Source organism: Rhineura floridana, chromosome 15 (assembly GCF_030035675.1).
Source record: "Rhineura floridana isolate rRhiFlo1 chromosome 15, rRhiFlo1.hap2, whole genome shotgun sequence".
NCBI classification, from domain to species: Eukaryota; Metazoa; Chordata; class Lepidosauria; order Squamata; family Rhineuridae; genus Rhineura; species Rhineura floridana.
Window position 1 is genome coordinate 23,483,701 of NC_084494.1, and position 144,179 is coordinate 23,627,879.

The window sequence follows — 144,179 nt, forward strand, 5'->3', positions numbered from 1 at the left end:
TCCATGACTGCTAAGCTTCCTCAGAAGCCTTTGGTGAGGTACCTTGTCAAACGCTTTTTGAAAGTCTAAGTACACTATGTCCACTGGATCACCTCTATCTATATGCTTGTTGACACTCTCAAAGAATTCTAATAGGTTACTGAGACAGGACTTTCCCTTGCAGAAGCCATGCTGGCTCTGCTTCAGCAAGGCTTGTTCTTCTATGTGCTTAGTTAATCTAGCTTTAATAATACTTTCTACCAGTTTTCCAGGGACAGAAGTTAAGCTAACTGGCCTGTAATTTCCGGGATCCCCTCTGGATCCCTTTTTGAAGATTGGCGTTACATTTGCCACTTTCCAGTCCTCAGGCACAGAGGAGGACCCAAGGGACAAGTTACATATTTTAGTTAGCAGATCAGCAATTTCACCTTTGAGTTCTTTGAGAACTCTCGGGTGGATGCCATCCAGGCCCGGTGATTTGTCAGTTTTTATATTGTCCATTAAGCTTAGAACTTCCTCTCTCGTTACCACTATTTGTCTCAGTTCCTCAGAATCCCTTCCTGCAAATGTTAATTCAGGTTCAGGGATCTGCCCTATATCTTCCACTGTGAAGACAGATGCAAAGAATTCATTTAGCTTCTCTGCAATCTCCTTATCGTTCTTTAGTACACCTTTGACTCCCTTATCATCCAAGGGTCCAATCGCCTCCCTAGATGGTCTCCTGCTTTGAATGTATTTATAGAATTTTTTGTTGTTGGTTTTTATGTACTTAGCAATGTGCTCCTCAAATTCTTTTTTAGCATCCCTTATTGTCTTCTTGCATTTCTTTTGCCAGAGTTTGTGTTCTTTTTTATTTTCTTCATTTGGACAAGACTTCCATTTTCTGAAGGAAGACTTTTTGCCTCTAAGAGCTTCCTTGACTTTGCTCGTTAACCATGCTGGCATCTTCTTGGCCCTGGTGGTACCTTTTCTGATCTGCGGTATGCACTCCAGTTGAGCTTCTAATATAGTGTTTTTAAACAACTTCCAAGCATTTTCGAGTGATGTGGCCCTCTGGACTTTGTTTTTCAGCTTTCATTTTACCAATCCCCTCATTTTTGTGAAGTTTCCTCTTTTGAAGTCAAATGTGACCGTGTTGGATTTTCTTGGCAATTGGCCAGTTACATGTATGTTTAATTTAATAGCACTGTGGTCACTGCTCCCAATCGGTTCAACAACACTTACATCTTGCACCAGGTCCCGGTCCCCACTGAGGATTAAGTCCAGGGTTGCCGTCCCTCTGGTCGGTTCCATGACCAACTGGTCTAGGGAATAGTCATTTAGAATATCTAGAAACTTTGCTTCTTTGTCATGACTGGAACACATATGCAGCCAGTCTATGTCCAGGTAGTTGAAGTCACCCATTACTACCACATTTCCTAGTTTGGATGCTTCCTCAATTTCATATCTCATCTCAAGGTCTCCCTGAGCATTTTTACAGTATTATAAATACAGGGGCATCACAGTCCTCCCTTTCATCAGGAATGGGGAAGCTGTCACCCTTTAGATCAGGGTGGTGGACTGCAGCAGGCCAGACCTAAACTGCCAAGCCATTTTTAATTTTGCTCATTATGCTGTGGCGGTTTCAGCAGTGGATTCAGAGGTGGCATTGAGCAAGCTCCTGCTATTATTAGCTGGTTGGTCTGACTCGGAAAACAGGTAGGAGTTCTCTGAACTGCTCAGATGTTTCCCTAGTGTGATCAGCATATATGGAAACTGTGTGTCCTGGATGTCTACTGAATGTGCGCTGTGTGTACATGTGAGTGTGGGATGTGCATGTATGGTGAGTGTGTGAGCTGTATATGTGTAAAGTGTGCAGTCCCTGTATGTGTGTGTGTGTATGAGTGAATGCACACAGGTGTGTGTGTGTGGCCACACCTACCACTAGCAAGCAGCCCTTGGAGGGCTGGTCAACTGTCAGTGCAGCCTTTGGGTCCAGAAATGCATAGCTACTTTCCTACTTTAGTTGTCGGTGTGCTACAATGCTCATCATCCCTGCTCATTGGCAGTGCTGGCTGGGGCTGATGGGAGTTGGAGTCCAACAACATCTGGAGGTCCACAGGTTCCTCGTTCCTGCCTTTCATAGAGTATCTCCTATCTATCTGTAGAATGGAGACAGAGGGATGCTCTACCTAGGCTAGAATGTCTTTCTGGGACAGGGAAGTGCTGGCTGTAACATCAGCCAGCAGCCATCTAGCAGCAGCCACCCACCTGCAGAGTTCTTGCTAGCTTGCAGACAAGAAGGTGGGGGGATATGCAGAGCTTGGAAACGTTACTTTTTTGAACTACAACTCCCATCAGTCCCAGTCAGCATGGCCACTGGATTGGGCTGATGGGAGTTGTAGTTCAAATAAGTCTTTTCCAAGCTCTGGGGATATGAAGTCACTGCTGCCACTCACCACACTACATGCATACCTAAGGTAAACAGATGGACCTCCATCCCCCTTCAAAATAATTGTGTATGTTTTTGCCCTCTCCTATGAAAAATGGTGAAATGATTCCTCTAGCCGCCCCCCCCCTCAACAGGATGGTAAGTTTAGGAGGGGACATTTTGCAATAGCCCAACAGTAACAAAATAAAATGTTGAGGCTGATCAATTTCTTAAAAAAACAAAGACAGCCCAAGGAAACAAATTTATGTACAGATAGGGCTTTTTTGTGATAGTACTCACCAGTATAGAGGTTTTTAAATTATCATTATTATTACATTTGTACTCCGCCTTTCTTTCATCACAGAAGGCGGCATACATATGGTTCCCGGATAGTCTCCCATCCAGGCACTGACCAGACCCAGACCTGCTCAGCAAAGTGATAGCTTCATGTGCCTTCAGACCATAGGCTGGGACCAGCATGTACTGGCACGTCTTTTTTTGCCGCCCATGGCAGCCATTTTGTGCTGTCACCCACTGCACTTTTATCAAGAGATGAGTACCAGCACCTCATTTTTTGTTTTTTTACCAAAAAAGCATTGTGTGCAGATGAATCACTAGCTATCCTGCACAATGAGGAGGAAAAGAGGTACCCATGAGAGATGTGTGAGTTTACTCAAGAGTCATTCATAATTTCTGATGATATGAGCTCTGTGTCTGCTACTGTAACCTATGCCTAAATCCACTCTAGGCAAAAGGGCTTTGATCAAAACGTTTGACACATTTGATATCATGAGGGGTCTCTGTAGAGTGCCATTAGCTATATAAAAGCAATTGAAAGGCGTTGCAGAGAGACTTGCATTGTCGGCTGATGCTGGAGCTGTCACAGTCTCAAAGGAAATCATGGTTCCTCTTAATTAAGAACAAAGAATTGCAACCGCAAGGACAACATCAAAACATGATTCAGAGAAGATGCGAAATGTTCATTCATCTGCCAATCCTGAATACCAAGCTCATGAGACCAATGTGGAAACAGAAGGAAGTAGAACTCTGTCCTTTGGTCTTAAATCTTCCTGGCTGATGCTAAAATGATCAAGGGGCTGCAGCAACGCCCCTATCAGGAAAGGTTACAACCTTTGGGACTTTTTGGTTCAGCCAAAAGGTGAGTAAAGGGGGATATGATTAAGGATGGGGATGAAATTTTATTCAGTTTGCACTGAAAGGCAAACCTACCTAATCTACACTTTCCAAAATAATACACAAACCAAAAACACAGGCACCCTTGGATATGTGCCCTTCTTTGAATTTTGCAGTGCAGTTCTCCAGCCAAGATTGTGTACAAAAATGCATATATTAGCGTACAGGGTATACTAAAAAGCATATATTAGTAAAATGAATATAAAATGCATTATTTTAATGCAATATTGGGCAAAATTGCATACAAACACTTGGAAAAGTTAGCTGATGAATATTCATGAGGACTTTTTAAAAAATCACAAACTGATGTGGAAACGTGGAGAACTGTACTTAAGAATTAAAAAACGAGAAACAGAGAGAAACTAATATTGACAGATTCACTCATCCCTAGACATGACAGAGGGGTCTAACATGATGTGAAGAAAGTGGATAGGGAAATGTTTTTCTCCCTCTCTCATAATACGAGAATCATCCAGTACCAGGATCATCCAGTGAAGCTGAAGTGTGGGTGATTCAGGAGGTACCTCTTCACAGAGCACAAGGTTAAACTATGCAATTTGCTTCCACAAGATATAAGTGATGGCCACAAGCTTAGATGGCTTAAAAGGGGATCAGACAGGCTCATGGAGGGCAAAGCTGTCAACAGCTACTAGTCATGATGGCTATATTACTACCAGTATTAGAAGCAGTTTGTTTCTGAATACCAGTGGCAGAACATCACAAACAAGGAAGGGCTGTAGCTCAATAGCAGAGCATCTGTCTTGCTCGCAGAAGGTTCCAGGTTCAATCCCTGGCATCTCCATGTAGGGCACTGGTTAGGCCTCATCTTGAAGACTGCATCCAGTTCTGGACACCCCGCTTTAAGAAGGATGCAGACAAACTGGAATGGGTTCAGAGAAGGGCAACAAGGATGCTCAGGGGACTGGAAACAAAGCCCTATGAGGAGAGATTGAAAGAACTGGGCATGTTTAGCCTTGAGAAGTGAAGACTGAGGGGAGACAGGATAGCACTCTTCAAGTACTTGAAAGGTTGCCACAAAGAGGAGGACCAAGATCTCTTCTCAGTCATCCCAGAGTGCAGGACACAGAATAATGGGCTCACGTTGCAGGAAAAAAGATTTCAGCTGAGCATCAGGAAAAACTTCCTAACTGTTAGAGCAGTCCTACAATGGAACCAATTACCTAGGGAGGTGGTGGGCTCTCCAACAGTGGAGGCCACCTGTCAGGTATGCTTTAATTTGGATTTCTCCATTGAGCAGGGGGTTGGACTCGATGGCCTTATAGGCCCCTTCCAACTCTATGATTCTATCCTCATGTCCTGTCTCCATAGGCATCTGGTTGATCCAGCAGAGCTCTTTTTATATTCTTAATAATAAACTTCTAAATTTCAACCCAAATTTCAGACAGGGAGCATTCAGAAACAATGGGTTGGATCCTAGCTAGGTCATACTTAGAACAGACCATTGAAATGGAGTTAGTCTGCATAAGTCCCACTGATTTCAGCTGGAGAAGGTCCAGAACTAAAGACCCTATTACAAATGAGAAGAAACCCAGCTGTCCCTGGCTCATCTCCCGTCTCAGCTGGATATAGAAGTTCTTCCACTCCTCCCCAACAGAGATGATCTGGAACATGTCCCCATTGCCTGCGAGGAAGACAAAGGAAGTGGAGTAAACTATAGGACAAGGGTTCAAATTGTTGTGGCATAGATCAGGGGGAAAATACAGGGTCCTGAATTAGCATGTGGTCCCTTCCATATATCCTGAAGGGAAATGGGTAGGGTAGCCACTTATGCATCACCAATGAATCAAGTATATCCCTCCCACCACCACCAAGGGGGGGTCCTTCCTCAGAGTGAGGCATTCTGGGTGAGTTAGCCAGAAGATTGCCTGAACTACTGCTCCTGCTGCTTTGCCTCCATGGCTAGAACTGCGGGAATATTTTGTCGTCATCCCCCCCGGGCCTTCCTCAGAATGAGGCCCAAGGGCCCTCCAAAATGTGGAGCTGGTGCTGACAATATTCCAAGTGTGGCCACATCATGGATTTGCATACGGGCATTATGATACTGTCAGGTTTAATTTTGATCCCCTTCCCGATAAATCCTGAGATGGAATCCACTTCTTTCCCAGATGCTGTGCACTGGGTTGACATTTGCATTGAACTACCCATTGGTAACCTCAGGACTGGACTACTGTAATGCACTGTCCGTGGGGCTTCCTTTAGGATTGATCCAGAAGCTGCAGGTGATGCAGAATGCTGCAGCCAGGTTGTCAATTGAGCATAAAAAAAAAAATTGAGCATGCACACATTACACCTGGGCTGAGGGAACTACACTGGCTACCGACCACCTACCGGGTCACGTTCAAGGTCTTTTTGTTAACATGTAAAGCCCTGAACAACTTGGGACTAGGTTACTTTAAAGACTGCCTACCCTTTAACAGACCTGTAAGATTACCTAAATCAGCCTTTCCCAACTAGTGGGCCACCAGATGTTGTTGGACCACAACTCCCATCAGCCTCAGCCAGCATTGCCAATGGTCAGGAAAGATGAGAATTGTGGTCCAACAACGTCTGGTGGCCCACTAGTTGGGAAACGCTGACCTAGATTGTGTCATGACCCCTGAATCAAGCAGTGATCTGGATATGGAGTGAGCGGGTGCAAGGGCATCAGATAGGTCAGGTTCAGAGCTGAGCTGACTGCTGAATATAGGGAGACCAGTGCACCTGGGGCTGTTGATCAGGAGCCCCCACAGGCACCTCCCCAGCACAGCCTATAGAGCCAGAGCCTGGACCCTCACTGGAACCTTCCCCTGAGCCTGAAGAACCAGATTCCTCCCACTTCACATCACCAGTGCAGTGGTGCAGGGACCTTTAGGTGCTCTGCAAGGGGTAGAGCCTAGAGGAAGCAGTCTGGAGGCAGAGGCTTAAAAGGCCTCAGTCTGCTCCCAGCCTTGGTTGGAGCAAGATGGTCCTCCATGGTGCTCCAGCCTTGCCACCTCCAGATTTGCTGCTTTCCCTGTGGGATCCACCATTGGACCATAAAATGAAAGATCAGCTGGAGAAATCCTACTTGTGTTACTGTACCCTATGGAATTTCACAGGCAGTGACCCTAAAATGGGCATTTTCTGCTGTTGCTCCTGTACTGTGCAACACACTTCCCTCTGCCACATGTCAAACAGCAGCCATCCATTGCTTCAGATGTCTTGTGAGGATTTATCTTTTTGCCCAGGACATATATATTAACTGCTGCTATTATTAGATGGCTATTGTTTTATGCTTTTAATTGTGAACCACCTTGGGAAGACCTTTGGCTCTGAAATACACAAATAAATAAGCACACAATGTGGTATATACCATATGAAGCACTACAAGAAGGTTCAAGTCAAGGCTGCAGTTCTAAACACACTTACTAGGTAGAAAATCCCACTGAACACGAGTCCTATTTCTAAATAAAGGGAAATAGTACACCTGATTTAGGTCTCTATGCACCTTCTCCAGATGTAATCTAGGTCTTTGCAACTTGAAAAGAAATGTTGCTAATGTTTTTTTTAAATAATATAATGATTTCACAAAAGAGACATGAATGTAGAAATTAACACGTCTTGAGAGTGAGAGAAAATTGCTGCATGCGGGACATCTGCGCTTGTCATGTTGAGCTTTTCTGCTGCAGATTTGCTTGCTCCCAGGAGAGCAGAAAACACAATTCTCCATAGGGAATTGGAATGTGGGGGGGAGGATTATGAATTCTCTTAGAGAGAATAGAAATAAGACTTCTGCATGGCGTACCACCACCACCATCCCCATTATTTTCCTACCTTTCCATTTGTCCCTCTCCCTTTCGCCCCCTCCTCCAAGTTGTCCCTCCTTTTTCCCCCTCATCCTTTGTTTTCAATCATGAGCCTTTGGACAAGGATTATTTATACAACACTATATTGCCTGCCCTGAGCCCCTGAGACAAGCAGGCTGCAAATCTCACTGACTAAATATCCCCATATGGAGCACTCGGGATTCAAAATATATAAACAGAATAATCTGTTCCTGGCTGCGGAGAGATTCTTGGGGACCCTAGACAACATGCAAAACTCGCACATACCCTTCTGGAAATTATGGCAAATTAACACCAAAGGCAGTTGTGAGTCAAGAATTGTAAATGGAGATATTAGCAGCACTAGAGAGCCACACCCAGTCTCACTCCCTCACAGTTGGGAGAAACAGGGTGCACCCTCCCCCTTCTCTTCCTCTCTCTCTCTCACACACAGGTATTCACAGACACAGATGGAGAGAGTCCTACAAAGGACTAGCAGCAGACATCCCAGCTGTTGCTCAGTGCTCTTTTTCCTCACAAGTGTCAGCCCAAACAGCACTGAGAACGACAAGGAAGGCTTTTCTTTATTTAGGCCACAACATCTCCTTCCTATCAGGAGGGAGAGCTGCTTTCTTCCAAGAAAGGGATGGAAATCTCTGTCAATTTCAGTTTTCCAATCTTAAATTCAGTTCTCCACATTTCTGCATAGGAACATAGAAAGCTGCCATATACGGAGTCAGATCATTGGTCATCTGGCTCCCCGTTGTCTACACTGACTGGCAGTGGCTCTCCAGGATTCCAAACAGGGTTCTCCCCTAGCCCTACCTGCAGACGCTGGGGCTTGAGCGTGGGACCTTCTGCGTGCAAGGCAGATGCTTTGCCACTGATCTACAGCCCTTCCACTGCTGCAGCACTTTCTAATTTTTTTGATCAACATGAACATTCTCCAGATTTCTCCTGATGAACACATTTTTGTATGCAGTTTTGACAAATGTATACATTTTCTCAAGCAATTTCTTTTCCTATAACCCTAATCTAGTGCTCCTGCCAGTGTGTTTGCACCGCATCAATCTCCCTGATGCCTTGGCCCTTCTACTACACTCTCCTGGTAACTAACAGCGCCTCACCTGCTGGGCCACTAGCACAGTGCCTCCATGCCGGTTTGTGAGCCAGAAATACATGCATACAACATGGGGTTGCAGAACATCTGGCCTGGAAGAACAGACACATTTTATTTTCTCCTGCAAATCTGGTATATCGGGAAACTTGTATTTCAAAAATATTATTATTATTATTATCTTTATTTTTATCCCACTCTTTTTCCAAGGACTGGAACTCAAGGCGGCTTCCAAATATAAAAGTACATATAATTACAAGCAAACAAAAAATCTACATTAAAATACAATTAAACTATGTGCAATAATAATAAAACCATTTAAATATACAATTGGAGTAATTCAAAACTCACTTTAAGACAGTATAGATAAAACAGTAAAACAATACAACACCCTCTTCAACCCCATCCTTAGGAACCAACAGTTCCAAAACCCTTTCGGAATAAAAAAGTTTTCACCTGCTGACGGAAGGACTGCAGGGAGGGAGCCATTCTTGCCTCCCTAGGGAGGGAATTCCAAAGCCTAGGGGCAGCCACCGAAAATGTCCTATCTCGCATCCCCACCAATCGTGCTTGTGAGGGTGTTAAATAAATAAATAAATAAAATGTCAAGGTATGCACTGTGCACATGTCCACAAGGGACCTCAGGTTACCAAAACTTGTGGTAGATGGGGAAGTACTAATTGAGGGGAGGGGACAACAACATATAGCATGCATACATCCCATAAAGCACTGCCCACTAGTATGGAAGAGAAATATCAAGGTAGATTTCAGAGCCATAAACCTGACAGCTCTCGTGTGGGGGCAAAGGTGCACGAACGCGCATACAGAAACAGCAATCCACATATGTATGAATGGCAGGACTGGTAGGGACACAGCCATCATCTAACCTCCCCACAAATAAATCAGAATGAATGTTCTATAAACAGGTTGTCTGAAAGCACTCTAAGGGCCCCCTCGCTCTGTAACTGAAGCATTGTTCACAGGAAAGTTCATCTGGAAGTAGGGATGGGGGAGAAATTCAATTCAGTTCACATTTAAAGCTCAATCGATCAAATTCACATATTCCAAAACAATAGGAGAACCGAAACACAGCCATCCTCGGAAATTCACACTTATTTGAATTTTGCAATGCAGTTTGCCAACCAGTCAATGCTTACAAAAATGCATGTTGGGGGAAATGTGCATAAAATGAATATATTAGTGAAAATAGCATACATAAATGCATTATATTAGGAGAAATTGCTTGCAAAACTATGTACATTAGTCAAAACTGCATACCCAAATGTGTTTATTAGAAGAAAGCCACGCTAAAATGCTGATTGTGAGGTTTTAACAAAAAATGCTGCAGAAATGTGGAGAATTGAAGATTGGAAAATGAGAAACAGAGAGAACTGAAATTGACAGATCCTTCCATCCCTACATAGGAGTAAGTCTAATTGCACTTAATGGAATATGCATAGAATTGCACTGTAAATATCTCTTTCTAGCTTTCTTACTTTGGAAAAACATGTAGGTTTTCTAAGATCACTCTTCTGAGTGGTATGGTCCTCATGTATCCTTTGTCTTCCTTTTGCTTCTACTATATTTATAAAATATTTGCAAAACATTGCTTGTTAATTGCAACAAATCTGTATCTTTGCTATGATGATTTTGTTCCGGCATGCTCCATATGTTGTATGTGAGGGGGATATGGGTCTCCCAACAACTCTCAACACTCTTAACAAACTACACTTCCCAGGATTCTTTGGGAAGCCATGACTGCTTAAAGTGATATGGCACTGCTTTAAATGTATAGCACAGATTATAGAATAGCAACAAATGAAGATGGAGCTTTATAGAGTAGAACCTAGATAGCAACAAATTTATTACCTGCAGAACAGTTATGGGGTAAGGGTGAAGTGGATGGAAGGTGAGCATAGTGCACTTTAATGTGTGCACACTAACAACATATGTAAAAAAGGAATAAGTAAAGGCTATAATTGAGATGTTCTGAACAGGGGTAGAATAAGTGCATGGTTCATAAAGATGGGATCAGGAATTCAGGATAATGGCAGTAGCCCCCACCCTACCTGAACTCAGTATGTTATTTAACTCCATGCACAGAACTTACAATTATATAAATTGTATTCACATAGGACCTCTGCATCCTTTGAAACAGAGGTTTCCAGATTGTGCATACAGCGCCTATGAATGCACAGCTTGTACATGTATAGGTTCTGTGCACACTCAAGCCCTATCCCTGCACAATATAATATTCATATGTGGGCATGGGCCTACACACATTCATTTTAACTTCTGCATGGATTCTCTGTATGTATGCAGCTTGTGCCCAGGATACATGAAATATCCCTTATATACCCAGTTGAACATTGCACATGAGGGCCTCCTGCAGATACCCTTATCAGGAGGTTCACTCTACACAACATAGGACGTGGACCTTTAGTTTGTGGCACCAAACCTTTGAAATTCCCTCCCCTTAAATATTAGACAGGCGCTAGGGCCGGTCCAAAAGGGTGGCCAGGTCGGGCCCTGGCCGAGGGCCCCTGGAGCCTCAGAGGACCCTGAGGGCCTCTCGATAGGGTGCAGGAGTAGCGCTCATTTTCCGCTATCTGCGGCAGAGTAGCTGCCACGGATCGCAGGGAGCTTCTTCCGCCCGCCCATTTGCTGGCCCCACCTACCCATCTCTACTGTCTTTTGCAGCTGTGCATGCAGGACTGCCATTAACCAAGATGGTGGCTGAGGTTTCCCTAAGGGGCTGAAGCCTCCACCGTCATCTTGGTTGATGGCAGCGATGTGCGTGCGTAGCAGCCCATGTAGCTGAAAAAGATAGGAGAGACGGGTAGGTGGAGCCAGCAAATGGGCGAGCAGAAGCAGCTCCCTCCCTGCAAGAGACAGGTAAGCACGTGTGTGTGTGTGTGTGTGCGCGCACATGCCGGAGTCTGGGGCATGTCTGGCACCGGCCCAGAGAGGCGCCATCTATTATCTTTTGGGCACCTACTGAAGACCTTCCTTTCAACAAGCCTTTTAAGGAGAGACCTTATTCCAGTCTGTGTCTATGCTGGAATTGCTTTTTAATGTTTTTAAAGATGTTTTGTTTTAATATGTTTTAGAGTGCTTTTTAGTGTTTTTATTTGCTGCCCAGGGCTCCTTCTGGGAGGAAGGGCGGGTTACAAATGTAATAAATAAAATAAATAATAGTTCTCTTTGTGTGCTCAGAAACTCTGCCATCATATGTGCAGACTCCATGCATTCAACTGAAAATGTGCAAGGCAGAGGCAGGGCCTGCTGCTGCAGTTCTGGCTCCATGGACATTCACTTACTAGTTATGTTGCAAGAAAGGGACTTACAGAGCCTATCAACGTGCAGAGATTGGGTGGTAGAGCTTACCACCATGATCCCAGTCTCTCCCTCCACATATTGATTTGACCCCTATAGGAATATGACATTGACGAGGATGGTGGTATCATGCCAATGGCCATCTCTCCCCCGCCCTCACCATGCGTTCAACAATATGAATGAACGGCCCTACATGGGTACTGACCTCCATGCATAGCCAGTACTCGCAAGGGGGGTTTTCTCCATGAACATAGGCTGGTACATGCATAGCGCTGCTTTAAATGCTATTCAGTAGAGGGCATGACTGCCATATGCAACCCTACTCTCCTTAACAATACATGTCTGGTATTCATATTAATGCCTCTGTTATTTTCCTACCAAAAAAAGGCAATAAAAATGCAAAAAAATGATTAGTACAGTAGGGCCCCACTTTACGGCACTTCGCTTTATGGCACTTCACTAATGCGGTGGTCTCAATTAGATGCAATTAGACGAAAGCCCCACTCATACAGCGCTTGATCCACTTTTACAGTAGTTTTTGGGCGTCGCGTGCCATTCTATTCAATGAGTTCTGTTTTTCAGTGGTTTTCGCTTTTCAGCGGGGGTCCGGAACATAACCAGCCGTATGAGTGGGACCCTACTGTATACTTTTAAATACAGGAGCTCACTCAGATTTCCAAATAAAAATAGGTCATTTAAGAGACATGCAAAGAGCACCCTGTGTACGTATGCATGTAACCTTCCAACCCAAAATATGTGATCTGGGGGAGAAGCCCTATTTCTGGGCCCACCAGTAGGAATAGTTGCAAGAACAGGGACCCAAGATACAGCACTCTTGGTGGTGGCACCCCAACTAAGACACTCCCTCCCAAGGGAAATCAGGTAGTCCCAGTCTTTATCTGCATTCAGGAAACATGTAAAGGCTTTTTTAATTTATCCAGGCTTTGGGTTGATACTTTTTTTTGAAGTTGTTATACTGCTGGTTTTAACTGCTGTCTGTAATATATCATAATGTTGGTTTGAATGTTTTGTATAATTTTACTGTTGTGAGCCACCCTAAGGAAGGACAGGTTATAAATTTGAAATAATAAACAAGTTGCATAAACTTTCTAGAGGGGTAGCTGTGTTGCATTGTCGGCAGATGATGTCATATTATCACATTGGAAGATGAGCCAGACTGAACATCTGATGTTGTGGATAACAGTATTAGGTCCAGGTGGAGTTTTCTTTTCAGGGAGGGGGGGATAGGAGGTGGCCTGGTACTCATACCTTGATAAAAGTGCCAACACAAAATAGTTACTATGGTGCCAGTACTCTGTACCAATGAGTTCCATCACAAAAAAAGCTCTGGGTCCAGGCCTCCAACCTAAAACAGCTACTTAGCAGCAGCAACAAGACAAATAACAAAGACATGAACATAGGGCCCAGACTCTGTGACAGATTCAGGTGCCAATTCTATTCCCATGTGTACATGGCAGTACTATTACAGTAGTGAACTATGTCATCCACAATATCAGTTCATTTGCCTGCTCCTCGTAAGATTTGATGGATGCTATCATCTGCCAATAATGGCTTTCTGCATTCTTCACAGGACAAATATCTGATATCCTGCCTTTCCTCCCAAAGGGAGCCTAGGGCAGCAAACAATCAATAAAGCACTCAAAAATCTTAAAATCAAAACATCTTAAAAACAAAACATCTTTAAAAATAATTCCAATACAGATGCAGACTGGGATAAGGTATCTGCTAAAAAGGCTTGTTGAAAAAGGAAGGGCTTCAGTAGACGTCGAAAATACAATAGAGACGGCACCTTTCCAATATTTAAGGGGAGTTAATCATGTAGGCCAGGTTCTACACAAAAGAAGAAATAGGCAAAAGACTGATGTTAGAAATGGCAGTAGATAACCAGCGGGGGAACATTTTAATGCTCCTAGACGCTCTATAACTGACCTTAAGGTGACCATACTGGAATGAAGAAACTTCAGGGGAAGACTACAATGTGAAACTGCTGAATAACAGAGATTCAACGCTATAACTTGTGGGTTGAATTGGGATGATGGATCTAAGTAGAAACCTTTATCCCAGTCTGTGTCTGTGATGGAATTACTTTTTTAGGTGTTTTTAAAGCTTTTTCTAAAGATGCTTTGTTTTAATATATTTTTAAGATATTTTGTTTAAATATGTCTTTTGGTTTTCAGATGTTTTAGAGTGTTTTTAGTGTTTCGTTTGCCGCCCTGGGCTCCTTCTAGGAAGAAGGGTGGGATATAAATTCAATAAACAAATAAATTTCATAATACATTTGTTGGCTCATCAATGCTAGAATGTCTGTGTTGTCAACTGTTATTTCTTTTTTCTTTCTTTCTTTTGGTGAGTGGACATAGCAAATAACATAATTATCAATATCTCTACTTTTCTGCATTTCATTTCCTTCTGATCTCACTTTTTACAAGCCCCCCCTCTCTGTGTGTGTGTTCATTATAACACTTCTGTAGTCCACAGAAAGTTTACACCATAATACATTTGCTAAGTCCTTAAGGGGCCACAACTCCACTGTTCTTCAACTGGGCTCCTACTGGGAAGAAAGGTGGGGTATAAAGCAAATAAATAAATGCAGTGCTTGGAAGTTACTTTTTTGAACTACAACTCCCATCAGCCCCAGCCAGCATGGCCACTGGATTGGGCTGATGGGAGTTATAGTTCAAAAAAGTTTTCCAAGCTCTGAATAAATGAATAAACAAACAAACTTTGGGTTCCCAGATGTTGTCAGACTACAGCTCCCACCAACCCCAGCCAGTTTAGCCAGTGGCCAAGGATGGTGGGAGCTGTAGTCCACCAACATTTAGGGACCTAAGGCTGGATAAAAGATTTGATTATTAAGTGCCTGTTTTGAAGCATTTCCAAGAACAGGCTATAGTCCCTTTCACACGTTCTTAAGAACACACATGGGGGCGGGGCAGAATCTGGAGCTGCCCAGCCCTTCTCCTATGCCTCCCCGTCCCAACACTTGCATTCATTTAGAACGTCTGAAAAGGGCTCCTGCTTTCCCGGAATAATAACCACCACTCCCATCATCATCCCAGAAGGAGCCCAGGGCGGCAAACAAACGATAAAACGCTTAAAACATCTATAAAACATCAGAAAACAAAGCATCTTTTAAAAATCCGTATGGCGAGGAGGGCTGAGGTTTAGAATTGGGAGGGGGGGAGGCCTATTAACTGTCGCCGGTGTTGTGTGAGGCAGAGGCCGTCTTAAGGGAGATGCGGCGAGGCTGTCACTCAGTGGCGGCGGTCTGATATGAGAGAAGCGGTGAGAGAGGCCGTGGATTGATGTCACCGGCGGGCTGGCAGGCGAGGCTCCTCCTCATCGCCGCCGCCGTCGTCTCGGCGCTGTGAGGCAACGGCGCTGCTCCCGCCAAGCGCGAGAAGGAGGGAGGCGACTGTTTCGGCGCTTTCCCGCTCTTCCTGACAGGCCGGGCTCCCCGGCTCGTCCTGAGGCGGCAGGGGGCGGCACTGGGCCGGGCAGGCTCCTTCCCTCCTTCAACCCCCCCACCCCCTTCATCACTACCACCACCTCGCTGCGCTTCGGAACATGGCGGCGGCAATAACGGTGGCGAGGGAGTGAAGGAGCCCCAGCAGCGCTCGGCGCCCGGCCGCAGGTGAGCAGGGAAGAGGCCGGCGGGAGGCTTCTGAGTCTGGGGAAGCGGAAGAGGAAGGAAGCCAGCTTGGCCGGGCCCTGTCAGGAAGAGCCCGGAGCCGGGCACGGCCTGACTGCCAAGTGGGGGGCTACTGCTCTCCACCCCGCACAGGCCCGGCCCTCCAGGGGCAGTCGAGTCCATCCTGGCGGAGTGACAGGGAGCGGCCCATATTCCTGCCTCGTGGTTTGCCCCGCAGAGAAGAGTCTGCCCTTGTGAGCCGTCTCCCGGATTTTCCCTCCTCGGGGTGCGTGATGCGTGACCCACGGATCTGCTTTGCAGGGTCTGGGATGGAGTGGGTTAGAGCGTGTCCGCACTCGCTTTCATGGGGGGCTGTTAGTGTGGCCGCTCATCTTTAGCTTGATTGTTTCAAATTCTCCCTGTTGTATTAAGTCTGCTCCTCTGTGTTTGCCTCTCATGCCTCTCTCCCTCTTTCTTTCTTTGCACAGAGGCCTTCTCTGGAGCATCCTCTGGCACATCAGCCTAATAATGAATGTACATGGAAGTGGCTGTCATATGATGTGACGAGGGCCAATGTGTGTGTGTTGACAAATCTATGGAGGAAGACAGATCTGTCGATTTATGAAGGGCTTTTAGCCATGGTAGTTAAGTGGAACCTCTGTGTTCAGGGGTAGCGTACCTTTGAAACACCACATACTGGGGGGAAGCAAGTGGACAGGGTAGTCGCCTTCCGAGAGGCATCTGGTTGGCTACTGTTGCTGGGAACAAAATGCTGGACTACTCTTACTTTGTTCATACCTATTTAAGAAGACTTCTAGGCTGCCTTTCTCATGTTCTAATTCAAAATTTTGAGAACTTTCACCCAGGCCCTTCCCTTCTTTCTCTCCTTCACCTGACCCTAGGCAATCATAAGTTCATAAGGAATCTTTCATAATGAACCTTGGCTCTCGCCCCCAAAAGAAGTTTATAAGAAACAGTTAAACACACACTGCGGACTAATCTGCACATGTTACTTTTGTCCTTTATTCCAGATTAACTTTTTAATGTGTCTTACGTTAGGACTTCGGTTACCTGTGCATTTTGATTTGATTTGTTATATCCCCATTCATTGGTTTGAATCTGTGAAAATAATTGAGGTTGTAGCATATGGATACGGGCTACTTTGTGGATTTTTTAACAAATAAGGTTTTATTATTGCTTTTAAATGAGTTGGCAAAAGAACTCAGCCTGTGCTTTTCCATCCCTGACCGTAATCCTGGTGACATTGCTTAGCAGTGTCTCTTCAAATCCTCAACATGTTGCAGAGTGGGGATGCATGCTCTATTGGAATTAATGAAGGCTAATACTCTATAATGTATCTAGCTTTAGGGCAGTTTACAGAACTTAAGAAATAACTTAGTGTATTGTGTTTTGAGCAAATATAAACATGTGTTGGAAGATTCAGGACAGACAAACGAAAGTACTACTTCGTACAGCGCATAGTGGACCTATGGAATTCGCTCCCACAAGAGGCAGTGATGGCCACCAATTTGGATGGATTTAAAGAGGATTAGACGCGTTTATGGGAGGATAAGGCTATCAATGGCTACTAGCTATGATGGCTATGCTCTGCTTCCATAGTTGGACACAGTATGCTTCTGAATACCAGTTGCTGGAAATAGCAGAATGTTCTTGCACTTAGGTCCTGCTTGTGGGTTTTCCACAAGCAGAAGAGGATGCTGGAGTAGATGGGCCAGTGGCCCAATCCAGTAGGTTATTCTCGCGCGCACACGTGTGTGTGTAAAATGCTTTTGTTGTCAATATGTCTGTCATTCTTACAGATTTGAAAACCTAATCTACAAAGCAACATAAGTTTGTTATTCTTAACTAAGCAAATCTCAGTGTAGTAAATGGAGCTTGCTTTGTACAAATTATTTTAGGACTGAGGATGGATTATATTAAATGCTACTTGGACAAAAGAACTGTACTAGCCTGCATATTACAGTCAGTTAATAGGCTTGCCCTAGCTGTTGCTTTGATTATTGATGCTTGTTTGGACTTTGATATATATATATATATATATGGTCTGTTGTGGCAGTTATTTCCTCATCAGTAAACTCTAGAGGCTGGTCTCGTCTGTCAGAAAAGGATGCATGTGGTCTCTCCTTTAAAGGATTAAAATCCTGGCTATACCCATGTATTGGGGAAAGGCAGAAGGAGCTAGCAATCTGAATGAGGCAATTTCATGCTGCTGAACTGGAAGCCGTACAAATGGATGGATAGCAATGCTCCAGTTCGCATGCAACTCTAAGCCAAACTATGGCTTAGCAAGCAGAAGCAAGGGTGCAGGTAGTGAGCGCAAAACTCTTGTCTGCTTCCCTTCTTCCCCAGGTGCTGGTGCTGCTGTGCTACTTGGTTTGACTTAGCATCGGGTATGAACAAACCATGAGCTGTAACCAAGATTTGTTCTGGGTTTACCACTAATGGCTTGTTGGCTCAGTGTTACGTGCAAGCAGGGTTAATATATTATGTCATTTAGTAGCTTATAACTGAAGTGTTAGCTTTGCAATATATTATATTACTGAATCATCTTTTGATTTACAGATGCACAGTAGCCAATAAGTGACATAGTGAAGATTGTGTTTTGAGAAACATTTGGCACAGAGTAGAAATGTATATATGTTTGTATTGATCCCCCAATTTAAAAACAAAGTACTTTTGCCTCCCAAATACTAGATGCCTCTTTAGAAAAATAAATATACACATGGTCTGAAGGCACCTGATGCAGTTGCCTTGCTGAAGCTAAGTAGGCCAAGGTCTGGTCAGTGCCTGGATGAGAGTCTGCCTGAGAACTTTATGTACAGTGCCTTGCAAAAGTAATCAGACCCCTTACCAGTGCTCTCATATTACTGAATTACAAATGGTACATTGTAATTCTGTTCTGTATGATATTTTATACATTGGTTTTATGTTGGGAAAGGTTCTAGTTTTGGTGTACAAAGCCTATACAGCTCGGGACCAGGATACCTGAAAAACCGTCTTACCCCTTATATACCCAGTTGATCACTGCGCTGTGCAGGTGAGGGCCTCCTGCAGATACCATCTTATCAGGAGGCTCGTTCTGCACAATATAGGAAACGGACCTTTAGTGTGGCGGCACCTACCCTGTAGAATTCCCTCCTCTTGAATATTAGGCAGGCGCCATCTCTGCTATCTTTTCAGCGCCTTTTGAAGACTTTCCTCTTTCAACAAGCCTTTTGAGACCTATCCCAGTCTGCGTCTGTGTTAGAATTGCTTGTTAATATTTTTTTATAATGTTTTAACCCTTTTTAAAAGATGTTTTTAAAGCTTTTTTAAAAAATGTTGTTAACATTGTTTTGTTTTAATGTATTTTAAAGTCTGTTTTTATGATGTTTTAAAGTGTTTTTAGCGCTTCGGTTTGCTGCCCTGGGCTTCTGCTGGGAGGAAGGGTGGGATATAAATAAACAAACAAATGTATGTATGTTTGTAAGAAACACAAAAAACTGAAACATGTTGCTTGCATATTCATATTCAACCCCTGTGCTGTGGAAGCTCCCAGTTTACACAGATGAAAGAAACTGCTCTATTGAGGACACAATTACCTTACCAATGGCCTCCATCTGTGAACAATTAAAATTGCTGTCACATTGTCAGGATAAAAACCCCACTGTTGAAGGATGATTGGTCAGGCTGTGGATCTGAAGGAAAAGGAAGACCAAAAAGCATTCTGCAGAAGTGAGAGATAATGTAATACAAATGCATAGATTAGGAAAAGGGTACAAAATAATATTCAAGTGTTTGGATATCCCAGTGAGCACAGCTAGATCAATAACCAGGAAGTGGAAGCTGCATCACACAGACAGGCACTGCCAAGAAAAGGCCATCCCTCAAAACTCAGCACTCAAACAAGAAGGAGACTTGTGAGAAGCCACAGAGAGGCCAAAAGTCACTTTGAAGGTGCTACAGAGTTCAGTGGCTGGGAGTGGAGTAATGGTGCACCAGTCAACCATATCAAGAGCTCTGCATAATACTAGCCTCTATGGGAGGGTGGCAAGAAAGAAGCTGTTACTCAAAAAGTACCATCTGAAAGCACGTCTGGAGTTTGCCAGAAAACATAAGAGAGCCCCAGCTGCGATGTGGGAAAAGGTTTTGTGGTCAGATGAGAGCAAGATAAAGCTTTTTGGCCCAAACTCAAAGCGCTATGTGTGGTGCAAACCTAACACTGCCCATGCCTCAAGACACACCATCCCTACAGAGAAGTATGGTGGTGGCAACATCATGCTGTGGGGATGTTTCTCATCAGCAGGGACTGGGCATCTTGTTAAAATTGAAGGAAGAATAGATGGAGCAAAATACAGGGAAATGCTGCAAGAGAACCTGCTTCAGTCCACTAGAAAAATGAAGTTTGGGAGGAAATTCACTTTTCAACAGGACAATGATCCCAACTACAAGGCCAAAACAACATTGGAGTGGCTCAAGAACAAATAGTTGAATGCCCTACAGTGGCCCAGTCAAAGTGCTGATCTCAACCCCATTGAGAATCTGCGGCAGTCTCTGAAAATTGCGGTCCACAAACGACGTCCAACCAAGCTGAACGACCTGGAGCGAATCTGCCAAGATGAATGGGCCGAAATCCCTCCAACGCTGTGTGCAAAGCTGGTACATACCTACCCCAAAAGACTTAAAGCTGTTATTGCAGCGAAAGGTGGCTCTGCCAAATATTAATGTGGGGGGTTAAATACTTATGCAAGCAACATGTTTCAGTTTTTTTATGTTTCTTACAAATGTTTCCCAGCATAAAATCAATGTCACCTTACAATAATTGTTTTTGAGTTTCAGTGTTTCAAAATAAAATAACAAACAACAAAATTACAATGTCCCAGGCTGTGGTCTGAAGCTAAGCAGGGTCAGTGTCTGGATGGGAGACTGCATGGGAACAATATGTAAGCTGCCTTGGGTTTCTATCATGAAAAGAAATGTGGGAGAGCATTGGTCAGGGGTCTGATTACTTTTGCAAAGGCACTGTATATTACCTTGAGTTTCATGCGGAGGAAAGGTGGGATAATAAATAAATAAATAAAAATGTGGGAGTCTCCACTGAAAAGAGAAGGAACAATTTCTCCAGTCTACCAAATACAGTACTATAAGAAATTGTTTTAATGAAGACCAATTTAGGCTAAACATTAGGAAAAGCCACCTAAAGGTCTGTCCGTCACTAGAACTGTAGTGGCTGGAAAAATTGTGGAATTGCCATTCTTGGATGTTTCAAAGAAAAGCTGTGATTATAGCTGTGGTTAATTTTTCAGAAGAAAAATGTTTCAGGCTCAATCTGTCTGGAAGATATGCCTTCTGACATGGAAACCTTACTTCTTAATCCTAGATATTTGGAAGTTGAGTAAGATTACTCATGGTGAGGTAAAAGCAGTTGATGTTGTGCCTAAAGGCATTGCTTTTAAAATATCTCTTCAGGGTTATAAATATGAAGCCCAGGTTAAGTGAAGCACTGTTAAGGAACCTTTAGCTGTAGCATCAGGGTTAAGTTAAGATTACCCATTAGATTCTGCTCATCTCTGATTCTTTTTCTAAAATATGCCAGTCTCACAGACAAGTCCATAAAATGTGTTACTAGCCTGCCTGCTTGTCTTCCTGCCAATGCATGCTCAGTTTAAGTTATTTATGACTTGAAATAAATTTTTCCATATTTAAGAAAGCTTTCTTGCCCAGTCAAGATTCTGGTTTGTTGCAGGCCTACATGAGGTGAAAAGATGAAAAATCTATCTCTGCTTTCCCTCTCCCAGTTGTTTAGAGCAATTATGAAGAACCTCTGACCCTCAGCCTTTCCCAACCAGTGTGCCTCCAAATATTATTCGACCACAACTCCCATCAGCCTCAGCCAGCATTGCCAATGGTCAGGAAAGTTGGGAGTTGTGGTCCAACAACATCTGGAGGCCCACTGGTTGGGAAAGGCTGCTTCAGATGTTGTTGGACTTCAACTCTCATCATCCTTGACCATTGGCTTTGCTAGCTGGGGCCGCTTGGAGTTGGAGTCCAACACCTTCTAGAAAGCCACAGGTTCCCCACCCCTCATTTAGAGAGAGACCATCCTTGGACATTATATGGCAATGGCATGGATGGTATAGTCTAATGAAACTTGTAGGATAATTTGGGGAAGACTAAGAAATGACACAGATATGAATTGGGGAGAACAAGTTCAGACCTTCAGAAGTTTGTAGTTTGCATAAGATGCACATTTCATTTAAAGCAATGCATTGCAAATGGACCATTCATAACAGGATGTTCATTTGGATGTACATCTAGTTTATCCTGAGTCTCATTCTATGAGGCAGTATGCCTTCTAAAGCCAATCCCCTCATTCAGTCCTTTAAACTCTGAAGGGACGGTTACACTTGCAGTTAGGTTATCTGCTTGGTAGATTTTCCTTTTACCCAGCAGCTCCATAAAACGGTTGAGGAAGAGTCCTGGATGGCAGCCATGCCCTTGGAGCTCAACACCTCCCTAGCAGCTATTCCTCTTGCTTAGGGGCTTCTTAGCTAGCACAGTTTCTCTCCCTGTTCCTCGAAACTAAATTGGTAGCTAAAGGTGTGGGCTCAGAATACATGCATGTCTCCCTCTGGGGGCCCCTGCTCCCTATCCCCAACTAGCAGTGGGCTTATACCTGCATGCTGCTCCCAATATTTACTGACTGAGCATGAAGGCAGCATGCATGCTCAGTCCTAAGTCCCTACAGGTTGGGGGTGGGGATGCCTTTAAAAGAATGATATCCAGTTAAGGCCAGGCAGATCTTCCCTTGCTAGTGTTCTTTCTTAAATAGCAATTGATGGGTCTTGTTCCTTTAGCCAACGGACATGCCAAAAGTGTCTTAACCTTTCAGTTTCAGGGTAAAAAGCAGTTGGATCTGAGTGCTGTTTCAGGCGGGGGGGGAAGGAAGTTCCCTATAGCTGCTCCTTCTTTGCCTGATGGATGGAGGTGGTTTGGTCTTCCCTTTGCTATGATGTTCTTCCTAGGAGGCAGGAGGTGCAGCTCCCAGTGTCTCTAGGCCCCTTGACCGATGGCAGAAGCTAAAGTGCTTTCATTCTGCTCTTTAGTTCCAGTGAATATATATTGCACATGCACAATGTACACAATGCAAGGGGATTTCACAAGACTAAAACTTGGTCATATCTACAGATGTAAAGGCCTGGAAAAAAGTGTTTTTCCCCACCTTTTCTTTCTAGTTTTTTTTCCTGGACTTCACATCTTTAGTCACATCTCTGGCCAAAGTAAGATGCAAGAGGTATTTTAATTTGTACATTTAATCTCTTGGAACTTTTGCTTTCAGCAAACATTGACATCATATTTTCCTGAAGATATCCAATTGTACATAGGATGGAGGAAGCAAGAACTTTTCTTCTTTACTTATAACATGAGAATTTGCAGTTTCCCAATGAAATCAATTGGCAATAGGTTCGAGAGGGTTAGTAGCTGGACTGGGACAATGGTGGGGAGCTTTAACCCTTGGCCTCTGCTGGTGTCCCAATTGGAATTCCAGCACCCCACTCCACATGCTTGCTATTCACAATGGGAGGAAAGATCCCATTGGCGCCTATGGGAGTTAGGGTAGAACTCTGATTGGGACCATGGTAAGGACAGAGGGCTAACAAAACCCTCCCCTTAATGTCATAGCCTTGATTTAGCTTAGCCTCCCTGTACTGGCTGTTTTTTGTGTGTCAGTTTATAATGCACTACACCCGTTTGCGCCTTAAGGGTAGTTTTGACTCTAGCATGCTGAGCCAGGGAGAGACACAGCATAGCACCAAAGAGAGTGCAGTGTGTGTGCATGTTTGACACTTATGCCTTAACTAGGGCCATGGTCATTTACAGTACCTATGCCACCCATCCTGCAGGCTGCCCACTCTTGTCCAAAAAGGGAAGCTGATAGAAAGATTAGATTTAATTGCTAAAAGCAAGGTGGTTATGATGTTGTCTTTTACCATTAATTTCCCCCCCCCCTTTCTCTTTATCATAGGAAGTGGTGTCTTCTCTCAAGATCAGCCATTTGAGATGCTGGTGAAGGCCTCCTATCGGGTTGGTGTGTATATATATATATATATATATATATATATATATATATATATATATATATATATATATATATATATATATATATATATATATATATATATATATATATATATATATATATATATATATATATATATATATGTGTGTGTGTGTGTGTGTGTGTGTGTGTGTGTGTGTGTGTGTGTGTGTGTGTGTGTGTGTGTGTGTGTGTGTGTGTGTGTGTGTGTGTGTGTGTGTGTGTGTGTGTGTGTGTGTGTGTGTGTGTGTGTGTGTGTGTGTGTGTGTGTGTGTGTGTGTGTGTGTGTGTGTGTGTGTGTGTGTGTGTGTGTGTGTGTGTGTGTGTGTGTGTGTGTGTGTGTGTGTGTGTGTGTGTGTGTGTGTGTGTGTGTGTGTGTGTGTGTGTGTGTGTGTGTGTGTGTGTGTGTGTGTGTGTGTGTGTGTATATATATCTATGATGGACTTTGCAGGGGTACCTAGTGTTTTGGGGTTTAACTTCTTTGAATTCTAGGGACAAAAACCTTGGCGTTCTCATAATCTGTGTTGTGGCCTACACTGAAAATCATTTTCACTGGTGGCCCCCCAAACTGTGGAATCAATTACCAATTTCAACATGACAGCTTCAGGAGATTGGCTCTTTTTAAACAAGTTGCCGAGATCTTTCTCTTTTAGCAAACATGTTACTGTTTTGTTATTTCAGTGCCACCTCTGTTTTTCATCTGCAAGTATTATGTTTCATTGCCATTGCTGTAATTTTAACAATTCTTTGCTTTTCTTTATTTGTAACCTGCTTTGAGATCAGTTGTTGGGAAATGGCCATATGTTTTCCAGAGAATAAGATACGGGCTCTTTTTCCTTGGGTTCTTTAGGTGTGAAGTAAATACAGTCTCCATGATCAGAAAGAATTTTCAGAAGTGTCACCTTATTGTTATTGTTTGACACAAGGAAAACATTTTTCTTAATCGCAAAACAAAGTTTTGAGACCTGATTTAACAACATGTGTATAGCTGTGCAACAGTGTATGCAACAGAGGCAGTATATCATCTTTGGAACTTACTAGTTTTTTACACTCGTAATTATTTCTACAGTGTTACTGAAAATGGTCAATTATGGTGCCTGTTAGACATCGGAATAATAAATTCGCACAAATGTTCTAAGGTTACCACCTCTGCTATAGTTGGCTGTTGTGTTTTCATCCAAAATGTTGACTCCTGCTCTAGTTTGCTCTTGTGGCTGCAACAGCAAAGCGGTCCAGAGTCTTTTCATGCTGCAGTTTTTCTGGCATGCCACTGTGACCATGCAAGTATGTATGGCTGTTAACTCTTCTCCAATTCAAAAATACATATGTTGCTGTCCTATTGGAACATCTGACATTGCTCCAGAAACTACAAGAGGCTCCTACTCCTTTGTGATAACACTATTTAGGGAATTGCTCCAATTCATGAACAGTTTGCTGTTGTCCTGTTGAGCATGCTAACAGCAGACATAGTGTAGCATTTCCCTTTTTGTGTTAACAATGCCTTCAGTGAGTACAGGGATGTAAATAAATGGCGGGGGGAAAGATGGTTGAAGAGGTGTTGTGAGTACACTTATTAATTGCTGGTGTAGGAAAAAACCTTCTTAAAGCCCATTAGACTTAATGTCTTATCCTTGGTCTCATTTTATATTCTGTGACATTAATGATAAGCCTGAAAGAGATGAGTCAAGAATTTCCTCCTTATGCCTTGTAATCCTCTTCAGCAGACTCTCAGGTCTAGGATCCCTCTTTTCCTTGTATATTCAAAAATGTATCCCTTCTCTCCAGTACCTTAGCAGGCCTATCTTCCCCAGGCTCCAATGTGCAGAACACAAAGTCAGGAGACTTCTTAGTAGGCAGGGAACTTATGCTCCCTAGTCATTGCCCCCTGGCATTCATGTTAGCTTGGAGCCTGTCTGGGCTGCCTGCCAAAAGTGCTTTGCCTTGTTCTGCCCTTCCAGTATCCGCTGCTGTTTTGCACTTTTAAGAGAAGACTATCAGCCAGAAAGGAGGCTGGGTGTGTGCATGTGTGCTGGAACTCCGAAGAGCTTACTGGAAGGCAATTATTCTCTATGGTATAGAGGGATTCCCTGCACTATAGAGGGATGTTGGCTGTGGGACTTGGTCTCTGGATGCATATTCTGTTTACTTTTTGGAATCATCATAAGAGCATTTTTTTGGGGGGGGGGAGGCTTTTGTAACCCAAGACTAAAATCAGGAATAGTTTTTGAGAGCAGTAACACTTCTGATGTTATATACACACTGCATTTATCTCAGAATTTCCTCTTGTCAAGCAGGGTTTTAAAACACAAAAATGTGTTTGTTGCAGGCAAAAGTAAGATGATTGTGCACACGTAAGCAGCAAATCCTCTTTCAAATAACTTTTCTGGGCAAAACAACTATCTTCTCCAGCCAGTGCAGCCACAGTTAATTTTAATTTAATAACACAAAGTAACTTTATATTTAGTGTTAGATTTCTGTTCATTTATTTATTTATTTGAAATGTTGTTCTGTATCTGTGCCCATGCAGTGAAGCACTTCTTTGGGATAGGAGTAAGTCCTCTGGAACAATAAGGCTTATTTCTGAATAAACATGCATGGCAGCAGGTTGTTAATGTCTCTAACACTAATCAGGTGGGCAGGCACAGAAATATTATGTATAATTAAAAACCCAAATGGCTGGTGACTATAACGTTGCTGGCTAAAAAATATTTTCATTCTCATAACTATCAGGTCTGTTTGCTCCTTAGTCAGTGGCCAAGAGCAAAATCCCACTTGGAACCCAATATACAAAACTAGATATATGTTGTTCTTGTGAATTTATTCTCAATTTAGTTTGCTGTAATATTCGAGAGAAGGCATGATGTTCATAATGAAAAGAGTTACTGAAGTAACAAGTGAGTGTTACATTAATAAGTTGGTTCCTTGACCACTTTCATAGAGTTGTCAGTTTACTTTTATCACACACCCTGAAATCTCACTGGAAATCTCAACTTGAAAAGCTGGATTTCTAACATAATTTGAAAGCATTATTGCAGTGAACTCAACTATTAAAATATGAGAGAGTATATTACAGTAATGCCATTTATTTTTTAACAAAATAAATGGGCTTTTAAGTTTTATCACAATATTTTTGGGGCATGTGTTGTTAAATATAATAATTATTAATGTATATCCCACTCTTCTACTGAAAGTACCAGTGTGGAACTTTATGGTATTCTGCAGGTCAAAGGCCATGGAGTAGAGCAGCAGTCTCTAATCACTGCTTTCTAGATCCATCTCCCGGTAGGAATGGAACCAATGAAGACTGGTGTTACATGTTCCCACCCCAGCCAGATAACCCAGAAGGCTACCATGGCTGATGATATCAAAAGATGTTGAGAGATGTAGGAGAATGGCACTCTTCCATCTATCTCTTGGCAGAGGTCATCCATGTGGGCAACCAATGCAATTTCTTTTCCAAAACTAGGCCCAAAATCAAACGAATGGATCCAAATCAGTTTCATGCAGAAAATCATGGAGCCGAGATGACTTATTTTCCTGTGTGGTGGTTGCTTAAAATTCTTGACCTCCTCTCAGGAACTTCACCTTTGTTCTCCTTTTTTCCCCCCAGACAAATTCAGATTAGAAAACCTGAGCCAATTCCAGGGTGAGGACCTGTAACAGGCAGTATAATGCGGAAACCAAGCCCTCAGAAAGGTAAGCAGTAAGAAAATGAAAGACCATGAGATACCTGTCAGTTTAGTGCTTTATTGATATAGCCACAAATGCACTAATGGGGTCAGAGGTGAAAGGTACAGATGCTTTTGTAACCATCTGGACAAATAGGATTGTAGACTACATTTAGAAATTGGGTCTATAAAAGCCACCTCAGATTTGTTTAGCAAGATAAAATGGATGCCCCCCTCCCCATTTTGCTTTCTTCTTTCACACCAATGAGTTTATACATAAGCTTATATTTTGTCTTTATATTATGAGCATGTTCAGGGCTGCTTCAGACCAGACAAAATTTATTACATAGTGGTTCATCTTGTATGATGAATGCACATGTGTGTCTCACTGCAATGAGGTCTACCCTTAAGTAAATTTGCATAGGATTGCAATACTGTGAAGAACCTTTCACACATAGGTTTGCTGACTATCTCACCTTCCCAAAGAATGTTTGCTATATAGGCTAGATGGATCCCATTGTTGGACGTACAACAGTGGTTTGATATTGTGAGCATCTTATTCAAATATTAACACATCCTCTCAGCCAGATTTCTTCTTCCATTGCCTCTGATGAATGTGAGAGGTTGTTTTTTCAGGTGGGTTCCGCTGAGGTTGATGCCTTCAAAACCAAGCTCTTAGACGTGATTATGAACAAGTTTGATGTGATTTGATAACCTGAAGTTAGGAGCAGGGTGTACATCACAATACCCTGTACATAATCAGCCATCTCAGTGAGACCTAACCTAATCATAGCTCAAGGAGAAATGTCACCTGGAATTCTTAACAAAACTGGGAAGTGCAAATGGGTCAATACCAAATGTGCTGAGTAGTCCTTCTTGACCTGCATATGGGGCAGTTCTTAGTGAGCAGGTTGTCTGCATGCAGGACATGTCCATTCCTTTCCAGGGTTGAGTAGTTTCTCTACAAAAAGACACAATCCTATACAAGTAGGTCCATTGACCTCAGAGACAATTCTAATCCTGGCTGTGGGGCATCCCAAGCCGTGCTAGCCAAGGAGGAGGGGGAATCCTTTCTGCTTTTTAGATCCAAAGCTGCTGGTACCCCAACACTCCCTTTCGGGGCTTTCAGCTAGCTGTTTCTGGCAGGACAACCACTGGCAATAGGTTCCCACCTGACTGGACAAAGTTGAGCCTCCACTGTGGGTGAGTACCCACCTAACACCACAACTCCTCTTCTCCAAGAAGAGATCAGCAGAGAGGAGACTATGCAATATCCTTACCCACCCATCCCATCAACATCAGGAGAGTTTGGATTGCAACATTGTCTGTCATATTTCCAGGGAAGTAGGAGCTTGGTTGAGTTTAAGTCCCTTGTGTCAGGGTCTGCCTTCTACTTACTCCATACACTCCCCTGGTTGCTAAGTTATTGTCATTGCTGATAATACAGTTGGTTTGACCATGTTGCTTAGTAGTAGGGAGTGTTTTGGCTCCCATCAGCACAGACTCCCCACTTTCCTGCATATGCAAAGGAACCCTCTACCCATAATTATTTTTTATGGGATCCTAGCTTACCATCCTGTTAACAGGCTAGGCCAGCTGAAGGGAGCTCCTCTGAGCCTGTGTTGCTGCTTTGGCACCATCTGCTTATACTCCCAGCATGGTGCAAGCCGGTGCTATATTGGCAGATGCATCCTTTCCTTTAATGAGGCATGAAACCAACAACCAGCCTACCTCATGGCACTTTCCTCTAGTGACTATAATATTTTCTCCCACTGCAAGGCAAATTGTGATTGGTGTCAATGGCAGATGCATTTTTTTTCTTTGAATCTGAATTGCTTTCAGTAAAGAAGAGAATATATGTTAATACTCTTTATATATGTCATACAAATGCAAGTATTATTGGCAGAAATTTCCATGTCTAATTTACTGTGCTGCTGCTCCTTCTCTCCCCCCCCCCCATTTCAAATTGCTTTTGGATCTCTAGTTGCTCATCTTACAGGAGTGTTAGCACCACTTGTCCTTTTAATAACGTGAAAGTAAATGGAGGAAAACAGAAACCTATGTGAGCATGCTGAGAGGCAGCTGGAGAGCTTGATGCTGGTTGATTAGTCAGCGGTGTGGTGGTCTTGTCTTTGATTCCAGCCTTCTGTTCAGCTTATTTTCTTCATGGAGTCTGAATCCTCCAGCCAGTGCTGCCATTGTGACCTTTGGTTATAAATACTCTGCAATATGCTTCAACACCAGCACCTGTGCTTTTAGCCAAGCAGTTTCCTGTCAGTGCAAATGGCTTTCTAGAAAGCATTAGAAAAAGAAGTATTTATTTTAGCAGTAACTGTCACACACTGCCTGAGTTTCTTCAGCTCCCTGTTTCAACCCCCCTTTTTCACATATCCTAACAAAGGTTTGTTCATCTGAAAATTAAAAATGTCTACTAACGTGACACTTCCTATCAGGCACCAGATCATTGTTTGCTAGAAGTAATGAGCATTCGAACACTGTGGTCCTGTGCAAGAGAATTCCTCAGATATCTTAATATGTTTTGTCCCCACTTACCTGTTCAGGATTTTTCCTCCAGCTTCCACTTAGTTTTATGAGAGGGAGAAAATCAATTCCACCAGTTGTTGTTGTTGCTATTACTTCTAGACTACCCTTCCTCCCACGGGAGCACTCTGGGTGGTTTATATCGCACCATCACATAAAATACAACCCGTTACAAAAATAACTACAAAATGATTTAAAACATGTACAAACTACATGCCTAAAAACCCCAGACAAAACAGTTTCCATAATGTAGCAGCCAAGAAAGATTAACTTTGAGTCTCAAGAGCACGTTTATCCCCCAAAAGCCTGAGTGAAGAAATGTGTCCTCAGGTGACACTGGGAAGTTGTCAACGAAGGGGACAAGATTAGTTCCATGGGGAGGGAATTCCACAAACTGTGTTGCACGGGGGGAAAACAAGCCCTGACTTGTGTCACCACTGAACAGGCCATGCCCATAGATGGGTCTGCAACCAGGGTCTTCCCTGCAGATCTCAAGGCACAAGCAGCAGTTTTGGAGAAGGTGCTTCTTTAGTATTGGGGTATTTAGTATTAACATCTTGGATTGGACCCAGCTCACAGGCAGCCAATGTCACACTTTAAGGATCAGTGTTATATGATCCCATTCCATGCACTACTTAACAACCATGCAACCACATTCTACCTAGATGCAGTTTCTGGACTGTCTTCAAGGGTAGCCCTGTGCAGGCCACACTGCAGTAGTTCATTTGCAAGGTTACTAAAGTGTGGACTAGTGAAGCCAGTGCTCCAAAACGAAATTAAGGTACAGACATAAAATGCATTATTATAAAATAATATCAAAAATTTAATATATATAAACAATCAATATAAAATCCTTACAAGTGTTCTCATATAGTATTTAAAAAATGGCCAAAGAATATGTAAACAGATCAGTGCCCAGACACAATAAAATACAAAATATATAATATAATCAAGGCAATATCAGTGTGCCCTTGATTTCCACTAAGCAGAAGTATCTCAGTGCTACTTTCTAGTAGTGATCCTGCAGGTAAGAGCATAACCACTGTAGTATAGTGCCCCCAACTCCCAATCAACTGAGCCATTGCAGAAAGATACCTTTGGCAATAGTATTGAAAGCCATCAATAGGTCTAAGGTAGCATTTTCCCCCAACTCTTTAAAAGGTCATCTGTCAGGACAACCATGGCTGGTACAGTAGTCAGATATTCTAGAGCTTATCTTGTTGGTGCTTTCTGGACCCCTAGTAGCAGAGGTAGCATCTCATGGAAAGTAAGTATACTTTCCCTGGTATATCCCTGTACTGAAAGTAAAAATATAGCTGTGCTAATTTATACAATCCACGCTAGTCCTTCAGTACTAATTTCTGTTGTGATGCATGCTGGGGCAGAAAAAAAAATCATTTATGTACTCATGGGGTTTGAACTGGTGGTAATTGACCAGGAATGAGACCTTGGGATCGTAGTTGGTAGCTCAATGAAGATGTCAATCCAGTGTGTAGCAGCCATGAAAAGGTGAATGCTGTGCTAGGTATAATTAGGAAAGGCATTGTCCTGAAGGCACATGAGGCCACCACCTTGCTGAAGCCAGTGCCTGGATGGGAGACTGCCTGGGAACCACATGTATGCTGCGTTGGGTTCCTTGATGAAAGAAAGGCAGGATACAAATGTAAAACAATTCATAATAAATACAACTACTGATATCAGGATGCAGTTATACAAATCTAGGGTGATACCACGCTTGGAATACTGTGCAGCTCTGATCACCTCACCTCAAAAAAGATATTGTAGAGGTGAACAAGGTTCAGAAAAGGGCATCCAAAACAATCAAGGGATTGGAGCAACTCCTCTATGAGGAAGTGTAGGTTTGTTTGTTTGTTTAAGCGGGGGGGGCATGATAGAGGTGTAAAAGATTATGCATTGTGTGAAGAAAGCAGAAAGTATTATCTGTCATAATACTGGAACTTTGTGACGTCCAGTGAAGCTAAATGCTGGAAGTGTCAGGACGGACAAAAGAAAATGCTTCTTCACACACTGTATAGTTCATCTATGGAATTTGCTTCCACAAAATACAGTGATGGTCACCAAATTGGGTGGCTTTAAAAGAGGATTAGACAAATTCATAGAGAATATGGCTGTCAATGTCTACTAGTCACAATGGCTCTGCTCTACCTCCACTGTTGGAGGCAGTATGTGTCTGAATACTAGTTGCTGGGAATCACAGATGGGGAGAGTTCTGTTGTGCTCAGGTCCTGCTTGCAGGTTTCCCATGGGCATCTGGTTGGGCCCTTGGCTTGATCCAGCAGGGTCGCTTTTATCTTATCTCTTAATATCCATATCTAGGGATATTCATTCATATATAGGGTTAGTCATTTGTAAGAGACTCTGTTAAGCCACCTCGTGATTTCTACTATGGTTGATCAGTATGTCAGATTTTTATTGCTTGTAGTCAATGCCTTTACAATATAGAATATGAATTTAAGAAATTACATCCACTGGGTTTAATAAATTAATCTATTGTAAGTGCCTGTATACCAGATGTAATAATGGTTGGATGAATCATACTTAAACTCTCAACAAGCAATTCTCTCTATGTTCATTAACTACAGAATTCTTGCAAGGTAGCTGTGCAGTGATTTCTTCTGTAATCTTTCCCTATGTTGGCTGTGATTTTGCTGGGTGGTACTGTCTTTACTTTTTTACATTTTGGAGTATGTGGGAGCTGAAAGGGTAAAGGAACTATGGGTGTATAACATGGATGCATTAGAAAGCTTGGGACTAGCAGTTGTATGCATTTTACAGTGCAATCCTATATGTGTTGACTTGGAAGGAAGTCCCACTGAGTTTGGAGTGAGGAGATGGGAAGGCCGAATGCTTATATGAATATTTTTTCCTAAGTGCCTTTTTAAAAGTTCTTTTCCCCTGCCTCCAAAACTTAATTTCGTTTGCTACATGTTGTTTGCTGTTATGTGGTTGGCTTTTCTCTAACAAATGGCTGGCATAGAGAGGGGGCGAGCAGGTCTGGGAACATAGTGTGGGTGGAGGGGACTAAACCTTTGTCCCTGCCATGGTCCTGATAGGAATTAGCCTCCCCACTAGTACCTGCTATTCACAATGGGAAGAAAGCTTCCATTGGTGCCAGTAGTCATTGTGAATACTGTAGTAGGTATGGTGGTGTCCTGATCCAGCTGTTACCTTCCCTGCCCCCAAACCACTGCTTGTTAAAGAAAAATCAGATGCACAAGGGCAGATCACATGATAAATGATGCATCTAATTTGGCCCTCATTTGCTGCTTACAGCAGGAGTGGAGAGCCTCAGGGCCAGAGCCGAATGCAGTCTCCAGGCTTTTCTATTTAGCACTTAGGATTCACCCCAGGACACACCCCGTCCTGCAGGGCACCCATCCTTGAATGCTTTTGCCTCATGTCCTTGGACTGTGATAATGCCTCTTGCTTGCCTGGAAGAAGGATGAAAAGGTGTGTGTGTAGAAACGTTTGACTTTCTTACGGCTAGAATGTAACCTTAAAATTCCATTGGTTTGCCCGCAATTGCATCTGGCCCCACCCACAGCTGGTATGCAGTCGCCCAGAAGGTCGCCTATGAGACAGTGTGACCCTTGAGCGGAAAAGGATTCTCCACCCCTACCAAGGGATGGGTGAGAATGTCAATTCAGTTTGCATTTCAAGCAGAATTTATCAAATTTGCAATTTCTGAAACAATACGAGAACCAAAACACAGCCGTCCTTCCACATTCACATTTATTAGAATTTTGGCATGTAGTTCGCCAACTAAACAATATTTATAAAACTGCATATATTAGGGGAAAGTGTGCATCAAAATGAATATATAAGTGAAAATAACATGCAAAAAAGCATGACATGGTGAGATACGGCTTGCAAATATGTGTACCTTTGTCAAAACTGACTATAAAAATGTGTTTATTGGGAGAAATTCAGACTAAAATGGTGGAGAATGTTCATGAAAAAAAATTCACAGATTGCTTCAGAAATGTAGAGAATTGAATTTAACATTGGAAAAATGAGAAACTGAGAAAACCAAAATTGACAGATCTTTCCATCCCTACCCCTAGCTTAAAGAAAGGGAGGGACAAAAATAACTTGATGGTGCTATTACTAGAGGTGGATCTAAGTACGTTTTGAATGAGCAACGTTTGAAAATATGTGAGAAATCAGAAAGCTTATGTCATAATAAATGTGTTAGTCTTTAAGGTGCCTCAAGACTCCTTGTTAATCTAAAAACAGTTAAAATAGAAGATTTTCCCCCAGTTTAATATTTAAGTACTTTCCTCCCTTGTTATGCTTGAAATGCTGGCACTCCTCCATATCACTTTTTCAGATAGAAGTTAATTTCTACAACTCTCCTGGAATATCAAGTGGGCTGAAGCAATCCAGTTAGCTATTTAGATCATGATAGAACTTCTGTGAATGCTTCAGCATCCTCATAAAGGGTAGGAAGATTGTGTTGGCTTTAGTGATTTAATAAGGACTTGCTATTACGTTTTTTATAGTTTTGTTCCCCATGATAAATTATTTCAGTCTCATGGGCCTTATCCAACTAGGTTTCACTCAGAGCAGTCTTATTAAAATTCATGGACCTACTCTGAGTAGGACTAGCATTGGATACAACTTCAAAACTATCTTAATTCTCTCCCCTGCACCCCACCCTCCGCTCCCCTATTCCTGTATGAGTTGCCAGATAGGCTGCACAGGGTGAAAGGGGTCACAGTGGCAAAATCAGCACAGCAAAGTGGTATCTTGTTTTCATCAGCTTGCATCCTATCATATCAAAAGGATTGTGAATTGCCCATTTGAACTATGTTTGGGCATGGAGCTTTTTCTTCAGTTCTCAGCAGTGTCTTTGCTGTGTTTTGCAGCTGACAGGGATCTGAAAAATAGATAGACTAAGGAAAATAAATTTCCCCACTTAATGGATTCTGACTGTTGTGACCTTTGTAGAAAAGGGCAGATCTCCTAATTTGAGGTTGGCCTATGAAACACATTTATTTTAAACAACATCTCATTCAACGTTAGTACTCGATTGGTTTCATTTCACTTTTATCTTCATCTGTTAGAACCAAATGAAGGGACATTTACACATCAAAGGCTAAAACTGCTTGAGGTTGACCAAGAAACAGCAGGCAACATGGAGCATGACTCTTGCCTATGAAGGAGAAGCTGGAGTAACTTGATTCCTCATTTACATATTTGTGGGGTTATTTTCTCTCTTTGGTTTTAGCAATAGACTGGAAAGATGGCAAAAAGCACAAGTATGGACGCCTGTCAGAACCTCCTTCCAAGTACCAAGGTACGAATCAGATTCATGTCATTTTCGGTTCACCTTTGTTAGAAGAGGAGATAAGTGATTTCTCTGCTGACCCTAAAGTAGAGGGAATGGAAAGCGGGCCATATGAATATGTGAAGCTAGCTTGTATTGAGTCAAACCGTTGGTCCATCTAGGCCCAGGGTCTCAGACAGTGGTCGTGCCTAGCCTTTTTACCTAAAATCTTTTAAAACAGAGATTCCAAGGATCCATTCAAAGCAAGTACTGAGCTGATCGCCCCTCCTTCAACTTAGATTGATATAGAAATATGTAAGCTTTTTTGGTTCTACAGAGCTTTTCACTGGGCAGCTGTTTCTGGCTGGTGATTCTGTATCTGTAAGAATAATCTGTGTTCATAAAAAAAAATACAGTGGACCTCTCTCTGAAAATTGTTTGTGAAAATGCATAGTGTTCATCCAGCAAAGGCACATGGGGCTGTTTCTCACATACATGTACATCTCTGGATGACTTGGAGCTGAACATACAAACTAGCTCCATTAAGAAGCATTGCGTCTGAGACAATATGACATCTCTCTTTGGTGGTGGATTTTGGATAGTTTATTACCATGTGCAAAGTTTCCATTTGATGTTGCAGTTATCATGAGGAACATGGCATGTGTGACTCAGACAAAAGAGAAGTGTTCTCTGTGGCTGCTCCACAACTAAATGGAATCTTCCTGCCCTGGATAATCAGTAATGACTGACCTCTAAGGAGCCAAAATGCACAAAACAGTGCAAACCCCAGATTTCAGTCAATATCTTTGGCAGAATCCCTCAGTAAGAAAAGGACTCCCTTAAATGTAACCTTGTGGCTAAGTCAAGGAGTTCATAATTAATTTGCTAGTTATCATTGCTTGACCCTGATTTGTGTGAAGGCTCTAGTGAGGCAATTTTCAGGTTAATCAGTCCAACTTGTCTCTGATGCCACTGTGCCTCTGCATGCATGCTGCCTTCCTGTATGAATGTCAGTCGTTCTCACTGAGTTATACTTCAGTGTTTTTGTGCTCAACCTCCAGTGAAAATGCACGTTCATTCAGTCCCATGCAAGGGCATGATGCAGCCCGCAGCTTGTGCAGAATGTGTGACTTCTGAGGAAATAAAGGGAACAGCAGGAAGAAGAGCAACTAACAGGAATAACAGCAACAACCAAAATCAGTTTAAAGCTACAAGTTGAACAGGCAGAGAGACCATGGTGTTAACAAGCTAAAATGGCTGCGCTAGCCGTGCCAACTTTCTTAATTGACTTTGCCAATGTGCCATCCCACTGCCATTCTAAAGAATTGATTTTTTGTTCCTTTATCTCTCCGGTAATTATCAACAGAGGGGACTATTATTGCCAGCTGAAAATCTAGTTTGCCTGAATGAAAAATAATATTATTTATAAAGTGCCTCAAATCTAGGAGCTCCCAACATTCAGAGCATGTGTCAGGGTCTGCCTGCAATTGTACAATCTTTTGAGATAAGAAGAGTGGAAAATCAGGCATAAAAGGAAGTGGAAGGAAAAAATGGAGGAAAGCCAGTAGCTTATCTTATAAAGGCAGCCTTTTTAGAGAACAACTCACAGTTAAAACCAATCTGGGACACTCTTGGATTAGTAAATAAGAGAAGAAAGTTTAGCAAATACAAAGGAAGGCTTTGGCTTTTTTAAAACCCAAATTAGCTGGTTAGCAGGTGAGTTGAAAGATTGCTGCCTGAGACCCTTGATTGCTGATATCAGGCAGAGTTGACAATACTGGGCTATATAGACAAATGAAGCTTCCTACTTGAGCCTTGGTGCCAATCTACTTGAGGGCAACAGGTGGAGGTGATTTAAGTTGCCCATATCTGCATGACATCATTGTTTCACCTGGCAGGCATAAAATGTGGAATGACTTTCCACCCAGATTGCCTGCATCATGTGGAGCATTTTGTTTATTTATAATATTTATATGCTGCTTCAAAATCCTTTTCTCACCACAGTGAAGTATTCCTGACAGTGGCTGATGATGGCAGCATGGTGACGCTCCACACAGTGAAAGCTATCCACCTAGCAAGCTGTTCTGTCCAGTTCATTGCCACATGATGTGCTAGTATTAGCCACTAGCTTAAATGGCTTTAAGGCCTACCTGCAGACATTGGGCATGATAACTAAATGGAACCTCCATGTTCAGAGCCAGTGTGCCATTGAGTACAAGGAACAACTGTCCTGGACAAATCCTGATTCATGTCCTGCTTGTGGGCTGGTTGATCACTGTGGGAAACAGAACGTGCAACTGGACATATGTTTGAGCTTATCCAACATGGTTTAGGGTTTGGGTTTTTTGTTGCTCCTGTTCTCATGTTACAGCCCATTCAGTTAATTATGCCAGCCTCCATATGGCTCAGTGTGAACAGGTACCAGTTTAGAAGAAGGGGACTTACAGAAAATAAGATGGACAATTTGTCATTACCTTAATCATCAACAACTTTATTGTACTAACCGTTGGCCTTGATAACTTTAAAAATAAGTGCCATAAATTCCAATATATGAACAATAAAGCAAACATAAAACAATAAGAAAGTTAAAACACCATATGAATACATAAAAACTTATAAAACAATAGAATAAGGTCCAATTAAACTAAAACTAAACTGAGCACACTCCTAAAACTCTCAGGCATACACATATACTAGTTCTTTCTGTTGAGCGTTTCCTTGCAGCTGAAGCATACGGTGATGTTCTATATGTTACAAATGGATAACACTTGATCAAAATATAGTTATGCTAAAGCATGAAACAAAATAGCATTCTGCAAATTGTTTTGTGGGCTAAAAGAGGTTTTCTGCATTGTGAAGGCATGTGCTAATTGTATCATAATGTTCAGTGCCTCAGATGGGACATTGGATGGATTGGATGGACTCCCTTCAAGTCGATTCTGACTTATGGCAACCCTATGAATAGAGTTTTCATGGTAAGCAGTATTCAGAGGGGGTTGCCATTGCCTTCCTCTGAGGCTGAGAGGCAGTGACTGGCCCAAGCTCACCCAGTGAGCTTCATGGCTATGAGGGGATTCGAACCCTGGTCTCCCAGGTCATAGTCCAACACCTTAACCACTACACCACTCTGGCTATCATGAGACGGGACATTATTACATGTAAAAGAGTAAAAGGGATTTATTTATATGGCCCCTTTAGCTTGGAACTGTTGTTGTTGTTATGTGCCTTCAAGTCGATTACGACTTATGGCGACCCTATGAATCAGTGACCTCCAAGAGCATCTGTCATGAACCACCCTGCTCAGATCTTGTAAGTTCAGGTCTGTGGCTTCCTTTATGGAATTAATCCATCTTTTGTTTGGCCTTCCTCTTTTTCTACTCCCTTCTGTTTTCCCCAGCATTATTGTCTTTTCTAGTGAATCATGTCTTCTCATGATGTGTCCAAAGTGTGATAACCTCAGTTTCATCATTTTAGCTTCTAGTGACAGTTCTGGTTTAATTTGTTCTAACACCCAATTATTTGTCTTTTTCGCAGTCCATGGTATGCGCAAAGCTCTCCTCCAACACCACATTTCAAACGAGTTGATTTTTCTCTTATCCACCTTTTTCACTGTCCAACTTTCACATCCATACATAGAGATTGGGAATACCATGGTCTGAATGATCCTGACTTTGGTGTTCAGTGATACATCTTTGCATTTGAGGACCTTTTCTAGTTCTCTCACAGCTGCCCTCCCCAGTCCTAGCCTTCTTCTGATTTCTTGACTATTGTCTCCATTTTGGTTAATGACTGTGCCGAGGTATTGATACTCCTTGACAAGTTCAATGTCCTCATTGTCAACTGTAAAGTTACATAAATCTTCTGTTGTCATTACTTTAGTCTTCTTGACGTTCAGCTGTAGTCCTGCTTTTGTGCTTTCCTCTTTAACTTTCATCAGCATTTGGAACTACCAGCAGGTAAAATCTGGGCATAATCTGCCTATATTAGTGTGGAACATATAAGGAGTTCAAAAAGGTGTTATGGCACTTGGAAGCAAGTTACTGAATAAGACATAAAGATTAAGGCTGCAGTCTTAAGTATACGTAATAGGAAGTTAAGTCCCTAAATTAGTGGACCTCACTTTTTTGCGCAACATATTTAGGATCACATTGTAAGAGGTCTAGTATTTAAAGTGAAAAGGGAAGGGTTCTCCCACAGCTCTGTACTGTATTTGCCCCTTTACATCTAAATATCCTTGAGACTTCTGTCTTCAATTTATTAGGCCAGAAACAAGAGAAGACTGTAGGGACTGCTGCTCAAAACGGCAGCTGTGAGTCAAGTTCCCTACATATCCCTTCTTAACATCTAGTTTGGGACTGAGGGATTTTTTTCTGGCCAGTAGGCCAGACTGTTATCTTCCTGGTCACTGGTGGGGCAAATCAACAAGAAAACAAGGCTGCCCACCTGTCAATCACCTGACATCATAGTAACATCGGTGCTGCTGCTCTTTGAAGCCCTGATTGTTGGGACTTCAAAGTGCAGCATAGGGCTGCTTGAAAGCCCGTTGCAAGCAGCTTTGTGCTGCTCCTTTATACCTTTGAAAATCAAAAATTTAAAGGAGCGCAAAGCTACTTTTGGACAGCCATGCACTGCTCCTTTAAACCTGTTTTTTCAAAGGTGTAAAGGAGCAGTGCAAAGCTGCTTCAAACTGCAGTACTGGAAAGGAGAAGCTTTCTCATCATTGAGCAAGGTGTGCTCCCACTACCCACCAACTGAGGGGTAGGTGGGAGCATGCCTTGAAGCCCTTCCCTTACCCATCCCTTGTGTTTTTAAATTGCTTTTTAGAAAATGTTTTTAAATTTGTATATTTGTTTTTAATGTTTTTAATTATTGTAAACCGCCCAGAGAGCTTCGACTGTGGGGTGGTGTACAAATGCAATCAATCAATCAATAAATCCCACACCTGATGCAATATGTGATATCAGGTTTAGGGTGGGTGGACATTGTTTTCCCATAACAGCCTTGCATGTCAAATAGGGAGGCCTGGCAGGCCAATTTTGGTCTGCAGGCCAGAATTTTCCCACCCCTGATCCAATGGTTGTATTGCCATCTATATGGCATTTGTTTCCTTGATCCTGCTCCAGCAACCAATGATGTGTGGTGAATGGGATGAGGAAATGCATGTCATAATGATGTCAGGACACTGAGTAAGTTGTGAGCAATCTGAACTTGACATTGAAGAGAAGAAAGGAAGGGAATTCAACTCAAGGCTGCCATTTTGGATTGTAGCTTCCTGTCCCTTGTAACGTGTAGCTCTGTCCTGTCCAGCTTGACTGACTTTGTTAATAAGGTCAGTTACAAACTGTGTGAGTCATATTAAAGTCTACTTGGCTTTTGAAGGCATGGAGAAAGCCTTAAAAAGAATGTCAAGAGAGCTATGTAAAAAAAGAAAAGTGCTCCATGCAGTTCTACAGCTGAAGCAAACAAAGCAAGACTGACCCTTTAAACCACTTCAGTGGGAGACCATATAGGAACCATATGTAACCTGCTGTGTGCGCTCATGGGGAACGGAGCAAGATATAAGTGCAATGCATGAATAAAAACCTAGATTAGACTTGAGGTATAAAGCTTTTGTGGTTGACTTTAGACTTAATTTAAATTTATCCACCTCTGATTGTCATTTTATATTCTGGGCCAAAGTAATTTGTTGCTTTCAAGGGCTCATATCGACTCCTTTGGCAGTTTGCTCTATCCACTGGGTCTTGATGGTGACGCTTTCAGTATCCTGGGCAAGAAGGAGAACAGCCCAATAGTAGCTAGTACAATTAATAGGTATTTCATTAAGGTTCTAATGAAGACTGACCATTTCCTAGAATTGTTCTCAAAAGTTCCATTGCAGTCATTTTTTTCCCTCCTTCACACAGGTCACTTTGCCTGGGATAGATACTTGAAAGAGACATGTTCCATCCCTGCTCCTGCCCATTGCTTCAAGCAGGTAATGGGACATTCCACATTGTAAAAGAGTTGGGATGAAGGGCTCAGCTTCTAGTCAGCTCATGGACAAGTGTGGAATAAGCTCCTGTACCTTCTCTTTGTGGGGGAAGAGCAATCATCGCAGGTACCCGGTTGTAAATTATATGACAGAACAGAGCTAAAAAACATAGAAGCAGTCACATGACCTCTAAGCTTGATGAAATAGCTCAGGAACTGGGTTTGAACAGAATCTTCAGGTTTCTCTCCATTAGGGCCACATATCGTTGCATGTGCTGACAGTTTTCTTTAAGTCTAAAGTAAAAATAAACAGAACTTCTCCTCTAACGTTTGTTGTATCTCTGGGTTATGAGGTGATCGCCTGAGTATTATCTTTGGCTAGAATTTTAAGACTCTTTCTAGTGAGAACGTCATGTAGATGAAGCCTAGACAAGATATGTGAATGTGTGACAATAACATAACTCCTGTATTTGATTTATTATTGCTGGCAAGATTTGAGTGGTACTTTTGAATGCAAATTGTCCCAGAGTCAGTCCCTGGAATATCCAATTAAATCGGATTAAGTAGAAAATAATTTGTAAGACTTCTGAGAGCCTGAAGAGCTGCTAAAATAACAAAAAAGTCTTTAGGCACCTTAAAAACTAACAAACTTACAGAGCTTGGAAAAGTTACTTTTTTTATCTACAGCTCCCATCAGCCCAATCCAGTGGCCATGCCGGCTGAGGCTGATGGGAGATGTAGTTCAAAAAAGTAACTTTTCCAAGCTCTGCAAACTTATTATGGCATAAGATTTCGTGGACTGAAACCCACTTCATCAGGTCCAAGATGAAGAGCTGCTGCCAGTCAAAGTGGACAATAGTAGGCTAGATGGACTAAGTCATATAAGTCAACTTCCTCTGTCCTCAATAGTCGCTTATCAAGGAGATGGGCATCATGCTGATATGTTGTGTGAGCTGCAGCTCAGGATTAAGGATCAGTAGCAAAGCAGGCAGGTTAGCCTGAGCTTACATTATTCATTTATTTAGAATATATATATATAAGCTGCGTAATTAAAAAAACCTCTTAAGCAGTGCACATAAAACAATGTAAGATAATGATCCATTATACATGAATAAAATCGACCATTTAATAGCAAATACTATATTATACATCTGGATATGCTTTTTTTTTAAAAGCGGGGGTGTTAGCAGGCATCTAAAACAGTAAAACAAAGCTGCTTGCCTAATGTTAATTCCAAAGCTTAGATGCTGCCGCATTGAAAGCATTCTGTTTCTGATGAAAGGCATTCAGCTCTATTTTATTTCAAAAGCAAAAAGAATGAGAAAGGAAGAGAAGTTTAGGGTTTAGTGAGCATTTTGGAGGAGAGTAATTCCTATGGTGGTGACTGGATCTTTTTTTCACTTGTTCCTTAGCCTTGTTTTTCTTTCATTGCCTTCTGTGACATCCAGCTCTGAAGATGCTCTTGGTATTCAGATGCTGGGAACAATTCAGGGCATGAGAAGGAGATTTGGGAGGGGAGGAAAATGTATCACTCAAGTCTCACTGAAAGCCTTGTTCTCCTTAGTCATATACACCACCAACCAATGAATTTAAGATCAGCATGAAGCTAGAAGCCCAGGACCCCAGAAACACCACTTCCACTTGCATTGCTACTGTGGTGGGACTGACCGGTGCCCGTCTCCGATTACGCCTGGATGGCAGTGATAATAAGAATGACTTCTGGCGTCTGGTGGATTCTGCAGAAATCCAGCCCATCGGCAACTGTGAAAAGAATGGAGGGATGCTGCAGCCTCCTTTGGGTGAGTTGAAACCTTGTTTGCTCCAAGGACTACATTTATGCTGTAGTCATGTCTTCTAGATTCCAAGTGATCAAAAAAGCTTTGAAATGCAGGAAACACTTAACAATATGACATCTGAATATAAAGTGCTATGAAGAAGGGAGGTTTAGATTAGAGGTATCTCCTGTCGGTGCCACTTTTGTTTCTTTCCTGCCTGGTCACCTCTAAGCAGTTGTTACTCACCACAGGTTACCAGGCTAGTGACTTCCTGCACCTCTGAATTAAGAGCAGATTTAACTGTTCAGAAGTACCTACAATACTGTAAACCACCCAGACACCTTCGGCTATGGGGCGGTATATAAATGTAATAAATAAATAAATAAAATACAGCTCTCCGTACAAGTGTGCCTCAGGCTGTACATTTTATTATTTATTTATTTATAAATAGGGCACTCAGGGCGGCTTACAAAAATAAAATCAAACACGTACATAATAAAATTGTAAACAAAATTACAAAACATTAAAATACATAAAATTATATATACACACACACACACACATATACACATATATATAGGGAGTGGTACTAAAGGGGACTACAAGGGTAAAATTTAACATAGAAGGCATAAAATCAGTATCAGGCTCTACCTTCAGTCCCTCCCAAAGGCTCTCCGGAACAAGATCATTTTCAGAAGTCTCCGGAAAACCATCAGGCAGGGAGCAGAGCAGACTTCTTGGGGTAGGGTGTTCCAAAGCTTGGGGGCCACTGCTGAAAAAGCTCTCTTCCGCGTGCTTGTCAGTCTAACGTCTTTCCCTCCAGGCACGCAGAGGAGACCAGAGGCAGATGATCTTAAATCCTGGGCAAGTACATATGGGCGTAAGCGGTACCTCAGGTACATTGATCCAAGGCTGTTTAGGGCTTTAAAGGTCAGAACCAGCACTTTGAATTGGGCCCAGAAGCAAATTGGGAGCCACTGGAGTCGATAAAGCACAGGAGTGATATGCTCCCTCCGCCGTGCTCCAGTTAACATTCTGGCTACTGCATTTTGAACCAACTGTAATTTCCAAACTGTTTTCAAAGGCAGCCCCACATAGTGTGTCTAACAGTAATCAAGCCTCGATGTCACCAATGCATGTGTCACTGTGGCCAAGTCAACTGCCTCCAAGAACGGATGCAGCTGGTAGACCAGTCTGAGTTGGCCAAAAGCACTCCTGGCTACTGCAGTCACCTGATACTCAAGCAGCAGGGCAGGATCCTGGAGGACTCCTATACTGTGGAGCTGCTCCTTCAAGGTTAGTGCAACCCCATCCAGAACAGGTTGCAACCCTGTCCCTGGTGCAGTTTGTCCCTTGACCAGCAGTATTTCCGTTTTGTCTGGATTAACTTTCAGTTTGTTAGCCCACATCCAGTCCTTCACAGTCTCCAGGCACTGGTTTAGGATGAGCACTCCCTCCCTGCAATCAGGTGGTAGGGAGAGAGAGAGCTGAGTTTCATCAGCATATTGATGACATTGTACTCCAAATTTCCTGATGACCTCTCCCAGCGGTTTCATATAAATGTTAAAGAGCATGGGAGACAAAATGGAACCTTGCGGTACCCCACAGGCCAACGGCCAGGGGGTCGAGCAGTAGTCTCCCAGCACCACTTTCTGGGTCCTGTCCATCAGGTAGGACCGAAGCCACCATAAAACAGTGCCTCCCAATCCCATCCCAGCTAGACGGCCCAGAAGGATACCATGGTTGATCGTATCGAAGGCTGCTGAGAGGTCCAGCAGCACCAACAGAGATGCACGCCCCCTGTCTGATGCACAGTGTAGGACATCAAGCAGGGCAACCAAGGCAGTCTCTGTCCCATGACCAGGCCTGAAGCCTGATTGAAAAGGGTCTAGATAATCCGGTTTATCCAGGAAAACTTGGAGCTGAGCAGCCACTACCCTTTCAATCACCTTGCCCAGAAAGGGGAGATTAGAGACTGGGCGGAAGTTGTTAAGATCCGCAGGGTCTAATGAAGGCTTTTTTTAACATGGTGTATCTTTTGTTTTAACGTAGTCCAACATAAAAACTGACACAGCTGGAGTTTTTTAGTAGAATTCTTCTTTTAATTATCTCCACAGAGTGGTACCACTGGAGTCAGTAAACTGAATTATGAAGGGGTAGTCATGTAACCCTTGATGCCATTATTAAGCCCACTATAAAATACCTGATCAGATTTGCAAAAGTATTATTGCAATCTGTTTCCAAGTTCTGTTTATGTTATCTGTTAAAAAAAAACATGATATACTCAAGCAGTAGCATCACCAAAGAGTCCGGCAAATAGCATGAGATAAACGAAGCTTCCTTAGAATCTCTCAAGAGCAGACTTCCTTAATTTTTACTACATGTGTGAGAATTTTTGCTAAATGCTGTGGTGGGGACATCAAGGTACCTTCATGATGGAAGAATAGCTGGTACTGAGATGTCTTTAGCTGCTACCACACTTTTTATAGCCCTCAACTCTGTTTGTTTTCAGGCTTTCGGCTGAATGCTTCCTCTTGGCCCATGTTTCTCCTGAAGACTCTGAATGGAGCAGAAATGGCCCCTGTTAGGATTTTCCATAAGGTACTATAACTTGTTTCCTATTCTGAAGACCATGTAGCAGAATTTGATGTGCTGTTGAATTTGGCTACCTCTGGGCTTGGTGCTCCATTAATCTGGAAGGAGCTGGGACTGAGGCTTTGTTCCACTGAGGAGGCATACCTCCTAATTAACAGCACCCCTATCCAGAGAGAGGTGAAAATGGATTGTAAGGGTCAGAAAAAATAGAGTGAATGTTTGGATGAAGTCCATAATACTGATGTGGAAGTGTCTTGAATGGTACACTTAATAACTTCACAAGGGTGTATGGGTATGAGCAGCATATGTTGGCCAAAGAGGTAAATCATGGGAATATTGGGTCTAGTCAGAAAGTAAAGTGGGATTCAGGGCAGAAGCAAGGTGGGAGATTGGGAATATTTTCGGTGGGGAAAAGGAAGAAAATGACTCAGGAAAAAGTTGACAGCATAGTATTATTATTATTATTATTATTACTCTTTATTTTTACCCCGCCCTTTTTCCAAAACTGGAACTCAGGGCGGCTTACAAATAAAAACTACACATAGATAAAAAACATACAAAAATATACAATTAAAATAGAATTAAACTATTTGTGACATTAAAAGCATGAAACATACACTTAAAATACTAAGACAATTTAAAACATTAAGAATAGGACCATAGAACAATACAACAGATCTTATGAGGTCCTATCTTAAACATCTTCTAGTCCAAAAGCCTGTCGGAATAAAAAAGTTTTTGCCTGCCGATGGTAGGATAGCAAGGAAGGGGCCATTCGTGCTTCCCTAGGAAGAGAGTTCCAGAACCTGGGGGCAGCCACCGAGAAGGCCTTATCTCGCATCCCCACCATTCGTGCTTGAGAAGATGTTGGGACTGAGAGAAGGGCCTCTCCTGAGGATCTCAACGCCTGGGCAGGCTTATATGGGGAGATACGGTCTGACAAATAGCCCGGACCTAGGCCGTATAGAGCTTTATAGGTCAAAACCAGCACTTTGAATTGTGACCGGAAACAAACTGGCAGCCAGTGGAGCTGTCGCAACAAGGGGGTTGTATGGTCCCTGTAACCAGCTCCAGTTAGCATTCTGGCTGCAGCTCTTTGTACCAGTTTAAGTTTCCGAACAGTCTTCAAAGGCAGCCCCACGTAGAGCGCGTTACAGTAATCACAAGTATCACAAGAGAGGACCAAGAATTGACAGGATGGTGCAGGGAGCAAGAGCCCTCAGTGTCTCTATTTAGACGTAACACTGAACCTGAATTGTTTTAATCTGGGTATGTGTTTTTTTACCCTGCTTACTGTAATGCAGGGGTGGGGATTAAGATATTGGAGTCCAATCATCTTCTCCAACCAGCATGGCCAGTGGTCAGGGAAGATGTGAGTTGTAGTAGAGCAATATCTGGAGGGCCACAAGTTCCTTACTCCTGCGGTGACATTAATGTCCAGAAGAACCAGGTTAATGATTGATGAACAAAGTGCTACTCCTGCTATTCTGTTATTGTATGTGCTCCCCCATCCCTACTTTCTGAAAGCCCCCCCTCCACACGCAGTACTGTTCCTTACTGCCCTGCCTTGCCATTCTTAACCAGTTCAACCAACCCTTTATCAAGGTAATTTGGCTTGGATTTAGAAAAACCAGGTGAGTGAACTGGGTTTGGCAACTTACTGGATTAATCACCTGCTTTAAGGAATGTGGTTGACAGTGGAAAATAAACCAAGGTACTATCATTTGTATGTAGAATTTAACCTGGTTTAAGAAATTGACTGCCTGCACGTCGATCCTGACTTGTGGCGATGTGAATAGGGTTTTCACGGTAAGCAGTATTCAGAGGTGGGTTACCATTGCCTTCTTCTGAGGCTGAGAGGCAGTGACTGGCCCAAGGTCATCCAGCGAGCTTCATGGCTGTGTGGGGATTCGAACCCTGGTCTCCCAGGCCATAGTCCAGTACTCTAACCACTGGCTCTCTAAGTTTAAGAAAACTAAGCCAGAATTCAACTTGCAACTGAACTTGGCCTGTGGAGCAGTTGAGTTGTTCTGTAGCCCAACCCACCAATAGCTCTTATCTGATCTCTTATGCGGGGGTTGCCGGGAAACTAGGGCTAATGAGTCTTTAGCTGAGTCGTTCCCGGCTTTACTTCATTACATGTCAACTGGATAGGTCTGTGAAGTATGCACTCACACGTGTTATACTAATTGAGCTACAGCTGATCCTTTTTTTCTGGGTCCTTTCCCTTAGGAGCCACCCTCTCCATCCCAGAACTTCTTTAAGATGGGGATGAAACTGGAGGCCGTAGACAGGAAAAACCCACATTTCATCTGCCCTGCCACCATCGGTGAGGTTCGGGGTTCTGAGGTCCTCATCACTTTTGATGGCTGGAGGGGAGCCTTTGATTACTGGTGCCGTTACGATTCTCGTGACATCTTTCCTGTTGGATGGTGTTCGCTGACTGGCGACAACTTGCAGCCCCCTGGAACAAAAGGTACAAGTTCTGTTGTAGCCCTACTATGTTTCATCCTTGAAAAGGAAAATAGGTGGCTATGGAGTGGCAACATAACAGTGAGCATATCTCTTTGATGAGAGTTATGTATTGTGGTTGAACAGAGTTCTTAAAAAGTAAACTAACCTTGGGGGTGATGAACAAGAGCTAATTTGCTCGTCTATATCTTTTTCAAGCAGTTCTTATAATTGCATGGTTTCCTTGCCCCCTTCTGTTGCAAAAAAAAAGAAAAAGGGTAGCTGTCTTTCAGCTTCCCTGGGAATTACTCCAAGCCAGGAAGATGTCTTCTATAGACTTCTAGCCTATAGCGGCTTGCTTTGAACAGCAATTTGTTAGCGTGTGAAAGGCATATCTAAATACCTTTCCATCCTTTTTCTGCACTCTTCTATTTTTTGTGGTGTTGGGTTCTGTGAATACCTAACTGATGGGATGCTTTGAAATCTTTCCAGTGTAATCGAAGTTGCAATGGAAGCTCCTGCCAACACAAACGTATTTTGCCATGTCTCTGTGCTTTCTGTATTTCTCCTAAAGTGCATTGCAGCTTATGTTCTCCACAGACATTGCTGGTTAACGGTGGCTCCTCACAGTGGCTTCCCATAATGTTGACTGGGCATCGCTGTGCTGGCAGTGGGAGTTTACACATTTTGAGTTGGCTCAGTCAGCCATTGGTCATTGCTGTTGGCATCAACCCTTCTCTTCTTTGCATCCTCTTAATACATGCAGAGAACATGGGTAAGGTATATGGGTGGAGGCATCTTATATTGCACTGCACTTTGAAGCAGGCAGGAATATGGCAAATCTCTCCCATCCTCTTAAGTCCTCTGGTATGCATAGAGGACTTCATGGGAATGGGGGAATGTCAGGTCACACTGAAGCATGCTGAAGTTTCTCTTGGGTTTTCTGCATTTACTGGTGGGCCCCCATGGCTCAGATGCACAACTTGTAACTACTAGGAGCTATGCGTTCAGTGTTGTGGGCACAATCCTGTAAATGGGATTAGTCAGGCTTCCTCCTTGCTGAGCATCAAGCACCTGACTAAGACTTTCTTATTCCAGCAGGCATTTTAAGGTAGTGTTTGGGTTCAGTTTTATGTTGATTTTTTAATTTTATTTTCTGTATGGATTATTTTTATGTACGCTGCTTAGAAATACTAATTATTAAGTGTTATATTAAATGCCTTAAATAAAATAAATAAATAATACTGAGAACCTGGGGGAGAAGATCTGTGTGCTGTTGTCCTGACTAGGTCTGAAGCAGAGAGTCTGAAGCATTCTTACCTAGTGAGCCAGTGATTGGAATGGACAGGGCTGGAAGCATGCCCTAATTGCAGAGGACTATGTACAACCATCCCACCACCATTTCTTATTGTTCCATGCTATCTTTACTAAATTTGATTAGTTCATGTACTGTTTGGACTAGAGAGTGTCAACGTAGGGATTGGCGCAATCCTTTTGTGACTTGTTCTTGTCACTTTTACTGAACCAGAAGTTCAGGAGCTTCTCTTATATACCAAACTGGGCAGCAATTCAAAAAAAGTGTTCAGCTTCTTATGTCAGTGAGTCCTATTTTCATTGTAAAAACATGTCTGGTATAAATTGGAACATGTGCTCCATGTTGTGAATGGATAACAACAACAACATCACAAAATCAGAAGAGCAAAGATGCAGATTAAGCAATATTTCTGAATGTAGTAATATCTCTTAGACATTTAATGACTGATAAATGTTGTTGTTGTTGAATGGTTGCTTCTTTATTGTCTTTCTCCTCTCAATTTATGTTATGCACATGATCTTCTGCCAAGGAGACAGGGTTGCTGCTGGTGTAGTGTCCACTGGTGTGCCCAGCAGCTACTCTGACTAAGCTGGCAGAGGGCATGTCTTGGCTGTGGTATTGGAGGAGACCAGAACGGTCATCCTGGGTGATTTCAGTATTCATGCTGAGGATACCTCTGGTGTTCCAGCTCAGGACTTCATGGCCTCCATGATGACCATGGAGGAAGGAGCTGCCTGGAGATGGGGGGAATAGATGTCACCCCATTGCCAAGATCGGACCACTTCCTGGTGAAGTTTGAATTTACAGCTCTGATCTTCCTTGCAGGGGTGAAGGACAGATTAAAATGGTCCACCCCGGAGATTAATGGAATCCACTGGATTCCTGAATGCCATGGGAGAGTTTCCAGTAGATAGAGCAGGTGAACCTGTTGAAGCCCTTGTCATGCTGTGAAATGATGAGTTGTGTCAGGCTCTTGACACGGTTGCCCCGAGCACCCTCTCCAGCATAGTGGAGCCTGGATTGCACCTTGGCACACTAGTAAACGAAGGGCAATGAAGCAGGCCGGATGATGGCTAGAATGCAAGTGGCGAAAGACTTGCTGTGAGGCGGATCAGCCTTGAGTAAAACAACATAACTGTGCCTACTGTGTGACGGTGAGGGCAGCGAAGAAGGCCCACTTCTCTGCCGCCATCGCATCCTGAAGTAGTAGTCCAGTGGAGCTTTTTCATATTGTCAGAGGTCTGTTGACATCAACTCCAGGAAATGGAATTTTAGAGCCTTCAGAAGCCCACTGTGAATTGCTTGCAAGGCACTTTGAGGGTAAAGTTGCTTGCCTCCATAGCAATCTTGATGCCTCATCTACATATACTGTAGTTCCCAGTGAGGTGTCCAGTGCAATGTCTGCTGCAACTTCTTGGGATCAGCTTCAGTTGATGCAGCCTGATGAGGTGGACAAGGGGCTTGTGATGTTGTGGCCAGCAGCATGTCTTCTTGGCCCTTGCCCTTCTTGGCTTATTAAAGCTTGACAAGGAGGTATAACCGAGTGGATCCAGGGTGTGGTCAATGCATTGTTGTGGGAGGGAGTGGTCTCAGCCACCTTGCGAGAGACTGTGATTGATCACTCCTGAAAATCCCACCCTGGAACCATGGGTTTGTGACAACTACCATCCAGTTCCAAATACCCCTTTTTAGGGAAGGTGGTTGAGAGGCTTATGGCGCAGCAACTCTTGGATGAAACAGATTGTCCTGAACCATTCCAATCTGGGTTCAGGCCTGGTTATGGGACTGAATCAGCCTTGGTCACCCTGATCTTTATTGGGAGAAGGACAGGGGAAGTGCAACCCTGTTATCAGATTGTCAAATCTTGTGAAGCCCCTTGCTAAGCTATCTGCAAGACCCAACTTGCTGCTGATTATCAGGTCTCACAAAGCCCTTTGCACAAGGCTTTGCAGATAATTGCAAACCCCTTTCAGCTGAGCCAGGTATATACATGCCCATCATAAATATCATACATGATGTCCAGGATAGGGCAGGTGGGTGTGGCTTGGTCAAAATGGCCTCACAGACCAAATAGGGAGGTCTTTGGGGCCTAATTAGACCCACGAAGTTCCCCACTCCTGATCTGTTCCCTGACCATGTCAGTTTCTGTATCATGGAACCCTGCATGGTGGAGAACAGCAAATTTTCTATATGCTAGGGCTCCCCTGAATCTGAATATCATTCTTCTCGAAGCTTCAGCTATTTTTGAAAGAGCTGTTCAGTTAATATTCCAGTAGCCACAGCTTTAAAAATAGCTGGAAAGCAAGGTGTGTGCTTACATGTTCTGGAGGTATGTACTTATTTAACTGTTTGGGTTCTGAGCCCATCCCAGGAGTTTGGCTTGGTTGTCAGCAAAACTTTTGGAGTATTTTTGCTTTTTTAGCACTAGAGGGAGCAGAGTATCCACTTGTCCATCTTCAGCTCACAGGAGCCACCAACTTCAGACACGTAATGTTGACAAGTAGGTTATTTTTTATTTCAACTAGGAGAAAGTTCTGATATTGTGGTATGTATTAGGATCTCCATGAATCAACATTTAAAAAATGAAAAAGTCAGGAAAACGGCAGAAAATTCTGTTTGGTAAATCTGAAGAATGACCAAAGTACTTTAGTAAGTCTATATAGTTTCATCTTTGCTTTCGTCCTCTATGGTGTATGTCACCATTGGGTAAGTCACTTGTTAAATATCTAGAACAAGCCTGATGATAGTCTTTTCTGACATTTACAAGAATATCTCAAACCATGAGATCCCTTCAAAAAATGATCTTGCTTTATCCTGCACTAGTTTTGACGGATGTCCATCTTCAGAAAAAAGGGAGTCTGGGTAGACCACCACCTCAATTCCCATCTTTTGAAATAGCCTGTTGGCACGTCCTCTTATCACAGGTGCTGGCCCCCTCACATCCCTCCTCCACTTCTGGGGTGGTAACTTGGACCTCAGGAAGTTCCCATGATTTTTGGCCCATTGGCCAACAGTTGCCAACAATTTGCCCCCCCCACACACACACTTCCACACTTCACATGAATAATACTTAACACATGGTTTCTTTCAACGTCGATATCTTTTCTTTTATACATTGTGATTTCAGGTGATAGGCAGGCATCTTTTTTGTACATTTTTAATTGTGCATGTTGAAAGTTTTCCACCTCACAGTCGAGTTTAGATGGCATTGCACAGTAGTGATGAAACACAATGATCATCTGTGTAGCCTCTGTCTAGTCTTACCCAGAGGATGAAGGGGCAGGAAACAAGGATGAAATTACAATGGTAACTTAAAGCAAGTGATGGCTGTCAGGTTTTCTGACATTCTTCCCATTAGCCTCCTAAAGCATTAGAAACTCGTAAATAACATTATCTCTGACAATTTACCATATGCACCATTGGACCACATTCTCAAGCTTTATTTTGGGGGTTTAACATAACAATAACCCCTGCTTGAGCTGGTCAATACTAAGAAGATGGAGTTTCTTGCATGCAGCAGCTAGCTGGTAGGACTGCAAGTGTTAACAACTATCCTTGGACACACTGTGAGCCAGAGGCACTTTTCTGTTTTATCAAGAGATCTGGAATGTAGAGGAGTGGAGTTTCTGTCTTGGCACGATCCCAGCTGGCAGGAATGCACTGAGGTCCTGCCAAGCAGAGGAGACTTAAGAAAGGATGCACCCCCTTCATTGCTGTGCCAAGGGCAATGAACGTTACTGTGGGTACAGCAGAGATCATAACTGCAGACGCTTGCCCCAGTTTCCTTTGTTCCCGTTAATGCAGTCAGCCCATTCAACACAACTTTACTCTGCTCAGCAGGCAAGCAAAAGTTAATCGTTTTTAAGTTGCCATGGAGATGTGTTAAGTGGTGCCATACATTCTTCTTGTATTTGTCAGCCATTTTTCCAAACAATTGTGTACAGATTAAGGGCCCGGAAAGCTTTACTTCATTTGACTGGAAGGGAGAACAGCTTCAGGTAGAAATTCAGGCAAGTGGGATCTCTGTTAGAAGACCTGTAAGTGTCTACACCACCCCTTCCATTTAGGGTAGTCTGCTTTCAGTTGGACATCTAGGGGGTGAATGCCGATGTGACTCTATTGAATTGCCTCAGACGCAAAGGTAACAGATTTTGACATTTGTCTTTAGTTGTATTTCTAGTGTTCTTCGCTTTCTTCCTCGTTCAGGATGAAGCGGAATCTTGGGGGCTCGCTGTCTAATGTGAAAGCAAAAGAGTTAATGTTGTAAATAAAGTAGTTCTTTAGTATTTGTTATAAAGAGAATATCATTTTTAGCTGTTTGCTTGCAGTTGAATATGAATGGGAATTCTGTGAACAGGCAGCTCTCCAAACCTTGTGGCCAAGCTGTGTTGACAGGCTGTTTTGTTCTGTCTCCATTGACTATATCTAGGAGTTAAGTCCTTGGACGATCTTAGAATGACAAAGACATTGTCAGTGTATATGTGTGTGTCTATTTTAAAAAAGATTTGTATGTTGCCTTTCAGGAAAGCTTCCAGGGTAGAGAGTGTGTGTGTGTGTTTTAATTTACAGTATGTTTAAAATATTACTTTTTAAAGTCTGGGAGAATAGAAATGTCTTTAGCTGGTGCCAAAAGTATAACAGTGTTAGCACCAGGCAGGCCTCACTTGGGACAGAATTCCACAAACCAGGCTCCACTTCAGAGAAGGCACTTTTTGGTTGCCACCTGCCTTGCCTTCAATGGTGAAATCTCTAAAGGTGACCTTAAGGTTGGTATGCAAGCAGGTGTTCTTTTAGGTACCTGGGTCTTAAGCTGTACATTGATTTTTAGGCATGAGAATCAGCTCTTAGAATTGTGCTTGGAAATGGACCTGAAGCCAGTCTCATTACAGCTGGTCCCAGTCAACTTCCAAACATTTTTCAAAGCCGGCACTACATAAAGTGCATTATGGTAGACATTCGAAGATATTTATTAGAGCAATATACTATGGCCAGGCAGTCTCTGTCCAACAGAGGCCACAGCTCGCACACCAGCCTAAACTAATAAAAGATACTCTTTGCACAGAGGCTACCCAGGTCTTCAGTGAAAAAAGTTAGATCAAGGAGCTTGATCTAATATACAGATGTGATCTATCTCTCTGAACAGACAAGCCTCCTAACTGCAGAATCCCCGTCGTTTTGGGATTCAGTTGGTTTGTGTGGCGCCCATCCAGGTCTTTTTGATGAGAGATGAGAGAGAGAGAACTAGAAATAGATATCTTGGGGCTGAGCAGTAGTTCTTCAGCATTACCTTCTGGAGTAAGCATGCCATGATAGGAATAGAACACTGTTGTGGTATTGAACAACACTAGATTTCACGGGAAATTATCAAGGTCAGATCCCAATGTCCTTTTCCTAGCACAGGTCATCCATCAGGGTGACTAAAACATTCTGTACCAAAACCAGGCTTGCAGGTAATCTGTCTCATCCAAGAACACTTGCAGTTGTGCAGCCAACACCCATTTTAGTATCTTGCTTGAGATAATAGCAACTAGACAATTAATATTAAAATCCTTAGGGTACAATGATTACTTCTGGAGCAGATTCCTACGCACTGATGTTCTGCATTCTGGAATGGTCTGCAAAGGACTATTCCTCTCTGGACAGCATACATCTAGAAATGCCTTGTGGTTAAAGGCTATTGTTGACAATAAACCAGACTCTTGGATATTGCAAAGCATGGGATCATAACACTTGGCACCAATTACAACAATTCCCTTATACATTGAAGGGAGGAAAGGTTTTTCATAACTTGCCTCCTTTTGAGCAGTGGAAAGGTTAGGAGATGCAAGAATGCAAGATCTTGTAATAAGCAATGAAAAGAAAGCAACATTTAGAGCTGTAACTCTAAAGAAGCAGACAGCCAGAAACCAGGACTGGGATGTTGAAAGAGAAACCCCTTTACAATGAGAGAGCTTGAGGTAAGGTTGCTCAAAATGCAGTTAATGAATCAGGGTTACTTTAGGGATAAAATGCTCACAAATATCCCCCATGCCTCACACATGATCCAGGGGGGAATGCTAAGAACATAAGCAGAGCTCTGTTGAATCAGGCCAAAGGCCCATCTAGTCCTGTATTCTGTCCTCATAGCATCCAGTCAGATGCCTGTGGGAAATCTGCAAGCAGAACGAGAATGTATTCCTGCGACTTGTGATTCCCAGCAGCTGGTATTCAGAAGTAGAACGTAGTCATTATGGCTAGTAGCCACTGATAGCCTTATCCTCCTTGAATTTGTCTAATTTGTTTTAAAGCAATGCAAGTTGATGGCCACTGTTAACATTTGTTGGAACAAATTCCATAGTTTTAACTATGTGCGGTGTGAAGACATACGTTATTTTGTCTGTCCTAAATCTTCCAATGTTCAGCTTCGTTGGACGGCCCCAAGTTCTAGTATTATGGGGGGAGAGGGGAATTCTTCCTATCCACATTCTCAGTGCAGTGCACAATCTTATACACTTCTATAATGTCTCCCCTTACTTGCCTTTTTTTCCTAAAATAAAAAGGCCCAATTTTTTTATTTCTTTAAAGGGGAATTGCTTCAGCTCCATTATTTTGGTTGCCCTTTTCTGAACCTTTTCTTCCAATATCTACAAGGCTGTTTTTCCCCCCTTTTTGATGTTATGACTGCTCAGTAGGTAAACGTTCTTGAATTTAAATTTAAGAACAACTTTTAAAGTAGCAAAATGTTCCAAGCAATCCTCCTGGAAGTAAGTATTTAGGTATAATACTCTGGACCACTATCTTGTGAATGCAAAACATCATATTCTTGGATTAGTGGCAGATTAACCACTCTTGGAAAGGAAATGCTTTTTTTTTTTTTGGTATGATTTATGTTTAGTCTTGAATAAGAATAATCAGGGTCATAGTTTGCACTGGAGTTTCTCTGTGGACTGTATGAAACAGTATGAATATTTGAGATTCAGAAAACAAGTTTTAGAGGACTGCTAATAGGATTTGAATTTTCCCTCATCTTGGAGCAAATTTAGAGCATTGTCATCATCTTGGAAGTGACCTGTGATCATCTTCAGTCTTATCTAAATTGCAGTTCAGATTGTACAACACTGTACAATATTGGCTTGCACCACACCCATATATTTGTTTGAAGCAAGGTGTGTTTATATGGCATTGAGATATCCCATGCTAAAAGTCTAAATCACCCTCTTTGAACTCTCACAGAGAAGTGTAACATACACGGCAAAAACAGCAAACTCTGGTAGCCCCTTAAAAACTTAAAAATGTGTTCTGGCAGAAGCTGTCATGGGTCATATGCAACGAAGTGGGCTCTGGCTCATGAACACTTTTGCCACAATACATTTGTCTGCTGTTTTTTAAAGGTGCCACCAGACTTTGCATTTGCTGCAACAGATTAATACAGACTACAGATTGATACCCACTTACCTTGGAGTACACCTCACTGAACTCTCTTCACAGGGGGTCTTACTTTTGAGTAGGCAAATTCATAGGCCTTATACAAATCCAGACCATTGGTCCATCTATCTCAGTATTGTCTATACTGACTGGCAGGGACTCTACAGGGCTTCTGGCAGAAGTTTTTGCCCAGTCCTACATGGAGATGCCAGGGATTGAACCTGCAACTTTTTGCATGCCAAACATGTGTTTTACCACTGAGCCACAGCTCTTCTGACAGCTCTTCTTCTGGCATTTGGTAAACAATTCTGCACATTCCTTGTATCCTTAATTCCTTGTTCCTGAGATCCGACCAATTTCAAGCCTTCAAAAACTGATTTCATATCCTTCCACACAGTTTACTTAGTATCTGTTGTCTTCACAGTGAAGAGTGAGAACTTTGCTTGTGTTTCGAATTTGTCCATTGAAGCATTCTTAAAGTTCAGGAGTTGCTCACTAGGTTGGAAAGTCTATGGAATAATAAAATCTTATAGCTAAAGCTTGTCACTGAAAATAGGGGCTTTTGGTTTGCATTTGTGACAGTTGCATGATGAGTGTACAGTAAAAGTATGACGCTCCTTCAAGATACCCTGCTTGCAGTGGTTGAATACACAGATGTCCCAGAAAGTGTTTTTGTATGAGACTGTGTTGGTACCTGATTGACTTCTCTCCTTCTTCTTTTGTGGTAGTGGTGATTCCAAAGAGCCCATTCCCTGCCCCTGATGTGATCTCTGAAAAGATCAGCATGCACAGTGGTACAAAGACTATCCTGGAACATCAGCCTGGACAAAGGGGACGCAAACCTGGTCGTAAGCGAGGCCGAACACCCAAGGCTCTGACCAACCACCCCAACCCTGCCCCCTCTAAGGCAGTGGAGCCTTTGAAATTCCCCAAAAAGAGGGGGCCAAAGCCTGGCAGTAAGGTAGGTGGAGGGTATTCATGGCAGAACTGTGGAGTAGGTACCTCCTAAAGCAGGAGCAGTTCTGCTTAGCTTTAATTTTGGAAGTTACCTGTCCCAGTATAGAGCCAAAACTAGACTTGAAGGCACATAACAACAACAGAATTTAGGGCTGAGTACATTACAGAGGTGATACAATTATCTCCAGAAGGAATTGCCTAGATCTCTGTATGAGGTTATGATTGAAAACTATTCAAGCAAATAGATCTCTGGAAATAGGTGGGTAGGATCATAGTTCAGTGGTAGATCACATGCTTTCCTGAAGAATGTCCCATGTTCATTCTCTGGCATTTCCAGTTACAAGAATCAGGTAGCTGTTGGAAGTGGGGCAAGAGCAACTCCTGTTTGGGTTTTTTTGTTTGTATTCCAGAAGGAAGATAGAGTTAGGGTCCTCCAGCTGGCTAGGCTTCCCTACCTTTACCTGTACTCTTCTCTACCTAACCTCCTTCCGTTGTAAACTTATATGCTCAGGGAAGCTGACCTGCCCGTCCTTCCTTTGTCGTCTTCTTCAACTGTCCGAGGAGAGAGGAGACGTCTGTCTTTTGTTCTGTGTCCTGAGTCGTGAGGGCGATACCCAAGTCTGGGCATCGCGCCTCCAACTTAGCTAGTTAGCTAGAAAGTATGCCTTTCTTATCTATTATTTATTTCTATAAATAAAGTAGCTTTTTCTTATTTTATTAAGTATTAAGTGTCAGTGATTTAAATGCAGGGTAAAAGCCTGCTTCTTAGGTAAATACACACTGGCACACACACAGCTCAGACCGCTGAATCACTCTGCATACATATTTCCATAACAATAGCAAGTGATGGGAAAGTCATAGCCTGAGAGACCCTGGAGAGCTCCTGTTAGTCAAAGTGGATAATACTGGGCTAGATGGACAAAGAACCTGCTTAGTATAAGGCAGCTTTCAATCTTCTTAAATACAGTTTGAGTGTGGCTAGAAGTGCTACTGAGGTCTGAAAGTACCCATATCGTTTTATTTCTAAAGCTACGAAGTTCTTGGTCTGACCAGCATCTGGATTGAAGGCTGTCTTTGAACCCTTTGTGTAATGCTTTTGAGCTCCACAGAGGATGGGCAGGATGCAAACATAACAAACAAATTCAATTGGTCAGTTCTTTTAAAATACCTTTCTGGTTATGGCTGTAAATATATTTCATGCCCCCTTAATTGTTGCTATTGTCTCAGGTTATTTTTTTTATCCCCTGCACCATTTCCTCCAGATTTTCTTGAGACGAAGTCCTCAGTGGTGTGTTACCTGCTTAACTTTTTTCTTTTGCCTACTTACATTTTTTTAATTATTTAAAGCTTATTAATATAATCTTCTTTTGCAGAGAAAACCTCGAACTTTACTAAATCCAGCACCCACCTCCCCTACAACAAGCACTCCTGAACCTGACACTAGTACAGTACCACAAGATGCAGCTACTATTCCCAGCTCTGCTATGCAGGCCCCTACAGGTAAGGAATTTAGATCATCATCCTCCCTAGGTGTAATATTTCTTTATTGCAGGGGTGCACTGTAGCACAAAGAGGTTTTTAAGGTAATACAAAAATGAAGCTGTTTTTTAGATGCATGGTATGCATACACACACACACACACACACACACACACACAAAATTATCCCTTCCACTTCTGTCTGTATTAATACTGGGTGTGTGTGAAATACAGGAAAAAACTTCAAGTGAATATGCACATCCACTGTTTCATTTTACAGTCACATTTTGAAAACGATTGTTCTGTGATGAGAACCTGTTGGTGCAGTATGAAGACTGAGCCCAACTAGATAACCAGCCCTCAGAGTAAACGGACTTGGGAACTGCTGTCTTGTCTGACACTGCAAGGAAGCTATTCCCAGAATCACTTGATAGTTTTCAGTGATGTAGACCTAAAGAGTCAGTAATCTTCTGTAACCAGAGTTACAGGCGAATCATATTCAGTTCCGCAGTTTAATTATTGAAGGCTTCTGACTTCCTCCCTTCCACAGTTTGTATCTACTTGAATAAAAATGGCAGCACTGGGCCTCACCTGGACAAAAAGAAAGTCCAGCAACTACCTGACCATTTTGGACCAGCTCGAGCATCTGTAGTGTTGCAACAAGCAGTCCAAGCTTGCATTGACTGTGCTTATCATCAACATACTGTCTTCTCATTCCTGAAGCAAGGCCATGGAGGCGAGATCATTTCAGGTAAAGAGCCCGAGCTTATCCTTCCCTGTTTTTGCACAGTGTCCTCTAGGGGGGATATCTTTATAAGCCACAGCTTGGTCATAGTGTTTTCATGACTATCTCAACATATGAGAGAAAAGACAGCCAATTGCAGTGTGGAAATTTTGCCTTATTAGCCAAAATAGGTTACGATCATTTTCCATTCTTACTGGGGTACATTGCAAAAATTCATAGCAGCAAAACTTGCACAAAGTGTTTGTTTGGAAGCCATAGGAATTATTTCTCTGCCCATGCTCGTGTGCCATCTCTCTTGAAACTGGTGGATCTACTCCAGTTCTAACTGTGGTTTGGCTACTACAGATAATCATTCTGATCCTCAAACTTTCCAAAGGAGTCACAAATTCAGCATATAACTATAATGAGAAAATATGGATAATATGCATTTGTAATCAGCGTATAAATGGAAGCCTCAATCTGACCTCGTATAAGTTGAATTCTGACATTTGTTCAACTGTTGATGAAGATGTAAGGTGTAGTATCCTGAACCATCCCACAAATGCTGTTATCGATCTGTACCTGGTTAAAGAGCAGGCAGCAGAGAATAGGATTTAAAAAATAGGCCTCAGTTTGGGCTGGAAGAAGCATCCACTAGGAATGCGTTAACTCCTCTTACTGCCCAGGAGACTAGAAGATGGTGCCAAGCCAGTCTGTGCCGTTTAAAAAGTTGCATCTCCTGTGTTGGGAGCCAGTGAGGCAGTCTTTAATTTTGCTTCTCATTTAGTGTTTTGAGAACCCCCATCACTTTGCTTTCCATGTAGACAATACTCCAGATGTTAATTTTCTTGAATCTGCAGTTCTTTCAGAATGATCCCTGCCTCCAGACTTATTTGCTAGCTTGTGCTTAGTTTGGTGGAAGGCAGGACATAAGTTGTGGTTCCAGTTGTTCAGCAGGCTGAATTGCAGGAGGAGTCCGTGTGATCCAGCAGTCTCAGCCCATCTTTCAATTACATTTGTTAATACAACGTTAATACATTTTGTGGCTCTTTTTTCTTTCCTCCACCAGCTGTGTTTGATCATGAACAGCATACTTTGACCTTACCAGCAGTCAATAGCATCACCTATGTCCTCCGCTTCCTTGAGAAACTCTGCCACAACCTTCACAGTGACAACCTCTTTGGGAACCAGCCATTTACTCAGCATCATGTGCAGCACTCCCGCGAGTACGACCACGACAGGTACCTACCAGGTAGGAGTTGGGGCTGAGAGCTGTTACAGTAATCTCTGCAGATTGAGAAGGTTCTACCAAAAGCTCAGTAGCGCAGATACATTTATTTCCTAGGCAAATGTTACTTTTTTCTTTTCTTGGACGCATTCTGCTTATAGACCATATCTTGTGCACTACTTCTAAACTTAGAAAGCGTTATTAAGCTTTTATTTCCCCTTTTCATTTCTTTGTAAGCAGGGCTGTGTGCGCTGTGCATTTCGACACCTCAGATTCTGTGCTCTGAATACATTAGGTAAACTTAGAACTGTAGCAGTGGCCTTAGGGTAGTGTAAGGGCTCTAACTTGGAATGGCGTATTAGAGCACTGTTTTATGGGTGGCAAGTGAGCACATGCCTTGGGAGTCATCTGTGCCATCACAGAGAATTCTGAGGCATGTGAAATCCACCCAAGTTAGAACCTCTTACGCTACTTCTCTTCTGGCGGGCAGCTCCCACAAAGTGAAGGCTTGCACTAGAATCTTCTGTGATACAAAAGATGGAGTGTGTCAGTAAACATGTGGATAGTCCAAGTACTGGACTTTCAATAAGTTTTTGATAAAGTCCCTCACTGAAGACTCCTGAATAAACTTAGCAGTGGTAGAGTAAGAGGACAGGTCCTAATAAATCAGTAACTGGTAAAATCGTAGTTAGCAGAGAGTTGGAATAAATGGATAGGTTTCAGTTTAGGGCAAAAGAAACAGCCAGTAGGAATGGGTTGTCCTACTGCCCAGGAAGGAAGGTTGCGTTTGATTAAGTTGGTGTTCTAGGCTTCTCCCCAGTTTGTTCCCAGCTTTCGCACAGGACAGAACTATTATTTTCAGCTCTTGTCTCAGTATTTCCTTTCTTCCTATTTGTCTATTGTGCTGTCTTGTTTGCAGCTTCTTAGCTACTTATACTTCTCTCTGCTGCAATCCTGCATTCTTCATTTAAAAAAAACAAAAGCCAGTAGGTATCTTGCTTTCCTTGCTTCCTCCTGTCAATTTCTTCTCTCTCTTCATGGCCCCCTCAGGCAGGCGTTCCTTGAATGCTAGCAAAAGGAAACAATAAACCTACAAAAGCAAAGGGGGGGAAATCTGCTTCTGCCACCACAAAGCTTCCTCCTGAGAGCCTCCACTGTGCATCTCCCAGTGTTTCTCTGGAACAGATAAGGGACCAGATCTTGTGAGCAGATATTTTCAGAATCCGATCATGCCAACAACTATCGCTGTAGCGGCCACCTGATAAACAAACAGCAGATTGAGACAGGCACTACTGCTTCATCTAAGGTGAATTGGGAAGAGTCCTTGAGGAGCAGGGAGGTCTGGTACATGTCATATTGCTTCTGGCAGTATTTTTATTTTTCCAGCATGCACCATTTTCTGAGAGAAAGGATTCAAACAAGAAAGTACCTCTCCACCAGGGGGGCAAAACAGCCCTCTTTAAAAGCGCTTCCTGCTGTAATTGGCCAGAGGCCACCTACATAACATTTGGTCTCTTCCCAATCAGCTCTGACTGTTGCCACTTCATTAATCACTCTGGGGAGGGGCAACTCCAATCAAAATATGCCTGCTTCTCTCCTAGAAGAACTGTTTGTTCAGAGGATTACATAAACTGAAATTGATGAGCTTACCAATCGGGTCTTTCAAGCTGGGCTCAAGAATGTTCCAGGCAAGCAACCATTCCTGGGTCAGCCACTTCCTCACCACCACTACTTCAAAGGGAATTCAGCAGGGGAGGGGGGCATCCAATGCTTCCAATTAATCAAGCAAACTCTCCTCATTCCCCAGAGGCTTCTGATCAGAGTTATCCAGATCCACCCTTGCCTGCTGGTTTCAAATTGCTAGTCCTCTCCTCGAAATGTTCCAACTACTAGGACATCTGCTTCAGATCATGAAGATAGCCTAGAAAAAGAAGGAGAGTTGAATTTGAATGGGCTAACCCAGGTCAGAGCAAAAAGCAACCAAGCTAATCAGGAAGCTCTAGACTCTTTCGTTTCAGGAAATGGAAAAAATCAAGGTCCCAGTGACTGACACCCCAGTGGTTGCACTATGTCGGGGATCATGCTTCCTGAGGACAATAGCACTACTTTTAGAGACCCCAGTGAGTAAAGGGTGGACCTGGCACTACAAAAGTCACATGAGCCTTCTGCCCTAGCTCTCAGAACTTCTTCAGCTACTTCAATGTCTGGAGAATGTCTTCTAGCCAGAGGAACATGGAGCTTGCAAAGTAGAAAACTGGACAACGGAGCCATCCATGAAGCTATACTCGCAAGGTTAGCTTCATTCATTGCAGATGCCATGCTGGGCACTTGGCTACTAGCCATGATGGCTATGCCTCCACTGTCAGAGGCAGTATGCTTCTGAATACCAGTTGCTGGAAATTGCAGAAGAGGAGAGTGTTCTTGCACTCAGGTCCTGCTTGCAGGCTTCCCACGGGCATCTAGTTGGGCTCTGTGAGAACAGGATGCTGGACGAGAAGGGCCACTGATCTGATCCAGCAGGATCTTCTTATGTTCAGCTTCTGCGAAGCCTATTGCAGCATCCATTGCAGTGAGAAGCTCTGTAGCTCAGTGGTAGAGCATCTGCTTTGCATGCAAAAGATCTCAGGCTCAATCCCTGGCATCTCCAGGTAAAGCTAGGAGAGACCCTGTCTGAAATCTGGGAGAGCTGCTGCCACTTAGTGTATACAGTACTGAACTAGACGGGCTAGTGGTCTGAGTCGGTATAAGGCAGCTTCCTTTGTTCCCTGTGGCTCCACCACTGGAATGATCAACTTATCAGCTTCCTTTAAATGGGCACGCCTGTTTGATGATGAGATTCTCATGGAAGCTAAAGATAAACATAAGGCTGTGCCTTCTTCATAAAAGGAAGAGAAGAGGCAGCCTAGAGTATCCCTCTTGTTCCAGTAGAATCTTCTTTCACTTTAGGGAACAAAGAAATCCCAAAGCAGTGTAGTCTACATTTCAATTCAACCCCAGGCTCCAAACACCAGACTGGCTCAGCCCCAGGCAGCTAAAAGCTGCAGGCAGCAGTTTTGATTCCAGGCTTCCTGCAGTGTGTGTGTGGGGAGACTAAAGTTCCTCCTTCCTGCCTCGGTGGCTTCAGCAATGGATGCCTGGATCCTCAGTAAGATTAGGCATGGCCTGCTCATAAGTTTCAGTCCAGGCTGGCCAACAAATTTTGTCCTTCCCTAGCATTCAGATAAAAAAAAACAAAAAAATGAGATAAATCATTCAACACCTGTTGAAAATAGAGGCTATAGAATCTTTTCTCCCAGAAGAGAAATACTCAGGGGTCTACTCCTTCCATGAACAAATCTGTCACATGTCAAGTTCAGGATGGAATCCCTGAACACCACCAAAGAAGTCCTTCATCTGAGTGACTAGTTGGCCTCAATAAATCTGATGGAGGGATACCTACATGTCCCCATTGCCTCACCCCACAGACATTTATTCAGGTCCACCTATAAACAGGAATATTACTAATATGCAGCTGTGCCATTTGGCCTAGCATCAGTCCCCTGCGTTTTCATGAAGCTTATGATACTGGTGGTAGCACACCTTTGTCTTCAAGGCATCCACATTATACACTTACCTTGATGTCCTGTTAGGTTGCCATGCAGAGCCAAAGCTCAATTAGGCCTGCAGGTTATCATTGTCCTCCCTGAGGGATCATGAGTTTCTAGTAAACCTTCAGAAAGCTAGCTTATCCCAGCTGGGAGGCTCCAAAACCAAGGGACAGTGTTATACACAGAGCAATGGTTTATCTTCCTTTCACAGGGAAGAAGTTTCAAAAGCTGTCTTGCTGCAAGCAACCTGATGTCACGACAATACTCTAGTATTTAGGGGTTCTTCCCTTGGGGTAACTCCATTTCAGACATCTGCAGAGGCTTCTTAGAATTAGAAATAGCTCAGAAAAAAATCCAACAGATGCCCCTCCTTCTTCAGGTCTTCCAGTCCTTCAGCTGGTGGCTAACCCTACCAAGGACACCACTATTCTTGATGCCCGGGAGGAGTGCTCTCGCAAGGAATCTAGCCATAACATCAGCTGACTGAAACTAAGGACACTCAACCCAACTCCACATGCCTTGGAGCCCCTTCTCCACCAACATGACCTGCAATAGTCAAAGCTCACCTAAACAAACAGGAGGCACCAGGTCCAAGTCTTTTCATATACAAGGTGAATCCCTTATGATCTGGGTGGAAGACAACATATTGTCATTTTTGGCCTGGCACATACAAGGGATACTCAGTACAGCTGCCAATCTGTGGATCAGGGAGACTGGACCTTATCTCAAGAGGCATTTGAGGCCCTTCAGGAGTGCTTCAGCACTCCTCTTCCGGATCTGATTGCAAACAAGCCACTTTTTCATGTGGTAACTTTCCAGCTGAGCAGAGGGCATAGATGCACTCCACTCTACCTGGTGATGGTGGTGGGGGCTTCCAGTATACTTCCCTTCATTCCTGTCCTGTGCAAGGTCCTAAGGGAAATAAGGCTAGAAAGAACCATGATTCTGGTCGCCCCTCACTGGCCCTGGAGGCTGTGATTCTTGGAAATCCTACAGCTAGTGTAATCAAGCCCATGGCTCCTACTTTGTACTCTGGGCCTCCTGTCCCAGGGCCTGCTGCTGCCACCTGGTGAGTGAACAGCAGCCCCTCCTCACTTAGGTACCCACCAACCCAAAGTGGTCCATGTGATGTTGTTCTCTAGACAGACTCCCACTATTCGAATACATGAGACAACCTGGAAGGCCTTTGTCATGTGGTGCGACCCCCAAGGCCTAGATTGCAAAACTGCAGGCATTACAGAGCTTCTGAGATTCCCTGAGCCTCAAGCCCTAGACTAACAAGCCTTGGCTCTGTCTTCCATCCTCCCAAAGAAAGGATCAAAGTCATTGAGGAGCCACCCTACACTAACAGAGGTTCCTGAGGTGCTGCCTTCCTCAGCCCTCATGTGCTTCATAGATTTCCACCATGAAGTCTGCAAACAACCCTTAAATCCCTCACTTCACCTCCATTTGTATCACTGAAAGAGGTGTCACTTGTACTGTTTACAAGCGTGCTTTATTTTTACTGTAAGTCACCTTGAGCCATATAGTGGAAAGTGGGGTATTCAAAAGTTTGTTGTACTGGTAGCCATTAGTACAGCTCATAGTCTTGGAACTTGGAGCCCTGCCCATGAGAAGCCACCTGTGTTTTCCACAGTGATGGAGTCATCCTGCAATGTTAATACCAAATCCTTCAGGCGCTCTGACTCCCTGTTTATTTAATTCCTCCCTAGGTCCCTGGGGAAGAAGGCCTGTAATGCTACAGTTGCATGGTGGCTTCAGGCAAGTATAGCCATGGCCTATGAACCCCAACACCTCCCAGGGGGTCACAGCTTCCTCTACCACAGGGGTGGTCATAATGGCTGTGTTTTCCAGCAACACACCCCTCCTTGAAATCTGTAGGGCTGTCATGTGGAAGTCCCCCTCAACCTTCACTAAACATCGTAAGATTAACTCTTTTACCTCGGCAGACAAGTGCTATAGCACATAGTGCCCCCTCCACAATTATGCCCATTGTTCTCTCTTAGTTTCTGCCTGAGATTCAGGTTATCTTAGGCATATCCCATTCCTACTGGATACCTCTTTCACATCAAACTAAGAAAGAAATGGTGGACACTTCCTGTCAGTGTCCATTCTGCTTTGGGGTGGACAAGGCATCCAAGCCTCACCTTATTATTTTATATAATTTTTATTTTTAATATAATATAAGCTTAAAAAGACCAATGGGGCCATCCCGTATGTCAGGGATAGAGAATTTCAGGCCCCAGGGGCTGAATGTGGCCCTCCAGGCCTCTCTCTCTGACTCTTGAGACTCTCCCCCAAGCCGCACCTCTCCCAAGCCCTACTTTGCACCCTCCTTGAGTGTTTTTGCCTGTCCTTGAATTCTAATAATGCCTCTTGTTTGCCTGGATGGAAGAGGGGTGTGTGTAGAAAGTAGCTACTGTACAAAGATAAAATTTACATTAATCATTTCACCCATCACCAGCATATGGCCCCTGGAAGGTTGCCTGGTTGGAAATGCAGGTCTCAGTCTGAGAAAGGTTTCCTCACCACTGCAATGATGTCTTCTCCAAGTTGTTGCTATACCCTGATGCTTCCAGCTTGTGTAGGGCCTCCTGCTTTGGGTGAGGGGGACTCTTCTGTACCAGATTCGTTTATTGCTACTATGATTTTATTTCACTTCACTTCACATCTTAGGTACACTCTGTCTATAAACTGGGTGGAGCCTAGAGCACCTGCCAACATATAAAATTTAATTGCATCTTCCATGCCTTCCTGGGCGGTAAAAGGACTTGGACCGTTGGATGCCTCCATTCATCCCAAACCCTGAATGGACATCCACACTTCTTTCTCACGATGGAAGGTTGTGAGAAGTGTGGGTCCCTAAGGATCTTTATTGGAACCAGCGATCTAGAGCTAGGGGTCAGCAGTTTTTTTGATGACACCAAATTGTTCAGGGTAGTAAAAACAAAAAGGGATTGCAATGGGCTCTATATGCAGATGGATTAGATCAGAGAACTTCCACCAGAAAGAGATTTGCCCCTCCCCTTTAGCCCCGAGACTGACAGCCAACCCTCATTTCATTCCAGCCTGTAGAAGGTTACAGGTTACTAATTTTGATCAAATTTTGCCTGCTGTCAAATGGATATAATATTTTAAAAACTTTCAAATCATGTTCAGGCATGGCCAGTCCTGCAGAAATTGTTCCTAGTACTGATTGCCGTCAGAACAAGGTAAATTGAATTGTGATATTAGTGTGCTGACAGGGCATCTTCTGGTTTACTGGTCTACAAGTTGCTCTGATATTAAACGTGTTTGATCCTCTGCTGCACAGAGAGATCCATAAGCAGAATCAAATGCATTAATCCTTGTGTCAGTCTCCTCTTTCCAAAGAAGAAAACACATATGCAAAATGGAGATTCTAAGGGGGCATCTCTGAAAGTCCATGTCCAGGTGGCAACTTCCTGTGTCCTGCCTGGGCTGCTATAGCATACGGGAAAGAGTGAGGAAATGTTCCAGTGAAAGGCAGGTTGACTTGCACTCACTTCAGGCAAGAAACTGAATGGTCTGGATTGGCAGCTACCAGCATGAGCCAAAGCACTGACTTAGCATGTCTGGACCGGGGTGGTGGTGGCAAGTGCTGGAATGGTCTGCGCAGCTAGAGCCATCTGGAAGTGTCCCATTTGACAAGTTCTGCTGTCCAGTCACCATGTCTCAGAACTGCCATGCTAGTACCCTGGTTACTTGAAAAGGTGGGGACAGAGGTCATTGTATTTCTGAAATACACAAATTCTAAATAAAGCACTGTGTTAAACAAAAACTTGTGCTAATGAAATGATGGATGAATTGTATCTATTTCTGTGAGTTGAAACACTCAGTTTTACTGGGGTTTTAATCATTTTATAAATGTTGCACCGTTACCACTGTTCAGAGATGTCATAAATAGAACTGCTGGCAACTAACTTCACATTGTTAAACCTACTCCCTGAAACCAAAAGCCACAGGTCCCCTATGACCTTTGAGAACCATTTGGAAAAGCACGATTGCAAATATTCAATGAATAACACTGAATAATTAGTGTTAATAGTAAGCTCCATGTGATTTTGCAATGAGAAGTCATGCAAAACAACTGAAGTGATCAAATTCTCTATAAAGAGGCATTTTTATCAGCCACCTAGGTGTCTGCCATGCAGTGATAAATGTGAGTCTTGATGGGAAGTATTTAGCAGTTTCACAATCGGGAGAACAAAAGGAATATCAGTTTGGAAAGATTTTTCCTAAATGGCACACCTGCTTTAAAGGTGAAAGAACAGAGCAGCCTTTCCCAACCAGTGTGCCTCCAGATGTTGTTGGACCACAACTCCCATCAGCCTCAGCCAGCATTGCCAATAGTCAGGAAAGGTGGGAATTGTGGGCCAACAACATCTGGAGGCACACTGGTTGGGAAAGGCTGGAATAGAGTGAGGGCAGAATGGGAAGTGCCACTGCCTCTCTCAAGTCTTCCTGTATGAAATGGTCCAAAGTGCCTGGCAGGCATGATTTATTTTGGATCAACTAGAGATTTCAAATTAGTAATTCATTTCTGTAACTCTGGTGTCTGTTGGCTGAGTTACGGACAGCCGTGTGCGGTGGAAGTTAACTGGTGATCTTGGGCAGGGCTGATTCCCAAGGGAGACTCTGGTCCTAAGCAGAGTTTGTTCTCTCTTCCTAGACAGGAGCATTTCGTTACATGGCTCTCTACTGGGACCAGGCCGGGGTACAAAGAGATATTCACAAGATTCCCCTCCATACAGTGCTCTCTCTCCCAAGTTACCAAAGAATGACCATCACCCTTTGGAAGGTGAGCACAGCATCTTTTTCCCAGCCTGGCTGTTAATATTAATTATGAAGCAGCATAGGTTGATGAAGATGTATGAAGACATATAGCAGGCCCAACTCAAGTAGTAGTCTTCTAGTCTGGTCCTTCATTGTTTAGGGCAGCCTTTGCTAACCTGGTGGCCCCCACATGTTTGGGACTACAGCTCCCATTACCCCCAGCTCCATCTGGAGGGCACCAGGCTGGCAAAAGCTGGTTTAGGGCTTGTCCAGATAGTGACTTTCTGCTCTTCTGTGTCTCCTCTTGAACAACTAGGATTGCACCAGGTGTTTCAGAGAAAGGGAAGTACATCCTTGCCCCCCCTCCATTGCTGGGACTATACCACCTGCTTGGTCCCTGTTAGCTGTGTGTACCACTTAGGAGTAGGGTTGCCAGGTTCCTGGCCTGAGACTGATCCTGTATCTTCAGGAGAAGACAAAGTCAGCCAAATGCAACTTTTAAAGATACAGGAAGACCTCTTGGAGGCTGGGCCTGGCAACCAAGAGGTCTTCTGTATCTTTAAAAGTTGTGCAGGGGGAAGGGAGAATTCCACCTTGTGGTTTTTCTCATTACAGTGTTGCAAGAACACCTGCACTTGGCTGACTTTCTCTTCTCCTGAAGACACATGATCATTCTCAGACCAGGAACCTGGCAATCCTACTTAGGAGTGAAGCAACCCGGTCCCATATATCTGAACTGCAGAAATCACTCCTGATCCTCCAAATCATCGGACATCTGTCCAGGACTTACTGAATTTTGTGAAAATCAAGACAGGGAAGACTGAAGGCTCATCTGGGCTGTACTTCATGTATGCCGAGTTTAGTACGAACAGCTAAGAGTATTAAAAGATCCCTTTTTTCTTAAGTTATCACTGTGGTGAATGTAGGAAATTGGCTAATAATGCAAAATTCAAAGCTGACACTCATCTCAGTTGTATTGATCAGTGCAGAATTCTTGTGGGCTGATATAGGTATGGGTGGATCAGCCTGTTTTCAGCTTGTTTCAGTTTTATGTGTTCATGTCATAAGTCTGTTCCATCCCAGTTTTGCAATCTGCCACTTTTTAATCCACATGAAGGTTCATATTTTAAATGTGTGTATTTGAGCTCCCCCCCCCAAAAAAAAAATTGCTTCTAACAGCTTTCCCTCTTAAATATGCATTTTACTACATTTTTTGAGCCAGGACCTGCATCACAAAATTCAGAGAAGTATGAAATTGAAGACTAACTGTGTTCCAATCTGCACATTAGTTTTGGGAGATCTAAAGAAGTTCAATTCATATCATAATTTGCAAAGAACAAATTCCTCAGGCATCCCTAGGGCTGAATCACCTGTATCACTGGCTATTGCTGTCAGAAGTACTGACACAGTACACTCAGTTCTTAAAATTAGTGCCTTCTGGATAAGCCCTGAAATCCTTTAATTCACTTAATGTTTGAGGGTTGCCAGAAAGGCAAAACAGCACTAGCTTTTATTATACTCTGTCTTAGTGCCCCTACTATTGTCCCTCTAGATTAGCAGCTAGTTCTAGCAATTCTGCTGCTACAGCAGTAGAAACTCTGGTCTTATTTGAACAACATGCTGAATAACAGCCCCTGGTCCCAGAGTGCTAGGCTTGGGTGTCAGAATTTTCCATATTTTGTGGGCAACCTCACAGCTTGATTTTAGTGAGCAGAATTGGGCTATATTTTGTGTTTCACTATTTCATCCCTGTTTACATGAATCCTTAACTATATTTTGGCAACCCAAAGGTATATTTCCTCAACACCCTGCTTTGCCTTCCACAAAACTTTGACATTACCCCTTTATTTAAGTAGCCACTAGATTCAACAAGGCAGGGCTTGTGTCTCTCTCTCAAAAAAGGTGCAATTTTTACAGCAAGAAATTGCTCCATTTTTTCACTTCATTTGAACGTGTGCTTCTCCTATATACTGTCAGCATTAAAACTGCTAGCACTTTGGAGACTGAACTTCAACCTGACATTGGCCACACAAACAGCGATCTGTCCAAATGATGGAACTAATACCCTGGTTGGTTGATAGTTAATGGGCTTCAAATGAGAAATGAAGGACTTGTTTAATTTGACTTAACTGGTGAATACTGAACACGTTCAAGAGTCATTGAGTTGTCTGGTTCTGGTTCATATGTTCTGAAAGCTTATTTTATCACGTATTGTAAATGTTTCCAATTTATATTATCAAAATGAATTCTTTGTTTGGATTGTTACATTGTGTTTGAATGTTACAATAATGTTATATTGATATGCATTTTTTTCCTTCTGTGTTGTGAACCATTTGGGGCACATCTGTGCAGAAAAGCGGAAACAAATAAAGTAAAGAAATAATAATTGAGTTACCAACATATGGCATCTGTTTGGGGGCTTTTTAGAGAACCAGTGCCATTATTATTCAGCCAATCAAATCCTCATTAAACACAGGTACCCTAAGATCAGCCTGCACAAGCTTCCCTGTCTATTCACACAACAAAGGAGGCAAGTAACAGTCTGTACCCCCTGAGAGGCGTTATTGGTGCAGGTTTCTTCTGTGCCAGCAACCGACATTCTAATTCATGTGCACTTTTGGTTTGAGTTTTTCATCACTGATTTTCAAGGCACAAAGGACTATGCCTTCTTTCGAAGTAGCTAAAAGTCACAGTTGGTAACACATCTTTATAAGGATTCACTAAAATGCCATATAAACTAGTGAGCAAGTGCTCCAGAACACTTCTTCAGGTTGGATGATAAGCAAAAAAGGGGGATCACTTTAAGCTCTCTATCTGTAGATAGGTGTCTGCTATAGTTACACCTTTTCAGTGCAGGTTGTGTTAAAGTTTTGATTCTGTATGAAAGTAGCTTGAACCCTCTTCTCTCCTATCCCTATGACACTGCCCAATTGACTCTACTAGTATCATTTTTCAGGGGGTGTGCTTCATTGTTCCTCCATTAAAGAATGGAGAAGGCCACAGCTAGAGGAAGAACTTTATTTCCCCACTGATCTTGGAACCAGGTTTAGAGCTAGTCTAAATGTTGTTTCTCCCTCTTCCCACCTGCATCCTCGCAATGAGTTTCCCTGCCTAGCAGCTTAAAATGTACGTACCAACCAAGTGATGAAACTATGTCGTGTAATGTGTGGTTTTGTGCATGTTCTACCAAAGAGCCAGAAACCTGGCACAAGAAAGCAGCTGGGACACAGATGAAGGAATGTCTAAACTGGCTCTACTCTAGTATGCAAAGGGATTAAAAGAGGAGCTGGCATAATGACTTGATAAGAAATTAATTCCCTGTTAGCTTCTTGGAGCGTTGAGAGGTGAAAATAAATAGATTCAAGAAGGTCCCGGCTTTCTAACTGCTCCATTTTAATACCTTCCCACCATGGCAGACCAAAACAATGTTTGGATTGCCAGTAAAAAGAAACAACTACAAGCCTCTCCCACTGTGATGGCATGGTTTAAAGAAACATTCAGGAGTGTCCCAGAATGGATACACATATTGTATTGTACAGAAGGCATTTTTAGTCTTGTAGCTTAGTGTCCCAAATAAAATGAGCATCTGTTTCTATAAAGCAGGGATGGGGCATGTCAGACCTAGGAGTGAATGTGGCCCTCCCAGGGTGTCTGGCCCTTGGGACTCTCCCCAGACCACACTCCTCACCAGCCCTGCTTTGCACCCTCCGTCAGTGTTTTTGCCTGGCTGGAATGAGTCCTTGAACTCTAATAATGCTTCTTGCTTTCATAGATGAAGGAAGAGGGGGTGTGAGCCAATAATCATTTGTTGCTCCACCCACTTTTGGTTTTGGCCCAACCCACCACTGGCATGTGGCCCCTGGAAGATTGCCTAGAAGGGAATGTGGCCCTTGGGTTGAAAAAGCTTTCCTATCCCTGCTGTAGAATCTGCCCAGACATTTTTGTCATGGTCAAACATAAATTACAAACAAAAACATGAACAGTAAGTTGCAAAGAGTTTGGATTAGCAAATCTAGCTGATGGGGAAGGGGAGGTCACCCCAAAAGAACTGGAACTCGGTTATGAGCAAAGTGATTATTCCCCTTGTTTTTTCCTGACATTCTAGCTGGGCAAAAGCCAAGTGTTTGGCTGTTTGTGTACATTGCAGAACTGTGGGTGGTGGCTGCACATCTCTCATCAGATGCTTGTGTGTCTTCCAGGTGAAACTTTTGTTTTGAGTGATGGCCTGCCAGGTTCCTTGGAGCCTCGCCTAGACCCCATGGACTCTGCCTTGAATGCTGTCAGTGCGTCCAGTCCCAGCAGGAATTCAAGAGACTACAGACTTCAAGGATATAGGCACCTTCACCAGCCCTCCAGCCTTTCTCAGTGCGGTACCTCTGCCTTGCATAGACTTAGTGCTGGGGGTAAGAGAGATAAAACACCTTCTGTATGAAGCACTGCTAGCTCCAGTCTTGTGTTTCTGGTGCTAGTAAATAACAGGGAAGGCGTGAGAGTCATATGCAGGCTTAGCATACCTTTGAGCTGGAGAGATGCTACTTTCCAGCATTCCTTTTAAAACCATTGCACTGGGGTTGGCTACATGGATTTCTGAAGTGACTGGTGTTGAAAGGACAGAGATGTAACTGCAGTCCTTTCCCAAGTAACATATGCTTGACTCTGATGTTTTCTTATGATTCTTTATTTAATCATTACAGAGTAGAGAGAGGTAAAATAATATATTGTGTAACACTTATTCAGGCACCTCAGCCAGAGCAGATAAAAATACCAAAATAAAGCCATTGAAGTCTATTTTACAACTTAATATGTACCTTATTAAATACATGTTGATATACATAACTGCTAAACACCATGTTTTTGTTTATATTCAGACTTTTTTATTGGATGTTTATCCTTGGTATTTAAATCTTACTAAGTTTCTTCAAATTATAACATAGAAAAATGCACAATGCTTTAACATTTCCCCTCCTCCCATCCAAATGTTAGTATATTATATCTTTCCCCCCACACACACATATAATTCTGTACCAACATTTAATGACACAGGCCCAGTTCACATGTAACACCCCCCTGGGCTCCTGCTGGGAGGAAGGGCGGGATACAAATCAAATAATAAAGTAAATAAACACTATGCTGTGTCATGGCTTAGCGCAAACAAGCAAACGTGTGGGTTTTGTGGAGCAAACTTCACAGCCGCTGCCCTCCTCCCCCAATCCTGCTGCTCCTCTGGTACCCAGGGCAAAGCCATGGTTTGGCTAAGCGTTGCATTTGAACCCAGGCTTGTGGTTTGTCTCATTTGTCTGACAAACCTTGAACAGTAAGCTTGATTACAACGTGTGGTTTATCTGGAGCAAGAGAAACCATGAGCCCAGGTTCAGATGTAATGCTATGCCAAACCATAGTTTATACTAGGGCAGAGCAGCAGCAGCAGCAGGACCAGGGGAGGAGCACAGCAGAATGAGAGCAGAGTAATTCATTCCAAACCATCGTTTGGCTTAGTGTTCTATGCGAACCGGGTCCCATACAGACAAGTCATGATAAAAAGGCAGCAGGAAGGGAAAAAACTGAAATTAAAGGACAAGTAGTGTGTTAGTGGGTGGGGCTTCAAGTTTACCCAACTGGATGTTTGTTAAATATAGCATAGAGAGTTCATGTGTGAAGGGATGATCCATGCCCATTTACAGTCCAGAACTACAAGCTGTAGTCCAATGTACTGCATTTCACCTTCTCAGCGCATCACCGTTTTCAGTGAGTTATTGAAACTGGTGTACCAAAGCAACCGAAAAGAAGCAAATGGAGAGCCAATACTTTAAGTGGCCCAAGTATAGTTTTGGAGGAGGGATAATGGGGAGTTATATGGGCACAAACCAGCAGGAGTCTATTCAGTAGTGTGGCAACTAGAACTGGATCATTTTAGCATTCTGTGTAACGTATTATTTCCCAAGCCCGATGGAAGAAAAGTAGTGACATGCGCTGTTGATCATGTGAAAATGTTCTGTGCAAACTGAACAGTAACAGTGACAAAAATGGTGATGGTTATTTGGAAAAAAAAAATCCTAAGTAGCACAGAGCCCTGTGTCTCTCTTGGGCCAGAATATTTATTTATTTGGTTTGCTATTGTGCCCTCTAGGCTCTGACAGATACCTTGCTCCTCGAGACACCTTACGGCTGGGCAGCCGGGACCCCTCTGCCTGGACAGTGGAAGATGTCATGCAGTTTGTGAGGGAAGCTGACCCCCAGCTGGGACCCCATGCAGACCTCTTCCGAAAACATGTAAATATGATCCAGGCCATGGGGGTGGGGGCAGGGGCTCTTTTTGGATAGAGCACAGCCGTTCTCTCCTCCTGCTGCAAGTACCATTGCAGAGCAACTCACCGCCACCATGGGACAGTCCTTAACAAAGAATCCCTACTTTTACAAAATTTACTTTATACCAAGTTCTTTCCTTCTCTGGGAGCTTCAGCCCTTGACTAGTCTTCACTGCACAGAGATCGTGTCACAAGAAGCAAAGTTCCAGCAGCTACCCATGCTAATTGGAACAGGGTAATTCAGGCAATGCGTGTGTGCATGTCTGTATGCATGTGTGACTGGCCATCAGATGTAGAGCAAGGACCAAAGCAAAAGGCAAAATCCCTGCTGCATGTCTTGCCAAGAGCAAGCTTGCTTCCCGAGTAGTATGAAAAAGCCATCTTGGTTTACCGGTCTCACATAGATCGGTACAGCTATCAAAAGGGACATACTTGCCTTGACTTAGCGTAAAATAGGCACAATGCCTTTTATAGCACAATTAAAATGTTGCGCTAATACATAGTGGAAATCACTTTCCACTTTCTGCAGCTCTAGCGATTCAAAGCAGTAATGGGTAATAAATGTTAGTGTTTGCATTCCCCTCTATTCCCATGGCTAAAAAGGATGCACAAACGTTGTCGTTCATGGAGCCATTTCACACTGCCAGAGAGGGAGCAGTGCACACGTGGGAGATGTTTAATGTAGAATGGAGCCACTGGGGGAAAGGTGAGACTGTGAAGTAGGAACATTTCCTGGTGAGACTTAGTTGCCAACTCAGTCCCGCCCAGCAATAGCTGTATATTTTATAGAACCGAATGCAGCCTTCACATTCCCATTCTCCTCTATGCACCTTTTCCCAGGCATATAGCCAAGAGCCTAATAGCTGGGCTCTAAGTGCTAATAAGGATCTGCCTCATTCACGGGGGGCTTCTTGGGATTTCACAAATTAAACAAAACCTGCCCATTATAGACTGGAAGGGAGAGGTGAAGGGGTGGGTGGGAAACCTTATTTCCACAGTACACAAAAGGCTCCCATGGAAGTCACAGTCTGGTGACGGCATCAGCTTTGATTTCACTTTTATTCATACCAGCACATGCAGATGAAGCAAACCTGTACAGTTCAAGGAGAGCGGAGGGAGATTGCTGACGGTGGGCAGTGTTCGAAGGGGAAGGGCGAGAGATTGACGCTGGCTCCCATCCAGGATCCAGTGAGACGGAAGGGAGCTGATGAGAGACCCAACACTCGTGTTCTTTCATTCCACACAAGCCAGGAGGGGGAGGCTTGACCTGTTACACTGGATGGCAGATTTGACTCCCTAGCAGTCTCACCTTTCAATGCAGCTATGCCGTTCAGCTTCAAAAGCATGGGGATATGTCTGAAAAAGACCTCCAGTGACGTGCAGAACTTGTTCTCCTTGCCTGTTTTTAGCAAAAGCAAAATTGTACTCAGTTTGCTTCTGTGTGTGCAGACTGCGAATTTATTTATGCATTCATTTTTGTATAAAGGGCATAACAGCCTTGGGTAGAGAGTAATTCGGTTGGAAAACCTTTGGAGAAAATGGCCAGAGGTCAGATTTCTCCAAATATCCAGGGCAGCTTTAGCACAGGGATGGCCAGCTTAGGGCTCCCGTCTCTTTAGAGAAGGGTAGAGAATGAACTCCAATTGCCATCAGCTTTCAAAGTCAGGGAGGGTGAGAGTCAGGAGTCTGGTCACAAGTTCCCCATATCTGCTCTAAACAGTTGGGGTGGAGGGAGCAGGGATGGATTTTTCATGGAGTAGGAACGTAGAAACACAGGAAGCTGCCTTATATTAAGTCAGATGGTTGGTCCACCTAGCCCAGTATTGTCAACCCTGACTGGCAGCAGCTCTCCGGAGAAGAGTGTTACCTAGCACTTGCTAACCGCTTGTCTTAGCTAGAGAGACCATGAATTGAGCCTGGGACCTTCTGCGTGCAAAACATATCCTCTGCCGCTGAGCTATTGCCCCACTTTGCTACTGGCTTGCAGCAACACTGTGTATATCTAGATGTACCCTACTGCAGCGCTGCAGAACCTGTAGCCCTCCTGATGTTGCTGGATTCCACTCCCACCAGCCCAAGCCAGCATCACCATTACTCAGGGTTGATGGGAGTTGTAGTCCAGGAACATCAGGAGGGCCACACATTTCCCAGGCCTGTCTTAAAGGTTGTGCAAAGAATGACACTCTGACAGCTGCTGCTTGTTTTGTTACAGTGCCTCAGGGCTCTGAAAAAGCAGCACCTGGAAGAACTTCTGTTTTCTAGGCAATTGACGTTGAAAAGTTGGCCAGCCATTGTATCATCCCAAGCCTCCTCTTTCAAGTTTCCTGCCATGTTGAGGCATTAGCTTGCTGTGAAAAAGTTGGCCAGATTCGGCATAAATGTGGTTCTTTCTGCTCTGTGCTTCCAGGAGATTGATGGCAAGGCCTTGCTCTTGTTGCGCAGCGATATGATGATGAAGTACATGGGCTTGAAGCTGGGGCCAGCGCTGAAGCTTACCTACCACATTGACAAGCTAAAGCAGGGCAAGTTCTGAGAAAGATGTCTCCTGCAGTCTCGGCTGAACTCCCCATGCAGTTAGGTACACATGCCTGCCTTCCTCGCCTGCCACATCACAGCATTGTGAGGATACCTTCTTTGCCAGCATAGAGAAGCAGGTGTCCTGGAGAGAAGGCCCTAGGCATCACTAACCATCAAATGAGACTTGGGCTTGTTGGCACAAAGGGATGGATGCTTCCTCCGTTTTCTGCAGGCGGAGTTTCGGACCGCAGTCCAACTTACAAGGAAGAAAATGCTTCTCCTGGTGTGTCTGGAGCTTTGGCAGAGCCACGCTCATGTCTGACATGGCTCTTTTGGCTCTTCTTCCTTTTCAGATGCACCACATTCTTTTTGTGCCCTCCTCAAGAATCCCCTTCATGCCATATGAAGAGTATGGTTTGGACTCAAAGTTGGCAATGCCAGGAGGTGTTCCCTTTTCTGTGGCATACAGGACAGATAGACTGACTGTGAGAAGCCAACTATGCCATGCAACAAGCAGCTGCTGCTAACCAGTTTGTTTACTCCCTGGGATAGCTGCAGCGGTGGTGGGTTAAGGCAAAGGACACCCCACCCTCCTGACCCTGCCATTTCTTCATTTGGTGCTGTTATTGCCTTTTCCTCCCTGGAGGTCTCAAGCTAGCAGTTTTCCTGAGTTGCTGGCAAGAAGAGGGCAGAAAGATCTAATATTTATTTGGAATAAGGAGGGGAGCATAATCATGATGGGGCACAGCAGTGGATCTGCATAGGTATTGCCATCGCCCACCTTTCCAGCTCTCTTAAGTGAGCTGGGTAGAATGGGGAGGAAAATGTAGGTCCCCTTACTCTAGCATCACACAACACCCAGTTGAATAACACAACTTTTTTTTCCCTACGAGCCTGAAATGTTTTTTCCTATTTGCTATTGAAATGGCAACTGTTTTAACTTTTTTTCCCGGGGAATCCAGTGTTTATTCCACGATGGTACCATTTCCCCCTCCGGTCTGTCAGAGCCCTGCAGCTGTAGCTACTTGACAAGCGTGTGGGATATCGGATGGATGGGGAACAGGTATTTAGACGGTTTGTCCTTCCCTAGCTCAAGCGGGGAACATGAATTGTTTTGTTTGTATGTATTCTGAAAAATGTTTAACGTATTTATTTTTTATGGCACTTGAGCGGTGGCCCACAATGTCTGAGGAGAGGGCTTTTTGCTGCTGGCCAATGGGAACAGGAAAAGGTGGTAAACTGGTGCCCCAAAGCTCTGCCCCTCTCCAGGTCCTCGACTGAAGCCTTCTTTGCTTCCAGAAAGCAAAATGAGTTGTTTTGATTCCTCCACTTGCTGGAGATGTCCCTCCACTTGCCCTTCCTTTGGAATGCAGACAAATGGACCTTGAGATTCAGCTGTGCTTGGCTGTTTACCTGCCCCATGCTCACAAAGTGGAGGAGGAGAGTGTTAAGATGCATCTCCTTATAGGCACTTCCCTCTTCCTAACTTGCTACCTTCCCTGTGGATGGTTCTTCCTCTCCCAGGCTCTTGCAGAAGAGGGACTTTTCGGGACTGGTCCAGAAGAGGAGATTAGCAACAACCTAAGATGATAGTTGATAATAATGCAAAATCAAGCAATGAAAAATTCAGAGGCAATAAGCCAATTTAGGGAAAGAGCCAGAGCTCACTGCAGCAGAATGGGGTGGGGTGTGACTTGGCCAACATTTTGGATTGTCTGGTGTAGCCCTTTTTGTAGGGGTTACCTGTCTCTGCCATTACTGCCTGGCTGCAGAATACTATTTCTGTGAGCACTGCCTGCTGCCGGTAGCGGGGGCAAGGGGCTGCCAACATTCTTTTCTGCACTTATTCTGTTGATTTTGTTTATAAATAAAAAGGAAAAAAACTAGGATGGGTTGAACTCTGCTGTGATTCTTTGCTGATTGTGATGCTATGAACAACTTAAAACACTGAATGTTGTGAGGAGGAGGTAGATTTACCCAGCCCAAAGCAGTGCGGGGCCCCTAGGTTATCCAAAAAAGCTGGGGAAACTTAATTTCATCCCCCACCATGACAACATAGTCTGAGATGGGGTCACCAGAGACCACTAACCAGTTTTCCACTTGCAGCCCCTTTTCTCTGTCCATACAAGTGACTAATAACCTTTAAAACAGGGAAAAGGAGGAAATCATAAAATGTCATGGGTATGTTGCCATTTGCATATTAAGTGCATTAAATGTGACCCAGCAGACCTGGAATGCATAGATAGGTTAGGGTAACTCTTACCTTTGTACAGGCTACATTCCTGCCATGCCAAAATCAGAGTTTTCTACACTCGCATACACACCCCAACCTCTCCATCTTCCATCCAGGTAAACAAGAGGCATTGTCACCATTCAAGAATACATTCTAGGTAGGCATGGAGCAGATGCAATGAGAAATGTGGCCTGGGCAAGTCCCAAGGCCCAGATAGAAAGGCTTGGAAGGCTGCATTTGCTCCCAGGCCTGAGACTCCCCACCAGTGACACCCCCCTCCAGTTGCTGCAATCCAGGTAACTGCTTGCTAGGATTCTGATGCCTTCCTGTTGCTGCCATCTCCTCGAAACCTTGCTGTGGTGGTTAAAGTTCAAATTGGAGCCAGCTGAGTACCTCTGTCTTTTTGTGGGCAGATACTGCCTCTCCATGGAAGGCATCGGCCTCATTCGTCACTGTGAGATCAACTGAACACAGGTTAGAACTGTAGCAAGGGCATTTATGACCTCACAATTTAAGCTCTGTTAAGGAGACTTGGAGGGAGTGGGCCAAAGAAGTGCCCTAACAAGAAGCAGCAGGGCTTCTGAACAACAACACAAAATCTGGAGCTGTTCAGTTGAGCATGAGCACCAGCTCCTTCCATGGTAACTTCATTTATGAGGATGCTGTGGAGGGTGGGGTGTTATGTTTGGGCAAGGAATTAACTTTGGCTGGGATGTGTTAGGCAGTAAGTAGGCTGTGTTGCAAGTTTAGTAAACTTGGGGTCACATCGCACTGCCATCTCCTTCAGGTTCCTTCTGGCCATTTAATTAGGAAGCTCATGGATACAGCCTCAGTAGGCCAACCTCTCCACCACAGCCATGGCCTATTCAAATTTCTGTCTTTACCTGTTTGTGGGCATATGGGTGTGATGGCAGCTCTGTAGATAACACCAACTTATTCAAGATAGTTGCAAAGTGATACACGTTAGGGGGAAACTGTACATACATGCCGATGTGGTGTGAATAGCCTGTGGTGACCTAGGAAAGAGCTGTTTTTGGATTGGGGAAGAACAATTACAGTGGAAAGCTCACTGTAAAGTGGAACAATGAATTGTGTCAAAAATGATGAATCACAAGGCTCTTATGTAAATCTATGACTTGACCACAAAGAATATTGCACACAAGACTGGTTACCATATCTCAAAAACAATAGCTAGGAAAGGATAAGAGAATAGAATGTGATAGAGAGTGAAGCATCATCTTTCTGAGGACAGACCATAGCACTTGGGGCTATTTAATTTACAAACAAAAGAGGACTGAGTTGATACCTGGCTGAGATTGATAAAGTGGATAGAGAAAATGTTCTGCCACTTACACACTGCTATAACTTGGTATCCAATCAGGCTAATTTGCAAGTCAGTAGGGATTTTTCTAAAAAAATATTAATGGAGACCAGGTCTAGTAGCCATGGTAGATAAATGAAACCTCTAGGAACAAAAGCAATGTGCCGCCAAGGACCACCTGCTGGAGACTAATAATGGCACCTTCCTCTCGTCAGCTTCTAAGTGCATTTTCTGGCCACTTTTGGAAATGAAATGCTGAAATATATGACCCTTGGGTTGAACCTAATAAAGCAATTATCATCTTACATCTCGTTGACCTACTCTATCTAATAGAGAGGGCAAGGCAGCAGTCTCCTACAGCTGCCAAATTGCAGTCCTTCCCCCCCCCAGCAACATCATGACTGCTAGACGCAAAATTCAGATTTCTCATGGGTTGTCTCCTCACAGGCTATGCCACCGTATCAAGGCCTTGACAGCCATAGTTCCTGTAGCTCCGTTTCTTCATCAGCCATAGAAGCAAGCCAGAAAAGAGCGACCATTCTTCAATCATGTACTAAGGAATAAAAGTGAGGTCAACACAGAATTAGCAAGTTAACTTGTCCTCTACGCCAGCCAGTAATATCCCAATGAGGGAGAAGAGCAAGTACCACCAAACCCTGCTTCTGGAATTTTTCAGACCATTTTTGAGGTCTGCAAATGGAAACAACCCCCATTCCAGAGATCATAGTAGAACATGCACCACCAGCTGGCAACACTGACCAGGCCCTAGAGGAGGCTTTGGTAGAGACAAAAACTGAGCAGGAGGTAGAGGAAGATGATGATTCTGTGCAGGCATGCCCCTTTGTTCTCTATATTGGGAACTTGAACCCCAAGTATTCCCGTGAAGTTATCTGCAGCATGCTCAAGGACATCTTTGGCATGGCCAGTGTCACCCTCCAGCGACACAACATTGAAGTGGTAAAGAAGCGCAGGCAAGCCTATGCCTTTGTCCAAGTGGCAAGCGATGTCAGCCTGGAACGTGTCTTAAAACAGCTTCTGCTTGCCGCGGAAGCGGAAGCGGACCTCACCAAGGAGCTTCTAAAGAAAGGGAAGAATCTGGTGGTAGGGCAATGCAAGAAGTTTCCATTTCATTCCAAAGATGGCAGAGAGGTAAGGCTGCAGGAAGGGGTACTCTGCGGGGGAAGTGGTGGAAATAGATTGATATTCAATGGGCCTTAAAAATGCATTGCAAGAGGATTTCTTGATACAGATGCGATAGGTGGAAGAAAATAAATAGTTCTCCCATTATGTCATACTGGACCCAGGTGGATTTAGCACCCCCTCAAAGGCAGGAACGTAATCTCTCAGGAAACCTTTAAGCAACTCTGTTCTGGTAAGTGACCCCAGTTACGTTCCTGCCTTTCGCTTGAGGCAGCAGCATAGACATTTCCTCTGCATTTCTGCTTGTACTTCAGTGTTTTCTTCCTGTCTCTCTTGTGCATTCAGAACGCTGTTCTTTTTTCACTTATTTTTCCTCTGTGGCTTTATATGTTGTTGCTCGTCTCATGTGTTATCTCCTTGTGACGTGGCGGGAGTTCCTTATGAAAGGAGATTTCTATTCTTTACCAAGAATCACCAAATTAATTATTTCTATGGTTGTCTCTGCTTTTTATGATATGTGTTAGCCTTTGCAGATTACAGTAACTGATTTCATCAGTTATTTAAGACATTTCTATACTGCTTAATGATTTACATTTCTAGGTGGTGTACATAAAACTAAGCCATACGTAAAATGAAACAACAAAATAATAGAAGCATCATAAAACCAAACATGACCTTAAAATGCCTACTGGAATAAAATGCCTGCACCTAAAGTTCAACAAGGAGGGTTGCCCGTCTAATCTCAGCTGAGGAAGTTGCAAATGTGGAACTCTGCATTTGTAATAGTCAATTTCCCTTTTGATTTAATTCATTCAGTGATTATCTCTAACAATCTAATCTATCTACATACATTCCCCATCTGGATAGCTTCTATACTCAAACATCCCTAATATTCCAAATTCCCTTTTCAAAATTCCAATGACTGATACTTAATCATCTCCTTGGTCAACTTGTTTCATTACTATACACGCATAACAACATAAGAAGAGCCTGCTGGATCAGGCCAGTGGCCCGTCTAGTCCAGCATCCTGTTCTCACAGTGGCCAATCAGATGCCCAGAGGAAGCCCGGAAGCATGACCTGAGCATAAAACACACATTTCCTGTAGCTGAGACCCTATCAGAGGCAGGCCTAGAGTCTCCTTGTGCACAGTGGAGAGGGCAAACCGCTCTCCATCAAGCTCCCAGCATCAGTGTAAGACAGGAAGAGTGAGTGAGAGAGTTGTTAAAGGACTCTGTGTACATTACAACTATTATACCAATTGCACACTACTTTAAATGGCATGACACCACCAAGAATCCTGGCAATTAGTCTGGTTAGAATTCTCTATTAGAGATGCCAAGCTTTCTCTCATAGAACCACAGCCCGTTTCCTGGGGAGAGAGGAGGATTGTTATAACTTTGTAGAACTTGGCTGTTATGATGGGGAATTATACCTTACTATGTAGGTCACAGTATTAACTACCTGCTAGGAAAAGTCTCTTCCTGCATCAAGGCACAGCATCAGGTCAAAAGTAATCTTATTGGAAGCTGCATGCCAGCAGTGGGCACGTTTGGAACAGGTGGTGATAGGACCAGAGTCAAAAGTAGGTGAGGCCACCCCCTTTTTCCTCTTCCTGTCCAGGAGGCTGCTGGGGGAAGAGAGATTGGCTCTTCTCAGAGATCTGAACTGATTGCTTGCAGATGACTCACCCCCTTTCCATTGCTCCATCCATTTTAGCCCCCCTCCCCAAATTTTCTCTTGGGTTTCCCCAACCCCATCTGTAGCCCAGACTTCTTGCCTTGTCAGTGCTTAAGACAGCAAGTACCATAGGCATTCCTCCTGAATCAGAATGAAAGGCATTAAGATTATAACATGTAACAATACCAAAATTAAGCCCTTATCTCCTTGCAGGGCTGATCCACAACTCCAAACAGTCATGTCCAGAACATAACTCAAAAGTGTGAAGTAGAAACAAGTTTGTAAAAGGTTTAGGGAGCAATCCTACATCGAGGAAGCTGGCATAACTTAAAGGCACAATCCTATAGGTTAACTTAAGCCAGTTTAAAATACACCAGGTTCGAACTCCCTTCAGGAGTCCTTGGGAAGGGGAACGTTAGCTGGGCCAGCAGTTTTTTTGCCAGCATAATTTGTGCCAGGAATGGAGATCACATGACCATGCTGAATGGAAGTAGGATATGGTGCAAGTCCCCCTTCCCATCGGTCCTGCCCCTGCCACACCCCCAGAATGCCCCCTTTTGGGGACTTATGCCAGCTTAATTTATGCTGGTCTTGGCTGAGCCAGGTTGGGCTGGCTGAGCCGGGATGAAAGACTTATGATGGCGTAGCCCTGCTGAGCCAGAGAACTGCCGCATCCTGTATCTCCTCTGCCAAGTGCAAATACCAATAGGATTGTGCTCTATGTTAGTTAGCCCATGCCAGGGAGCCATGGTGGCAATGGAAGAGAAAAGGATTCAGTATGCATTTAAAGGCAAATTTAACAAATTCGTACTTTCCAAACCAATACGAGAACTGAAACACAACCAGTCTTTGAAGTTTGCACTTATCCAAATTTTGTGAAGTTCTCCTACCGTTTACAGAAATGCATATATTAAGGGAAAGTGTGCATTAATCATAAAAATGCATTATATAATAAGAAATTGCTTGCAAAAATATGTATATTAGTCAAAACTGCCTACAAAAAAGTGTTTATTGTACAAAAATTGTACAAAAATGCCAATGAATTTTCATGAGGATTTAAAAAAGAAAATTGCTGCAGAAATGTAGAGAACTGAATTTAAGACTGCAAAAATGAGAAATAGAACCAAAACTGACAGATCCACCCTAGCCATGATCAATCAAGATGCTCCAATTTAAGCCAAATGGGCAGACCCACATGTTCCACATCACATTTCTCTGTGTTTGCCATCCCAAAACAGGGACATATGGCAAACACTTTTATCAGGTCAGCGTTAATCCACTCTGAAATCTAAACTCTTTCTAGTTTAAATGCTCTGCTCACCAACCTAGCTGTGGTATTTGAGTAATGCCAGTCATCAAGTGACCAGAGCTTAGAAACTATCAGGGATGAGGCAGAGATCTCAGTTCTCCCATTACAGTACTAGACTTATATCTGCCATTAGTTTCATCAGCAAAGACCTGCATACGCTTCGCTAATTTTACTCTGTCATGTCTGCAGAGCGACTCTGTTGGGAGCAGCTCAGAAACTCTTCTGAGAGGGCAAGGGCCTGAGAGAAGCAGGAGGTGGCTTCTAAATGAAAACCAAACTAACCCCATCAGAAATTCTGCCCAATACCCTTGGAGTCTAGCAGAACGGCCAGCAGCAGCCTTCCTGAGTGGCACTCGTTCAGACAGTGCCATTGTCCAGAGAGAAATCGTAGGGAAAGAGTGCCTCTTCTATGGAGCTTTCATGGGCAGTGAAACCCGGAGTGTGGAATTCAAACGCGGAAGTGGGGAATATCTGACAGTAACTCTAAAACATCATGTCCGGAAGTACGTGTGCGCCTTTCTCAACAGTGAAGGAGGCAGCTTTTTTGTGGGGGTTGAGGATAATGGCTTAGTACGTGGAGTCAGGTGTGACCACAAAGATGAAGACAGAGTCCGGCTGCTCATAGATTCTCTTTTGAAAGGCTTCAAACCGCAAGTTTTCCCATCAGCCTATGCACTGAGCTTCATTCCAGTTATCAAAGCTGAAGACACTGGGATCTTCTTGAAAGTTATTCGACTAAGAGTTCATCCTCCCAAACAGAACGAGCCACTTCTTTATGAAACAGACCAAGGGGAAGTCTACATGCGGCGAGACGGTAGCATTCAGGGCCCTCTCTCTGGGAGTGCCATCCAAGAGTGGTGCCGACAGGTAATTTTCACACTGTTTTTAAACACCATCTAGTACAGAGGTGTGCAGAAAAGGTAGATTGCAGTCTACCAGTTAATCTGAGTAATTTGCAATAGAATACAAGGATTCTGCCTCCCATTGTTTTGACGATGCTAGGTAATGGGGGAGAAATTGGTTTGCATTTAAAGGCAAACTTACCTAATGCACACTTTCCAGAACCATATTCAAATTGAAATGCAGTGGTCCTTTGAAATGTTGGACCCAAATTATTTCCCATGACTTCCATTGGCTATCATTGAGGAACTGAACCTTTGGGGGGGGTTAAATCAAAATATGGATTCGGGGGGGATTTCTAAGCTTCTTGTATTTTTCCATTTATTTAGTGCTTGTTCGGGGGGGGGGGAAACTACTAATTTATTAACTTTCCCCATGTTGGAAGGCTAACCATTATGACAGTCAGATGTAGGAAATCAATTATCTGCTGCCTTGGATCACAGGTCTCCTTTTCTTGAGGATCCACAACATAGGCTGCTTTCACACTGCACTTTATTCCGTTATTCTGACAGTTTCTTAGCTGGTAATTTGCGCATTATATTTGATCTTTCACACGACACACAAGCTAGCTCCAGGATTCTAGTGGAATGTAGTAGAAGTTTAGTGCAAATTTCCGTAATAGATGATACCAGAAATAATCCGTTAGCAAGGCTGGGAACGTGGAAGATCACAGGAGTCTTTTGCTAGCTGCAGCCGCTCACCTGACAGACATCCCAGCATGCAGTGCGTTCCTGCCCTTTAGTCATGTGGGCTTTTTTTTTTTGCCTGATCAATGTTGTACCAGTATTCCCGCATTGGCACAGATAGCAGCAGCATTTCCCGCAGCATTTCCCACATGCAACCGTCTTGATACAACTAAAACAATTTAAGAAGTCAGATCCTAATGGGAGAAGGCTTGCACAGCAATGGGATGAGATCTTAGACCTCCTACACGGTGGGGAACAGTGCTCATGGGTGAGGGACGAAAACAAGCCGTGTGAAAGACAGTTGCAAGAAATGCCGGTATATCGGCTGAAAAAGCTGTTCTTCCTTAACGCAACAGTTACTGCAGTGTGAAAGGCACATTTTAGAAATCGGGACAGAAGCGCTACTGTTTTAATCCATTAAACTAAAGCAATCAGCCCCATGTGTGAAACCAGAAATAGACACCACTTACTGCCACAGTACTTGAGCTGAGCCAGGCCAGCTATGGCAGGGAAGTACTGCCAATGCCCTCAAATCCACTTACCTTCTAGCAAGATTTATTACTAGATATCACTTCTTGAGGGAGGGGAAGGAGGTAATTTGGTAGCTGCTGCTAATATATGAAGGAAAATAACTGTCCTTTCTATAAATCCTCAGAAATGGACAGATGAGATCAAGAAGCTGGAGGCAAAAATAGAGAGCTTGCTGAAGGAGAAGGAAGAAACATTCCAGCAGCAACGTATCAGCCACACTAGCTGCTGCATTGTCATGTGACAGCTAAACACCACCCCTACAAGCCAACCAGAAGACACTTACAAAATATGCACACAAAGGAAATGTAGCCCAATAAAGAGCTTGAGTCTAACAGATGCTCTTGTCTTGTGTACTAGGCATGCAGGCCTTGCAGTAAGAGCTTTGTAGGAATGACTGGGTCTGCTGTTAAGCAAAGGACTTTCTATTTGATAGGGGAGAAGAGTATTATAGAATGTGTGTGTGTGTGTGTGTTCACTATTTTCACCCAGAATGGCAAAATTGGATTATAGTTCCCATGGAAAAAATAGCATATATGTTGGTGGAGCTGTGAAACTGGGGAGGGGGGGGGCTTTGTACATTAACCATTGCTTTCCAGAACAATGCTCGTTATTCTTCAGCTTATCTGGTCTTCTCCCTATTTTCACTGTATATCACCACACATAATTCTCAAGAACAACCCAATCAAGTATTGCAAGTTGCTGCTGACTGCCACAGACCTTTAAGCATGTTTAAAGCATGAACTTGGCATGTTAACAAAAAAAAACCCAACACTTCCGTTAGTAACAAAATTTACAAGCTTGTAAGGTAATAAACACCCCTCTGGGATGCACACCTTAATGTGGTGAGGCGGTTTGACAGTATCGAAGAAGCTGAGAGCAATGCCGTCAGATCAAGAGGCTGAACTTCTAGCGGGGTCACTCACCCAAGGTGGAATGGACAAAGCTGAGACACCAGACTAAGATGCATCCAGACTCAGATGAAGGCAATGGTAAACCACTTCTGAATATCTTTTACCATGAAAACCCCATGAATAGACTATCCAAAATGCGAGATAGTGCTGGAAGATGAGACCCCCAGGTCAGATAGCACTCAGCGAGTTACTGGGGAAGAACAACGGACAAGTAAGAGTAGCGCTGTGACTAATAATGCAACTGGGTCAAAGCCAAAAGGAAGTCCGGAGGCTGAAGTGCACAGATGCAAAAGGAGAGTCCAGAGTTGTACAATGTACACAATAGGAACAAGGAATGTGAAATGAACCAAGGAAAATTAGAAACTGTCAAGAAAGAAATGGAACGTATCAATATTACAGTATTTGGCGTGAGTGAATTAAAATGGATGGGAATGGGACACTTTTAATCAGGCAACTACAAAATATTTTATGCAGGAAATGAGAAATTAAGAAACGGTCGCTTTAATAGTGAGAAGTGATGTAGCAAAAGCAATTTGGAACTATAATGAAAGGTCCGAGTGAGTGATATCTATGAGACTTAATGGGAAACTTATCAACATAACCATTATCCAAGTCTATGCTCTAACGGCAAACACAGAAGAGGAAATGGAGAGGTTTTACACAGAAGTACAGGATGAAATTGATCACACACCAAAACAGGATGCTGGATAATGGAACGGATAAAGGAATTTCAGAAGAAAATCACCCTGTGCTTTATAGATTACAGCAAAGCCTTTGATTGTGGATATCATGAAAAACTATGGAATGCTTTAAAAGAAATGGGGGTGCCACAGCATCTGATTGTCCTGATGTGCAACCTATACTCTGGACAAGAGGCTACTGTAAGGACAGAATATGGAGAAACCGACTGGTTCCCAATAGGAAAGGGTGTGAGACAGGGGCGTATTTTATCACCCTATTTGTTTAATCCATATGCAGAACATATATCAAAAGCCGGAGATTTACAGCAGCCAATCAGCAGCACTGCTATAAAAGCATTGCTGATCCGGCCGTCCTCTTGGAAGAGCAAATGCTTGTACAGGAAGTTCCAGGGCTTGCAGTTTGACAGGGAGCTGTGAGACCCAAGAACTACAAGCCCCCGAGTTCCTCCCAGCAACCTTTGTGTACAACCAGGAGAAAGCAACTGGGTTTTTGAAGGGATGGACAAACCTCATGCTTGGGGAGCAGACTCCAAGTTCAGCTGGATTCAGTGCTCTGGATTGTTTCGGGGCCCTAAATCTTTGTGTGTGTAGATGAATTGGACTCTACTCTGCAGAATGCTTAGATGAACTATCACTGATAAAGAATGATGGCTAAAGGGTGTTTATCACACATGCATGCTACACGATCATGTCTTCCATTTATATACAGTCAAGCAATTAGAAATGTAAGGAACTTAAAGGAAAACAAAGCAGCATGAGGTCACTATGCAATCCAATTTTTTAAAAAAGACAAGGGGAGGGAGAAAGGCTGGGCTATGTTACAAATTTGTAAGGGCTGAAGAAGGGATACTTGAGCACCATGGATGAGCCTTACCAAACGTCACACATACCCTCACAAAAATCACTTAAAATGATGCATCTTAGAAGCATCAAAGTCAGCCCTCAGACTCCATTCTGAAGATGAGCCATGGGCTCACTTACACCAAGCAGTCTTCTTGCACAAGCAGTGAAATGGTGGAGCCAAAAACTCATGCAAAATCATGCCTCTTCTGTGATCTGGCAAAAAAAACATTACACCGGTCACTCAAGTAGATAGCTTATGTGTGCTGTTTTTGTGCAAATGAGCTGGAGGCTGTTGGATCTGACAGCAAACTGCTAATCAGAGGGTCTGCTAGTCTGACATGAAATGGAAAACTTAACAGCAATGCAAGGGCACCATCAGCCACTCATCACAAAACACTGAATGGCAAGTACTGGACTAATTTACAAATGTACATAATGCCTTTCCATAACGATCCTTGGAAATGGACACATCACTGAAATATACAGTTAGCAACCAGAAATGCAAATCTAGTCTTAGACAAACTAGTGAAGGGTGGGGGGAGAGAAAGAGCCCTCAAGCATGACAGATGACCAGAACAGACGCACAGGTTGCTTTCCCCTAGTTTTATTGAACTTAGACATGTTTGGACATATAGTGCATTTTATAGCAACACTATTGCTCCTAGCTTGCTGACAGCAGAGCTTACAACCTACACTGGAGAAGAGTTCCACGTTTTACAGAAGTCTAGTGTCACCCTTTTCCTCTCCTATGGGTTGGAGTAAATGTATTGCTGAACACTCCTCGCCCCCTTGTAATGTGGTATATATGCCATATGTGTAATGGGCACATATGGCATACATACCACATTACATGCTCCCAGCAGTGAGGAGGCATAGGGAAGGGAAGGAGACATTACGAAGGCCTCCCTTTAAAAAGAAAAACACAAAGTCCTCAGACCTTTTAGTCCAAGGCAGATCTCTCAATGAGAGTTGCAAAGGCAGCTTCTGAAAAGTCACTTTCTTATAGACATGGTCCCCTTGATGCAAGGAGTTAAATCAGTCCAGGAAGCAGGACCAAAAAAAGACACCCATCATTTGAGCTTCTAAAATGGGGAAAGGTTTATGCTCTTACATTTTAATTATATTACTGCAGTATGACATGACTTGTTTAGGGTTAAAATTAACCAAACAGCCTAACATTTCATCAGCAGGAAAATGATTATCCTGGAACAAAGGTTCAGAGTGGCACTGAAAGCACCAGAGCATACCACTTCATTTTAAAATGTTTGTAAGGGTTATGTTTTGTGCAGCCTCCCATCCCATGGGCCACCAAGAGGTAAATATCTTAACTCAGACCTCCTGCAATGGAAGTGAACAGAGCCTGGATAGAGATATTCTCCTTAGCAACGTTCCTGACCATTTACAATGGTGTATCAAGCCTCTTCAGAAATCCAGAATATGTCCCAGTCCTTGTTTAATTTCTGTAGTTCTTGTTTTTAAGCTCACAGCCGTACATGGGTAAACACTGCGGTGTCAGTTTCTCAGAATAAAACATTAAACAAAATAAGTTTAAATGAACAAAAAAGTGTAACATGATTTTTCAAAATACAATTATAATGACATGATTCAAGAAATTCCGGCAGTTCAGCTATTGCATCCAAGGAATGAAGGATCTTCTGATAATGAGGCATCTCTGGATTGGGGAGGGGGGAGAGAGAAGGAACGAAAGGTTTTTTCCCCCTCACAACACATCAATCACCTTTGTTTTAGTGCATTTATATCAGGGTTGAGGAACCTCAGGTCCAGGAGCCAAATATAGCCTTCCAAGCCTCTCTGTGTGGCTGTTGGGATTCTCCCAGGCCATTCCCCCTCCCCAGCCCACATCCCTTACTAGCCCTGCTTAGCACACTCCTTGAGTGTTGTTGCCTGGCTGGCATGTAATAATGCCTTTTTGCTTGCCTGAATAGACAAAGAGGGGTGTGCAAACGTGTCTAGAAACTAGCCTACTGTACAAAGGTAAAATTTACTTTCATTTATCTCTCCCCCCTCCCTTTTTTGCTTCTGACCTCAACCACCACTGGTGTGTGTCCCACCCACCCCCCGGAAGAGAATGTGACCTTGGGCCTAAAAAAAGGTTCCCCATCCTCGATTTACATCCTGCCTTTCTTCTATGAGCATAAAATGGAAGTATGCTGATTGCTCTTCCAACACAACTTTAACAGAGTAGGTTAGGCTGAGAGAGAGCAACTGGCCTAACGTCATCCAGAGAGCTTCATGGCTGAGTGTAGATCTGAATCTTTATCTCTCCAGTTCAGCACTAACCACTACACTGGCTCTCCTTTCCACAAGAGAACCCAAGGCAAAGTACAAATCTACGACTGAGATTTGTACTGAAATGTCACTGTTTCCAAGACATGCTAGCAGGGTTCAGCCTCTACAGCTCAGGGTATGTTTAGCTTTCCCTGCACTTATGCACAGTGCCTCAAGATACCATTCCCCTCAACCTAGAAGGAGTGGAAACTTGGCCAGGCAATTTTTTCCATGGTTCAGAAACACCCAGAGATGAGGTCTAAATTCACAACTGGGAGAGGAAGAAGAAAGAGGAGAGAATTTGGAAAGCAGTCATTACCAGCAAATTACTCATGATTCACCGCAGTAAATTTCAGTTCTGTGATCTCAGAGTCCGGCGAACTACTTCCGCTTCTGTCACTGTATGTATCCCTGTAACATTCACAGCATTAGAAAAACAAGCATTTCTATCGCATATATTATCATCTCCGCCACTGGTTCATTAGTTAAAATGTAAAGTCATGCAAGTTACCTCGCCATTCAGAGGCTACTGTAATTAAGGCAAAGCACATGCTACAGCCCGTAACAGACAATTTAGTGGAGGGGAGGTCTTAACCTCTCCAAACCAGCCTAGCTGACCACATTTACACATGGTCCTTCTCAGAAGGAAAGGTTTGAGGGGGCCCTGGGCCGAGTACCCTCTGGCAGGGAGGGAATTTGGATTGACATTAGTCAGGAAGTCCCCTTGCCTGGCACTCTGAGGGTGGCTTGGAGCTGCCATTTCCCACAGTGCCTCAGAACACTTGACCTAGCATCACTCCAGGGCACCAAGGGAAATTAAAATTATGGCTTTCACATCCCAACTACCTAACTGGATGGGGGGGTGGGGTTAGGCAGTTACCAATGCTGGTGGAGCTTGCTGGGCCCTGTAACTGCTCTAGGATATTCAGTGCTGACACCGGGCCTGTTTTTCAGCCTTTCTGGATGCTCACTCTTGCATCCCATTTGTGGCTTCACATTCTGCTTTAAAACAAACTAATCTGTCGAAGATGCATGGATGCCTTGCCTTGGGGGGGGGGGGGTGACAAAATGGCCCTGAAGATTGTGGCAGCCTTTTATTCTAGGAGCAACTTCAAATGCTACAAAGAACAGCAAGAAAGGATAGCCATGTGCAACACACAAAGAAAGAAGCCGTGCATTTCCCTTGGGGTGAGATGCAGGAGACCACCACCCATCAAAATACAGGGGTGGCGAGTGAACTTTCCCCTTTGGTACATGGCGCAGAAGGTAAGAGTCTTGGGCCCATCCGCTCGGAATTTCTGTGCAACTAACACTCAGCCCTGACGATCGGAATGTCCATGGCCACTGAGCATCTATTTATTACCACAGGGGGGGCAAGATCCTTTACAAAACATTCAACAGTAACCAGACCTGGCAGATTGGTATGAATATGGCATTTGACCATTGTTCTCCCAGACAACACTCCTAGATTGCAATTTTGCGAAGGAATCATTCTTGGTCTGGCAGAACTCCACAAGCCTTCTGTAGGTAGCACTATAGAGCCAGACTTCTACACTGGGGGAAGGGGAGGATGAGAGATTTGGCAGCTATTTCTTTAAGAAGAGGAATACCAGAGGACTGACTTTCATTTAGCCATGAGAAAAAGTGTTTATAACTCTGAAAGTAAGTGTCAGCAGTATCCTCCAATACTCACAAAGGGTATACTGATATCAGCAAAAAACAAACCAAGAAAGCAGACCAATTTATCTTAGGAGGAAGATTAAGCAAGAGCTGTTAAGCCATAGTAGAAACACAAAGCCCTACATTTTCATTCTAAAAAGGCATTAATGATATTGTAGCCCAAGTTCAAGGAAGCAGGATACTAATACAGCCTTAAGGGTTTTATGCCTAATAGAAATAGGATATAATCTCTAATTAGTGCACCATACTGAAGAGGAGGCACTGCCAAGCCAACAGTTACATAATGAGCCAGAACACTCAGCTGAACTTACCTGGGGGAGAGTCTGCATCCTTTCTGTAGATAATGTGTGAGCCTCCCTGCAGAAGCCAGAAGGAGGCCAAAGTAAGGGGGAGATGGTTTTATAGGTCTGGACAGGAACTCTGGATGATACTGAACACCAACAAAAAATGGATGGTCTAGGAGAGAAGGAGATATGTGCTTTGTTAGGTTAGTATCTGGAACACTCTCATTTGACATTTTGAGTACCATCACCCTGTCTCTGCTGCATCTACTGACACCTGTGTACTTCCCTATTAATTTTTTCCATCCAAGGAATGGAAGAGCTACCAGCTCCCTTTTAGTCACTGCCTAAATCTCACAGAAGCCCACAAAATAGTATCAGTCCCCCAGCTACTTACACAAGTGCTCACCTTCCAACTCAACCACTTCCATTCGCTCTCCTTCAACATCCTGGCCCACAAACTTCATACCCTTTTCTTCAAAGGTTTTTATCAACTCTGGGTTTACCTATAAAAGGGGAAAGTGACATACAATCACGTCTCAGAAAAGCTCATGGGGGGGGAACGATGCAAAAGATATAACTCACTTCATGCTGGCTGTCGTACCTCGTATCTGTGTCTGTGCCTTTCTTCCAAATAGTCACCATCTCCATACAGTTTTCCTATCCATGGAGAAAATATGCCTGTGATTATTATAGATTGGTGCACACTATAAACCCCACAGTGGTAATTTATAGCACCAAAGAACACATTTCAAAATTCTATTGTAAGGCATTTCCTCTAGTTATCCAGTATGCTGTCAAAAAATATAAAGAGGAGACTTACTGGATCAGCCTAGAGATCAATCTAGTAGTCCAACAAGCTACAATCCCACAATGGCTAACCAAGAGGCCCCAGGAACTGCACTAATTGCATCAAGGCAACAGCCCTCTTCAGGAACTAGCATTCAGCAACATACAATCTTTGGACCTGGTTCCATTTAACTACTATTTATTTATTTATTATTTGATTTATATCCCACCTTTCCTTCCAGCAGGAGCCCAGGGTGGCAAACAAAAGCACTAAAAACAGACTAAGATACATTAAAACAAAACAACTTTAAAAAAAAATTTTTTTAAAGCTTTGAAGACATCTTAAAAAATAAAAAAGGTTAAAAAACATTGGGTTTTTTTTTTTTAAAAAAGGTTTAAAACATTAAAAAGCAATTCCAACACAGAAGCAGACTGGGATAAGGTCTCAACTTAAAAGGCTTGTTGAAAGAGGAAGGTCTTCAATAGGCGCAGCAAAGATAACAGAGATGGCGCCTGCCTAATATTTAAGGGTAGGGAATACCACAGGGTTGGTGCCGCTACACTAAAGGTCTGTTTCCTGTGTTGTGCAGAATGGACCTCCTGATAAGATAGTATCTGCAGGAGGTCCTCATCTGCAGAGTGCAGTGATCGAATGGGTATACAAGGAATAAGACGGCCTTTCAGGTATCCTGGTCCTGAGCTGTATAGGGCTTTGAACACCAAAACTAGAACCTTGAACTTGGTAGCAAATGGGCAGCCAGTGCAATTCTTTCAGCAGCGGGGCAACATGCTGGCAATACCCTGCCCCAGGGAGCAGTCTCGCCACTGCATTTTGCACCAGCTGCAGCTTCCGGACCAACCTCAAGGGCAGCCCCACATAGAGCGCATTACAGTAATCCAGCCTGGAGGTTACCAGTGCATGAACAGTGGTCAGGCTATCCCAGTCCAGAAACAGCCGCAGCTGTCTTACCAGCCGAAGTTGATAAAAGGCACTCCTAGCCACTAAGGTCACCTGGGCCTCTAGCAACAAAGATGGATCTAGGAGCACCCCCAGACTACAGACCTGCTCTTTCAGAGGGAGTACGACCCCATCCAAAGCAGGCAACTGACCAATTATCTGAACTCGAGAACCACCAACCCACAGCGCCTCCATCTTGCTAGGATTCAGAATCAGTTTATTGGCCCTCATCCAGCCCATCACCAAGTCGAGGCAGCGGTCCAGGGTTTGCATGGCCTCTCCTGATTCAGATGTTACAGAGAAATAGAGCTGGGTATCATCAGCATACTGCTGACACCTTGCCCCAAATCTCCTCATGACTGTTCTCATACAGATGCTAAACAGCATGGGGGACAAGATGGCACCCTGCGGCACCCCACAGTATAACTGCCAGGGGGCCGAAAGACAATCACCCTATTGTCAACTATTGTGGTCAATCACCAAGGACTGCCCTCTCCTCCATGAAATTTGTTTAGGCCCATATCAAAATCATCAAAGCCGCCGGTCACCACATCTTCCAGCAGTAAAGTCCATAATTTAACTACACATGTGTGAAGCAGTATTTCTTGTCTGCTTCAAATCAGCTGCCAATAACTTTCATTGTATTTTTTATTTATTTATTTATTAAATTTATTAGTCGCCCATCTGGCTGGTTGTCCAGCCACTCTGGGCGACGTACAAGATAAAAAACAATACATTAAAACGTTAAAATTTAAAACCATAACAGTAAAAACCTAACCCACCCCAAAAGCCTGCCTGAAGAGCCAGGTCTTCAAGGCCTGGCGGAAGCTCATCATAGAAGGGGCATGGCGGAGATCATTTGGGAGAGAGTTCCACAGGGTGGGGGCCACTATTGAAAAAGCCCTCTCTCTAGCCCTCACCAGTCTAGCTGTTTTAACCGGTGGGATCGAGAGAAGGTCTTCTGAGGCTGATCTTGTTGAGCGGCATCCCTGACGATGCTGGAGGCGCTCCTTCAGATAGACTGGGCTAAAACCGTATAGGGTTTTAAAGGTCAGAACCAACACCTTGAATTGGGCCCAGTAAACAACCGGTAACCAGTGCAACTCCTTCAGCACTGGAGTGATGTAATCTTGCCAGCGGCTGCCTTTAATCAGACAAGCCGCCGCATTCTGTACCAGTTGCAGCTTCCGGACCGTTTTCAAGGGTAACCCCACGTAGAGCGCATTACAGTAGTCTAGGTGAGAGGTGACCAGGGCATGTACCGGTGGGAGCAGATGGTTGGGAAGGTAGGGGCGCAGCCTCCGTATCAGATGGAGTTGATACAGCGCCGCCCGGCTCACAGCCGAGACTTGAGCCTCCATGGACAGCTGGGAGTCAAGAATGACCCCCAGGCTGCGGACCTGGTCTTTCAGGGGCAATCGTACCCCATTGAGCACCAGGTCCACATCCCCCAGCCTTCCCTTGTCTTCCGCAAACAGTACCTCGGTTTTGTCAGGGTTCAGATCCAGCTTATTCCTTCCCATCCAGCCACTCACCGACTCCAGGCACTTGGACAGGGTTTCTACAGCCAACCTCGGTGAAGATTTAAATGAGAGATAGAGCTGCGTGTCATCCGCATACTGATGACATTGCAGCCCAAATCTCCTGATGATTGCCCCCAGCGGCTTTATATAGATGTTGAACAGCATCGGGGAGAGGATGGAACCCTGTGGCACCCCACAAGTGAGAGGCCAAGGATCCGAAACCTCATCCTCCAATGCCACTCTTTGGTACCTACCAGAGAGGAAGGAATGGAACCACTGCAATACAGTGCCCCCCATGCCTAACCTCTTCAGGTGGTCCAGGAGGATAACGTGGTCAACGGTATCGAAAGCCGCTGAGAGATCAAGGAGGACAAGGAAGGTTCATTCGCCTCTATCCCACGCCCTCCTCATATCATCTACCAAGGCGACCAAGGCTGTTTCAGTCCCATGTCCAGGCCTGAAGCCCGATTGAAATGGATCCAGATAATCCGCTTCCTCCAAGTGCGCTTGCAACTGCTTTGCCACCATTGTATGACCATTGTATGACATCATCTCAGCCCAAGTTCTTGTATGAAAGAGAGAAAAAACTTCTATCCCTGGAAAGCTTGTTCTAAGGAACTTTCCCAGCTGGAGGAATAGGTCTCTGCCACAGGTGAACATTTTGTATTTTTTTAAACTCATATCCTGATATTTTGTGTGTGTGCTGCTTTGTAACTTTTTTTAGCGGTTATATTTTGCACATCACCTGGGACATACTGTATGTGGAAGGCAATTCATAAATAATAAATTTTTAAAATAGAGGTGGAAGCTATTTAACACAAAACCTTTCAGTACTTCAAAAGAGAGATCATGCATTTGTACCATCACTGTTCCAGCAGAGTCCATCAATAACCGGAAGGAAGGCAGCATAGAAAGGAGGAGGATAGAAAGGAGGAGGGGGGAGGGGGAGAGGGCCAGAAAGAGCCATACTCATGACTGAGTTCTTGGTTTGAAAAATTGTTCTCCTCTTGCCAAGCCTCATGGTCCCACCCATTTGACCAGGATTATGTTCCGGCATGTCCATGATCTGAGGGAGATAATTGAAAGAATGCTTTGGGATTACAAAGGTATTAGAGGACAAGCGTACACGAAAGGTAGTATCCAGCCAAATCTATTCTCACTATTAATTCTGTTCAAGCCAGCAAGCGTATTTCATACTTTTGTTTCTCTAAAAAAAAAAAAAAAAAAGCTCAATGCTGTCGATGTGTAAGGAGTAAAAAAAACACATCAGGCTCAAAAAAAAATCCCATCATACTGGACTTCCGGGAAGGGTGACTTAGCCTGTGCCTGCTTTTGAGACGGGCTCCTGCCTCAAAAGAAGCTTATTCAGATATATCAGTCAGATTTTTTCTTTTTTTGACTGATTAAACTTCTCCCGGGTAGGGAGAAACGAAGAGATTAACCTCAAAGCCTATTTTTGTTGGGACGACCAGATCTCATTAATTTATGGGACGAGGTCCAGCCGACGAAGGTGGGACGGATTTTTAACAACAAGCTCTATCTGGAAAAGTGAACGTTCATCTTATCTTCTAAGAGAGAACGCACTAACAGGCAAGCACCCTTCTTTCTATATTTTTCTTTTACTTGACTTAAATTGTTGCTGTTTAAAAGAGATTTGCCAGATTGATCGGTTTTTGACATCTCACTGGGGAGCCATAACTTCTCTCTGCTACTCACTAATTAATAGCTTATCTCTGTTTTTGTTGCAAAAAGCTGTCCTGGATTTGCATTCTAAAGATATACACAGAAGAGGGATTTCTATTCCAGATTTTTATTTTGAAGAATATTATATTGTCTGAGACTACTCTCTTTTTGGTCTATTTTATTTTGACGAATCTGTTTTCTGACGACCGCCATTAATTGTTTCGATCCTGGGAACTGCATTTTGTTTACTTAAGCATGGAGAGATAAGGCTGTCTGCTCTGTTTATACTGTGATGTCACCAAGTTTGGAGTATTAACCCAATTGTTGCTGAAATAAGAAGTGGTTTTCCTATATTTTTCTTTTAAAATGGCAATTAAGAAAGTGGCTGAGAAGCTGGAAATAACTATGTTTCAGAAAATAATGGATGAGATTGAGATAACGAAACAAAACCTGCGACAGGGTTGTAAGGAGCTGAAAATTGAATTGAGTAAAATGAAGCAGGAGATTAAAGATATAGGGGTCCCTGTGAGAGAGGTGACCCTGGAAGGGGTCCCTGTGAGAGAGGAGACCCCGGAGATTGGAACAAACGTGGAACAGGAAAAAGATTTGGAGTCTATGGACTTTAGAAACAAAATTTATTGTTTGGAGACACAGGAGATTAAAGACATAGGGGTCCTTGTGAGAGAGGAGACCCTGGAGACTGGAACAGGGGTCCCTGTGAGAGAGGAGACCCTGGAGACTGGAACAGGGGTCCCTGTGAGAGAGGAGATCCCGGAGATTGGAACAAACGTGGAACAGGAACAAGATTTGGAGTCTATGGACTTTAGAAATAAAATCTATTGTTTGGAACTCAATGTTATCTCTGAAGAAATTAATGAAGATTCTAGAGATAAAGTTATCAATGGCATGGATAATCTTCTGGACTGGAATGATGTGATGGAGCCCAATATAGAGAAAATCTATGGAATTAACTGCAGCCATGTGACAATGGAAAAACTTTCAAGAGATGACCCAGTGTATTTTGAAAAAAAGAACAGAGATATGATTTTACAGCAGTATTTCAGCAACCTATTCAGAATGGATGGCAAGAGAATATTTGGGATAGAGGTAATTCCCATCAGACTCTTACTATATGACTATGGCTTTGACAGCAGGATTATTATGGAATACTGATAATGGAAGATTGGATACTGAAATTACTGGACTTAACAAGACTACTGAAGATGGAAGATGGAAAATGGAACTAATAGGGATAATAGAACAATGGCTACTGAAATTACTGAACCTAACAGATTCTGATGTGATGGATTAATTGAAATGTTTATTTTGACTATGGTTATGACAATAAGATTATCATAATTAGTAATGAGATGGATTAATCGATATGCTTATCTGGAAAAAAAAATTGATAGATATATTTCTTAAAGAATTGAAACCTCTCTTTGACTTTTTGTGGAAAGAATAAAGTAATGTTTATGAGATTTGATGATTAAGTAAGATAACTACTGGAGGAAAGTGATTTTATAATATGACTTAAGAGACAGGATTGTTATATATTATAGACTTATAACTGATTTGATCTTTGACAAATGGGAAGTCAATATTTTACTCTTTATTTTTTATTTTTGTTTTTTTTTTTTTCTTTTTTTCTTTTTGTTTAACTATTTTTGATTTTGTTTTTTGTCTTTGAATGTTTTATGATTTTGTCTTGTATGTTTTATGAAAATCTGAATAAAAATTATTGAAAAAAAAAAAAAAAAATCCCATCATACTTACCACTGGATGTGTAGTTTTGGGATCAAATTCTGTAGAGTTGGCATCTGCAGATTACAGACTTGAATCAGACATGACTAGCACAGCAAACCCCCAAATTAAAAAAAAAAATCCGTATTTCCTCAGTGCACAATAGGAAACATTTTCCCTCAGTCACACACAGTAGTAAGCGACTTAGTATAGCTGTTCATGATAGCATGGCCAGCACAGCCCAACTCATATCACGAGGACATCAAAATGTATAACATTAATATTTCTGCGTCTTGCTCCTATAGGCTCACTTTTTAAAAATGAAGCCTTATATGTTATCAGATATGAGTAGATAATGTAGTAGTCAAAAGGCTAAACTGGACTGTAAATTCCTAGCTCAAATCTTGTCTTCAGGCATGATCTCACAGACTGCAATACAGGGTTAATGCTAAACCATCTTGCAGATTTGTTGCAGGCATTACTGAGACAATGTGTATCTGGAGCCCTCTCTTATTACAAAGATCCTGTTATCCCAACAAGACTGTGACACACTTTGTGACTTGATTCCAATCAGAAGTGAATGTGCTGGAAATATTGCCTTTTACTCCAAATGTTGCCCTCACCCCCACCAACTAACACAGGCATCAGCTCAATCAAGTCACAGGACTGCAAAAGTTTGAACAACATATTTCCATTGCTTAGAAAATAATTACAGGGACAGGGTGAAGAAAAATAAGGGCAGTTCCACTTTAAGGATGGTCCTTTTAAATGTAATAAGTGGTAATTTATACACAACCCACAGCATACACCGGTCATTAGTGATGGTAAGTATTAGCATCCATAAATTTATCCACAAAGTATGTTTGCATCATTGCATTTACCTTGCCAACCCAGGATATTACGGGCGAACTCCACAACTGCTAGTTGCATTCCCAAGCAGACTCCTGCAAAAAAAAATGTATTAAGACAGTACAGAGCTCTCTCCAAATCCCTCTCTCATAGCAGCCACTACTTGCATCAGGGCCCACATAAGCACAGAGATTACAAAAAAGCTACAATGATAGCGTGGGGGGGGATGCACAGGCGATGTTGATTTCTGCCTTTATGTCCCCAGCAAGCTTGAAATCATGAAGAAAACAGATACTGCTCAGAGTTTACCAGAAAATTCCCCTCTTGTCACTCTGAAGTCATACACATGAAAGGCCTGTAGGTCAGGTCTCTTCATGTACTTGGTCCTGAGGTATTATGAGTGGATTACAGCCTTAGAGTTAAAACATCCACCTGGTATGTAGGCCAAAGTTCTGTTCTCCCTATTTCTTGGGGGGGGGCTGTGATTGGAGCATATTCTCTCACCTAAGAAGGGTTTTTTCTGTTTTCTTGCCCAAGAAATAGCTTGTATCTTCCCTTCTGTCCCTCGAACACCAAACCCTCCTGGAACCAGAACTCCACTATATAAAAAAGGGGGAGAAATCCATTTAGTGACACCCAAAGTTTGCTTCCACTTCAGTTCATTATTATTATTTTAGATTTTAAAGATCTATACACAAGCAGAACTGAGTTACTCAAAAATGCAAATTACACAAATAGGTTACAAATAAATTCCTGTCAAGTCTTACATTTGTATCCCACCCTTCCTGCATATGCAATATCCAGTGTACATTCCAATAATTTACAGAATGTGCATTTTTCAGCATACTAACTTTCTAATGGCTACCATTCCCCCTATATTTTATTTTTTTATTACATTTAAATCCCACTTTTCCCCCAAGGAGCTCAAGGTGGCATACATGGTTCTCCTCCATCTTTATCCTCACAACAACCCTATGAAGTAGGTTAGGCTGAGGGAGAGAGTGACTGGCTAGGGTCACCCATTGGGCTTAATGGCTGAGTGAAGATTCAAACCTTGGTCTCCCAGGCCGTAGTCCAGCATTCTAACCATCACACCACACTGGCTCTGGGTAGACATTGGATTTAAACCCTGGTCTCCCAGATCCTAGTCTGACCCCGTAACCACTACATCATGCTGGTGGCATTTGTGTGTGTGTATAAAATATTCACCAATTTGTCAATCTTTGCCATATCCATGTATTTAATTAACCACTCTCAAAAAGTTGTAGCACATTTATCCATTTTTTGTTAAATGGTGTACCTAACATTTGTATGCCCAGCTAAGCAGACTTAATTATGCTTCATAGAGAACAGAACTAGAAGCTCAGTGAACACTTAAGACTCTTGGGTCTCTTCCAAACAACTGAAAAGCAATAAGGGAAAGGCACAATTACAAAGGTGTGAAACACCATCCTCCTGACCACCGCATCTCACCTTCAAAATGTGACACCTTCAAATTCTCCTTGCTACTCAGCAGAGATGTAGGTTTCCAGACACCACTCTCTGTTCTACATGCAGTTCTCCCCAGACAACTGCTTTATATTTATGGTTGTTTCATGAGAGTAATCATTCTGAAGCCAGACAAAGGACCCTTCTCATATAAAAAGGGACTGGCTCCAAAGGCAGCCTACCATGGTTGTAACACTCCCCATGTCCAAAAGATACTATTCAGAATACTTCAGGTGCTCTGCAGTATCAGTCTATGTATGTCAAGTGTCCAAGATGCTTAGAGAAGTGCCCTCCAAGGATGCATTCACAACTAAAAGGTGAATCACATTAATACATTCTGTTGTGGAATCCTGCAACAATCATCAATTGGTATTCAGCAGCAAATTGCCTCTGAACATTGCTCTATGAAACTATCATGACCAACAGCTATTGACATACCTATCAAATGCTATTAATATACCCAGCCCCTTACTAGTGTCAGCATGGTTTCTTGTGCACTTCATCTTGCCGTTAAGTAACAGGATTTGCAACATATTGTCTACTTGGATCATAAGATTTAAAAAGAAAAAGGTAAAACTGTCACTTCATCTCCATTTAAATAGGCCTGGCCAGACTAGAATACTGAGCCAACCAGAGAACAGTAAAAGAAGCCTAGAACGATGCCAAAAGGAGACATTGTCTCTCAAGAGGAAAGCAAGGTTATGAATGCCTTACTCAGCACTGCAGAGCTTCTGCCAGGCCTCGTGGTATCGAACAGGCTCTTCTTGGAGAGTAGCTGGTTCCAAGTCAGCAGAGTCAATGTACTAGGAAGAAATCCATTAAAAAAGAGTGAGATGGAAGTAGAAATGCCACAGCTTAACTTTTATAACTCATAGCCCTGCGTTTAAAAAAATTACTTTTTGCTCACTATGTCATTATTACTGTATAACCGGATTGAATACGATCAGAAGGATTAATATGCATTTCTTTTTGTTTCCCAAAACTATAGATGGTATATCCGTTCTGATCATGAACATTGGGAACTGTTGTTCCCAATGCTTCTGTAGAAAGTTAGACATTCTTAACTGTCAACTTATTGTTCTGCTAACATGTCTTTGCTGTTTGGAGCCAGGAGCTGAAATGTCAACTGTAATTTTTTTCAATAAGGTTTTGAACCCCTATAGCAGCGATAGGCAATCTGTTGCTCTCTAGATATTCTGGACCACAGCTCCCATAATCCCTGAGCATTGGCCATGCTGGCCGATGTTGATGGGAGTTGCAGCCCGGAACATCCAGAGGACACCAGGTTGCCTAGCTTTGCCCTATAGTCCCTAGATCTAAAGTGCTGTTCACAGGAGTGAATGGAACCTATATTAGGAACATAGGAAGCTGCCTTATACAGAGTCAGACCATTGGTATCTAGTTCAGTATTGTCTACACTGACTGACAGCAGCCCTCCAGGGTTTCAGACAGAGAGTATCTCCCAGCCCAACCTGGAGATGCTGGGACTGAACCAGGGACCTTCTACCTGCAAGGGAGATGCTCTAACACTGAACTGTGGCCCCTCCTTTCTTTCCTTTTTTTTTGGTGGGGGGAGATTGAAGCAATTTTTTCATCAACATATATTTTAGGGCTAGCTCTCCAACATGTTTGGCACCATGGAAAGGAGGGGTACCCAGCTGGAGCTTGGGGCTTTGAAACAGCATCAGTGTCCAATGTTTCTACCACATATAACGACCAATGTCCATGCAAGTAGCAGCAGGTCCGTAAGTTTATCTCTAATGCTGCTTGAATGTGAATCTAAATGGGCTGCGTTTATGAATATAATTGATTTTTGAGCATTTGTGTTTTGGGACTAGAAACTGTAGCACTTTGATTGCTGCTGAAGTACCATTCCCAAACAGAGAGGTACATTCTATTTATTGTTGCTTTTAGCTTTAAACATGAATCCAGCAATGACAGCCACTCTGCTGAAGCCGGTGGAAAAGCATACCTTAATCTCAAGCTTGTGATTGATAGCTAGGGCAGAGTGTTCCAAAGCTTTGATGACAGAGGCATAGGAATCTGAAAACTTTGTGTATTTGCCAACAAGAGCAATGGAGCAGGTCTCCAGCAAGCGATCATATCTGTATAAACAAAACAAATAACACCACAATAGAGTATATGTTTAGAGTCCACGGATTCCAAGTCAAATATTGAATGAGTAATCTGATTTAGCATGACTATTCTCACACATTGCAGTGTACGACCCTATACACACAAAGAATAAGGTGGTACACTCCTGAGGTCATAAAATGGATTCTACCACTTCAAATTGTGTGTGGGGATACTTTTTTCTGCTTTTCTGCTTTAAAAACTCTCTGCAGGTGGAAAACCTACACAGTAAGGAACAGGCTGGACTAGAACCTATCTCCATGTGCTTGTTTTTGAGGGAGTGTTCTAAAGGAGCACAGTGCACCATCAACTCATGATTCTATCATCTCATTCTGCTGTTTGTGTAGACTAGGCCTTGGTCTCTATGGGAAATATGCTAACTTTTATATCTTTAAAGTTAGTGCTTACAGTGCCTGGGACCTGCTGGTGAAGAGTGGGTAACAAATTTAATCATCATCATCCTACAGATGTCTACTAAAAAATGTTCCACAGAGTTCAATGGGGCACACTCCCAGATAAAGGCTTAAGTATTTCCTGTCTGAATTAACTACTTATTCCCTGCTGCTAAAGGCCACGAAGATAACAACAACTGACCAAGGCAAGTCCCATCTTACTATGCTACACTTCAGTTCCAGTACTATTATTAATTTATATACTGCTTGATCATAAAAAAAACCTCTAAGCAGTTTACAAAAAAATTACAATTTATCAATAAAAAGGTTAAAAGCAAGTAATTAGATTTTTAAAACAATTAAAACAGCAACAGACTATAAAGATTAAAACACAGCAATATCTATGTGCCTGGATAAACAAAAAAGTTTTAAGCAGGCACCAGAAATAGCACAGCAAAGGTGCCTGCCAGATGTCATTAGGCAGGGAGTTCCAAAGAGTAGGTGATGCCACGCTAAAAGAACAATTTCTTACAAGTGCAGAACGAGTATTATGTAGTACCTATAACAGTGAGCACATATGGGGTAACACAATCCCGCAAGTAAACTGGTCCCAAGCTTTTAATGGCTTTATATACCAATAGTAATACCTTGAACTTGGCCCAGTACCAAATCGGCAACCATTGCAGACCCTGAACAGAGCTGTCAGCAATCACTCCTGTCAGCAATCTGACTGCAGCATTCTGCACTAACTGCAATTTCCAGTCAAGTGTAAGGGAAGCCCCACATAGAGTGCACTGCAAATTTACAACATAAAAGGCATACACAGCTGTGTTTATGAAGGTGGCCTAGGGGATTGTGACAAGACTCCACATCTGTTTATACTGTGGTGTTTCTCTACCCATCACTATGCTGTATAAACAGCTTTGCCTGACCCCACATCTAGCAACTGAGGGTACAGCCCTGCTGTGCCAACCCATCCTGTGATAAGACATTGACCAAACAGTAATTGCATCAAATCATGACCCAGATACACCTCTTCTGATACAGTGATCCATAAGATCAGGCTTTATGTAGCGTTTTAAAAAAACAATATCTTGAAGACAATGGGTGGTTCACATGACCATGCCTCAGGCTTGCCCCACCCTATCCCCCATACTCCCTCACTTCCTAGTTCAGGCAAACCCCCAGTTTGCTGTTCTCTATGGTTCTCTCCCCAAGTACCTAAATCTAGAAAACCATAATTTGTCATTACATGTGAATCAGAACATGTGAGGGAAGGAGGAAGCACATAAGCCCCAGGCCTAGTCATGACAGTCAAATCATGTGTGAAATGAGCCATTGTCTTCCGTATCTCTAAAAGTTGTAACGAATTTCATTAACACACTTCTACTTAACTTTATAAATCACAATAAAGCAGACACCCTTCCAAAATACATCCACATACTACAGCTACTTCCACATTGTTCCTCCATGTTAACGATCAGTACAATAACCTTTATAGTTATAGTTATGAGGCTGTCCTAACTTAGCTATAAAAAGATTTCTCTACAGTTCTTCTGCGGATGCATAGCTAGAAACAAAATGTATTCTTGTCAATACAAGATGGAGCTTGGGAGGGCTAAAGAAACAATCCCTCCTTGTAACTGCCCCTCTGCTAACACAGATGGCCAGAAAAGCACAATTGCTTCCTACAAGGGAGCCCACCTGTCAGCCATCTCCTTCCACTTCATGAGCATTCTCCTAGGCTGCTTTTCAATGGGAAGGTCGAGCCGGTGTCGGAAATAATCAACCACCCCTTGCTCCTCTAGCAACAGAGGGACTCGATAAATAGAAGAGACATCATGAACACAAATGACCTGTTCAATGTGAGAAAGAGAATAGCCTCACCATATTTATGATGTGCATGACAATATGCAGCTCTAGCATCTAGAACAAGCAATATACTGTGTATGCTGTACATTACAAATGCAAATATTATTGTTGTAATAACATTCTCTGACGGGACAAACTGTAAAAAACACAGAAGTGCCATGTCTGGGGTAACTCATCATGTGCCTTGATGCAAAGAACATCTGATTCAATGTCCATTGAATCAACTTGTCTCCTTCCATCACAAAGTTTGTATGTAAAATACTTAATGACTAGCAGTCAAACCAACTGGTAGCAGGTATCAGCATCTTTGTTCCAACGTGAGAGGGTGCAATGTGTTTATTTCTTAGGGCAATACCAAAACTATCATGTGCTAGAGTGCTACAAACCGAAATCAAGTATCTGTGATGCAGGGACTCTCTGTGGACTGATCTAGTGGGAGTGACACCCAGGGACTGTGCTAGCTGCCAGAGGAGAGATCTACTGCTGGGGAATAGCCACAGGAAAGGACTGTCCAGACTTTCTTCCAGACCAGAAGGGAACATATTAAGAAAGTGATGCATGTGTTGTCACACAGGAAGTCAAACTTGTTATGGGGATGTGAGGAAACGGGACTGCAGGCCAACTGTAATGTACGTGGATCACTGAGAAGTACAGGTGTAGATCTCAGAATGTAGGTCCAGAGATTTGGGGGTGGGGGGGAACCCTCCCTTCTCAGAGACATTTTACATGCCTGACAGATAAAATACTCCCAACAAAACTACAATCCTTTTACAATTACATGATTTGCACATCACTTTCATGGACTCAACATTAACTACAACTGATTGTCACCTTACAGTATTCTTATTCTAATAAAAAAAGGAAATAGATCAGAAAAATAATGGCCGAGATCCAAAGAACTGCTTAGGTTCATTCAAAGTGGAACTGACTATTTCTTTGAGCAGCTCTGAATCTCCCTTCAGCTTCAAAAGGAATGAGCCACACAGAATGTGGAGGTGCCGTTCAAGAAAAGCAAGTCAAAATCTCCTTTGTGTTTGCAGAACTAGTTTTATAGTTCTTTGTATCCTGGCCACTGAATTTGGGCTTGTTTGTTTTTACAATTTACCTCTGAACTGATTTTCCAATATTACTTTTCCAAACCAGGATGGCAAGAATGGCATAATTGGTTTGCTTTTTAAACATGTAACAGATTAAGATGCCAAGCAGTACAGCATGCACAAAACTCAGGCCAACATCCTGTTCCTAATTACAGTCAAGTCCTGCTAATTTAGATGTACATTCCCATTGCTTAGGATTGCTACTAATATTAAATCAAAGAACAGGCAAAATGGTCACTTTCAGTGGGATGTTCAAATGTATTGTTCAAACCACAAATTCAGATTCAGACATAAAGCAGCCATAACCACAAAGTAAGAAGACATTATAGAACCAAATTAAAATTCAGTCACTTCCCAGACATTCCTTTGTTCTCAGAGCAACCAAATAAGTCTCCCTCCCCACACTCTTTTCTGGCAGCTCACATTATGTTTAAATATCTAATGCAAAGATAGAGAACCTGCGGCCATCCAGATGTTGTCAGACAACAATTCCCATCATCCCTGACCATGAGCCATGCTAGCTGGAGTTGATGGGAGTTAACAACTGGAAGACCATAGGTTCCCCATCCTCAATATACTAGATCAAATAAGAACCATTCCCTAACCTATGGGAACAACACAACCACATTAAATCTATTTCATATTGCTGGCTGTTAGACCACTGCATTGTCTAAACAACAGTGGACAAACCAAATTTCACAAATCCGATTCATTTTTGAGCTTCAGACTTATCAAGAGTAGCCTTGCCTAATAAAATTTGGCAGGATTTGTAAAGTTCATGCATACACCCACTGAAAAGCATCAAATTCTAAATAATTGAAATCGCAATAATATTTTCCTTGGCCTAGCCTTAGAGATACATTAGACATGCACACTACTTCTGTAATTCGTAGATTCTACATGCACAAATAAAATGTATTACCTAAGACAGTCTACCACAGTACGGAAACAGATGTGCCAAAGGTATCAAAAACAAGCACATTTTTACCTGTTCTGGTTCTACATGACAAAACATGGAGATCTTCTCTTTTACTGAGGTATCTAGCGGCGTGGAGCATCTGCATACAATCTAGTAAACAAAAAAGTGAAACTGTCAAATAACACTGTACAAAGTTATAATCTTAACCTTTAGCACTTTGTCAGTTCATGAAATTACACATTGTTAACTTTTGCAAACAGAATGCTTCATGGCTGTTTGTCTATATCTTTAGTATCATAAAACAGAACTCTGTTCATCCCATGACCTACAGTAACTGAAAGCTTCTGTAAAACCAACTGAGTGAAATTTCCGTACCTCACAGCAAACTTACCAGATCTGGTGAGAGACCAAGACCCCGGAGTTCACGAACACTATTCTGGGTGGGTTTTGTCTTTTGTTCTCCTGTAGAGCTTGGCTAGTAGGCAAGTATCAAGAAATTATGTACTGCAGCATCTGTCTATAGTCAATCATCATCAATGTTTTAATAAATCATCACTTAAGGGGGAAACAGCAAGCAATAACACCAAGTGAAGTATCATTTTTCATTGACCAAGAACATTCTAAAACTAATTTTTATCTGAACGTCATGACAAGCCAGCTTCACATGGAGCTTCAGTCACAAGCCTTCATCAACAAATATACCTATACTGATGGTTTCTGTATCAGTTGTTTTCAGGACCATAACTCATTGCTTCTGTTAGAAGATAAGCAAAACTCAAAAGATGTGGGATTTTTCTCTGCATAGGAATTAGGCTCCACTAAATTTAAAATACAAATGAAGTAAGTCTTCACTATCATGGCCATATATTAATATATGTAATTACATTATTTCTGAAGCCAGTAATTTATTACTGGATGTTAATTAGTAATCAACTATATGATATCAAGGAATTAACATGATAATCTGATTATCCTTACTAACACTGCAATCCTATACATGTTTACATGGAAGTATCTCCCATTATGCCCAAAGGGATTTATTCCTTTGTATAGGATTGTAGCTTAATTGTTATAATGACTAATTCAAGTGGAGTAACCCTATTTGAAGTGCCACAACTGTAATGTGAAGCTTATAAGAGGTGAAGACCCACTGAACTTAGGATGCATTTCCAGTAAACATGAATAAGATTTTTTAGGTGATACCTGGTACAATCAGATTACTTCTCCAGTGAAAGCCTATGTACTTTAAGATACACATCAACTAGTGTTTGGACTTCACAACATATGAAGATCACTTGAATTACTATATTTAACATTTTTTTCTTTATGTCTGTTTTTCATATTGATTTTTTTAAAAAAATACTAGTATTTTTAATACAAAAACAAATTTTGATTTCTTTCCACATTTCCAAGGACACTTATAATCTCACAACACCATTAAAGAACCGAGTAGTTTTCCCAAACTAGTTCAAAAGGTCATAATTGATAATATCTTTTGTTTTATTTTTAAAGAGCCTTTCTTTCCACTCTACCAAAATGAGGGCAGCTTACAATATCTCATTATATAATGCTTCCTTTGCCAGAATCAGCAAACACAATCATACAATGAATGGCTTTCCAGGACCCTTACCTGTGGTACCAGACTGACATGAATATTACAAAAGTTCTCTCTCTTGACTTTGAATTGAAATTGGCGGAATGCCTCGATGAAGGGCATACTTTCAATGTCTCCTACAGTTCCTCCAAGCTAAGAGAGATAGATCTAGAATTAAGCACAGTACTCTGTTCTTAGACCACACATCCTGTGTCAATGTCACACTGTAGAACTGTCTGCAGTTCAGTTTACATGTAATAACATGCTGGATAATGCAAATCATAGATGAATCCAGACTAAGTTAGCTGCACTTTGTTTAGTGAAACATGCCAATATTCAGCTGTTAACCCTGCAACAGGCACAAGAAATAATGGATACCAACCTCAATCACACAGACTTGAGGTTCTATGCCATCGTCGTCTACAGGGATTCCTGCCTGCCTCATTACCCATTCCTGGATTGCATCTGTGATGTGGGGCACAACTAGAAAACAAGACAAGGATACATTTGCCCATTTCCAAACAAAATATCATCATCTTTCAGTTCACCTGCTGTCCTTCACAGTGTCCATGCCCAACACAGAATATAGACCTATTAACCAACAGATATTTATTGCAACTTGTACATAACAAGCTGAAATCCTATTCCTCAGCTTATGTCTTAGTCTTAAAACCCTCTCAGCAGAGACTACCTTCTTGCTATATTAATTTAAAATGAGCAGACCATACCACCAAAAAACTATTACCAAAATGCTGAGCTAGTCTAAATTTTTAATAGGAAAACTTACAGTTTCTCGTATAATCCTAATAAACACTACGAAGAACACAAGAATTACCACAGACTTGTCACAAACTAATTGTTCCCCAGAAAATTGCCAGTTGTTACAAGTAGTAGAAATATAGACAGCAATGTGGATCAAGGCAGAGATCTTCAGGTTAGTGACCAAGACAAATGATTAATTCAAACTTCACAAGCCAAACCATAGCATAACAAAGCTTTAGATTTGTGTGTGTGTGTGTGTGTGTGTAAAAATATATATGTTATATATATATAATGTTGTAATGTCTTTTTTAAATTACTTTTATATCTTTATTGTGTATGCCACCATGATTTCTGGAAATGACTGGGCAGAAGTAAAACAAACAAAAAAAAGGTAAGGTGTCCATCTTAAAAACAGCATTCATCTCAGGTATATAGAGAACTAAACATTCCCTTTGTAGTTTTAAATGGCATGAGGCCTATCAAAATATTAGAGACACTCATATATCACCCTCTCCCAACAACTATTAAAGCCAGGTGAATCCTTCACCAATATTTTACCTTGAACTGTTTTGCCAAGGTAGTCTCCCTTCCTTTCTTTGTTGATGACATACTGATAGATCTTCCCAGTGGTCAGATTATTGTCTTTCGTGAGTCGGATATCAAGAAAACGTTCATAGTTACCCAGATCCAAATCCACTTCCCCTCCATCATCCAACACAAACACCTCACCTAAAACAAAGTGACATTAAAAATTAGACTCGTTTGAAACAGTAAATACCTTCTTCCCTGCATCCATCTGTCGAGAACACCCTCTAACTTACTGAATCTATGTTTGTAGTTCATAGGACCACACAGAAAGTTGTTCCTCAGAGGCTACCTCAGTGTTTCAGAAATTTCTTCCCCTACATTATATAAAACCTTGATGTGTTCACATTTTACTCTAAGCAGAAAAAATTCTTATAACAGCTATTTTTTCCCTGTCAGCTCCAGTCAGTATAATTATTTTGAGGGTTGATACCCCCACCTTTCAATCAAATGACTTTCAAGACAGCTTACATAACTTTGTAATAATACCAAAAAACCCTAAACATTCTGGCTAATGAATAGGGACACACTGCATTCCCCTTTGGTTCTGCAGTTCCAGGACAGCTGGCAGTTGGAGCAGAGTATCCTTTTTGGCATGGAAGAGGATACAAGCTCCCTGCAGGTGGGGCCAGGGTGGTCTTCCTAACAGTTGTCAAAATTGCTGTTACCACTAACCACTATTTCTACATTGTGCCAAAAAAGGTCTCACCAACCCACTCACTATCAGTAGCAATGGCAACTCCAAACCCTCACCCCAATGAGACGATCTGAATACAATTATACACCATCACCCCTCAAAACGTCCTCAGCACTACTGCATTCTTTAAATATGCTTGCTCTTTCAATGTTGCATAGAATGGATTTTTCTCCCCATCTTACCATGCTCATAAGGAGAGAAGGTGCCTGCATCAATGTTAATGTATGGGTCAATTTTAATTGAAGTCACATGCAATCCACATGATTTGAGAATTGTCCCAACACTGCTAGCAATGATTCCTTTCCCAATCCCAGAGATAACACCGCCTGTTACCAGAATGTACTTCATTTGTTTTAACACCTGGAAAAGGAAAAAGTGGATTTGAAAACACAGGAAAACATGTCTGCCTAGGTATTGGGATCACTGTGTCCACTTTTTAATCTAAACAAGGCAACTGTGTTGATAATGAAACATTTAAAATGTTTACAGAACAGATGCACTAATACCATCTGCAAAAAATTGTCAATGGCACATGAAAGGTCTTTTTCAGCTACACGTTATTGACATATTTCTTTAAATTAAGACAGGCAGAGCAATTCTATCTTAAACTTAATTTTCCTACTTGGTTGTTGCTGTGTTAAGTCAAAGCCCACACTATAGATTTAATTTTCACATTTAATTATTGCCCCTTAGTCCTCACCACTGAAAGTAAGTCTTAGGCAGCAATTCTAAACACTTAAGCAGAGAGTAGACCCTATTGAAATCAGTGGGATTTACATCTGGGTAAACGTGCTTAGGACTACTCCATAAGAAAATCTAACGGGACTTTTCAATATTGTTCCCCAGTTTACACTCACCTACATTTTTACCTTCCTACTTCCATTGTCAGAAATTTGGATTATAAACTCCTCAGGAAAAAAAAACTATATTTTTGCTTATGCTACTCTATAACCTTTTTAGAATCTTGATTTTATTGTGTATTGAGTTGCTTTTAAAACTACTGATTGTTTTAAACTGTTTGGTTTTCTTTGTTATTTTGTTTCTGTTTTTAAATTGTATTTCTGTGTTTTTAAATTATGTTGTATGTATTTTATTTTGTATTGTATTGTATTGATTTTAGGTAAGCCTGATATACTTTTGTGAAAAGGTTGAGTATAAATTAAACCACAAAGTACCAAGCACAATGATAGCAGTCTATAAATATAATAAAGTAAATAGCAACAAATATTAAAGTAACTTTCAACAGCCAAACCAAACAGGCCATCCATCTAAAAATAGGGTATGGACTTCCAAATTTCTAGAATTTTAGGGACAAATTCGCTACAAACTCTTCACGGTGCATAATACCGTATACAGAACTTCTAGTACTTTAAACCTTGACACAGTATTTTACCTACAAGTAGACTCATGAAATCTAGTACTCTGCTTATAGTATATCCCTTGTTTTAAGGAACAATGACACAGCCAATTGTAAATATTTCTCAATCTCTGTAAGGTGTGAGGGGAAATATCATAAATTATAGCAGCAAGGCAGGGTTGGGAACTATTGGTAATTTATTTAGTTATCTTATCCATTAAAGGTAGCTTGCAAAATAAATTAAAATCTTCAATAAATACAATAAAATAATAGACAATTAGCAGGAACAAACAGCAGCAATTTTCAAAAAGAAATTCTTCACAGATGAAAAGCCCAGGCAAATAAAATGGTCTCTGTTTATAAATAAATTTTGCAAACTTGTGGGTTTACCCCAATGGGATCACCAAACAGGCATTCAGAGAAGCCCAACTCCACTGCAGTCAGTCCAGTTTCCTCAGACATGGAAGAGGGGAGAAGATAGTGGGGGATAAATGGAGTAAACCAAGGAGTGTATGAGCCAGGTGGGTTTGGGGCATCAGGGAAGAAAGGAGACAAAACCGAATCAAAAGAGCCCATAGATTTAGATCTAGATAAATTTAGATCTAGAAAAGAGGCTTCATTAGTAATAATATAAAAAGAAACACTGCCATGAGGAAGAATTGGGGATTCAACTGAAATGCAAATCATGCTCACCTAACTATCCTTCTCCAGGCACAAATCCAATATATTTTACTGTAGAAAGGATAAATTGTCATAGACATTTTGACAAAAATCAAAAGGACTCCTGTGACAGCTTCAAGGCCAGCACATTAATTGTGACATAAGTCACAGGACAAGGCCAAAATAACAGAGAAGTCTCACGGTACTTTAAAGACTAACACATTTATTACAGCATACGTTTTCATGGACTACATTGCATCTGATGAAATGGAATATTGTCCACAAAAGCTTATGCCATAATAAAGTTATTAGTCTTTAAAAGTGTTATAAACCTCTGCTATTTTTGCCACAATAGATTAACATGGCTACCCCTCTAGAAAAACAAAGTGCCTGTGTGGCATAGTAGTTAGTTTGTTGGACTAGGGAGACACAGCTTCTCAAATCCACTCTGGATGATCTTGGATTATAGCTACCATCTCTCAGCCTAAACTACCTCACAGGGTCATTGCAAAAATAAAAGGAAAAGTGATGAACTACTTACATTATCCTGAGGTTCTCTGTAAAAGTGTAATAAACAAATATACCAGTTTACATAGTCTAGAGAGCTTACTTCCATCTGATGAAACTTACATCAAATTTTGTCTATTACAGCGAACACAGGGTGTGAAGAGTTAATCTTTAAACTAACCTATGCCAATGGAATAGAAAAGTTTTGGAAATGCTGCTGGGAGGAATTGGGGGATTCAGCTGGAATCCATGTCATGCCTGCTACACAGATACCTCTGCAGGCACAGCATCTAATGTTCTACTGTTATTGTTGTTTTGCCACAAAAGCAACAATTCTTCTGTGACATCCACACAGATAAGTATTGCAAGAAGTGTAGATTTTTTTTAAGTTGTTGGGGTGGGGGGAGGATGAGAGAGAGAATAGAAAAAGAGAAGATCAAGGAGAACCAAAAAGATCTACATCTGGATTTAGATCTGGAGAAGGGGGAAATATGTAATAGAGAAAACTGTGAGAAATCACCAACCATAAAGGAATTGGGGTATAGCTGGAATGCAGGTCATGCTAGCCTCACTAACATGCCTCTCCAGGGACTGACATCAATTGCGGTTGGAATCAGAGGAACTTCTTAGGAGGAAAGGAGAAAGAGGGAGAAAGGGGGGGGAGATAATGGGGGGTGCTCTCATTTATTTATTACATGCATGCCTTATCTTTCCTCCAAGTAAGCATCCCTTCTATCCTCCCAACAACCCTGTGAAACAGACCAGGTTGTGAGAGAAAGTCAACCTTCATGGGGGGAATTTGGACTTGGGTCTCTCCCTTCCTAGCATCAATACTTTAACCTCTAAAGTCGAAAGTAAAGGTGGGGCAGCCTTTGGGCTTCCAGATATTGTTGGACTACAACTCCCATCAGCCTTGCCGAATGGGTATGTTTGCTGGAGCTGATGGGAGATGTCCTTCATGAATTTCTGGAGGGCCAAAGTCTCCCCCTCCCCCGCCACTCTAGACCACTCTGGCCAGAACCATCATCAGCAGTGGTATAGTTAGGCTACACACTGGACTTAAACAGGGCAAGGCGGCAGCTCAATGGAAAAGCATCTGCCTTGTATGCAGAAGATCTCAGGTTCAATCCCCAGCATCTCCAGGTAGGGCTGGGAGAGACTCCCTGCCTGAAACTCTGCAGAGTGGCTGCCAGACAGTGTAGCTACCTGGATCAATGGTCAGACTCAGTATAAGGCAGCTTCCTATGTCCCTATGGTCTTGCAGCCCCTTTTGTCCTTCAATGGTTTATATAGGTATTAATTCAAAATGTGTTTAAGTCAACCCTGATGCTTCCAGATGCCGGGGCTCTCCTTTTCATTCTGCTGAGACGATCTCTGGTCTTCTGCCCCCCCCTCATCTCGGATAGCATCTCAAGCCCACGGGAAGAGGAATAAGGTGGGGCCCAGCTCCCTCTAAAAATTCCTTCCCCCCTAAAAATTTTTAAAAACAAGTTACATTTATTAGTTTTTTCCCACCCCTACTTTTTTGTGCCCCCCTCAAGAAAGTCTACGCTGGGTACGGGCCTGGAGCTTCTGTGGTGCCCAAAGGACGGAGGCAGACCTACAGAGAAAGAGAGAAAGACCCACAAACGAGGCAATCTCTAAGGAGGAGGGCCAAGGGAAGGACTACAAGGTCCAAGCTCTTGAGGTGCTGACAGGCGGGAGGCGCCTCCCTTCCCTCAGCCTAGCTGAACTAGTCTCCCTCCCTCCCTCCCTCCCTCGACTGTCATTTCAGAAAGCGGTTTGGCCCCCTTCTCACGTGACAGCCTTGACACGCGCCGGCCAGGCCGGGACCGCCAACCCATCAACTCCCGGTCCCTCTTTCCCAGTATAACATTACTGTATCCCCCGCGGCGGCTTCGCGCGCGATCCACGCCACTCACACGCAAAGCCAAGGAGGGAAACAGCCTGCCCGCCTCGCTAGTGTGGTGATCTTCCAAGGCCGGGGCGAGGGAAGAAAAAGGCTGCGAGCGCGTGAAGCCGGCGCGCCGTTAGAACACATGGGATGCGATGGGATAGGAGCAGGAGGAAGAGGAGGAGCCAGGAGCGGGCGGAGGGTGGGAGCCATAAGAATATATATAACCAAAACTGGGTCCGAAGGAGAAAGTACGCCTGCGCACGTCTTGGCGCCGGCAATCCGCCCGCCTTCTCTCTGAGACCACTTCTGATAGGCTGGGGTTTCCAAGGGGGCGGGCCCAGAATGAATATGAATAAATGAATGTGTTTTGTATGGCTGCCGAGGCTGAAAGGAACCAGTTAGGGGTGTCATAGGAAGATATGTACTGCCTTCAAGTCGATTCCGACTTATGGCGACCCTATGAGGAGGGTTTTCATGAGGCTGAGAGGCAGTGACTGGCCCAAGGTCACCCAATGAGCTTCATGGCTATGTGGAGATTTGAACCCTGGCCTCCCAGGTCGTTGTCCAGCACCTTAACCACTACACCACACTGGCTCTCGCTCATAGGAAGATATAGCGTACATCTATGCACAAGCAAGTTCTACTGAGTTAAGTAAGGGCTTACTGCCAGGTACGTTGGTACAGGGTGGCTGCTTTAGTTGCCTTCTCTGAAATCCAACGGGTCTCTCAACTGAGCAATCCTTACGTGTATATGTAGATCTTGATACTCTCTGTCGAAGGGGAACGGCCGTAGCTCGGTGGCAGAGCATCTCCCTTGCATGCAGAAGGTCCAAGTTCAATTCCTAGCATCTTCAAGTAGGGCTAGGAGAGAATCCTGTCTAAAATCCTGAAGAGCCACTGCCAGTCAGTGTAGACAGTACTGAGCTAGATGGACCAATGTTGTACCTATGTTCCCTAGATATGCAACCCTGTAGTCTTAATAGCCTACTGCAGTGGTGGTGGGAAACCAGTGGCCCACCCAGTCTTCCTGGACGCAACTCACATCAGCCCCAGCCAACATCACCAATGTACAGGGGTGATGAGAGTTGTAGTACAGCAACATCTGGTCCTCACCACTGCCTCACTGAAACAATGTGATCGTATGCATACTTATGCAGAAGTAAATTCCACTGTGTCCAATGGGGCTTCCTCTCTAATACTTAAGACTGATGGAAATAATCGTGTCTTGCTTTCCCGGTTTTACAGTTGCCACCTTTGCCCTTCCCTCCATCCACTGGCTACCTTGTGTCTATTTTTAAACTATAAGTCCTTTGGTGCCCTCTCAGCCTTTAGAAAGCACTCTACACTTAGATGGAGCTATATAAATACATGAATAAAGAATAACTGTGTACATATGGGAAAGGGTGTGGCAGGTTTTTCAATATTTTTTTATTTTAATTTCATTTTCAGATATTACAATAGAATAATCAACAACTGCCCAGTAAACAGTTCTGTAGCTGGAGACCATAAAAATCAGGACAGGCATTCCATGGTCTGCCTGAAATTGCTTAATTGCCAATTACAAAATTGGCAATTAAGCAATGACGACATATTGGTACGCTTGCGTTAAAAAGTCATATCAGAACATGAAGGCATATTGGTACATTTGTGTTAAAAAGGCAGTCCAAAACTTAATATGTGAAGAAACACTGGGGGCCTGGCAACTGCCTGAGGGTGCCGGATGCTGACACCAGGCCTACCAAGGCTAAGTGCACACGAGTCCCTTAAAAAACCATGAGACCATTTTGTCTGGGTGCTGTTTGAAACAAACCTGCACCCAGCTGTACAGATCTTGATTGTTCAAATGGAGTGCACCCAGCCCCACTTGTGATGTCAAACCTTTTAGGACTGCCCACAGCAAAGAGTTTCCACTGGACACACCTTGGAGTCACAAAGGTTGTATCAACCAATCAGTTTTGAAGTCAGTATGAAGCTGGTCTGAAGAGAAAGCACATCTGATCTCAAAAATCCCGGATTTTGAGTAAAAATAGGTGGAGTTTGATTGATGTCTTGTGTCCCCAGATTCACAACACAAGAGGTGGAGACGCATTTATGCAGTTGTATAACTGCAAGTTGTATAACTGTAAAGAAAAGCTGGGGAAGGAACTGGCAATCCCACCCCATATATACGGTCTGCCTAGTAAACGTTGCAAGATGTCACCCTAAGAGTCGGAAACGACTCGCACTATAAGTGCAGGGACACCTTTACCTTTACCTTTATAACTGCAAGGGTTTCCGTAGCCCAAGACTCTTCTGAAGCATCATCAGTCCACCAAAGCAACAGCATGCTCTTGCAGCCCCCCTTTCACATTCTCCAAAAGCATGTGTTAGCAGTACAGTAATCTGCCCATGCACAGCTGCCCTCTGTCTTCTCTAGTGCCTACAGGGTCCCATTCTCCCACCTCCTCCCTGCTCAAATTAGACATGGGATTGTTAACTCTTGCCTCCCCAGCTGCACTGTGCAGAACGATCAACCCCCACCAGCTGCACTGTGCAGGATGATCAAACACCCCCCCCCCAAAAAAATTAGGCTTGAAAGAAAACTAACATTTTTTCCAAGGCCTAAATGCTGGCAGGGAAGGGGGAAATGCGTATTCCTGCATATGAACAGAAGAAGAGCCTGTTGGATCAGGCCAAAAGTCCATCTTGTCCAGCCTCCTGGTCTCATAGTGGCCAACCAGATCCCTATGGGAAGCCCACAAGCAGCCACTCTCCCACTTGTGATGCCCAGCGACTGGCATTCAGAGGCATCCTGCCTCCAACAATGGAGGTAGAACATAGAGCCGCTGTGACTAGTAGCCATTGATTCATGATGGTGGCATGTGCATGGTGCCCGCAACAGTCTCTCCAGTTTGCAAATGTGCCCACGGGCCCAAAAAAGTTGGTGATCCATGAAAGCACTAGTCCCCACAGGCAACATTACACTTGTGTAGCTCCCAGCCAGCCAAACTGCTTCTTGTCGTTCAGCTTGGAAAAGTCTGCATATTTTCTTTGCCCAAATTCAAAGCCATCTCCCTCAGATCAAAGTTTAGACCTGGTTTTCGGCTCTCATCCAGGCAGGTAGATGTGACAATCCTGGCTAGCTTCCCTCCTCCTGCCTGCTCCCTATCCTGCCAAGAGCGCTTTTATGGCTCTCATATTGGCATTCATTGTTTGGATCCATTGTCACGATTGGGCCTGGAAGGCGCTATATGACAGTGGTTCTAGGCCTATGCAGGGATCGGTCACAGAAGGTGGTGCTAGAGAACTTCTGTTTCAGCCTGAAGGACACATTTCCTCCTCGGGAATGTTCCGGGGCCCACATGCCAGTGAGTGGGACCAGTGGCAAAAAGTGGGTGGATCAATGGATCCAACTCTTACTTTTGTACCGTAAGCTACATTCCAGCTCTTCAGTCAGAGGTTTCTACACCCACTTTTCTATACCCTCCATCCAGGCAAGCAAAAGGCAGGATCACAATTCAAGGAGGATGCATCCAGCCGGGCAAAAGCACTCAAGAAGAGGAGGGGCTGGGACCTGTGAGGGGCATGGCCTGGGAAGGGGCATAGCCTAGTGAGAATCCCAAGGTCCATATGGAGAGTCCTGCAGGGCCACATCCCCCAGGACTGTAGTTTTCCACCCATGCCTGATGGGGTGCTTCAAGGCTTAATCTTGTCCTCATGCTTTTCTCACTCTCTTGACTTTTTCATCTACATTAAATCACTGGGGGAGGCCATCTAGAGTCATGGGCCAAAGTGTCACCATTGTGTGGATGATATTCACTTCTACCTCTTTGTTTCCTTCACCCAATCCCAGGGAGGCTGTAGAACTCTTGAACAAGCGTCTGAAGGTGGCTTTGGGGTGGATGTGGGCAAATATCTGAGAATGAATCCAGACCAGATGGAGGCACTGTGAGGGAGGGGTGAAATGATAGCTAGAAGGTCACACCACTGTGCAATGGAATGCCCATTTTGTATTGTTTGAAACTGAAAATCTTCAGGCTGGCCCAGAGAACAGCTCCTTTGTCCTAGCAGGAACAATGGTCTACATACAGAAAGTGCAAGTGCTTTTATTTATTCATTCATTACATTTATATCCCACGTTTTCTCCCAGGAGCTCAGGGTGGTAGCGAAGGGCTGTAGCTCAGTGGCAGAGCATCTGCTTTGCATGCAGAAAGACCTGGGTTCAATTCCCGGCATCTCCAGGTCGGATTGGGAGAGATTCCTGCCTGAAAACCTGGAGAGCCGCTGCCAGTCAGTGTGGAGAATTCTGAGCTAGATGGACCAATGGTCTGATTCACTATAAGGTGGCTTCCTATGCTTCTATGTACTTGGTTCTCCCCTCCCCTTTTTATCCTCACAACAACCCTGTGAGGTAGGTCAGGCTAAGAGGCAGTGACCTGCCCAAGGTCATCCAGTGAGCTTCATGGCAGAGTGGAGATTTGAACTTTGGTCTCCCAGGTCATAGTCCAACACATTAACCATTACACCACACTGGCTCTCGTGTTGTAATAGGAAGAATGGTGTACATACAGTACGTGCAACAAGACCAGCCCCATTACCCAGAGGGGCAAACCAAAGAGGATGGTGGTGCAGAGGTACCCATTGTTCAGCTGACACAAGACCTCTTTGTCTCTTATATAAATGCACAAGCATGCGTTAGGGGCTCTGACCACTAGATGGCGGAATCAGACCAGACGACATCACCGGGTGAGGGAAACAAGTGAACAAAGAGGTTGTCCACCAATCATAGTACGCCCATCCAGGTGTGCTCTCATGAGATAATAATGGTGTAAATGCACATTCTGCAGCTAGGAGGATTAGCCGGTTTACAAACTTTTGTCACCAAATGCTCAAGTTTCCCTGTGCTATTTCGAAGCTATGGCTTGGAAACTCATAACAGGAGCTGTTCCGTCTTAAGCTTTCACATGACCTGGAGCTGCAACCATTGTCCCCTGCCTCTCTCCCTTTCCTATGCAGTTGCTGCCACAGGATGGGCTGATGGCCACTGTTGTAGATGGCTTTCAAATAGAACTGGGCAAATTCAGTTCTATTTCACTCTTTCAGTGGCTAATGCTCATGATAGCTCAATGCAACTGTCCGTTTCAGAGTCAGATGCTGCTGAACGCCACTTGCTGAAGACTTTCATGGCTGTCTTTGTGGGCTTCAGAGAAACACCCAATTAGCTACTATGGGAAACAGGATTTTGGTCTAGACCAGCCTTCCCCCAGCCCTCTGGGATGTTTTGGAATGCAGCTCCGATCAGCCCTAGCCAGCATGACCAACAGTCAGGGATGATGGGGTTTGTGGTGCCACAACCGATCATGTAACACCAACTCTGTTCCAGTTACACTGGCTGCCTGTACACTTCTGAGCCCAATTCAAAGTGCTGGTTTTGACCTATAAAGCTCTTCATGGCTCAGGACCCCAATATCTTCTGGAATGCCTCTCTTGTTATGAATCCACCCGGACCTGAGATCTTCGTATGAGGCCCTTCTCCAGGTGCCACCTCTAAGGGAGGCTCAGAGAGTGGTAACAAGAAGAGGGCCTTTTTAGTTGTGGCTCCCTATCTGTGGAATTCACTCCCCCAGTCCACAGGGCACCTTCATTGACATACTTTTAGTGCCAGGTAAAGATTTGCCTTCTCTCCCAAGCGTTTGATAGACTGAGATGATGTCATCTGTTATTAGACCTGTATGCTGCCAATGCTTCCTGTGGCTGCATGGGGATTGTTACTTTGTTGTTTTGTTCTTAGTATGATATCTTTGTTTTTGTTTTTAACATTGTTGTAAGTTGCCTGGAGACCTTCGGGTAACAAACGACTAGTAAATCTAAATCATAATAGCAACACCTTCTGGAGGAGTCCAAGTTGGAAAAGGCTGGGCTGGGCATACTTTTTTTTTGGGGGGGGGCGAATTGGCAGGACTCATACACACTCATATGTTCACTGTACATGTTGCTTGAACAGGCTACAGAGTTCTCATCCCTCACTGATGTTTATGATGATGTCTGAAGTCAATGTTAACACTTCCATTGATCTGCCTGAACCATTATGACTCAAGTTGGTGGACCAGGAGGCTGTCCAAATGCCATCTGCCAAATGCCTTTTTCCCCCTTTGATTTCCCAATGCCCCTGCTGCATGATACAGATACCTCTTTTTTAAATGCAGCAATGGCTGCAATGCCTTCAGAAAACAAAAGATAACTATTCTTGATTCTGTAACAAAGTACAAAAAAACAAACCCCAAAGCATCCAGAGCTCATCACAAGCTAAATTGGTTGCAGCTGCAGCAGCAGGAAAAGGAAAGGGGTGTTTTGTGTGTGTGTGTAAAGAAACATTTTTTTCCAGGACTTCCACTTTGTAAGTGTTCTCCAACACATTGCCTGCAACATGACATGCCAGCACCATATGAAATAAGTGCAGATATATCAATCAACAAAGGGACTATCGGCTCATCGGAATGAAAGTGGCTATTGATTATTTGTAAGGAAAGCAACTAATTATGACAGCACTAGTGGCCTCCCATCCACAGTAAACCAAACCCAGTAATGCTACCCTTGGAACATCTTGCCACAAGGATGTGGGGAGCAAATGCAAATGCATCTTCCTTCACCTTTTCCAGTTTGTGTAGCCGAGTACAGTAAACACATGTCCCAAATCTGATGCCTGCTTTTGTCCCCGAGATGTTCTCGAAACATGAATTATGTCCAAACGGATCACAACATGGGAGTGAAGCCATTTGATACTGTGAATGCAAATAGCTAGTTCCAGGAGCCTTGATCCAATTAACCAGCAAGCCAAATGAGCTTAGCCGGAAGGCAAATGTGTTCCTTGTGCGTGTCACAGAGGTGGCTAATCCAATCACTTTTTTTAAAGATCGCCAAATGTCCCCCTGAGATGCATTTATGCTTCTAGGGGGAATGTGTAAATTATAAAGGACGTGCCTTTCTATCTTTGAAATATGTACAGTTCCTTTGCAAATCCAGCCGGTGAAAAAATATCAGATCTCTTTAATTTCAATTTTACACTCATATAGAGAGGAATGGGGCATTTTTGCCAAGCGTCTGATGAACCCACACAGTTTCCTAGGCTGCAAATGGGAGCTTTTCACTCTTCTTGCTTTCTTTTGGGGACAGGCCATTCATATGGCTAGTTTATCCAAATTAACCTGTACTCAACATAGTTAGAAGGAAGCCTGAGGCACCGTGAAACAAAGAGGCTGACCAATGAACTACAAGCATAGGTGACCAATAAGTAGCCTGCCCCTGCACATTGCTGAGTCCCAGCGCATACTTAAACTATGGAATTCGCTCCCAGAAGAGGCAGTGACAACTACCAGTTGGCTACCAGGCTAAGTTCAAGGTGCCAGTTTTGGTGTATAAAGCTCTAAACACTAGCTTGGAACCAAGATACCCAAAGATAATCTTTATTTATTCATTTATTCATTTATTCATTTATTAAATTTATTAGTCGCCCATCTGGCTGGCTGTCCAGCCACTCTGGGCAACGTACAAAATAAAAACATACAAGTACATTAAAACATTAAAAATCTCAACAATAATAATAAAACCTAACCCTCCCCAAAGGCCTGCCTGAAGAGCCAGGTCTTCAAGGCCTGGCGGAAGCTCATCATAGAGGGGGCATGGCGGAGATCATTTGGGAGGAAATTCCACAAAGTGGGGGCCACAATTGAAAAAGCCCTCTCCCTAGTTCTCACCAGTCTAGCTGTTTTAACTGGTGGGATAGAGAGAAGGCCTTTTGAGGCTAATCTTGTTGAGCGGCATCCCTGATGATGTCGGAGGTGCTCCTTCAGATAGACTTGGCCGAAACTGTATAGGGTTTTAAAGGTCAGAACCAACACCTTGAATTGGGCCCTAAAAACAACCGGTAACCAGTGCAACTCCTTCAGCACTGGAGTGACGTGATCTCGCCGGCGGCTGCCTTTAATCAGGCAAGCTGCCGCATTCTGTACCAGTTACAGCTTCCAGACCATTTTCAAGGGTAATCCCACGTAGAGCGCATTACAGTAGTATAGGCGAGAGGAGACAAGGGCATGTACCACAGATGGGAGCAGATGGTTGGGAAGGTAGGGGTGCAGCCTCCGTATCAGATGGAGTTGATATAGCACCGCCCGGCTCACAGTCGAGACCTGAGCCTCCATGGACAGCTGGGAGTCAAGAATGACCCCCAGGCTGTGGACCTGGTCTTTCAGGGGCAATTGTACCCCATTGAGCACCAGGTCCACATCCCCCAACCTTCCCTTGTCTCCCACAAACAGTACCTCGGTTTTGTCAGGGTTCAGCTTCAGCTTATTCCTTCCCATCCAGCCACTCACCGACTCCAGGCACTTGGATAGGGTTTCTACAGCCAACCTCAGTGAAGATTTGAATGAGAGATAGAGCTGTGTGTCATCAGCATACTGGTGACACTGCAGCCCAAATCTTCTGATAATAGCCCCCAGCGGCTTTATATAGATGTTGAACAGCATCGGGAAGAGGATGGAGCCCTGTGGCACCCCACAAGTGAGAGGCCAAGGATCCGAAACCTCATCCCCCAATGCCACTCTCTGGTACCTACCAGAGAGGAAGGAATGGAACCATTGCAATACAGTGCCCCCTATGCCTAACCTCTTCAGGCGGTCCAGAAGGATACCGTGGTCAACAGTATCAAAAGCAGCTGAGAGATCCAGGAGGACAAGGAAGGTGCATTCGCCCCTCTTCATATCATCCACCAAGGCGACCAAAGCCGTTTCAGTCCCATGTCCAGGCCTGAAGCCTGATTGAAATGGATCTTACTCCTTATATGCCCAATTGATTGCTGCGCTCTGCAGGGGAGGGCCTACTGCAGACAGCAGTGCAGCGGCAAAGTCAGAAGTGCAGGGTCCATTCATGATGTTCACAGCCACGCCCCCTCACAACCACGCCCCCTTCTAAAATGATACAGCCTTCTAAGATTATAGAATAATCTGGCCAGGCTTGAACACTGCTTTCTCCGTCTCTGTCACTGTCACCATTTGACTGTCCTTTCTCACTGTCAGAGATATCACTTGAATCACTGAATTCAGTGTCTATACATTTCTCTCCTGCTGCTGCCAAACTGCTTGATGCTGTAGATGGGTTGCGATCATCAGGATTCACTGTCTCTTCTTCCGCAGTTACAGAATTCTCACTCTTCACAACTTATCTTGGCTTTCCAAATTAGTAGGAACTAATAAAGGCTTGCTTGCACTTGACACTCATTGGGACTCCTCTCCCCTTTCATTCTAATTGGCTCTAGGACACTGGAGACATAAGGACCCTGCTGAGACCTGGCTCTCAAAAATGTAAGGGGTCTAAGACCCCCCAGGACTCCAGATGACTATACCCCTGCGTGCAGATGCCATGTCATGAGCAGCTTCATTCCTCACAACACAGGAAGCAGGCCTTTAGTGTGGTGGCACCTGTATGTATGTACTGCCTTCAAGTCAATTCTGACTTATGGTGACCCTACAAATAGGGTTTTCATGAGGCTGAGAGGCAGTGACTGGCCCAAGGTCACCCAGTGAGTTTCATGGCTATGTGGGGATTCGAACCCTGGTCTCCCAGGTCGTAGTCCAACACCTCCCCTTAAATATTAGTCAGGCGTCACCTCTGTTGTCTTTTCAGCACCTACTGAAGACCTTCCTCTTCCAACAAGCCTTCTAAGCAGAGCTCTTTCCCAGTCTTGGAATTGTTTTTTAATATGTTTTTAAATATGTTTTTATTGTTTTACCACTAGTTGTTTGCCACCTTGGGCTTCTTTTGGGATGAAGGTTGGGATATAAGTTAAATTGAGAATAATAACCTAGATGGCTTTTAAAAATGATTAGACAAATTCATGGAGGGTAAGGTTATCAATGGTACTAACCCTGATGGCTTTGTTCTGCCTCCACTGTCAGTATGCCTGTGAATATCAGTTGTTGGAAACCACAGGAGGGAAGAGTGCTCTTGCACTCAGGTCCTGCTTGCAGACTTCTCACAGACATCTGGTTGGCCACTGTGAGAACAGAGTGCTAGACTAAATAGGCCACAGGCCTAATCCAGTAGGCTTTTCTTAGGTCAATTGAAGGAAAGGACCTTTTTACCTACAAATTATCGCTTAACCAGAAACTGGAAATTAAAATAAGGCTATAGTCTTACAGCATGCTAACCAGGAAGTTAAGATCAATATGACTTGCTTCAGAGAAAATATGTATTGGATGGATGTTAGGGTTGGAGGAATCTGTCCATTTCAGTTTCTCTCAGTTTCCGATTTTTCCCATCTTAAATTCAGTTCTCCACATTTCCGCAGCAATTTGTAATTTCTTTTTTGAAAAGAAAAAAGAAATCCTCATGAAAATTCATCAGCATTTTAGCGGGAATTTCTCCTGATAAACACATTTTTGTATGCAGTTTTGACAAATAGACACATTTCTGCAAGCAGTTTTCCCTAATGTAATGCATTTTTGTATGTTATCTTCACTAATGTATGCATCTTGATGCATGCTTTCCCCTAATGTATGCATTTCTGTACACACTGGTTGGAGAACTACCCTGCAAAATCTGGAGAAGTGAGCATGCCAAAGAATGGCTGTGTTTCTGTTTGCGCATTGGTTCAGCAAGTGTGAATTAGGTAGTTTCTTGTTAAAATGTAAATGCAATCAAATTCTCCCCTACGTGGGTGTGTTAATGTGAGATATGCTGCTGTTTTTCTTTCAGGAATCTCACGTGGGACAAAGCTTTCTCCTGCCCAGCAAATGCACTTTGCCCCTTGTGTGTGCCCCCCCCATTTTTTGTGGTGTTACCACTGACTACAAATGAGGACAGAATTTCCCAATGGTCATAGGCAATTCCTTCAAACCATCTGCCATGCGCTAGTCTGATTCCAGATGCCGTGGAAAAGGTGGCAAGGCGGGTCAGGACCATGGATAACTCCAAGTGAGCAACTTGTTCCAACAAGGGTTGGGAGCAGAGTAAGGCCTTTTAAACCTCTGTCACCAGACTGCCTCCTTCAGGCTCCACCCCTTCATGGAGAACTCCAGAGGCTTAAAGGGGCAATGCTCTCGCATGAAGACAGGCACTACTTCTCCCTTCCACAGCCTCCTTCTGGGTGTTCTCCCTGTGCTGCTGGACTGGTGAAGTGTGATGGGAGGCATCTGGTTCCTCAGGCTCAGGAGACGGCAGCAATGAGGATCCATGCTCTGGCTCTGGAGGTCCTGGGGTTTCCTCTGGGGGCTCAGTTGCAGTGGTCCCCTGATCTCCAGCAGCTGACTCAGAGTCCTGAACTTGATCCCCAGCTCATTAACTTATCGTAGATCATAGATCATAGAATAGTAGAGTTGGAAGGCCATCAAGTCCAACACCCTGCTCAGTGCAGGAATCCAAATCAATGCATTCCCAACAGACGGCTGTCCAGCTGCCTCTTGAATGCCTCCAGTGTCGGAGAGCCTACTACCTCTCTAGGTAATTGGTTCCATTGTCGTATGGATCTACCAGTTAGCAAGTTTTTCCTGATGTCCAGTGGAAATCTGGCTTCCTGCAACTTGATCCCATTATTCTGTGTCCTGCACTCTGGGACAATCGAGAAGAGATCCTGGCCCTCCTCTATGTGACAACCTTTCATGTACTTGAAGAGTGCTACCATATCGCCCCTCAGTCTTCTCTTCTCCAGGCTAAACATGCCCAGTTCTTTCAGTCTCTCCTCATAGGGCTTTGTTTCCAGTCCCCTGTGCTTGTGCTTCTGCAGCCTCCAACTCTGTGACCATACAGCTGCTGGAATCAAGATCCTGACACCATCCTCCAAGGACTTAAATCTGATCCTGGGGAAACACAGGAGGGCAACAATTTGATGAGAACGTGCTCATCCAGGTGACTTGTTTATTCAGCATATGTCCTGATTCACTTGCACAAAGCTTATACAGTGGTTAGACTCCCTTCTTTACTGAGCGTTTGTTCTGATTTGTTTATGGGGTGGTTGTATGACAATGAGCATTCATTCTGATTTGTTTTTGTGATGTTTATATGTCTTACCATTACTCATTCATTCATCCTCCACATTTCAGTCCATTTCTCCATCACTTTCCTCACTGCAAAAAGTCCAGGGTGTTCCCCCCCCCAAGTACATTAGTTGCACTAGGGCAACAGAGGACCTGTTGCATCTTTTCTGCAACGTATCACTGATGCAATAATAATTAGTGGTGGATTTATACTGGACTGTCCACATACCTTTCCACGTGATTAGTTGTTCCACTGTGCCTCCTCAGTGTTACTGCATTTCCGCCATCTGGAGGGACTCTTGCGCTATAGTGCAACAGAAGCAGGACAAAAAATAAACTGGAACATTTGTGGTTATAAAACATTCCGGGATTTCAGCAGGAAGCTATGGGCCACTTGGAAATGAAGCAGAATGTCTGCCCCAAAACATTTTCAGGTGCAAACAGTATTGGAAGCAGGATCACATAGAACTATCCTGATGCCATCCTGAGCACAAATCATTATGACTGCACAATAAAAAGAGCATAAATAAAAAAGAGAGGCTCAGAGTCCTTCGATCCACTTTAAATGCTAAAACCCAAAGGCTGCACTTGAATCCCTTCTATGAAACCCTGTCAGTCTGGAGGCACTCAGTGTCGTGTAGATGCCCCATGAAAAGGGAGTGAATTAAACGTGGCAACTCCCCCTAAATGGCAAGTGTGGAAGCACCCTGAGGCTAATATGACAGTTCTTGTCACATTACATTTAACTTCACATTTCCAAAAGTCTTCGGATCAGGATGCTTGGGGACCAGCTCAAATCAGCAGTTAGCTGGCAACTAGTTTAGGCAACTTCTCTTTTTTTGCAGAAGAGATTATTATTCTCCTCCTCGTCGTCATCGCTCATTCATTTGTAGCCCTCCCTTGCATGCTGCAGCTGCTTCAGCACATTGTTAATTCCTCCTTCGTTTTGCAAAAATAAAAGAGCAGTTCTTTTGGAAATGACAATGCAGGGAAATGACTACAGTTGAGATATTAGCTAGAATTAACATTTGTAAAGGGGACAGAAGACAAAAGCAAAGCTGGTGATGGGGAAGAAAATGAAATGGAAATAGAATCATCCTCATTATCAAGCTGTAACATGGGACTGAGGCTGAATGTCCTTCTGCTTAAGAAGAAAAGAGTGAGCAGGCATGGGGCTGCTATCCATAATTTGTGCTGGAACAATTTTGCCCATGTTGAAATTATACCCTGTAAAGCAGGACTATGTTTCCTCGGGGGTAATCTGTCAAGGTCCGCATGCCAGCAGTGGGTGCGGTCAGAGTCAAAAGTGGGCAGAGTTGTGAAGTGAGTGGAGTTTTGAAACAAGGCTAAGGGCTGCATGAAACTAGGTCAAGGGCTGCATGCGGCCCTCAGGTTCTGCATTCCACATCCCCACTGTAAAAATAACAGAAAATGGGTGTCAAAAGCTTGCCTTCAAAATGCATTCCTTAAACAAATGGAAGAGGGAAATGGGACTGTGCTTGGTAGCAGGGGTGTAGTCATTCAGGGTCTCAGGGAGCATTAGACCCCTCACCTTTTTGGGAGCCAGGTCCCAGCAGAGTCCCTATGTCTCCAGCATCCTATGAGCCAATTAGCATGGCATGGGAGTGTGTTAGCCACTGAGAACAGTCATCTAACTTGCTTCTTTGTCATTTCCTGCTTATTGGAGCCAATCAGAGTGAAAGGAGCTCCTATGAGCTCCTCCTTCAAAAAGCCAAGTTGTGGACAGTGAGGCTTCTGTAACTGTGGAAGAAGAGACAGTGAATTTTGATGATAGCATCCCATCTACATCATCAAGCAGTTTGGTACAGACACTGAATGCAGTAATTTAAGCAATATCTCTTCACTGAGAAAGGACAGTCAAATGGTGACAATGACAGAGAAAAAGAAAGCAGTATTCAAGTCTGGTCACGTTATTCTATAATCTTAGAAGGCTGTATAATCTTAGAAGGGGTGTGGTTGTGAGGAGTGTATGGCTGTGATTATTATGAAGAGACCCTGTACTTCTGATTTTCCACTATGCTACTTGTTGCAAGTCCTGCTCCCAACCTCTGTACATTCAACAGAAGAGGTGAAGGGAGCTCTGTTGTCCAGGCTGGGCCATGGGTAGCAGCCTAAGGTGAAACAGGAGCTATGGGACCAGCCATAATCAGGACAGAAGTGAAAAGCACAAAGCAAACCAGATGTCAGGTGAAGGAGCAAGCCTGAAGTCGACATCGAGGAATAACTAAGAATGCAAGAACCACGCTTCAGCACAGGATGATCTCGTTGCTCAAGTAAGTCTCAACTGCAACACAAAGCCTTCATATACTCCTTCCTGTTCAAGAGGATCCAATGGCTAGCCTGAGGGATGGCGCCAGCAGGCGGCCAAGTGGCACCCTGGCCGAGGGACCCTGCAGCCCAGAGAGGCCCCTGAGCAGCCTCTCCATAGGGTGGGACGGTGAAGCTCCTGCTCTGCAATCTGCAGCAGTGTCAGGCACGACAGTGTCAGGTTGCAGGACTCAATGATCCAATGCTGCCATGGATTGCAAAGCAGGAGCTCCCAGGGACCACCAGGGACCCCCCCAATACAGGCAGCACATGGCTTAAATAAGCCCACCCATCCCACCTACCTGTATCATCAATGTAAATGTGCTATGTGCCACACATACAGAAATGCCATCCCTCAAGATGATGGCGGAGCATCCCTAAGGAGTTGACATCCCCCCCACCATCTTGGATGATGGCATGCATGCACATGCAGTGTGCAGTGCGCGCACACAGATGCACTGATGCAACAGGTAGGTGGAGGGGAAGGACTCATTTAAACACCACGCTGCCTGTATTGGGCAGAGGTGTTCAACTTTATGGGACTGCAGGGCCAGGCCAGGCTAGGGCCCAAGGGCCCAGTCACACCTGGCGCTGGCCCTGGCTTGCCTGGATGGAATCAGTCCAGGGCCTGAAGGTACTTCACTGAAAAGCTACCACCTGCAGTTCAAAGGTTTACCACACAGGGGAGCTGCACACAAATCCAGCAGTTCCTGGCATCTAAGTGCACAAATACACACACAAAACTGTTCATGTGATTGGGAACCCTGGTTACACAAAGGTTTTGATTATCAGAAGAACATCTATGCTCATACCTTTCACTGGGGGCGATGGGGGCAGGGGTATTCTGCCCACTCTCTGCACATTCAGTATATATGGTCTGAATATGTCTTAAAGTCTTGCTGCAAAATAGAACTCTTTCGGACAGCTGTAACGTCATAGCAGATAGGCTGAAGTTCTGTGTATATGTTCAGTGAACATGGGGAGGGGGAAGGAACTGGGACCTCACCTGCTGTCCTCATACCTGACTTCCAGGAGTTCAAGGCAAGATCAGAACAGAGAGGCTGTGCACAGGGGTGGCTGGTGCCTATTGGGAATAATAGTACAGACAGGGAGGCCAACAGTAGATTGAACCAAAGCCCAAGACAGGCAGAGCCACCCCATAACTGATTGGAAGGCAGGCAGGTGGGAGCTAGCTGTGAGCAGACTGAGGTAGGTGGGACAGTAGGGATGCGGTCAGTGCTGGCTGGTGGCTCCATGTCAGTGGGGCAGTGGAATCTGCTCTGGGTTTCAGTCTGAACTTTCAAAGAGCTGTTCAAGGAGCTATCCATCCTTGAACAGCCCTTTGAAAGTTCAGACTAAAAGCCAGAGATGCCACTTACCCCGTTGACATGGATCCACCAGTTAGCACTAGATGTAGTTCACCGTTTGGTGCTGGCTTGGTTGTCATTTCCAGGAACTGGTGGCAGCTGGTTCCACTCCATTGTAATTGTTGCTTCTTTCTCTTCTTCTTTTTTAAATTCACTTTTTATTACATTTTCTCCACAAATAATATTACATCTTAAACATTCAAAAGTCCCCCCTTCCCCCACTGGTGAAATTACACTTTTCACCAAGTACAGCAGTCAAAATACGGATACAGAGCCAAGGTTACAAAAATTAAAATTCAGTCTCCAAACCCTAAAATAATATTTTGAGTTTCCAATAAAGATCATATATACTGTTTACAACCAAGGATTCAAAACAGAGAGAAAAACAGAATTCATGCAGAGATGGACTAGGGCTGTTGGTAGAGTTTGGCCATGATCCATTATATTAACAAATTCTATAAATCTCCACCACACAGAAACAAAATTATCTTTCTCTTTCACTCCACAAACAGCTTTTAATTTTTGAGTTATTTTTTCCAAAAGGGCTAATTGCCATACTCTTCAATACCATTCCTCTATATTAGCCCCCCTGAAATATTTCCAGTGTTGTGCAGCAACTGATCTTGGTGCTGACAAGGGGCTAATTAATTCCTTATGGTGCAAATCTGCATCCAAACCTAGAAAAATGTTCAACAGTGCCAAACGTGCTACCCCGTTATGGAGCTAATCTCCCCCAAAACCTCGTTTCCAGAATTCTAATACTTTGGGGCACCACCACCACATATGTACATAGGTACTGATCATATGGCACCCCTTCCAAAATACTGGTGACTTCCTCATATCCATTAAAGATAATTTTCTAAGCATTGTTATCTTCTGCTTTTCCCATGTTGTCCTTTTCCATTGCAGAAAAATAATGTTTTCATTTGTTTCATTTATAGCTATTTTTTAAATTCAAAAGTACATGAGGCAGGTAATTGCCCATCAGGTAGGCATCTTGCCTCAGGGTTACTGTCTGTCTGAAGAGAGGAGACAAGAATCCCCCCATCACACAATTAAATGAGACGTGTGCAGTTAATTCCCCCCCCAGCTCAACTATGTGATGTAATTTTAGAAGTTGAAAACAGAACCCAATTTATATTTGAGCCTTGAGTGCTGCTGTCTGCTGAGTTCTTCACCTTGCAGATAGCCTGTTTAAAGTTAACCAACTTTTTTTTTTGTTTCCCCACCACACACACACACACACACACACACTTTGGTCGGTTTTTCAGTGTGGTGCTGGTGAGATACTTTTTGCCTGCCTGAGGTGACAAACTTGTGAAGAATTATGAGTTTGGCTAAAGTTACAGAGATTTTTTTAAAAAAAGATACAGTGCAGTGGCAGGTTAAGAATCGAATACTGAATGTTAATGGCTTCTGTCATCACCTCAATATCACAGATGTTAAAAGAAATAAACATTTCAGCAGTTTATACTGAAGATGTCATTGATAACAATGTTGTTATATGCACTACTTTTTTAAAAAAAGAATCTGGTATCAGGAAAAGCTGTAGAAGCTTGCAGCAAATACAATCAGTCTGCAGACTTACAAACTGCTGGGTAGTCCAACATACAGTTCACGTTTACAGAAATTCCCACCTATCCCTATGGGACAGAGCCTCATTCGTCTTAATGGACCAGTTTCCACTGGCTGTGTGTATAGATTGTATGTGTGCAGGCTGTTTCCACGCAACTGAGAACTATGAAAAAGAGAGTGTCAGTGCTCCTAAAGACAAATCTTACATGCCTACAGTTGTTTATGTGTCGACTCTGTTCAGACCTTTGGGTGAGCCTTCTGCAGAGCTGTGAATGTCACAGAAAAGGACGGCCAAAATGATCAACAGGCTGAAGCAACTCCCCTATGAAGAAAGATTATGATGTTTGAGACTTTGTAGCTTATTAAGTAAATTTTTTGATGGGTGGGTAACACATGACAGGTCTATAAAATTATGCATGTAGTGGAGACATAGAAGCAACCCCCTCCCCCCCAAAAATGTAGAATCTGCAGTTATCCAATGAAGCTGAATGTTGGAAGAATCAGGACAGACAAAAAGGAAGTACTTCTTCACGCAGGGCACAGTTACAACAGTTGAATTGGCTATCACGAGATGTAGCAATGGCCACCAACCTGGATGGCTTTAAAAGAGGATGACACAAATTCATGAAGGATAAAGCTATCGATGGCTACTAGCCGCAATGACTATGCTTTCACTCCACTGTCAGATGCAGTATGCCTCCGAATACCAGTTGCTGACAATCACAAATGGGGAGGGTTGCTGTTGCTCTCAGATCCTGCTTTTGGGCTTCCTGCTGGCATCTGTTTGGCCATTGTGAGAACAGGATGCTAGATGCCTTCAGCCTGGTCCAGCAGGGCTCTTCTGATGTTCTTATGTCTGAGACAGAAGCCATTTCATGGCAAAAACGTCAAGGGTCAGGATGTTTTGGGCACAATGAACCCAGGCTGTGGTTCTGCTCAGCTCCATCTTTTGCTGTCTGGCAAGATATCAACAGTACACAGAACAAAGGCAAGCATTACCCCCATTTCACAAGGCCTGCATTGTCCTATATAGTCTCTCAAACAACAAATAGTGCCAACTATCTGAAGTCTCTGGCTTGTTTAAAAAAATTGCCACATCTCCATTTGTTGGAGTGGCCCCCGAGACATATTCCAGGCAGGTGGTGCTCTCTCATTTCTCTCCTCTCCTGTTCAGGGGGTGGCTACATGCTGTCTTCTGACCTCATTTGCTTTCCTTTGGGTAGCTATTTCCTGCATGCTCCAACCCTGTCATCGTGCTAATTGCTACACAAAACTGTCTACAGGAATTTGTTAAGAGGACACTCCTTCTCCAGTCACCAAGCTGAATAAGCATTGGTGGAGAATGAGGAAAACACACATGACAGGCAATGGAAGGAGACAGAACACAGTGGGATTTGTGAACAGCTGAGCTGGAGATCAAGGGATGCATTGCAAAAAGTGAACAAAATGAGAAAGTCTAACAATTATTATTTAACAGTGCAACCCTATACTTGAGTTACATGACTGAGCCAGGATAGCTTTAACATTAAGGCTGCGTACATGCTATGCATTTAAAGCACATGGCTTCTTCCAAAGAATCCTGGAAACTGTAGTTTACCACTCACAGAGCTAAGTTCCCAGCAACCTTAAAAAACTACAGTTCCCAGGATTCTTTGGGGAAGTCATGTGCTTTAAATGTATGGTATGTACACTGTAGTTATTCCAGGTTGCATAAACTCCAGCATATTAATACCCATTTTAGGCTGGACCATCATAACATCTTGCCTGTTATTTAGGCCACATCTGCACCAGACATTTAAAGCATTATGATACCACTTTAACAGTCATGGCTTCCCCGAAAGATTCCTGGGAACAGTAGTTTGTTAAAGATGTTAGGAGGGCCCTGTTTACCTCACTGAAGTATAATTCCCAGAGTTCCCTAGGAAGAGGAATTGATTGTTAAACCACTCTAGGACCCAAAACAGCCAAATTAGGTGTGAGCATGTTCAGTGGGCACAGAATGATGGACTGTTGGGAGGGCAAAATGGAAAATCAGATGGGAGGGGAAATAGAATGGAGTATCATGCAGGAGGGTACATTGAACAGGAGCCATTCCATGCAGCAACATTTTGTTGCATGTCTCTCTTGTGTTTTATCAGTGCACATGGGCACATCAGAAATGTAGATGGAGAAAGAAGACATGCTGAAGGCACTGCTGCAAGCTTTGCATGCAAAATGCTCTGTACATTTTTTTAAAAAAATGAAACAACAGAGAATTGTTTATTAATGGATTCAAAACAAGATGGCAGCTGGTGGCTCTATGTCAGTGAGGCAGGGAAGTCCACTCTGAGTTTTAGTCTGAACTTTCAAGGAGCTATCCAAGGTACACCAAGGATTCCCCTGCCCCACTGACATGGAGGCACCATTCACCACTAAGATGGGGTAATTCCAAGTTCTACAGTACAAGGAGAAATTCAGAGGAAGAGAATTTTGGGAGCATCCTTAATGCCAAATGTCAATTTCTTCCCTGATAACTAAATTCATAAATACACACAGCAGTTCTTATCCTCTCCAGGGGATAGTAACATTAACAACTCCATGTTCTTGAGATTGGATCCTGCTGCCAATAATGAGGTCATAAAGTCTGAGGACACAATGCAGAATGTTTTGGAGTGGTTCCGGGCAAAGGACTGTCGAAATCTAAACTGTTATGTATTAGCGGGGATATTAGCACGTTCCAAACGTAATGGAACATCTCATCCACCAGATCCCAATCCAGGAGGATGTCTATTGAAATCCTCTGTTTATACACCACTGACAAGGCTATTGCTCACCGGGCTGTAAAAAAAAAAAGAAGAGCTGTAATTCTCACAGCCTGAAGCTACGTCTTCCCATGCTAGTGTTTATCAACATGAGTCAGTAGATATATTTGGAAGGAGGTGAGGCCCGTGACAGCTCATCCATCAGGAGACATCTGAGAAAAGGTGAGAGAGGAATTGAGCTTGCTTTGGACGAAGGAAACATCAGGGGGGAAGGGAACAATAACAGGACACTTTGCAGACATCTACAAAGGCAACCATCCCAATTTAGGTTTAGGATGGTCTTCCAAAACAGGAAGAATTACTCACATCACAGAACAGGTTATCGAGAGAAAATCTGGACTGCCCTTCACTGAACATCTGAATATGCTGGCTGAACATCGCATTGAGGTTGGCTTTGATATACAGAATCCTGGCATTTCAGAGGCAGGACAAGAGATGTGAAGGCCCAGGGAAAAATCCAGAAAAATTCAGGGGGGAAACCTTTTTTTCCCCCAAGCCTTCCCATTAGAGCACCCTAGCGAGGGAGCCTGCTCCACAAGCTAGAGGGAGCCCCAGCTGACGAAGCGTCAAGGTGAGTTAAGCAGCAGAGCGAGTTCGGCAGCAGGGCGAGGAGGCCAGGGCCCCCCACTCTGCCCGTCTGTTCCCTGACCTCAACTAAACCGCAGTCTCCAACCCATTAACGTAATAAACCTTAAACAAAACTATGCAGGTAAGAAGCCAGCAGGGGTGTGGGGGCTTTCCAGTGTTTTGCACCGCCTGCAGCATGTACGACTATCTGCCTGTTGGACAGCAGTCGTGGGTGTGCTCTCGGTGCAATGAGCTCCTGGCTCTCCGGGAACGACTTCATTTCCTGGAGGCCAAGGTGGCGGACCTGGAAAAGCTGAGAGAGGCAGAGAGGTGTGTGGAGGAGGCCTTCAGGGACGTTATAGCTGTGTCCCACTCCAACGATGATAGCTCTCCTGCTATCTTGGACAACGATGGTCTCGGGGAAGGAGAGCATCCAGCTGAGGAAGAGGGAAACGATCCCTTAGAAGGGACCCATTCCTTGGGGGATGAGCAGCCATCCTCTCGTGCCAAGGATATATCTCCAGGGGGTGGAGGGATCCTTGTAGTGGGTGATTCGATCATTAGGAACATAGACAGTGGGGTGTGTGATGGGCGTGTAGACCGCAAGGTGTTTTGCCTGCCTGGTGCGAAGGTTGCGGATATCGCCCGTCATTTAGATAGTTTGGTAGACAGTGCTGGGAAGGAGTCAGTGGTCGTGGTGCACGTTGGCACCAACGACATGGGGAAATGCAGCCGTGAGGTCCTGGAAGCAAAATTTAGGTTGCTAGGTAGGATGCTGAAAGCCAGGACCTCCAAGGTGGCTTTCTCTGAAATGCTACCAGTTCCACGCGCAGGACCAGCCAGACAGGCCCAGCTTCGCAGTCTCAATGCGTGGATGAGACGATGCTGTCGGGTGGAAGGGTTCGGATTTGTTAGGCACTGGGGAACATTTTGGGACAAGCCGGGCCTGTACAAAAGGGACGGGCTCCACTTGAACCAGAATGGAACCAGACTGCTGGCACTTAAAATTAAAAAGGTAGCAGAGCAGCTTTTAAACTGACTGAGGGGGGAAACCCGACAGGAGCTGAGAAAGGTCCGGTTCGGAATAAACCTCCCCCCTGGGATAAAAACCAAAGAAATGATGAAATTTTAAAAGGGGTAGGCCTAGAAGTAGGCATTGTGAGAGCAGGGGCACAGGATATAAATTCAGAAGAGCAAAATTACCACAAGCCTAACCACAAGTGCCAAAGACACTTGAAGAGAGACACTGCTTACAAGTGCCTGTACGCTAATGCTAGGAGCCTCCGAACCAAGATAGGAGAACTGGAGTGCTTGGTCTTAGAGAAGAGCATTGATATAGTGAGCATAACAGAGACCTGGTGGAATGGAGAAAACCAGTGGGATACGGTTATCCCTGGATATAAACTATATCGGAAGGACAGGGAAGGACGTATTGGTGGCGGAGTCGCTCTATATGTGAAAGAAGGCATTGAATCCAGCAAGCTCGAAACCCCAAAAGAGGCAGACTCCTCCACAGAATCATTGTGGGTGGTGATACCGTGCCCCAGGAGGGATTTAATACTGGGAACGATCTATCGTCCCCCTGATCAAAATGCTCAGGGAGACCTTGAGATGAGATATGAAATTGAGGAAGCATCCAAACTAGGAAATGTGGTAGTAATGGGTGACTTCAACTACCCAGACATAGACTGGCTGCATATGTGTTCCAGTCATGACAAAGAAGCAAAGTTTCTAGATATTCTAAATGACTATTCCCTAGATCAGTTGGTCATGGAACCGACCAGAGGGACAGCAACCCTGGACTTAATCCTCAGTGGGGATCGGGACCTGGTGCGAGATGTAAGTGTTGTTGAACCGATTGGGAGCAGTGACCACAGTGCTATTAAATTAAACATAAATGTAACTGGCCAATTGCCAAGAAAATCCAACACGGTCACATTTGACTTCAAAAGAGGAAACTTCACAAAAATGAGGGGATTGGTAAAAAGAAAGCTGAAAAACAAAGTCCAGAGGGTCACATCACTCGAAAATGCTTGGAAGTTGTTTAAAAACACTATATTAGAAGCTCAACTGGAGTGCATACCGCAGATCAGAAAAGGTACCGCCAGGGCCAAGAAGATGCCAGCATGGTTAACGAGCAAAGTCAAGGAAGCTCTTAGAGGCAAAAAGTCTTCCTTCAAAAAATGGAAGTCTTGTCCAAATGAAGAAAATAAAAAAGAACACAAACTCTGGCAAAAGAAATGCAAGAAGACAATAAGGGATGCTAAAAAAGAATTTGAGGAGCACATTGCTAAGAACATAAAAACCAACAACAAAAACTTCTATAAATACATTCAAAGCAGGAGACCATCTAGGGAGACAATTGGACCCTTGGATGATAAGGGAGTCAAAGGTGTACTAAAGAACGATAAGGAGATTGCAGAGAAGCTAAATGAATTCTTTGCATCTGTCTTCACAGTGGAAGATATAGGGCAGATCCCTGAACCTGAACTAACATTTGCAGGAAGGGATTCTGAGGAACTAAGACAAATAGTGGTAACGAGAGAGGAAGTTCTAAGCTTAATGGACAATATAAAAACTGACAGATCACCAGGCCCGGATGGCATCCACCCGAGAGTTCTCAAAGAACTCAAAGGTGAAATTGCTGATCTGCTAACTAAAATATGTAACTTGTCCCTCGGGTCCTCCTCCGTGCCTGAGGACTGGAAAGTGGCAAATGTAACGCCAATCTTCAAAAAGGGATCCAGAGGGGATCCCGGAAATTACAGGCCAGTTAGCTTAACTTCTGTCCCTGGAAAACTGGTAGAAAGTATTATTAAAGCTAGATTAACTAAGCACATAGAAGAACAAGCCTTGCTGAAGCAGAGCCAGCATGGCTTCTGCAAGGGAAAGTCCTGTCTCAGTAACCTATTAGAATTCTTTGAGAGTGTCAACAAGCATATAGATAGAGGCGATCCAGTGGACATAGTGTACTTAGACTTTCAAAAAGCGTTTGACAAGGTACCTCACCAAAGGCTTCTGAGGAAGCTTAGCAGTCATGGAATAAGAGGAGAGGTCCTCTTGTGGATAAGGAATTGGTTAAGAAGCAGAAAGCAGAGAGTAGGAATAAACGGACAGTTCTCCCAATGGAGGGCTGTAGAAAGTGGAGTCCCTCAAGGATTGGTATTGGGACCTGTACTTTTCAACTTGTTCATTAATGACCTAGAATTAGGAGTGAGCAGTGAAGTGGCCAAGTTTGCTGACAACACTAAATTGTTCAGGGTTGTTAAAACAAAAAGGGATTGCGAAGAGCTCCAAAAAGATCTCTCCAAACTGAGTGAATGGGCGGAAAAATGGCAAATGCAATTCAATATAAACAAGTGTAAAATTATGCATATTGGAGCAAAAAATCTTAATTTCACATATACGCTCATGGGGTCTGAACTGGCGGTGACCGACCAGGAGAGAGACCTCGGGGTTGTAGTGGACAGCACGATGAAAATGTCGACCCAGTGTGCGGCAGCTGTGAAAAAGGCAAATTCCATGCTAGCAATAATTAGGAAAGGTATGGAAAATAAAACAGCCGATATCATAATGCCGTTGTATAAATCTATGGTGCGGCCGCATTTGGAATACTGTGTACAGTTCTGGTCGCCTCATCTCAGAAAGGATATTATAGAGTTGGAAAAGGTTCAGAAGAGGGCAACCAGAATGATCAAGGGGATGCAGCGACTCCCTTACGAGGAAAGGTTGCAGCATTTGGGGCTTTTTAGTTTAGAGAAAAGGCGGGTCAGAGGAGACATGATAGAAGTGTATAAAATTATGCATGGCATTGAGAAAGTGGATAGAGAAAAGTTCTTCTCCCTCTCTCATCATACTAGAACTCGTGGACATTCAAAGAAGCTGAATGTTGGAAGATTCAGGACAGACAAAAGGAAGTACTTCTTTACTCAGCGCATAGTTAAACTATGGAATTTGCTCCCACAAGATGCAGTAATGGCCACCAGCTTGGATGGTTTTAAAAGAAGATTAGACAAATTCATGGAGGACAGGGCTATCAATGGCTACTAGCCATGATGGCTGTGCTCTGCCACCCTAGTCAGAGGCAGCATGCTTCTGAAAACCAGTTGCTGGAAGCCTCAGGAGGAGAGAGTGTTCTTGCACTCGGGTCCTGCTTGCGGGCTTCCCCCAGGCACCTGGTTGGCCACTGTGAGAACAGGATGCTGGACTAGATGGGCCACTGGCCTGATCCAGCAGGCTCTTCTTATGTTCTTATGTTCTTATTATGATGTGGGACTAGATGCTCTTCAAAGTCCCTTCCCATTGTGGATGTGAGTTTGAAGTGAGAAATGTGTCTGATGAGGAAATGTTCTGGAAGCTAACCTGACTGCAGGCCCTTTTTAAGGCTCTGGGAAGCCCTTTAAACAGAGGGCTGACCTCTGTAAAGTAGGGCACATGGCTACCCTATGAGATATGCATGAGCCTTGTGCCTGCACAGCCTAGGTTAATGAACCAAAGTTCCTTGTAACATCCTAACCAGGTTTAGAACAAGCCAGGATCTTAAACCATGGTTTGAAGTCAGTTTAAGATCCTGCCTGATTCCAGTTTTGGTAATCATAGGGTTGTATTCAACTCAATCCTACTTAGAGTAGCCCCACTGAAATAAATGGACAGGACTAACTTAGGTCTATTAATTTCACTGGTCTACTCTGAGTAGGACTTAGTGGATGATACCCGTAGTTTCCAGGTTTGGACATAATAGGAAACATTAAGCTAGATAACTAACAGGGACCAGGAAGTGGGATCATATTACACCTGTTTTGAAACCAATGGCTTCCTGCTGATGTCTAGGCAAGTATGGTGCTCATGTTTAAAGCCCTACATCAGAGATGGGGAACCTCAAGCCTGGGGGCCAAATGTGCCCCCTGGGCCTCCATATCTGACCTTCAGGGCTGTCCTCAGGCCACACCCCTCACTGGCCCTCCTTTCCACCCTCCTTGAGTACTTTTGCCTGGCTAGAATGCACTCTGATAATGGTTCTTGCCAGCCTGGATGGAGGATAAAGAGAAGGATGTGTAAGAGAGAAAAAACAGGCCTCCTGTATAAAGACAAGCTTAATATTCATTTCTGGCCATGCCCACCTCTGGCATGTGGCCCCTGGAAGCTTGCCTGGAAGTGAACCCAGCCCTTGGACTGAAAAAGGTTCCCCACCCCTGCCCTAAAAGGATTGGGATACCGGTGCTCTCCTGTACCAATCTGCCCAAGCACTGACATCTTCATACGCAGCTCTTCCTCAGGCGCCTTTGCCATTTGAGATACGGTGGTTACCATAGAAAGAGCCTTCCCAGTGATGGCACC

General features: G+C 43.4%; 3 protein-coding genes across 16 annotated transcripts; 2 read left to right on the forward strand and 1 right to left on the reverse strand.

The window, feature by feature from the left end:
• Positions 1-14,910: 14,910 nt before the first annotated feature.
• On the forward strand, positions 14,911-80,074 carry SCMH1 (Scm polycomb group protein homolog 1). Of its 11 annotated transcripts, none has more exons than XM_061597943.1 (16): positions 14,912-15,494; positions 23,518-23,580; positions 27,200-27,285; positions 35,050-35,118; positions 40,992-41,062; positions 42,623-42,857; positions 45,346-45,434; positions 47,661-47,904; positions 57,327-57,559; positions 58,929-59,055; positions 59,583-59,783; positions 60,826-61,008; positions 69,262-69,390; positions 73,565-73,768; positions 75,493-75,635; positions 78,078-80,074. In XM_061597943.1, exons 3-16 carry the CDS (start codon positions 27,261-27,263, stop codon positions 78,201-78,203), a joined length of 2,079 nt encoding a protein of 692 aa, XP_061453927.1. In that variant the 5' UTR covers positions 14,912-15,494; positions 23,518-23,580; positions 27,200-27,260; the 3' UTR covers positions 78,204-80,074. The 11 variants fall into 11 exon arrangements, with proteins under 11 accessions (XP_061453934.1, XP_061453931.1, XP_061453927.1 ...); XM_061597942.1 differs by having other exon boundaries at positions 23,518-23,576; XM_061597945.1 differs by lacking the exon at positions 14,912-15,494 and adding an exon at positions 15,504-15,777.
• On the reverse strand, positions 77,931-118,403 carry CTPS1 (CTP synthase 1). Of its 4 annotated transcripts, none has more exons than XM_061597953.1 (19): positions 118,222-118,403; positions 113,958-114,135; positions 113,052-113,222; positions 112,114-112,214; positions 111,768-111,884; positions 110,529-110,612; positions 110,207-110,287; positions 107,954-108,105; positions 105,697-105,829; positions 104,439-104,527; positions 102,741-102,835; positions 102,269-102,331; positions 101,421-101,464; positions 98,931-99,027; positions 95,296-95,351; positions 95,089-95,197; positions 94,722-94,866; positions 93,050-93,141; positions 77,931-79,768 (listed from the first exon to the last, which is right to left on the reverse strand). In XM_061597953.1, the coding sequence occupies exons 2-18, from the start codon at positions 114,121-114,123 to the stop codon at positions 93,057-93,059; spliced, it is 1,788 nt and encodes a 595-aa protein (XP_061453937.1). In that variant the 5' UTR covers positions 114,124-114,135; positions 118,222-118,403; the 3' UTR covers positions 77,931-79,768; positions 93,050-93,056. The 4 variants fall into 4 exon arrangements, with proteins under 4 accessions (XP_061453937.1, XP_061453939.1, XP_061453938.1 ...); XM_061597954.1 differs by lacking the exon at positions 77,931-79,768 and adding an exon at positions 91,019-92,113 and having other exon boundaries at positions 95,101-95,197; XM_061597952.1 differs by lacking the exon at positions 77,931-79,768 and adding an exon at positions 91,019-92,113.
• Positions 82,121-88,227, forward strand: SLFNL1 (schlafen like 1). The gene is made up of 3 exons (XM_061596923.1): positions 82,121-82,890; positions 86,059-86,736; positions 88,111-88,227. The coding sequence occupies exons 1-3, from the start codon at positions 82,438-82,440 to the stop codon at positions 88,225-88,227; spliced, it is 1,248 nt and encodes a 415-aa protein (XP_061452907.1). The 5' UTR covers positions 82,121-82,437.
• Positions 118,404-144,179: the final 25,776 nt, after the last annotated feature.

What these genes read in the sequence shown, in the direction of transcription:
- SCMH1 (XM_061597943.1), top strand. Translation starts at nt 27,261, where the DNA reads ATGCGGAAACCAAGCCCTCAGAAAG. An exon ending in CTGTTAGGATTTTCCATAAG is followed by an intron (nt 45,435 to 47,660) that starts GTACTATAACTT and finishes CCTTTCCCTTAG; the next exon opens with GAGCCACCCTCTCCATCCCA. An exon ending in TGACCATCACCCTTTGGAAG is followed by an intron (nt 69,391 to 73,564) that starts GTGAGCACAGCA and finishes TGTGTCTTCCAG; the next exon opens with GTGAAACTTTTGTTTTGAGT.
- SLFNL1 (XM_061596923.1), top strand. Translation starts at nt 82,438, where the DNA reads ATGGAAACAACCCCCATTCCAGAGATCATAGTAGAACATGCACCACCA. An exon ending in ATTCCAAAGATGGCAGAGAG is followed by an intron (nt 82,891 to 86,058) that starts GTAAGGCTGCAG and finishes TCATGTCTGCAG; the next exon opens with AGCGACTCTGTTGGGAGCAG. An exon ending in TCCAAGAGTGGTGCCGACAG is followed by an intron (nt 86,737 to 88,110) that starts GTAATTTTCACA and finishes ATAAATCCTCAG; the next exon opens with AAATGGACAGATGAGATCAA.
- CTPS1 (XM_061597953.1), bottom strand. Translation starts at nt 114,123, where the DNA reads ATGAAGTACATTCTGGTAACAGGCGGTGTTATCTCTGGGATTGGGAAA. An exon ending in CTTCTCTCCTTATGAGCATG is followed by an intron (nt 113,223 to 113,957) that starts GTAAGATGGGGA and finishes ACTTTGTTTTAG; the next exon opens with GTGAGGTGTTTGTGTTGGAT. An exon ending in TGGAAGGAGATGGCTGACAG is followed by an intron (nt 105,830 to 107,953) that starts GTGGGCTCCCTT and finishes TTGTTTATACAG; the next exon opens with ATATGATCGCTTGCTGGAGA.